Below are 144,179 nucleotides of genomic sequence, written 5' to 3' on the forward strand. Positions count from 1 at the left end.
CGAGTGTTCCTAAGTGAATATCTCTGTGCACTGCTATAATATGGCAACTGTAAAACTGAAAGAGATGTCTTAATTAACATGTAAGCAGTGCCCGCTCAGGTTGTCTGGCCTCCAACTGTCGTTGTCTCTACAAAAGAGGTGCTCAAAAGCAGAATGCTAAAAGGGAAGTTCCCCTGTGGCGTAGAAGCAAAGCTGGCAGGACCGCCTCTTTGTGAAGAACTCTTACATAATCTGTTTGAACAAAGACGAAAACTTGTTGACTCCCTGTACGCAGATATTTAAGAAGGGAGGGTGGCGGTAACAATTAACCCCGTAAACCACTAATGTAATCAAATTACTTTTAGACGTTTGTGTTGGTCAGTTGTTTCGAGGTCTATGGGTTTATCTGACGAGCAACTTTGTCATTAGCTAAGTTTAACTAAGGATATTTAGTCAAAACGTTCCTAATTGTATTATTTTAATAAATAATACTGTATTAAGGGGGGAAGGGGGAAAATGTCTCATTTGATACTGTTTTCCTTATTTTTAACACTGACTGCAATTAGGCTACTTCCATGTGGCCGCATGCGCATATTTAACTGTCAGTCAGTCAGTATACCTCGCCCGGTCGTGCCCTAGATTTAGACCAATCACGGTTTAGCTCCAAAAGGGCCAACCAATGGCAGGTAGTAGATCTTGTGGGTTTGGTGAAGGAGTGCCTCTGAAACATGAGTCCACATATGATGCAATTGGGCTTGAACTAGTGTAAGAGAAGTCATGACTAGTCATTTTGGTTAATTCTAGCACACTTAATCCATAAGTAGGTTTAATGTTATGTAAATAAGCCAAGTTTTGGAACGCTAAAGCGGTAGTCTGTTTTATAATAACATTGTATCACACCAATGAACTGAAGTAACCTCCAGTTTGCTTTGCTATTAAAGCAATCCCTGACAATTTTAATGCGTGCGTTTGGAAAAATAAACTATATAATGGAAAAAATCGGTTGCTGAAATAAAGCTGAAATTAAATAAAATATAAATATTAGATGAAAAACTTAAACTTAAATTAAAATGAGAAAGGTTGTTATTTGGCATCTAACTGAAATAAATAGTATGTTCCAAAACAAAACATGTTAATCTTTAATCAAAATAAATATGCAGCAACATCCCAGGTGATGGGTTTACTGATGATTGCGGGACAATTGTGTCACTCACATGACATCACAGCAAGAGCAAACCATACAATCCAATCAAGTTGATGGAAAAAATCCAGCTCCGCCCTATAAAACTAGATAGTCTTACCCCTCAAAATATATAAGCATTGGTTCCTTTTTTTTTAACGGTCTATGGTTCCTAGTGATTAAATGCGAAATACAATAATGCATCAAGTTTATTACATTTCTATTAGACTTTTTGTGTGTGCAAATGTGTCCTGAATTGATGAATCTTGAAGGAGAATTTTAAATTTTAGTAATGAAGGGCTAGAATCAACCAGTTTTCCAAAATAGCTCAGATATCATCACATAAAGCTTAATTTGGCAATCAGACAGATGACAACACAGTGTTACAATTGGTTATAATGGAAGAACTAAGGAAGCAAACAGTGTGTGTGTGTGTGTGTGTGTGTGTGTGTGTGTGTGTGTGTGTGTGTGTGTGTGTGTGTGTGTGTGTGTGTGTGTGTGTGTGTGTGTGTGTGTGTGTGTGTGTGTGTGTGTGTGTGTGTGTGTGTGTCTGTCTGTGTGTGTGTGTGGTGTGTGTGTGTGTGTGTGTGTGTGTGTGTGTGTGTTCTTTCTGTTGAAAATGTCCCTTACAGAGAGTGCAGTTTTGCGCATTTTCAACCAGTCATCAAAATTGTAGCAATCGTTTATGTCTTTACTGTACATATTGACAACATGACTAAGTATTTTGACTGTCTTGTTTGTAAAAAAAAAAAAAAAAACGACACAAGGACTTGTCATTCTGATGGCACTGATGTGCTCATTGACATAAACACTTACTTTTGAGAGATGAACTAAGGAATCTGAGCAAGTTACAGGCTTTTGCAGGTAATCCATTGTGTGGTGCTGTTTGTACGAATTGTTTCGAAAAATGTACCAAAGCGACTAAGAGTATACTGAACAACTTAAACTAAAATATAAATAAAAACAGAAATATAAAAAGCTACAAAAATTACTAAAACATAACAAAATTGCTACAAAGTCAATGAAAATATAACACTAAAAGAAAATTCAAGATAGCCCTAATAATTACAATATAATAGTCATATATATGTGTATATATATATATATATATGTCACTTCACAGATTAGAAGTGTTCTGTAACCTTGCTAAAATTAAATTTAAATAAAATAATAATGTGTATACATATATATACATACATTATTATTTTATTTAAATTAAATTTTTGCAAGGTTACAGAACACTTCTAATCTGTGAAGTGACTTGTGCAGTTGATTTACAGTCAAGGTGTGAACTGAAGCATGTCTTGATTTTGTTGTATTCTGCTTTTGGTCTTAGCCTATCCCCAGCGGCATCCTTAACTCATCTTCATGACTCTCTCTCGCTCTCTCTCTCTCTCGCTCTCTCTCTCTCTCTCTCTCTCGCTCTCTCTCTCTCTCTCTCTCTCTCTCTCTCTCTCTCTCTCTCTCTCTCTCTCTCTTTCTCTCTCTCCTCTCACCTCACCGCTGTACCATGCTGCGATTTCTATTCGCTCTTTTGCATATAAAAGGCCCCCAGCCACTCAGCATTCTCTTCCATCCCACTGCTTCAATTCAGCACCAGGCAACCAAACGAACCGACAGCTAACTATTGAGGGTCGAGTTATGCTGATATGCATTTTATCGCGTATTTTCTAGCTAAACTGTGCATTTTAAAGGTGTGGGCATTTAAAGAAGGACTGAGACATTCCAAACTAACTGACTCTATGCTAAATATACATTGGTGAACAAAGTTCTTATAGCGGATTGACTTTAGCATGCAGATTATGTGATTCATTTTGGCATACTGTTATCTGTTAAATGTCGGATAGTATAAAGCATGGAGAGGTGAATTACGGTAATGTTTTATTGTTTAATTACTTTTTATTGGATCAGTAAGGCATGTGTCCCTGCTGTAGAAAAAGCCTGACTCAGGAATTATTTGACATGTTCCTTGGCAAAATGCTGTCCCCCGAGGCCATAGTCTACGCAGACAACTCTCATTTCTAAATGCTGTCTCGTCTCTTTCCCCATGAGCACCACATTGCACTAGTTTCTCAACAAATTGATTGTCCCTTCTTCCCAAAAACTGCATTACCTACTTTGACTGACCTTTGACCTTTAACAGACAGCCACAAACCTTTGAATTGAATGGGTAGATATCTTTTTTTAATGATTCAACCAAGAGTGCACTACTCTTTATGATTTTTTTGTTTGTTTTTTGAAAAAATGTCTTCGGATCACAAAGGCTGCATTTACTTAATCAAATACACAGTAAAACTACAGAAAAAATAGGCCTATTGTGAATATAAGCCTATTACAATTTAAAATAATGGTTTATCATATATTTTAAAATGTAATTTATTACTGTGATGGCAAAGTTAAACTTTTCAGCTGCCGTTTTTCTTCAGATAATTCAAATGTGCAGTTTTTAAATATAAATCCTTTATAGCATTATAAATGTCTTTACTATCAGTTTTGATCAATTTAATGCACCCATTATTTAAAAAAAGGTCCACAAAAAGGTACTGTATATCGTGTTAAAATGTATAAACATCTTTCATATACATGTAGTAATTTAAACGATTTAATTCAGCAAAATCAAATAAATAAATCTTCTTCAGCCTAAAAAGTGCACTTTGATTCCCCTCTCAGATCACAGCACAAAGTAATGTTAGTTTCTAGTGCCCCCATGTGGGCAGTGCTTTTCACCAGCACATGACAAATGACTTTAGTCTCTTTGTTGCATTTTGGTTGTAGACTATTTATGTAGCGTGTGGGTTAAATCTATATGACATATTGCCTTAATATAGAATTGGACTTAGCAACTGTAAAAAGCTGAACTTCATTTGTGATGTTTTATTAATAATACATTCAATTACTGAACTTTGCTATGTGTAAGTGTGGGAAATCCAATTCATCCAGTGTTACAAACACACAGCAGATCACAAGCAAGACTTGACAATCATGCTTTATTCTGGTTGATTTCTTTAAAAAAAGAATCAAATAAACAGCTCTCCTCTTTGAACAGAGATCACTGAAGCAATATGCCTTCTTCAATCAAAACCAAGTACTTTCTTCATGTCTCGCTGTATTTCCATAAGTAGTGAAACTAAACTCTATCTTTACATCTCTGTCTCTTCATTTAAATATTTATTGGTTTCAGTTCAAACAAAACTTCATTGATTGTCAACACAAAATCTAGCTTAGCACCAGTACAATAAAACTGTACTTTAGCCTGTTAAAATACTGTTCGCAGTGTGGGAAAACAAAACAACCTCAGGATAAAGGGATCATTATTTGTACATAGTCAAATAAAGCACCAACCATACAAAGCAATTTTCATATATCATTTGTCTGATACACACAAAAAAGGTCAAATATATTAATGACTATTAAATTAAGCACAAACAACAATCAGTGTAAATAAAACACACCACGTGCCACAAAGCACGCTGGAATCTGGTACACCAGGAAAACATTGGAGAGGACCCCTTCCAGAAGCACTGGAAAGCAGTTCGAGACGGAATCTAGAAAAACGGCTCTAGAAAAACCTTTTTAAAAAAAACACTCCACAGGCTCGTTTTTTGTTGTTGTTTCGTTCACCACTTAACTGTCAATGTTGATATCGGCTGTTATCTTAAAATAATCAGTGGATATCCCAACTGCTCATCAAAGCGATGTCGGATGTCACAGGAACACAATCCCGTGTCTATGATACAAAATAAAGAAAGAAGGTGTAATGATCCTGGCAGAGCTGCAGTGGTGCTGAGGTAAGAAGGGCCGGGGTGAGGAACATATGCTGTAGGTTAGGGGGCTTCTGGGAGCAGAGAGAGGCATGATGGTTTACACAGGAACCATCTGGCCCAAAGGCATTCCTGCCGCTGTTAGCTTGACATAAGCCTCTTAGCTACACACATTTAGTTTACCAAGATAAAAAAAGACTTGGATTACCACTCCTTCTAAAGGACAGTCAATAATGAGCAAACATAAAAACATGTTAATGATAAGTTACAACCAGTTGCGTTCACCCTGATGTCAAGATATACATATATATTTACTTATACATATAGGTTTATTTAATAAAAAGAAAAAAAAGAAAAACTGAATTAGTGAATACTGAAAAAACAAAACCCTACAGAAGGAACCTGAAAGTTGCTTCCCAGTGGAGTCTGTTCCCAGCCTTTCTCTCTGGGGTGAGGGCATGGAAAAGTCACTCCTTAGGGCCCCTTTCATTGCTCAGGGCGTTTGTGAGAAAAGTGTCTGTGAGGAAATAGGACCTTTCTGGCTGATTCTGAACATACAAAGTGCTGGTACTGGTAACAGGCCATCGGCTGCAATGGACCTTGCACGACTGCGGACGGCACCTCGCTGCTCCCTGTTCAGATCCTAGGGCTGCAGAGCAGGAGATGTACGGCAGGAGTCGCTATCGACTGCAGGGTCTGGCGTTGACCCCTGAATTGTCGTCCTCATCTTCTTGAAGGATCTGTATGGTGGAGCCTAGCAGTTCCTGTAACTCTGGCACGCAGCGCACCAGCTCCACCGCCTCCTCTCCGTCTTCATCGTCGCCCGGCTGGAGCACGTCCGGAGCGGTGCACGTTTGACTGATGGTGATCTGCTTCCACAGCTCGGCCTGAGCAATGCTGACCACCTCGAAATGAGGGTACCGAGCCCGGAAAATGCGTGCCGACATCTTTAGCCGTTTCAGCACGTCTGCCATCAAGAACCAGTTACAGAAACTATCGAGGGGAAACAAATTGATTAGGTGTTGTCATGATCATGTTTTAAAAAGTGTCACTCCGCTGCTTCCACTCACCCCTGTGTTAGTGATACTTGGACATGGTAGCAAGGTAGGAGGGGCTCAGAGGAAAACTCAAACAGAAGACAGTCAGTATCAGCGTCTCTCTCCTTCACCGGCTCGCTCAAGATGTCCCCACCTTCTTCCTCAGGCTGAGACAACAGGAAGTCCCAGCAAGGTTCCTGTTCGGTCTCTGTACAAGTTTATACAAATATAGACTAAAGTCAACCTCTAGTCACAGTGAGTTTATAGTGTTTCTGCTACCCTCTAGTGGGAAGCTATGTCACTGAAAGCTTGGATAACTTCCAGCTTGAATTAGGGGAAGCTTGGAAAATCGATTGTGCTTACTTGTTGCGCCACCATCATTGAGACATTTGGAGGAAAGATGATTAAAAAATGAAATACAATGAGGTCTAAGACCGTATTAAAATCTGGGATCCAAAGTTTTATTTAAACACTAAAATTACAGGATTTTTTTTTCTTCAAGAAATGGTATGATGTAATATGAATAAGAAATATTTAATATTCTGCATTATTTATAGGTCACTATTCAAAAAAACATACTGTTGGACATTGAACAAAATAGGTGAGATTTTCTTGCTTCTATTCTCAAATCAAGCCAGACAATTTGATTATCAGGAAACCATGATACCTTTTTTTTTAGGTTCTTTGATAAACAGAATGTTCAAAAGAAAATAAATGATTTGCAATAGCAAAAGTCTGCTGAATAAAAGTACTCTTTTTTTAACACATACTAACACTAAACCTTTGAACGTTAGTGTATTTAAAATATATTTCTTACCAAATACAGAACTACTGTAGAAATCCCACTGTAGACTAGGATCTTGGTCTGTTCGACCCTCTAAATCAGTGAAGTACTCTGAGGATAAACAAACATGAGGACAGTTTAAACCTAAACAAAATCCCAGGTTGATTTTAGTGATCATTTTACAAAACTATTTTGCAAATGAAGCCCTTACCTTTGAGGAAAGTTTTCATTCCGGGACTCTGGGCTAGTTTAACTGCGGTCTGACCAGAGTAGGTTGCCAGTGTGGGATCCGCTCCATGATTTAACAGCATCCAGACTGCCGCCAGATTATCAGCTGCTACAGCATCATGAATTGGGCTAAAAAGTTTAAAGAATTAATCATTATAGAGTATACTGAAATTCCCTATCAAAAATGTTGCTTATTGTTACAGCAGATGGGTTTAGACACTGCAAATCTCTTAAAGAATAGTTTCATACAGCATGGTAACTGGTTTGTTGGACACATTGTAGCTGTGGGTGGACAAATATATTCTTAAATTTCTATAGTCCGATTTTAAAAATACATTTCCCAAATCTAACATAGCCCGAGTAGCCCACAGATGTTTATTCTGTGCTTTTCAGTGGGAGTAAGTACTTTTACTTAATATTTAAAGTATTCTGTCTGTATCCTATCATATCCCGACTGTAACCTGCTGCTCACCGCGTTCCATCCTGTGCGCTGCAGTTAACATCTGCGCCGTGCTTCAGCAAAACCTGTACAATGTGCGTCCAGCCACGTGCACAGGCCTCATGCAGTGCTGTGTAACCTGCGTTGTCACGGCGGTTCACCTCTCGCACATCCTTTTCCAAGCAATATATAACCACATCCTGAAAATAAACATTTATATAAATAATGAGCAATTGATCCAGCATTCCTATTTTTAAAGTTTATTTTTACATAAGGGTTTGCCAAACTGTGGTTTGTGAGGGACCTGCAAGGAGTTGATGTCATTAATTATTAGCTTTTCATTAGTTCAAAATCAAAATATTTAAAAAATGAAAACTATCAAAATAAAACTATTACTAACTAAATATTTGACTAAAATAAAAATGTTTTAGGTTAAGGGGTCCGGGCTGACCAAAAAGTTTGGAAATTAATCAAATTTCATTATTATGAATTTGATATAGTGAATTGAATCACACTGGATGAACTTTTTAAATTGAAAGAACTTTTCTTTAGATTTACTATAAATATGATATTATTTATAATTAACATTACAATGTCAGATAACAACCAAAAGGGTTGCTTTACCTGGTAACCTAATCTAGCAGCTCTCTGTAACAGCGTCTCTCCTGCATTCTTATTCACAATCAATCGACGGACTTCTGGAGGCACTGGACGGCTTGGAGTAGATTCAGGGATTCCTGATTTCCCAGCTATTCCTTTTTTACCAGACAATGGTGAGTTTGACTGCTTGGGAGAAGCATAAGAAAGAGTTTTCTTAGCGACTGGACCGTCCTCATCTGGCATGAGGGGCCCTGTGCGTTTGCCCAAGCTGCTTTTCTTAGTCTTGAGCTGAAACAAAGGCATAAAGACAAAGAGTCATGCATGAGGGATGAGGGGAGGGCAACCGTTACATGGTCCCAATAAAAACAGCTGTTGTAGGAAATTGCTTTAGTGACTCAAAATGCCACTAGGGGGCAGCATAAGACTAGGTATATACCTTTGCAATGAAAACGTCCCTTTATATCACAATCTTCAGTTTAAATGCTCAAGTTTAAAAATGCTGGCATGTTTAATAAGATGCTTCAGCTAACCTTTTTCTGCTCGGTGTCTGTGTCACATAAGTGTTTACTTTTGAACTTCCTCTTCCCTGAGGGTTTGTCATTAGGATGTGTGGCGGGAGGAGTCTCTTGAGGTCTTGCTGAGCCCGAGCGTGTGAATAGGGTCCGCCTAGGGCTGATGTCTGGACTGGGCACGTCGCTGGTCAGCGTGGCACTGAGACAAGGGTACACACCCACCTTCTCATCTGCAATGGCATAGACTGACATTTCAGCATCAGACTTTTTATTACATCATTGCTGTATAGATAAGGCATAAAGATGGATAACTCCATTTAGTTTGACATGAAATGGAAGTCATCTTTTCATCCATATTGTGACATGCATCCGAGTGAACCTGCTTCTCGGATGAGAAAAAAAAGGTAGGGCAGGACTTGATTTTGTCCATTGGGAATTGATTGGATCATTGTCATTTGCTATCGCTGCGATCTCATGTGAGTGACAGGTTTCTGGAGGGCATAGGTTATTGTCCCACCCTTGCACCAGTGAACGCATCATCAGAGCAGAGATGCAATGGGGAGGGGAAGGTATTTTTATTAAATATTATGAGGACACATTTATTTAAATAAAACATTTTTAAAATAATGTTTAAGGATAAATCATTCATAACAAACATTCCAGTATTTCATAAAATAATCAAGAATTGTCCGTTTTGATTTTATGGTGACTTTAAATAAATTGATTTAAATTTATTTTCAAAATTAAACTTCTTCTAAATAACCAAGACATGCCTAACTAGGCCTGATTCAAACAGGACTATTTCTTTTTCTGAGGAGGACAGGTAAATTTGTAATTCACAGTCAGTTTGACCTTCAGACCTTTGGTAGCACCTACATTTAGACATTGGATACTCGTATTTTAGTAACAGCCACACCAATCCCATTTCCAGTGTTTGAAATTTACTAACATCTTCACAGTTAACATTTGTAACTAAAAGGTTTTTTTGGAAGTTTGAATTATGCTAGATATTGCTTCCCAATTGGAAATGTATTTAACATGTTAATTATGCTAGCCTTAACAGCAGCCCATGGACTAAATATCAAAATGACGTTCTCAGCAAAATGTTGCGACATCTTTACTCAATAGTAGCCTTACCATCTTCCACGCCCCGCTTCTCCTCCTCTCCATCTGCCACCTTATCCTTCTCTGTGATGTATTCCCCGTTCTGATATTTACGATTCTTGCAGCGTTTCCTTTTCTTTATTGAAGAGGTGTCTCCACCCTCAGTGGGCCTGTCCTTGTCCGCAGCCACCTCCTCAGGCAGAGGATTGATTCGAGGCCTGCCGCGCGGCCGGCGGACTGGTACAGGGGGTGGTTGGGTAGGGGGTGGTGTAGAGGGGGGATTGAGAGGGGGAGGAGTAGGTGGAGTAGCGAAGCTCCAGTCTCGGAGCAACGCTTCATCAGTCCGTCTGCGCCCTCGTCTCAGCCGTGGAGAGGCCTCCTCCTGGGAGTCTGATTCCTTACTAGGCCAGCCCGGGCTGCTGAAAGAGCCCGAATCTCTGTCAACCTGAGGACTTCTGCATGGACTGCTCTGTGATTCTGTCATAAACACTGGTGACAATTCAGAATTATCCATTAGAAATACTCTGAAAGTGGCAACTGAAAAACAATGCAATTGTCTTAAATATGACAAAAAAAGAACTAAATCACTCCAACATTTTAGTTCAGTAATTTCTTACTCACTCTTCATTTCAAACCTGTATGTTTTTATATTGTGGTGGAATCTTTTACACGGTTATTTTCTACATAAGTTTATAGTGACCACAGCTGTTAAGCTTTATAAAAATAAATAAATAAATATATAAATATATATATATATATATATATATATATATATATATATATATATATATATATATATATATATATATATATATATATATATATAAAACTAGTTGCATTTTTGTTGCAGTGCACAGTAGTTGTGCACTGATTTCCAAATCTTAAGCAGCAGAGTTCAACTTGATCAGAGCATTGATTGTTTTTGAGCTGGTTCTTGTCAATGATCTAGTTGATCCAAATCACAAATCGGGCTGAACAGAAAAGGGAGAGTTCACCTCAATGTTCTGGTGCCTTTTCATTATTTTTTCAGTCTCTTTTGTCACTTAACAGCCAGGGTCACTATGACCCATCACTTTAAAAGAACACTCAACTTTTTTTTTAAATAGGCTCATTTTCCAATTCCCCTAAAGTTAAACAGTTTTACCGCTTTCAAATCCATTTGGCCTTTGCTGCGGTGCCATGGGTACAACAGCGCAATGATATTACGTGGCATCTGAAAATAGGCTAACTTTCATCAACATTGCAAATGTGACAACCTCCTTACACAGAGAGCGTGATGAGTTCTATTTTCAGGCGCTGCGTAATATAATTGCAAGGTACGGCAGCAAAGTTCCTGGATTATAACGCAGGAATGAGAGAAAAGTTCTTAGCCATATCGGTCTAGAAAATCGCAACTTTACATTTTCCTATGTCGTAGTACATGATGTAACTATAGAAGAATCAAGTTTTAAAAAGGAAAAATATTGAAAGTCTTTGGTCATTTTTGAGCGAGATGCTAACAGTCTAATCAGAGTCAATGATCTATGTTAATCTATGCTAAAAGTTCTACCACCAGATCCAGAGAACTCTTTAACTGTTTAAAATGAGCCTTTAGAAAAAAAGGCTTTTAGTTAAAAAATAAAATAAAAAAATCTTTTAGTACAGAAGATAGATATGGACATATGGGTGTGTGAATAAATGACAAGATGCCCTATCGATGAACTACCATTTAACTACGAGCTGGGTCAGTACCTATTTTGTTTGGGTCAGATTGTTCCATATTAGCTTGACAGATTTTCCCTTTTCGAGTCTTTCCCCCTAATTTGGGGGCTGCGCTTGTTCCATCTTTCAGCACACCTTTTCCCACTCCAGGCAACGCATCTTTTTTCTGATGAAGTACAACACAATGTGTTAAAAAAGCATAACAAAGCATATTGCCTGTCAATAACATGCATATTTGTTATTTAAATAAATGGCTATTTAAACAAAGCAAAAATGTAATTGTCTATAAACTCATCACTGGCTCATTATGCTAATACGATCATCTCTCACCGAGCGCTTTCACAGGGCTTAGACACATGCAGCTCATTTGCACAGCAGAAGACACGTCATTAGGCTACTTCCACAATAATCTCACATGAGCTATTTTAATTTCCAAAAAAATGGTTTTGATTGAGGAAAATTTATATATAATGTATATAGCTGATAAGACAGGTGTTCAAATACACAGCTGTATCATACAAATAAATAGTTAAAAAATTATATATTGTGATTTCTGGATTTTTTTATTTAGATTATGTCTCACAGTGGACATGCACCTACGATGACAATTTCCATGATTTCTAAGTGGGAGAACTTGCAAAATAGCAGGGTGTTCAAATACTTATTTTGCTCACTATATATATATATATATATATATATATATTAACGCGTTAACGCAAATTAATTTTAACAGCACTAATTTTATTAACTCAGCGTGCATTTTATGTTTGATTCATGGCCCATAGTTGGATAAATTGAGATCAGCCATAGACAAAGAATACAATAACATTACTCTGAAACAAGTGCAGTTGTCGTCTACATAGGCTAACATATTTTCTGCTTAAGTTTTATTAGACTCCAGGTCAAAAGAAAAGTGCGTTTTTTCACTAAGCACATTCTCTGCAGTCCGAGCGCGATGCACTGCAAGCTCACTCTTGCTCATATCAGAGGTAAAGCATTAACACCATCACCACTTATAGTACATGTGTTTTATTGAACTAAATACATTACAATTCGGCTGAAACGAATACGCAGTTAAGTTTTCTGAACAAGAGCGATCCCGAGTCCGTGTTCCTCACACTGTTCACGTGATTCGCTGCACAGTTCGACACGCACACACACACAAAATACCGGCAGTTCAATAGGGAACGTGCATCTCTTAAAGAGGCACACTATATTCCTACTTGTGGAATATGGACCTCCTCCAGGCATGGTGTGGTACTGGTACACTCACAGGTCCGCATGTTTATTAGAACGGTGCCCTGTTCTGAATTAAACTGCCAGTGTAAAAACTCCCTTTATTTATATTCTTAAAATGAGAGAAATCACTGCTTATTCAGATTTTTTAAGCTTAGGCTTAAGAGACATGAACTAGTTCTTTGAAAAACATCTGTGACCTTTGATACATGTCTAGTCTTCATGCTCTGAGTATGGTTTCACTAATAATAAACATACATTTGCATAAGGCATGCATATTTGTCCATACCCATGTTGATTAGAGTATTAAAAACGTGAAACATTAATTTAAGGTACATTTAGAACTGATACAAATGTGCGATTAAATTGTGATTAATCACGATTTAATCGATTGACAGCCCTAATATTATATATATCGGTTCGTTTTTTTGCTATTCTATTCTTAGGCGATAGGAACAGAAAGAGGTTAAGAAGAAAATGTTTTTATTGTAATACTCTTTCTTTTTTTTCATATAGACTTGAAAAACATTACTTAAACTTAACTTTACTTAAAAAGAACCCTTGTAACACATTCCGGGTGTATTGTATTATATATATATATATATTTACAGCGGCAGCTCAGAGATGTAGCCTACAGCAGCATTTATTGTAAGTATGAAATTTAAATATACATTGATTGAAAGCTACTCTATTTATTCAAAAGCAGTGAGCGATTTCTCCAGTACGACTGTACAGCCAAATCTAATTTTGTTGCAATATTATCCTGTTTGACACTGTGAAGCTGCTTTGACACAATCGTGATTGTAAAAGCACTATATAAATAAAGTTGATTGATTGATTTTTGTTTTTAGTTGGTTTATTAACATCATTTTAGAGGTGAACGGTCCCTTTAAGACCAAGTGTTCACAATCATTAGGCTGCGCTGCTGTGAATACAAGACGTGCTCAAATCTCATATAGACACAGGCGATTTTATTTTCACTTTAGACATAACCGACTGTGTTTATGTTAACCTTGTGTGTATTTGACAGTATTAGCGCAGTAAGACTACTTCCGGTAACCAGTAACTAGTGTGTTTGACAGGCGTGCACGCTCAGCGCATGTAAAACGCGAATGAAATGTTTAACCGGCAAGGCTTTAAAACGTGGCTAATCACCCTCTAACTTTAGTGCATATGATTGAATACGTAGACTTACAGGCACACTCAAACAGAGCCGAAATAAACGGAGAGAAATATTTTAAAGAGAAATAGAAATAATTAATTCAATGCTAAACCGAAACAAAACAATTCACAAGCACGTAATGAACCGTGAATCCCGTACCGAACGGTTCAATATTATATTGAGAATTTTGACATCCCTAATATATATATAGTAGGGCCGGGACTTTAACGCGTTAATTAAGATTAATTAACTACGGGACTTTAAAATATTAAAATAAATAACAATTTTAACCACACTTATTTTTGCACCGCAGAACGTTTTTCAATTAATGAGTTTCGACGGACCGATTATACTGGAACACCAACTAGCGCTCACGACGAGTCACGACAACAACAAACCAGTGTGAACATGAACGAAGAAGCTGATGAGACCGCATTGCTTGGCCCCGTGGATGGGAAATTTTGTTTTAAAAAACGAAAGGATGGAAGCGTCGACAAGAGTATGGTTGTGTGCAAGCTATACAACAGGGGTGTCCAAAGTCGGTCCTGGAGGACCACTGTCCTGCAGAGTTTAGCTCCAGCTTGCCTCAACACACTGCTTAAGTTTCTAGTATGCCTAATAAGACCTTAATTAGCTGGTACAGGTGTGTTTAATTGGGGTTAGAGCTACACTCTGTAGGACAGTGGCCCTCCAGGAGCAGGATTGGACACCCCTGCTATACAACAAGGAATTAGCGTATCACCGCAGCACATCGAGCCTCAAATTTCACAAATATGCTTTTGCTACACTTAATGGCAAACATTGCACTGGTCTGCTGGACTGAAACAAATAAACAATATTTTGTTGATTACGCTTATGTATTCAGTCATTATTCAATGGTATGCTAAAAATCCATGTGAAAAATTACTTCTCATTGTTCCAGGTCAAATATTTATATGCAATTAAAATGCGATTAATTTCGATTAATTAATTACAAAGCCTCTAATTAATTAGATTAATTTTTTTAATCGAGTCCCGGCCCTAATATATAGTATTACTATTATACACAGTTTCAAAACTTAATATATGTGTTAAAGGTGCAGTAAGCGATTTTTCAAAAACACTATTAAAAAGTTGTCGGACTGAGCACCACAAAAAATATGTAGCCAATCAGCATTGGGAGAAGTATGATGGTGGATAAGAGAGAATGAGCAAGAGGGAGATTTAAAGAAAAACAGTTGAATGAGAGATGAGAGACTATACAAAAAAAGGGTTATAAGTAGACAAGAGCTTTAGGACCCGCGTTAAACACTAGAAAAGCTTTCCAGCACTAAAGAAACCAACGAGGTAAAGCCTGGTAACGGACTCTGAGGTTGTGTTGTTTCTGCTCCATACATGAGTAACATTGGTTTTGTGGTATCACAGAACCAAGAAATGCTGTTGTTGTAATGTTAGCCATAGTTAAAGACAGTTTTGATTGTCATTGTTTGTCTGGAGCTAACAACCAACGCTTGCTTGTATTTATTCTTGTGTACTGTATGATAATTTCTTGTATTTATTCTTGTGTACTGTATGTTCATTTTTTGTGCTTCCTTGTAATTTTTTTATCATCTTCACTTTATTTTTGCATGAAGCATTATTTTCCTTCACTTCTGCTATGATAAATAGACATCAATTCTTGCATTGTGTTTGTAACGGAGGCCAGCAAGTAAGAGCTGTGCAGGTAAATATCACTCAGATTTCAAGAGGAACACTGGCAACTGACGCTAGAGAATGCAGTGTTTAGCGTCCTAGCTAGTGTGCCGGCCTAGCATGCTGGCAGCTAAAAGTGGGTGGTAAAGTGTTTGTGAATTTTTGGAGGCGAAGCAGTGATGGGTGGGTTTTTGTTCAGTAGGGCTGGGCAAAAACATTTTTTCCGATTAATCGTTTTTTAAAATGTGGTCGATTCTAAATCGATTCTTAAAGGCCACAAATCATATTTCCGCTAACATTGAACACAAGATTGATGTAAATCTAATCACTAGTTTTCTCCACTAGATGTCACCCATTTGCCTTGTGCGACGTTACAAAGGAGCTCAGCCCGTCATTCATTCATTCATTCATTCATTCATTCAGTGCTTAAAGGGGTCACTCCCAAAGCCACCACTACTGAATCACTTTTACTTAACCACCACCGCGTTAATCTTCATAAAATTAGTTCAGTTAAACCGTTTCCATGTATGCCTGGGCCGAGCTGAGCTGTGAGTGCGACCCCATCCCCCATGTGCGAGTTGAAAACATGCGGAAATGGCTCCCTCTGCTGGATGTAGTCTTTAGCCTCTGGCTAAACATTTTACCGATGACACAAATCGACAATATTTGCGTCACCGGAGTAATTTTTCCAGAAATAAAATGCATAAATCTCTCGTCTTAGGGGTATATGAGAGGGGGAGCACGATCATTCGAATATACTCCAGGGTTTCTACTGATAAAAAGCCATCGCTGAAGCTAATCGCTGAAGTAACTCTTTAAATGGTGGCTTCCGTTCCGTTGTCGACGTTTGTAATGCTGAGGTGAAATGCTGTAGTAATAAAACATATCTGCCAAACCATTTGATGAGACACCACCCAGACGTTGCAAAACCCCCCACAGCAGAGCACACAACTGCTAAAAAAAAGATCACACTAGCAAATGCATGCCTTGCACTAGGATCAAACTTAAGCGTTCACTCAAGCATGTACGTTAGCTACTTAAGACATATTCAAACAAGCGGCAACCCCCCTTAGTTTCACTTGAAGCCAAATCGGAAGTGACTTAAACTGCAATTCATCAACTGGCTGCTAGGGACAGGCTCCCAGAGGGAGCAGAATCTCATTGAGCTCGATGTTAAAGGCATCATAAATGAACCCGCCCCTCTGTTCAGTCGGGCGGCATGGAGTTGTTGCCCATGACAACAGTAGAGGCGAAAGACGCGAGTGTCTGAGGCAACTGTGTCAATCTTAAACCCGAGTCGGACCCGGGACAAGACGACAGCTCCAACGAAATTCGACATTTAAGGCTAAACAGGACATTTCTGACTGGTTGGTTAATGTAATGTCACTTTGATCTGTCCTTATGTACTGGCAGGGTAATGTTAGCGCAAATGCTACGTGTTTACTTATGTATATGTTAGTTCATTGACAGATTGATCTTACACCTAATGCCAATAAAACGTATTTTTTTCTGTTAATGTCGGTTTGTCAGTGATGCGTAACGTTATCTAGGCATTGTAATAACTGTTACATGATTTTTTTGACAGTAACAGACACCATTATAAACCATCTACATAATTAAGCTTAGTGTTACCACATCTACGTTCATTTTAAAACCAGCGTACACAGTTTGTAATAACACAATAACCATAATGCGCTGTTCATTATAAATGTAGGATTATGAATTATATTGAGAACGTCATACATAGAAAGCATGCCGTAATTGAACTTACCCTGTGAACTTTAGCTGCATTCATCTTCAAGGGTGCGTGCGTTTCAAACTACACTACAATCGCTTAGACGCCATTCTGCTCCAGTGTATCAATGGCGGACTATCATGAGCTCGCTCAGGGCAGGTCTGAGTTGAAACTAGTAATGTTACGTTCGATAACGAATCGTTCTTTTTGAACGAATCTTTTAGGTAAACGAATCGTTCTCGTTCACGTAGTCTATTGACTCGTGTTTCTCGTTCACTGAAATTCCTCCCTCCACCGCAGCGTGGCGCTATCAGCAGCGAGTGCATGCGCAGCTCTGTCGACTATTTCATTCTGTCAAAGAATGATGTTTGATGTTTGAGATGTGACGGAGATGTTTGAGATGTGACGGAGCATGTGATTTGTTGAATTCAGTGAACGAATACGCCCTTTACTGACCGAGAGGCTTTGAGTCTGACTCTGAACGAGAAATGTCGTTCGTGAACGAATTGGTAGGCTACATGTCGTTCGTTCGTGAATGAACCAGTTGTTGAAGGATACTGATAGCGAACAGCTCGGCTCGTGTAGGTGGCATATTTGCAGCAAAGAAAGAAATGTACACTTTACCACTGTAATGAAAACAGTGTAATAATGCAGGTTGATGGTTAAATGATTACTACAAAGTAAAGTAAAGCGTGTTTGTGTTTTATTTTATGTTTGAACCGTTTTCTTCATTACGTTTGAGTCATGTCATGCACTTCTCTAAAAACTGTAAAACAAATAAAAAATGTGACAGTGGCCTGGTTTAAAAGATCTCGTGTGTCACGTCAGTAAATAGCATTCTGACTGAGCTACTGAAAGAACTTCACTGACCGAGTTGCTGTTTTGAGTCTGAACGAGAGAGAGATCTCACTCGTGAACGAACTGGTACTTCTCGTTCGTGAACGAAATGAACCAGCCCTGAACGAGAGAGAGAACTGGGCTACCTCGTCATTTAGCATGCGCGTCAATCTCGTTCAGCAATCAGCAGAAAGCGGATGCAAAGCACAGTTATAGACAAACCTCATGTTTACCATAATCCCAGATATATGAATGTCTAAATGTCTGACCAAACAATTAAATGTTAATCATGCAAGAAAACATGCTTTGGTCATCTGAACCACTTATTTAGACTTATTTCATTTAATGAGTAGATTATGCACATTTTAATAAAGCCAAATCAGTTTTTTTGTAAGTAAATACGTTCGTTGACTTAAGACATTACACATAAAACACTCTTTTTCATCACCTGCGGTCATATTTATGTAATATTTTTTTTAAAAATTACTGAACGAATCAATGAACGAATCTGAACGAATCATTTTGGTGAACGAACTGAAAATGAACGACTCTCTTAAAAAATCAAAATTTCCACCACTTGTTGAAACGTTGCTTGTCAATCAACAATCGTGGGAGGGGTGTCTGACCGCGTGAAGTCACATGGTCGAACGGCTCGATTTGAGACAGGTGAAAACATATTAGATTTTTTTTAAAAACACTCAATGGATTTTTATCATTATAGGATGGTTGTATAGAGGCACTGCCAACACACACTTCCAAACAATCAGCTTGTAAAAGTGCATGTACCCCTCTAAAATGCCCAACTTTAAAGCAGAAAAAAAAAACATATTTACAGCGTGGTACAAATTGTGGTTTTGGTCTATACGGCTAATTTTGACCTTCATAACAACTGTGAAGGGAGTGAATTTTTTTACAACATTTACAATATATAACGTCTTAAAGTTCTGCATAATTAAAGGCTTGGCCACTTTGAGTGACAGGTGAATAGCCATTTATCTGCTGTCTGTTAGTCATCACGTCACCTCAGCTCCACCCACGTCCCGCCTCTTTGCCCATTTTCTGTTATCCAGGGGTGACACCCTGCAAAGATGGCACAAGCCAGCTCATCTCTACTGAAGTTACAAAACTGCTCCTTAGAATCCTATGGGTGATGTCACTACGTCCATATTTTTTTACAGTCTATGTATTCAAATCAAGTATTCTTGATCTATTCGAGTCAATAGACAGAGCAGGACCAGTAATTCAAACCTAATAGCTTATTTTATAAACAGATTTCCTCAACTAAAAGTTAGTCCACATAAGTCAGCACATTAAGGTATTGTTGTCCGTTACCATGGCAACTACTTGTGTCCAGGAATGAACATGCTTCTCGTGTAAATAAAGTAAATGCACACATGACAGGTGGCAAAATCACGAGAAAAGCTTGTCTTGTGCTGAAAATTGCTGAAAATCATCCAATATCCTTTATATGTTTTAGAATAAATATATCAAAATATCCATGAAAACAAAATTGTATAAAATACTTCTCAGATACCTTTTTAGAATAAAGTTGCATCAAAAATGCATTTAAAATAGAGATGGGTTCTGTTTAAATGTACCCGAGTGTACCTTATATAAAAAGAGTTTAATATACATGTCTGTGGCTCTTCATTTCTTTTAATTACCCACTTGCAAACTCATGTTAACTCTTCTTTTTTATAAATACCTCTAGTATTTGTATTAAATCTATATTCATTGACTCAAATCGAGAATCGAAATTGAATCCAATTGGAACATCTGAATCGATACCTAGCCCTATAGTGTTCAACAACGATATAATTTATATGTGCCGTTATAATTATAGATGTGGTGTGGACTATTCTTTTATATTTATATATTATATTATATATGATTTTTAGAACTGTCTTTATCATTCTATTTGCTGTTCTTGATGTGAACAGGCCTTTAGAAAAACTGACTGATAAATCAAAATTATTTTGTCAATACAGGCCATCTTTTGAACTCAAAACAGTCCTTAAAGGGATAGTTCTTTAAAAAATTTAAATAATGTCATAATTTACTCACCCTCAAGTTGTTCCAAACCTGTATGAGTTTTTTTGTGCTGCTGAACACAAAATAAGATATTCTGAAGCATGTTTGTAACAAAGCAGATAGAGCAACCATTGAATACCATAGTAGGGAAAAAATATTATGGTAGTCAATGGTTGCTCTATTCTGCTTTTAAAATATCTTATTTTGTGTTCAGCAGAAGAAAGAAACTCATACAGGTTTGGAACAACTTGAGGGTGAGTAAATGATGAGAGAATGTTCATTTTGGGGAGAACTAACCCTTTAAGGAGAGGTGACTAAACATTTTACTATGAAGGGTCAAAAATTAAATAAATTGACTGAGGTCCATGGGCTGAAAGTAATTGCATGGATTGCTTTATACAGCCATTCAAAAGTTTTTGATCTGTAAGATTTTCGATGTTTTTAGTAGTCTCTTATGCTCACCAGGGCTGCATTTATTTGATTAAAAATCAAACAAACAAAAAAAAAGTAATATTGTGAAATATTATGAAAATGTAATTTATTCCTGTGATCAAAGCTGGTATTCAGCATCATTACTCCAGTCTTCAGTGTAACATGAACTTTCAGAAATCATTCTAATATGCTAATTTGGTGCTCAAGAAACATTTATGATTATTATAAATGTTGAAAACAGTTGTAATTTTTTTCCCAGGATTCTTTGATAAACAGAAAGTTCAAACGATCAGCATTTATCTAAAATAGAAAGCTTTTGGTATGGAGCTAGAAATATGACAAAATTATCTGAATTTGAATTGTATAAATCTGAATTATTGACAAGTGAAATCTAACAAAATTTAATATTATGTTGCATTTTACATAAAACTGAATTTGAATTTTTAAATGTTGAATATAAAACATTTGAAATTGAACACATCTGAAATGTTATGTCGAAATTGTATAGACATGTATTTTCAAACAGCAAATATTTTGTTCTGAATTAATAGACTGCAAATATTCAGTTTTTGAAAATACAGATTCAAGATTTCAGATGAAAAAGAAATTCAGATCATCAAATTCAATATTCTAAAATTCAAACAGCAGAAATTCAGATCTTACAGAAAGTAGGCCAGAGGTCATCATCATACTATACATCATACCCTTTTATACTTTTTTGTTTATTTTAGATTAATGCACGGAAAAAGAGATTTTGGCTGGATTCCTAATTTTTTTGTGCGTGATTTACAAATCGCTGATTAGTGAAGAAAATCTAAGCATTCATCTGTCGTTCTCCAGGATTGAATCCAAAATCACCCCCTAAACCCTCACTATTCCCTACTTTAGTCCACTAATACAGTTAACTTGAAGGAGTGAATGAATGTAGATCCGATGAGTTTTCTTTCGGGGGTGGGGGGTAAAGATGTTAACAATAATAATGGGAAATGCTCTAAATCTGGCGTGGCCTATTTTTTAACAGTCTATGCGCGTGACATTCACAGATCACTTTAGCCCTTAGTTCAAGCAAAAGGCAGCGCTCACGACATGAACCAATCACCTCCGCTTTACAGCACGAGAGAAATCACAGGGCTGTCTGTAAGGGCTCGACATTATCTTTGTCTGGGACAAATGAAGTTTTTCTTTCCCGACCGGACAAATAAAACATTAAAATAACCAGAAACGCGAGAATGATTCAGATTTTTTATTTATTATTATATTTAATGTAAACAGCGCTTGACAATGGAGTGTATCTCTGGTAAGAAAGTCGCGTTGAGGCTGGCGCTGCCTGTCTCTTTGTGAGAGACATTCGTGGAGAAATCAAAACAAGAGCTGTTTTGCTGAACATTATCACGATTGCAAATACATTGCAATCGTGAATTGTGTAGCATAATTCATTATTAGGTACTTACATTTTAGACTCAAACAACTTTTTTTGTTCTATTTCAACCACAATTTCACCGACGAAAATAGTTCCAAAGGAACAACACTCAGTGTGGTGTTTTGTACTGAATGATTCAGCGTTTTGAATTAATAATTTGAAGGAACGAGTCAATGGGTGCTTCCCAATTCTTATTTGTGCATTCCTAGCTTCCTTTCCTCACTCCTTAGCTCCACCCCTCCAGGACGCGAGGGAAAGGCGCGAGGAAAAGACACGAGGACAGAGGAATTGAATCAAGTGAAATGATATATCCTCGCACCCTTTAACGCCACTTTAAAGCGCCGTCAATTAATGATGACACCGCTGGGATTCTTGAACATTAGAGATAACTATTTATATTGTAAGCTTCGGCCTCCACAAAATACCACATTTGTCCATATTTTAATCAATATTACCAGTTATTATTAACAATGAATTCCAGTTATTAACTGCTTTTCGTTGTACGATATTAGTTTCTATTTGTTTCTTTCATTTTCTTGTGCTTTGATATAATTCTGCAACTGTCAGGTGTTGTTATTTGACAAACATTTGTGTCTTGTACATGTAAACATAATATTAATGATTAATAAACTGTGGCACGATATGAAGGGGGAGGAGAATTAATGCTTGCGTCACGTTTAGTCGATAAAACACTTCTGTAAAGGATATACCTGTGTATTCTCGCTCACGACTCCTCAGAAAGCCTCCTCACTCCTCCATCCTCGTGGTGCAATTAGAGAATTGAGATCACCTACAAGATGGCTGAGCTCCATCGGTTTCCGGGTCATAGGATGGAGGACGGAGGAGCGAGGAAGCGAGGAGGGATATTGAGAAGCACCCAATGACTCATTCATTAAGACGATCACTTGCAGCCACCTATTGGCGGTTTAGTTTCATGTTTAAAAGTATCATTGCATTTTTTTATTTGTATATTCAAACATTTAGAACATCAATCTCATAACATTATTTATTGCTGTTTTATTTTTGCAGTTTAAATTAATGAATTTGATTGGTAACAGCCCTAGTGTCTTACTATTATAACTGCATTTACTAATCAAATGTAAGAATTTAACATGAAAGATGATGCATACATTTAATAAGATTAAAAAAAAATGGCCTTTATAAAATGTAATAACGCCCTAGGGGTAAATATCAAAAATACGCAGATTTAAGTAGGCCTCTGTAAAAGCTGATAGAACACTGATGAGAATATTGCTTCAAAATCAATATATTTATACCAAAAATCCCCCCAATACACTGTACAGTACTTACAATTTGATATGCACTCTACCTGATAGGCCGAAGTTAATTGATATCAAATCAAATTTTGATTAAATAGATTTCACTTGTCAATAATTCAGATTTATACAATTCTATTATAAGATTCTACAATTCTTATAATTTTGTCATTTTTCTAGCTCCATACTTTTGTAACATTGTACTACAATTCAAAAGTTTTGGGTCTGTAAGAACTTTTTATTTATGTATTTATTTATTTATTTATTTTGGGGGGGTTCAATACATCAAAGAACGTACACAACTGTTTGTTTTTTTACATTGACAATTATCATAAAAGTTTCTTGAGCAGCAAATCATCATGTTAGAATGATTTCTGAAGGATCATGTGACTTAAGACTGGAGAAATTATGCTGAAAATTCAGCAGGAATAAATTATATTTTAAAATATATACAAATAGAAAACAGTTATTTTACATTTTAATAATATTTCTAGGGCTGGAATATTTCTATAGCGGAAATATTTTAATAATATTTCCGCGATAATGTGTTATTATCACGTTAGCGCATTAATTAATTAATGCAGACAATTACTTTATAGCGCATTAACGTAGTTGTTTATTATTATATTGAAAGCCTGTTGCTCACCGCCTCTGAATACAGACAAACCATTGGTTACGGGAGAATAGCCTGCAGGGCTGTTTGTAAGACAAGGGCTTGACATTCTTTGTCTGGGACAAATACAATATTATTTTATTAAATAAAATGATTAAAATTATAATATTAAATAAAATAAATATCCAGAAATGGTAGAATGATTCAGATTTGTTTGTTGTTTTTATTATATTCAATGTAAACAGCGATTGAGTGTATCTCTGCCTCTGGTAACAAAGTCGCATTAAGGCTCGTTCTGCCTGTCTGTTTGTAAGGGACATTCGTGGAGAAATCAAAACAATTGAGCAGCAATATAAACTCACATAAGAAACATACTGGGGTAAAACTGAGTTTTTTGTAGTTTTTGTTATGTATGATTTTTGATATTGTTAATAACACAAGTCGACTTTACAATCATGAATTGTGTAGCATGAATGGTGTAGTTCAATAAACAAGTAGTCTAATTAATATTAAGTTTTTAGACCCAAACAACTTTGTTTGTTCTATTTCACCCATGATTTCGCTGAAAATACTTCCAAAGGAATGCAACACTCAGCGCGGGGTTGTTACTGAATAATTTAGCGTTGTCAATGAATCATTTGAAAGTCACCCGATGACTCACTCATTAAGACGATGACTTGCTGCCCCCTACTGGCGGTTTTGTATGATTGCGTGTTTTTATTCAGAACATCAATCTTATAACATTATTTATTACAGCTGTATTTTTTGCAGTTTCAATTATTTAATTTGATTGGTAACAGCGCTATAGTGGCTAATAATAAAAAAGTGGCTGATAGAACACTAATATACTTCAGAATCAATACATGTATACCACCAAAAAATCCCCCCCACGCATTGTACAATACATACAATTTGCTATGTACTCTACTTTATAGGCCCGAAGTTAATCAATATCAAATCAAATTGTGACATTTGTGACTGCCCAGCGTGTACCAAACTGATATGTTATGATTAAGGCTCTAGACACAACCTGTTTTTTTTAAATACCAAACCAAACCAAAATTAAACATTAATGCCCAGACAGTGGCCAATAGTTTTGGTTTTATATTTAATTTGATTAAATTAAGGTTTAAGTTGATATTTACAAGAAATATTGTAACTGTTACTAACTTTTAACTGCTGTAAAAAGCACCTTATTTGTTTAAAGTGTTTGCAAACCATATGATATTGCACTTTTGTTCATATAGCAACACTTTTAAAATAAAAGTATGCAATACACTACTTTTGTATTCATTATTAAATTTTGCGCGTACTGCAATTAATCACGATTAATCACAGAAAACTCATGCGATTAATCACGATTAAACATTTTAATCGTTGCCCAGCACTAAATATTTTACAATATTACTGTTTCTTTTGGTATTTTTTATAAAATAAACGCAGCCTTGGTGAGCATAAGTCTTATAAATCAAACACTTCTGAATGGCAGTGCACATGGAACTTTTTTTTTTTTTTTACAATTACATTTGTTAAATCAAATTAACTTTCTTTACATTTCAATGCAAACATAAAAGAAACATGTTAAAACAAAAAGATTCATTAAAAGTGTGTGTGGGGGGGGGCATAATTATTTATATTTTTATCCACTGTATGGGGGGCAAGATTATGTACAAAGATAATGTTCAAATGTGCCCCATCCAATCATAATTTAAATTCAAAACAACCCGTTTAATATCAGCTTTTAAATTTGAGTCTTTTGTTTTGAACTCAAATGTAAATGAAAGTTATCCAACAAGCTAAAGTACCTTTAATTTTTTAATTTACTGGATGACAAACTGACATTATCATATGTTTTTTAATCATTTCTTCTCTCGTGACAATATTACTCATGCCGTGATATTAGATTTTGGTCATATTCCCACCTCTAGACAGCATTCAAAAAAATGATTCTAGCTGTTTGCTCAGTTTATTTAAAGGTGCACTATGCAGCTTTTGTCCACTGGAGGGCGCCTATGCAAAACAAATGCGTAGTTTGATGACGCAAAGTGTGAGCGCAGCATCTTGGGAGATGTGGTCTTCTCATCACAGCTGGTGAAAAATAGGACTCGGGCAGAAATCATGTTCATGCATGCGGTTATTAACGTTACTGTAGTCTAAAGCAGAGCAGGACCGAGTGTTATGGACCTGAGCAAAGCTGCTGGAGCGATTGTTAAACAAATACCCGCCTTGCGAATACCGGGACTTTTATTATGACGGGACGGGACTCATTTGCTGGGCGCCTGCACAGATCCGCTCTTCCGGTTATGATTTTGAGGTAATGGAGCTCTGTTTATCATATTAGATACATTTAAGTGTGTTTAAAACAATGTTATGACTTTACTCTGTGCGTTCACTTGTTCACACTGCTAAGAGTAAAGCGCTCCTGCCAAATAAAAGCCGAAACCGAGGGTAACGCAGATATGACGCAATTGACAGGCGACTCTCTCAAATGCAATGCTGCAACGTCCCTGTCCTTAGTTAAAATAGCAATTTTCTCACAATTTACAAATAGTTGGAAACATCTGGGATATTGTAGGTACTCAACTAAACAAAATATATAACACTGGCATAGTGGTTTTTGGATATTTTACTGCAAAAATACTACATAGTTCACCTTTAAATAAAATAAGCTGAAACAACAAAAATCTTTCGTTTTTTTTTTCTTAATTGCCATTTTACTACATTTTATTACGTTAAATGATAAAGTTAAAGTTAACCTTAACCATTTGTGTTGGGACTACATGACTAATTTAACTAGGCAGTGTATTTCTAGTTCCCAGCATGCTTTGCATCGAGATAGATCATGAGAGTAAATGTTGAAGTTAAGTGCTGTTTAATTTGTTTGTTTTTTAGTAAAGGAAAAGACCTGTTAACGTTTGATGTTATAGTTAACAGTTATATTTGACATTTAAAAGTTATGTTGTGTAGATTTATTTTTTTATTTTTTTGAGGTTACATTATGGTGAAGTGTAGACCTTGTGCTGTTCTCAATGAGCTGTAACTGTGCTAATGCCAGTGATGAGAAAGGCTTTACTTGATCATTACTTGCATGTTACAATTAGCAAGTGATCAAGTGTTATTGACTAATAGTTTTTATAGAAGACAATAAAATAATGTGACAGTTCCCATAGACTAAATATGGTCATCAATTCTACCCCTTTTTATCCTACTGTATCTAGTTGGAATGACATTTTTTAGTTTTAACTAAATTATTTTAAGTTCATACAACAAGATTCTAACAAATTATTTAAAACCAATTAGATTTTGTTGGAAAAGCATAATTAAATTGTGTTGGAAATGTTTTCCTTAATTTAATTATGTTCGTTCAACAGATTATTTTTTTCAGTGTGAATTAAGGGGATAGTTCACTCAAAAATCTAAGTTATGTCATTATTTACTCACCCTCAAATTGCTCCAACCTGTATGAATTTCTTTCTTCTGCTAAACACAAACAAAGGTATTTTGAAGCATATGGTAACCATACAGTTGATGGGTCCTATTGACTTCCATAATATGGAAAAAATACTTTGAAGGTCAAGTTTGGTTGCTGACATTCTTCAAAATACCTTCTGTGTTCAGCAGAAGAAAGAAAATCATAGAGGTTTGGAACTACTTGGTGGTGAATAAATTATGACATGACAATTTTCATTTTTGAGTGATCCCTTTAAGGGAAATTATAATGGCTTATGCAATTGTTGGTGAAATATTACACACTCTATAATAAAAATGTACCACTAAATGTTCAGAGTAAAATAAAGTGTACCTTTTTATGGTGGGGGCCTTGCTTGACTGATGGTCTGTCTTTATCTTTTTGCTTTTTAGTTACGGCAATAGTCTTTTTTTGCACTTCAGAAGGTGTCTTCTCCTTAGCAGGCTTTTTCGGGTTCTTCTGTTTGGTGGCGGATACTTTGCCTTTGGAAGGTATCTCCTCTTTGGTTCCATTCATTTTTGCCTCTCCTTCTGCTTCTACAGTCTGGCTCTGAAGGAGGGAAAAGGCTGTTCCTTCTACCTTAACATGAGAAGAAGCCTTCCTCTCTGATGCCTTCTCCTCTTTTGTTATCTCAGCCTCTAGCTGTTGAGCCAATTTCTTTTCCTTCCATTCTCCTTTAAAACTGGCAGCACTCCTTTTACTAGGGGTACTAGATTTCATTTTTTGTCTACTATCAGACACTAGATTTTCTGTCTGTTTTGCCTGTTTATCTCGTCCCTTATCCTTGGGCACAGGAGTGGTTGTGATCTCCGGTCTGCTTAGAGCTGCTGTAGCATCTGTTTGTGGAGAGGTTCTGTCTGACTTCATGACCTGTTCTTCTATGGCCCTAAAAGGAGGAGAACCAGTTGTAAGAGCCTGCTGCAATGTAGAGTCCTGACACCTGTTCTGCACACTGGCTACCTCAGGCCTCTTGGATCCCACACAAGACAGATTACAGTAGTTCTCACCAATAAGTGCAGTGGTCTCAAGAGTTTTCTGCTTCACTATTGACTCCAGGTTGGACAGGGGGGATTTGGCCTTCTCCCACTTTTCATCCTCTACTTTAGTTGGGCTTAAATGGGAGTTATGGAAGAGGGTTCTCTCACAACCAAGGGTGCTCTTAGTCTTTGGGGCCTGAGTCTGACTTGGCCTCTTCTGCAGAGATGATCCTTGGGAAAGAACACAAGGTGGATGCCACAAGGATTTAACTGGAGGTGTAAACAGGGCCCCTTCTTTTCCAACAACAGATTTCCGGTGGGGCTGTGAATTTGCTGTAGCAGATAACTGGGTGGATAAAAAACCTTGTTGAGTACCTGTCGAGAGCTTACCACCTTTATTATGCTGAACACCTTTAACAGCAAATGGTGCTTTTCTCTCTTTACAAACCGGCTGTTCTCCTTGATCAATGATTGAGATGGTTTCTTGTTTGGCAAATGTCTGAAAATCTTCAACAAAAGCAGCACTTTTTCCATCTTTGTTACGTAAAGTAGATGCTAGAATGGGGCTTGCTACTCCTACATACGTTCCCGGGAGATTATTCAAGGAACTAGGAGATGAGCCCTTGGCCCAGGACGCATTGGGTTCTAAAACATGGTGATTAGTTAGTTTTGAAGATGACTTCTGTGTTCCACCATTTCTCTGGGTGTCATATGAACTGGATGACCCAAAAGAATTAACTTTTTTAGAACCAGCTGCATTTTTCTGATGAGAGTCAGCAGAATGATGTTCCGTGACCATTGATGGGTTGTTCTGAGTATCTTTAATGTTTTTTTGTCGCTTGGACTTTGCAGACAGATCAAGGGGCACATCCCTTGACTCAACGGGGCAGGAAATATTATGCTCCTCTGGAGTGGACACAGTTTTTGGTTTTAAATACGCTAACGAGGTCTTTTCAGCACCTCTGTACGTCGAACCTTTATCTACAAGGCTAAGCAGCCGACTCTGAGTCGTGATATTTGTCAGAGCTGGGCTGCAGCAGATGGCAGCAGTGGGAGAAATGGTGTAATGGGTTGGAGGAGCCGAGCCCTGTGTGGCTTGCTGTACTGGAAGGGCTAGAGCTGGGGCTGGGACAGACATTAGGGCTTTATGCTCAGATCCACCTTGAAAGCCCTTGGACAAAGAATCACACCTTACTTTAGATCCTGAAGACTGAGGCTTCTTTTCTGCACCGGCTCCTCTCCCCATTGAAAAGTGATATGGGTATGTTTTGAGCATAGGTGTAGCGCTTGAACAAGAGCTTGGTGCTGGGCAGTCCTTTTGAAACTGGCTTGCAGTGGCTTCTCTTAGTGCTGCAATCTGACCTAAACCTGGTGGCAAAGTGATCTTACAGAGAGGAGAGGAAAAATTAGAGGGGGGAAGGAAAGCAACAGGCTGGCCAGGTTTAAAAAGCGTGGAGCACTGGAACCCTAATGGAACACTTATCACAGGCTGGGTGGGTGCTGGTGCGTTAGTCTTCTTGTTTAGGTTTATACTAGAGTGAACAGAGTTCACAGGGTCCTCTGCGGTGACCTTTTTCCCACAAGGCCACTGATGAGGGGAGTAGATGCCAGCACTGTCAACCTTGCCTTTAGAAAGCTCAGTCCGATCAGGTAACAGTGTGCTCACGGGATCTGTGCTAAACACATTGCTGTGGGGTTGGGAGGTTTGGATTGGGGGACAATGATTTGAATTGCTGGCTTCTGAGCAGACGTTGGGCGTTTTACAGTCTGTGGTCGCCCTCAGCTTATTCTGCTGACTTTGAGGTATGTCACCTCTAAGTTCAAGAGGCAGTGACTGCTGTGGATTCCCCACCATGCTCTCAGACACGTGGGTAGGGGCACTGCTCTCTCTGCTCACCGTCCCTCCATCCCCTACATTCATTGGTGAGGGATCCACCTAAGCAGAGAAACAGGGAAGTAAGTTTGACTTTGGGAGAAAGTGAAAGAACAAAAAAACATGAAAGAGAGAAGGGAGGCTTTAACAATAAAATATATGTTACCTGCATAGGGGTTTTCTCAACACATTACTGTGTGTGGACAAGTGACTCTTTATGGAATTCTCCTTTAAGTAGTCTGCAGTTCTGTAATAGAATTAGATAATTAAAAAAGTGAACAAATTGAGTGTGTAGAATTATTTCAAATTAAAAGTTAGAATTTGGAACATTAAAAACTGATTTTTGATTTGTTTAACGTTCATGAATAAAGATAAATCATTCACTGATCAGTCGATAATCTGCTATTGGACAACATTCTGACCCCTTTCAACTGAGGTTAACATTTGTGATAACAAGATAACAATTCTGTTTGCTTCATCAAACAGAAAAGGCATAGCTAAGCCATGTTGTTGACTTTTCACTTCATTATTTTTTTTATATACCTATAATTGATTGCAAAAGATAAATGTTGTATAGTTCAGCCAAGGTCAACTCAGACCTCATTAACTAAATCAAATGTATAATATAGATCACTGCACTCTCTACATTACACATTGCAGAGGCATTTGAATTAAGCGGCAACTAAAATGGTTTAGTTGGTTATAATTTATCAACATTCTTACAACTAATAAACGCTATTAGTAGTGCAGAACTATGTGTGTCATGCACATTATTTTCAGGAACTTTCCAATTATTTTGAGTGATGTAAAACATTTCTAGTCATTTTTCATTTCATTTTCTAGTCAATCTCATTTTCCAGAAATTAAATCAAACCAAAATTACTAAAATAAACAATTTTAGAATTCTAACAAAAGATGGACATGGATGAGCTTTAATCTAATAAATATGACACTCCAACCATGAGACAACAACATAAATTATCTTGTTACACATGTGAGACAGGCTGGAAACTTCCTGTGAGTAACAAGAGGTTTCCTTAGTCGAGATGTCACAATTTCCTTCAGACCACGGCTTCAGTAGGAATAGACATTAAACTTAAAGCGTTCAGATTTAAATAATATGAGTTAAAAATAATACAATTATCTCTGAACCATATACCAGCGATTTACATGTTTTATTATGCGTTTGCATATGCATGCTGTCGTCTTCTGATGTAGGAGACGAAATTATGAGATGAAACGCTGAGTTTGACCCATGACTCTCTCTGATATTGTGAGCAAGTCAGTTTCAAGTACACAAGAGAGTGCCTAAACACCAAAAACCGAGAAGAGCAAAAACCTCAGCTCCCACAGCTGAAGGGACAGTTTTTACTGCAACAACATCCTCTTAACCCACATTGCACGTGGTCAAAGTCTGCGTACTCTAATTCCCTCATTTTTAAAGAAGAAGAGCACACTACTGATCAGATCCCAAACACTCACACGCCGCAAAAGAGGGGAATGGTCGAGTGCATGACAGGCCACAAAAGCCAGGGGTTGAGGATAAAGGATGCAGGGCCATGCAATAGTTGATGCTGGTTTTACTGCCTCATTACCTCAGTGGGACAAACTGCAGTAGATCAAGACAACATCAACAGAGCAGATATAACAGAGCAACCATTACTGTGATGCTGTGTCTAACACAGACGCTTTTACAGGCATTAGATAAAGGCAAAGCATCTCATGTCCACAGTCAGAGTGTGCATTACTAAAATGTTTACTTATAATGAGATGGTCAAGCTGTGATTTAATCCAATTCCAATAGTGTTGTGTGTGGGGCCTTGCAAAACTCCTATCAGAGCCCAACAGATCAAATCAATAGACCGGAATCCCACACTTTTTAACATTAAATTCCATAACCTTTCCAGTTATGCATGCTTAGCGAATAGGGATTTTTAAATCATTTTAAAAACTAGTGGTAAATTTAAATTACTGTCATAATAGATTTTCAAATTATCATAATCATTTATGTATAACAAAACTGTAAATTCTGTTTTACTAAATATAGGCAATGCAAAATAAAGCAGATCATAAAATGTGACTTTCACTCATTGTAATGACCATGCGTTGCCTAGAAATATCTGAAAAGATTGTCATGCATATGGGGGGAAAAAAGATTATTCTGAGCTGTGAACTGAAGTTACACATTGTTGCATTCGAGACAAAATCACCCCGATCCATCTCCCGAGATTATGTTCTTCTTAATTGAAGAAAAAAAATATGACTGAATACGAATGGATATTACTCCAAACGCCATCATAAGCATCACAAATAACCAAATCTAAACACCTGAGCCCCATATGCAAACAGCATAAACACCGTAAACTCGCATCAGAATGCAGGTGAGCGCAGCGGCTCCACGTTGACGATACAGGTGACAGCAGTCTTCAAATATGAACTGCTTATCTTTCTGACTTAAAATGAGATCCAACTGATGTCGGTAGCCTACACTTAAAGTGTATGCATGGCATAACCAAGCCGTATAGGCCTTTAGCTAAAGTCTTATGACTGGAAAGTTTATGATGTGTTATTCGCGTGATTATATCTACTGCTAAAGATAGAACCGATAATTTTCGTTATCGACGTTTTTCATCTTGAGGCATCTCAATTATTGAAAACACGGGATCAGTGGGAGTGGGAGCCCGTGTTTTTCTCCAGCCCTCGTTCTTCAGAATGGGGTTACCAGCGCAATGATAAACGGAGACGAGGAAATGAGCATCGTCTCTCCTCTCTAGACTGGAGCTCAACACACTCGTGGTCTCCCGGTCAGTCTGTCGGAGCTCCGCAGCCCGGAGCTTATATGCACAAAGGATGATGCTGAAAAGCAGGCGATGACCAGCCAATGTCACGTATCCACAGCCAGCTTGATATTAGGATAGAGCATCGTCCTAAAACAGACGAAAATGTTTGTTTCTCTGGCCAACCCACTCGCTCGTTCTAGCTGGAGCTACTAAAAAACCGTATCACACAATACAAGACTCTCAGGTGACACGAAGCGCCTCGCGTGCCGAAATGGGAGTCAGTGATAAATAACGCCGATGTTTAAACACAAAAACAACCAAATGTAGGTTCCGCGAGCGGGGATTAGCCGAAATAAAAACCTACAGTCCGTGTGGCCACAATGTAGCCAAACTAACCGACGCGTTCGTACTGGCCGAATCCTGTCAAACTACAAAAGTGACCGTTGGTTTATCGCTAAGCGCGAGCCGAGCAATGACGTCTGAATTAGAACTCGACACAAAATACACGGGCACAGAAATGTCACGCGCACATTTAGGTTGGATGATATCTCCTTCACGAGGAAACATCGTACTTTAGCTGTCTTTCTCCACACTGCCCTCGAAGAGTGTTTGGAAACTAATAGGGTCACCGAGTTTTCCATACGCTCCTTATTATTATCGTCACTTGTGCTGCGTGACACGCGGGGAGAGCGTTATTTAGTACGGAGCAAGGTGTACGAAACTGAAGGAGCGATTTTCAGATCCCTGCGCAGCGAAGTCTCCCCTCTAACAACTCGGTCTGCATTACTCTGCCACCGTACGACACAAAATGTTTCCATAGCGAAGCCGCTCCAACAATAAAAGTGTTATGACATGCCACCCCCAGAACCGACTCCTTCGTCTATACAACCCCGAATAATTCCAAAAGGCAATTAGCGAGCCTAATAACGATGTCAGATTGTACAAACGTGCACCAACCCGTTTGACCGACATTTGGAAGATGTTTGCTCATCAAGATAAGGGCTTTAATCCGGTCTTCCGTTCTTGTCGCTCGCAGTTCACTAATCTCGACGATTTTCGGTTCTGAAAGTCCGGGGGGGTTCGTACCGTATCTCTCTGTCTCTGGTCTGGTGGGAGAGAGAGAGGGGCAGATGGAGCCGAGCTCGTGTGGGAGTTGTAGTGCTCCGACATCCACGCCCTAACCGCATTTGCCCTGAGAAGGGAGGAGCGAGGACTGCAGATCCCAGCATGCACCGCGAGAATCCAGCCGCTCAAGGGGAAAGGGGATCGCAACGGTGCGCTAAACTGCAAACCCTACCCGAGTAACAAAGTGAAAATACACCCTCTCTCTCTCAATTAAACGGTTGCTCCCGGACGCAACACGCGAGGCTCGCGGAGTAGCGCGTGCATGTTTGTATAATCTCGTTTTCAGATTCGCACACGTGGGCCGCCACAAAAAGAGTTGAGACAAACATTGCAGCGGAATTAATAAAAACCCTGCTGGCTCTCGAACTATTTCAGTAGAGCCACGAGACCGATGTCTATACAGGACATCCAGGGAACGATCAATAGTAGATGCACATGAAGATCCACACTATGTGCACACTCATGGGGCGAGATGTGTTTGTTTATATTTTCAACCTAAAGGAAACGGATTCTTCTCACTGTGAGAAACCTTATCTTCTTTGTTAAAACATGCTGCGCTATACATGAGAGCTTTTCAATTAAAACCCCATCATGAGGCCTAACCAACTCACTTTTAGGTGAATCATGTTTAAATTATTCAAACTGGGATCCTCAGGTGGATTTACCCTTATTACCTTCTAAAAAAGCTCACCGCTGACCTTCACATTTTAGGGTATGTTTTGCCAGGTGACAACTAGCATCAGCTGTCACAAAATATCTATAGAGTTCTACTTTAAAATTCAAGGGTGATGGACTGTTACTAGGTTACTCTTCAGTTGCTGTTGAACACATGTTATTGTTATTTTTATTTGAAACATCTGTGAATCCATTCAGTATCTGAGCTGTTTCCCTCATTTGAAGGCTAAATCATGTATAAGATCAAGCAGTAAATTATTATTTTTTTATTTCGGTTATTTAATGCAAAAGCGAGACAATACGAGAACTACCTTGACATAACATTATTAGATTTGGTGCAGCTTTGGCATTCAAACAGGAGGAATTCAAGATGTATTTTGCCATGCACTCTTAAAAAAATAAACAAAAAAAATAAGAAAACGGGTCATTTTTTTCCTTTTGACTAAAAACACATAAGGATAATGATCATAACTAAACATATTCTCCTGTTGATATGAAGTCTGTTCTTGTCATATTTTAAATAAGGTGATTTTAAGAGATTTTGTTGTGCTGCCTGTTATGCTTATCTTGAAATAATCACTTTTTCAACAGGGAGACACAAACAGTCTGGGGTTATCTTCCTTGTATCAAGGACAAGACAATGGGCATGATGATATAGCTACATCAGGTCCATCAGCTGTACAGTAGCCATTCACTGGTTTCTTTGATCTCAGATTTAACAAGCAACCCTTACTTTTCAGCCTCAGACGCTGTGCATTGTAAGCATGTCAGCCAGACACTCTTTATTACATCCTATCAGCCTTTTCCCTGCTATATTCAACATTATTCACACAATCGCTTATTCAGAGAACATTTTTTTAAATGCACCAGCATCAGGAACATGCAACACCAGTAATAGGAATATGTGACCCTGGAACACAAAATCATCAAAGTCACACAGGCTATTTTTGTGGCAACAGCCAACAATGTTTGGGTCAAAAATTATACATTTTTCTTAATGCAAAAAATCATTAGGATATTAAGTAAAGATCATGTTCCATGAAGATATTTTGTAAAATGTATTCTGTAATAAATATTTCAACACATTTTTATTATTAGTAATATTTAGAATAGCTGTTATCTTTATTTTTTTTCCTCAGATTCCAGATTTTCAAATAGTTGTATCTCTTCTAAATTGCTACGGTTATTTATTTAGTGTATAAATCTGAACAAATAATACCCTTATGGATCCTGTTTTGTGGACCAGGGTCACATTATGTCCCACAATTTGACAATAACATCTTGAACATCTTTCCAACAGGTTGAAGCATCACTGACTGAAGCATCTTTAGTCATTCATTATTTGTGGTCCAACTTTTCTTTCTTACAATGCCCATTTAGACATCATGCTCAGTAACCACTGTATTATAATGAGTATCACGAGAACCAATCAATGTCACTGTCCCAGTCAGTCTTCAGAGCAGAGCAGCAAAAGATAGAGGTCTGTTAAGTTCGAGGACGCTCATACTTGTGATGATTAGCGTAAGAATGGGTTTTATACCGACATCAGCATCATCATCATCGGGTGATATGCAATATTACACACATTTGCCGTTTTGTCCCTCCCGAAAACCATCTACGTAAACTGACCTATTTTTGTCATAACTGCTCCAATGCAAACTGACCCCGTAGACTGCGCTGAGAGCATCACGTCTTGTCGAGGCTCTAACACGGATGTTGCCGTAAAAATACAGGGAATTAATTAATTATAACAGCAACATACGAGTAAGACAATCACAACAGACAGACGCAGTGTCTGCACCGAGGACTCATTTCATTATTAAAAGCTCAAATATCGCAAACGAGACGAACGTGCACATGCTCCTCTACACGTGAACGTATCGGCTATCTATCTACCTATCTATCTATCTATCTATCTATCTATCTATCTATCTATCTATCTATCTATCTATCTATCTATCTATCTATCTATCTATCTATCTATCTATCTATCTATCATCTATCTATCAGCATGAAGGCCTACACATTACGTTAAAATAAAGGATATTCTGAAAAGTTTGTCTTGGTTAGTGTCAAATTGCCACCATTAGCAGCTTTAAACAGGCCTGGTGTAGCTGCAAATGAGCGTCACCTCTTAGGCAACATGTACAACTTAGTTTCAAAACACAATTAAAAGAACTGGCACGGGAAATGACAACAGAAAGGCCGTGCAACAGTGTAAACTGAGGTGTTTGACCGGTGAACGCTCCACTGCATGATGACTGGGGTAGTGTCGCAAGGGTGGGAGAGCGAGCACATGAAGTGGGCAGGTTGAGGGGATGCAAAAGATATCCAAACTTATTGCAGCGTGAATCACCGCGCATTTGCGCGATGCATCACTTTCGTAGGCCTTACCGCACGTAATGACATTGGCTCTTGCGATCGCGTGCGGTCAGTTTAGGACATAACATTATCCATGTATTTTTCAAATGTTGCCGCATGTTGTCTTTGCACTGTATTGATACATCTAACCGTTTGAGATAGTTTGATCTCGGCATGACAGGATGTTAGGACTTTGATGCACTCATGTACAAGTGCAAAGTTTAGAGAGTTGACTGTCGCCCTCCATTGCGTTGTGCAATGCCCCCTTTAATGCCCCCTCGCTCGCCAGTATAGCGCCTTTGTTATTAATCGCATGGAATCGCGCCGCCTTACCTTAACGGCCCCAAACTGTTTTCCTACGCATCGGAACTTGACGTATTCATCCAAATGCAAGAGGGAGTGTCTGAGCCTGTTGTTTTTGTTGCCGTCCGACAGTATGATTCAGTGGAGGATTTAACTGTGTGAATTTTGGGTTTCTCCTCGCGATCTTCCCTCATCGCCGCAGCAGCTGGAGAGGAAAATCGCGCACGCTGGGTCCTAAAGCCGGCTGCGTTCCCACAGGTGACCAGGCTCCGTTGCCGCGTGCACTGGTCACAAAAGCCACCTTCCTCCGAAGTCCTACCTGGTCGGAGTTCCTGCAGATCAGGTGAGCAGACTTTGCTAGAAGGTTAGATTTTAAAGTGTTTTTTTATTTAATTTAATTTTTATACTGTTATCTACGATTTTCATGTGCAACTATTTATAAATAATAATAAAGGCTTTCATGTTTGGTCCTTTTGTTCGTTCAAAGGATACGGTAGATTGTGGACTGTGCCAACGGGGCCCCAGACTGTCAGGGGCCTCCAGCTGAGTGCTATGCAGATATACAACAGACACATATAATGTGAAATAAATAAACCTGTTTCTAGCCCAGAACAGAACACTTTATTGTAGCTTTGTTGTTATCATTCTATGTCATCTCTTTTGCAATTAGGCCTACAATACTATAGACATTATGTGTAAATTTTGCAGCTTTATTTCTCAAATTTGCAGTGTAATTTCAAAATTACAATTGCAACTGTAACAAGAGGGGACTTCCAAAGAGAGTTCCTCTGAGGATGCAAAAGTTAAATGAGAAAATAATTCCAAAATAATTCCAAAAATAAAACACAAAAATAAAACAATGCAAATATTAACAATGTGACACGTTTTTAAAGTAACACTGTCCAACATCAATACCAGCAGTCAGATGAAGTTACAGCGGGAGTCTCTCTTGACTCCCCTGAGCCCATTGAGTTTTAACAGACCTCGTAATGGTGCGATGGGTTTGGTGGGGGTAATAGAAAATGAATGGGGAAAGTCATTCAAGGCAATGCCTCCGTCATGCTATTGGATATGATTGGTTAACAAATTTCAAAAGTTTCAAAAGTTCAAACATTTCAGCATATTTTCAATTGTGTTACAATACAGAAAATCACAAAGTATATATCCTTCGTTACACAAAATGACTGTTTCATATAAATGTTTAATTCACAGTAACTGCCTTTCATAAAGGTCCAACTGATCATACGCTTATATTTATATATATATATACACACACACACACAGTTTAAAACTTTTTGCAATTTCTAATATTACCAAATGCAATTAATTTTTTTTACATACGTAATCATTCAAAGTGGGGGTGGGGGTGAGAGAGAGAGAGAGAGAGAGAGAGAGAGAGAGAGAGAGAGAGAGAGAGAGAGAGAGAGAGAGAGAGAGAGAGAGAGAGAGAGAGAGAGAGAGAGAGAGAGAGAGATTTGCTATTTGTGAATATAGAGCCAGATAAAGTACAATGGAGAAGAAATTGAGATGCATCAGTAGAAGGGAGATGGCATTAAATCCAACATTTGATAACACACTATAACATTATGGATTCGGTTACCTAAGTTCTTATAAGTTCTTTATGTAGTTTTTGTGGCAACTGTATTACAGTTTTTTTATTCACTTTGGTACTATTTTCACAAGCAAGGTGTACATTTTCAAAACTCATAGTGCTAATATCACAATAGATCATCAAACGGTCGCTTTTGTCAAACATTTCATTCTGTCAAATATTTTCAATTGTGTTTGTACAATACACAAAACCACAAAGTATAATTTTCACTATACACAAAATACGAGTTTCATCTAAATGTTTCATTCACAGTAGGCACCTTTTTATAAATCTCATACTATCAAACTTTTGATTTGCATCTCTTCCCATTCAGTTTAATGCATTTGTCTATTATTTAATCCAACTGATCACATGGTTAATCAAATAATCATTTGGTACACATATATTTCTTCAGATATTGATTCTATAGACTTAGTTTCTACTTTGTTTGCCATTTCCGATATATGGATGACCTTATGTGATTAATTATTTTTACATTAAAAGCTTTTTATTTTAGATTATAGCCACTATGTTCAAAGTGTGTGTTTGTGTGTGGGTGGCCTGGTAAACTACATTATGGGGACAAAATGTCCCTATAAAGATATCCTAAATCCTTGTCCTTGCAGCGACATTTTTTTCTCCCTATGAGGAAAAAAGCTTATAAATCCTACAGATTTTTGGTTTGTTTTTTTGTTTTTGAAAATGTAAAAATGCAGTGTGCAAAGACTTGTGTGATGGGTAGTGTAAGGGGAGAGAATATACAGTTTGTACAGTTTAAAAATCAATACGTCTATGTATACCCAGACGTGTGTGTGTGTGTGTGTGTGTGTGTGTGTGTGTGTGTGTGTGTGTGTGTGTGAGTGGACATAGAGCAAATAAAAGGGATGGATAAGACGGATGGAATCAAATATAGCATTGTACATTACAGTATGTATGCCATGTGAACAGATGACCATGGTAGAGACTTCCACATTACTGTAACTCACCCTTATAAGGGTCAGCTACAGTATAGATTCAGTCATATGGCACAGTGAGTTCTATAGCCCATAACCTCATGGCTGGGTCATAACTTTATCACACCTTTAACACACTGAATAGATACTATTACAAACATTATGGATTAATTTACATAATTTAAGTAATGTAAGCATATTTTCTTATGTGGCATCTGTAGCCTGTGTTACTGTAATTACTTCATCAACGAGGGTGATTTTAAACATGTATCTTGCATTGTTTGCTGTTGGATGAACTGATTGTTAAAAGTACTGAATTGAAAGAAGATCATACAGTTGTGTTTCAATGAATAAACCAAATGTTCTCATTACATATTACAATAATCTTGTGTTTGAAACAATGATATTGTGGACTGAAAAAATGTGCAACTGAATTAAAGCATGAGATCAGGTTTTGAAAGAATGGCTGTGTTACAAGATCAGTTTGGATTTTTTTACTAAGAGTTTCGAAAATGTACACCTTATTTGTGAAAATAGTACCAAAGTGAATTAAAAAACTGTACTGTAATTAATTCAGCAACAAAGGGCATTTGAAACATCTTGTATCGTTTGCTGTTGAACCAATTGATTGTTAAAAGTACTACTAAACTGAAAGAAGATAATACTGTTGTGTTTCTGTGATTAAACCACATTTTCTCCTTGCATATTACTCAATATTTAGCTTGAAACAATAACAAAATATGTGCAACTAAATGAAAGTATTACATCAGGTTTGGATTTTTGTACTACGGGTTTTGAAAATGTACACGTTACTTGTGAAAATAGTGTCAAAATGAATACAAACAAAACTAAATTAGTTGCATTAGTTATTATTTTGTGGAAAAATATTTATTATGAGATTTATACTTAGTTTTAATTAAAAGAGCATTAATTACATAGCTATAGTTACAAAATACAGAATTGGTTTTGGTTTCTCTTTTTTATGTAATGTTTATTTAACTAGGTAAATGTGACAACATTAAGAGTAACTGGGACTTGAATTTACATTTGATTTATAAATATCTGTGAGGTCTTTGCCCCCATATTTCTTCTTTCTTCTTATACTGACATAATGCATATATTTATTTAGAATAATTAACAATGGTAGAGATTTAAGTTACATGGGAGAAAAGCAAATACTGAGTAATTGTCAATGTACTGCGCATTATAGCGTTTTGACTGTGCCATAAAATCAGAGAGCAGGGTCTTATGAGGAGTGAAAACAAAGAGAAAACTTTGCACATTACACGGGCCTGTGGGAGAGCAGGGTTATTTCTTATCTTTCATAAAATAAGGAATTCAAATGGGTGTAAATGAAAGAAATTGCCTTGGTTGAATGGCTGGCATCAGTTCTTCACTGTTTCTTTATTCTGGTAGCTTTTCGGCCCTTATGCAGTGTCACAATACACACATTTTTTTACAACCTTGACAAAAGGACAACTACAGCCCTTGTCAACTCTTCACTCAAAAAAATTATATGTTGGATTTACTTAATTTTTTTTATTTTTTATGGTTCCACGTAATTGGGTTATGTTGAATTTATTTAACAATGTTTATTTTAGGTAAAGGTCCTTTTTTAAAACGTAAAGTTAATTCAATGCCATTTAGTTAAATCAGGTTAACATTCTTAATTCTGTCCAAAACTATTAAGTTTAATTACTCTGAAATGAATAAAAAACAAAACAAGTAATCCAGTTTAATTGGTTATTTTTATTTAGTGAAATGCTTTTTTTTTTGTACAACATTGACAAAACCTTTTACTTTACAAGATTGTTTTGGCTAGATGGTTTAGGTAAATCCATGGCATGCCCAAAGTAGTTGTTTTTTATTATTAAAACAACTTAATTTTATTTAATAAAAAGCAGATCCTTACCCCAAGCACATGCTCTACACTACACCACAATGGTAACGTCCAAAAACACTAACATAACATAAACTTTTAAATACCAACATAACAAAACATGAAACATTAAAAAGTCTCTCCATTTTCTCATCTCGTTAGAAATGCATACAATAGCACTTTATTTATACATTTACTCTCCAAATTCAGCTCATTTGCAAAGCATGATGGGAAGTGAAAGTCCTGTTTGATTGGTTTACTTGATTGAAATATGTTATTTCAAAATAAAAACATCAAGTTATGTCAAAGAGTAACGGTTTTAAGTCAGTTTAACATGATTCAATTACATTTGAACCAGAAACCTGATATAATGGTGTTAAATCAATGCTTAAATAAAGTGAACAGCATCGTAAGTTCATTTTTTTGAGTGTTATTTGACGAAGAAGAGCCAGTTTATAAAAAAAGTCTATAGCTTCCACAAGAAAGAAATGAGGAACTGTGATGTGATTTTAATTAAAAAGTGCATCAAGCTTTATGCACCCATTTTGCCTGAAGCAATGTAATGAAGATTATATAGTGAACTGTTTGCATATTAACCCCACACTGTCCCTGAAAAATATATAATATCTGAACATTTTGATATCAACTGATATTTTCACTTAATTACCGTTTTTTTTTCTCAGTCGCTTTGGTAAATTTCTTGAAACATCCTTAAGATTTGCAAACCAGTCAGTGCATTTCTCAATACAATTCATACAAACAGCACCACACAATGGATTCCCTGCAAAAGCCTTTAACTTGCTCAAATTCCTTAGTTCATCTCTCAAAAGTAAGTATTTATGTCAATGAACACATCAGTCCCATTAGAATGACAAGTCCTTGTGTCATTGTTCACAAACAAGACAATCGAAATGCTTAGTTATGTTGTCAATATAACTCAGTATTTTCAAATGTAAAAAAATCACAAGACTGCACTATATACATTTTAAATTTCCACAGCACAAATTTGGACTATATAACATGGGATAGTGACTGAAATAGATGATTCACAGTGGCACTTTTACTGTTGGTCTGTAAACAAATTACAGTACAATATCATTGCGATATAAAGAAAAAGGAAAAAGACGAGACTATAATGTAAAATGCAAGTGAGTTCCTGGCTGTTGACCCTGTTTGTTTCCTTTGTTCTTCCATTATAAGCAATTGTAACACTATGTCGTCATCTTTCTATATGATTGCCAAATGAAGCTTCATGAGATGATATCTGAGCTATTTTAAAAACACAGGTTGATCATTGGTTGATCTAGCCCTTCACATTTCATTACTGAAATTCAAAATTCTCCTCCACGATCCATCAGTTCAGGACACATTACACACATGTCTAATAAAATAACAAATGCATATTAATGCATTATATCAACCGTTTTGCATTTAATGACTTATGTAAGGAACCAATATATGTTTTGAGAGGTAAGACTATTCCATGAGAACCAGTATAATACATTTTGATAAACATGACATAAGCAATCAGGGGCGTCGGACTGGGGGGGTAAAGAGTACCGAGTACCCATGCCCGAGGCAGGAGGGCCCCTTAGAAGTCAGTTTTCTATACATACATATACATTAATCAGAGTGTGGCTTATTTTGTTTGCGTTTGAAGTGTTTTTTATGATAAAAATGCAATACCCCACCCATTGCATTGGTATCACTATGGTATTTGGTACGGGGGCTCAGCAAGATGGTTTGTACCAAGGTCCCAAAATTTGGTGTTGCGCCGCTGTAAGCAATTGATAATGTAGGAAACAAGACTGTACCAAAGCATTTGCAGTTTGTTTACAACAAGGAGAAACTGTTTTATGATGTGCACAATTGCTCGATGGAGGTTCAACAAGTTTTGAGAATTTCAGCGAATAAGAAAAAAAATGAAATCCTGACAGACAGACAGACAGACAGACAGACAGAGAGACAGACAGACAGACAGACAGACAGACAGACAGACAGATAGATAGATAGACAGATAGATAGATAGATAGATAGATAGATAGATAGATAGATAGATAGATAGATAGATAGATAGATAGATAGATAGATAGATAGATAGATAGATAGATAGATAGATAGATATAGCCAAGTGTTTTTATTTATGTCATCGTTTAAAATTATTATGAAGTAAGATAAGAAACATTTACAACTCTATGCAACGAATGGCCTATTTCGTCGTTTAACGAAGTTGCCTTCTACTTGAACTGAACGTTAGAATTGAAATACACATGTGAATACACAACGAAGGTGTCGTATGATAAGACACGAGTCAACCTCAACAAAAAGACCTAACAAAGACCTTTAGCTCTGTTAAATAACATGCAGGGGCGTAATCCGGCTAGTTTGGCGGTCCGTCTGTTTTTTCTTGGTCGCAAAAGCCAATTGTAAATATAGCTGCAAGCAGCCATTATCGGGGCCAAGCGCAAAGAAGAAGACAAGACATGCCAGCATGGCTGGAAGTCTCAAGCCAACTGCAACAATGAGCCATTAAGGACCTATTAAGTTGATTTTAGGCAAAATAGCAGTCAAATTTTAAATACAGTCAATAATAATGGTTTAATGGTTTATCACTTTCGACCAATAGGTGTCACTGTTACGAAACTGATGTGGTTTAGTCAGATTGAGATGACAATGACACATGCAAAGTTTGGTGTCAATATGTCAAAGCATTGCAGAGATACAGCCTCAAGAGTAATTTTTGCATCATGGCTCAACTCTGTTGCAGTGGTATATGAAAACTGTTTTGTCTATCAATCCGAAATCCATAAGTATTTGTCAGCATGGTCTGAAGACGATACGGATCAATTTTGGTGAAAATCGGACAAACGGTCTAGGATGAGTTTGAAAAAGTAGATTTTTAACAAATAACAAGATGGAGCACAGATATGTTTGCAAAATATGGCAAAATTGGTATCTATCTTCTCGGCATGAGCCAATGAATGTATTATGACCAGTCTCATTACAATAGGCTAATTTAATCAAAAGTTATTAGCATTTTTGTACATTTTATTACAACTTTTGACCACAAGGTGGCGCTGCCCCGAAACTTTTTGAATATCTTCGGGACATAGAGCGGAAGACACATACCGAGTTTTGTAACGATACACTAGTGCATTCTTAAATTATAGCATTAGCATTTTAAACCGTAATACTGCATTGAAGTCAATGGGAATTTCATGTTTTGTTTTATTATAGCGCCACCAAGAGGCACAATCCCACCAATTTTTTTATGTGTCCTCGTAGTGAGCCCATACATATGTGTGTCAAGTTTGGTGGAAATATTTCATTTTGTTTTGGAGTTATAGACATTTATATGAAAAAACACGTAAAAAATGACTGACACCTGACTTTGATTGGATTTTACTACCCCTTACTATCAATATTTTGAGATTTGGGCATTAGCGTATAGCTATCGACCTATGTTTCCGAACTTCTGAGGCTGGTTTCGTCTCGATCGGACTAGCGGTTTCGAAGATATCAGCAAATGTTTTTTAAGCACTAAATTACAACTCTGCGCAAACCATATGCCGAAACCTGGCAAGTCTGGTATCGTTGGAGTCGGCAAGGATTCAGGAGACCAAAAAACACACTCCCATCAAAATATGTCAACCACACCCAAAGTTATAAGCGTTTGAAAAAAAAAATTCTCCACTAGGTGGCGCTGTTTCGAAACTTCTCAGGCTACTTCAGGGCATCGTGGTGATGACCCATACCAAGTTTCATAACAATCTGTTCATGCGTTCATAAAATACAGCATTTTTGCACATAATTCAAAATGGCCGACATCCAAAATGGCCGACATGGTAAAATTGGATATCAGTCGACTCGGCATGACGCCCTGAATCTAATGAGACCAATTTTATGATTTTTGGATAAACGGTTCAGAAGTTATAAGCCAAAATAGGCATTTTTCGTATCTCCGGACAGGTAGGTGGCGCTGCGCCGAAACGCTGCATGTTGCTTCAAGTCATGCTTGTGATGACATGTACCAAGGTTGGTTTGAATACGATAAAGCGTTGCGGAGATATAGCCTTTAGTGTGTTTTTGCAACCTCCACGTAAAATTTGTTTGTGCGTTTATTGAAAACGATTGGACGAATCAACTTGAATTCCATAACTTTTTGTCAACATGCTCTGAAGATGATCTGTTTCAATTTTCGTGAAAATCGGAGCAACGGCCTAGGAGGAGTTCGAAAAAGTAGGTTTTTCAGAAAATTCAAAATGGCGGGAAAATTTGCATACCGGAAAATGACATCATAGGGTGAAATCGAATCGGCTTGAGCCAAGGAATCCGATGAAAAAAGAATTTTGTTTCTAGCCCTTAGGGGTCAAAAGTTATAAGCATAAATATGAGTGAAACTTTGGACAGGTGGTGGCGCTAGAGGGATTGAGTTAGAGGCACCAAATTTGCTATAGTGACAGCTCAGACTGGCCTCTATGAGTGTGCCAAATTTCACAACTTTTTACCATACGGTTCTATGGGCTGCCAGAGACTCCTATGGCGGAAGAAGAAGAAGAAGAAGAAGAAGAAGAAGAAGAAGAAGCAGAATAATAAATATAGCTGCAAGCAGCCATTATCGGGGCCAAGCGCAAAGAAGAAGACAAGACATGCCAGCATGGCTGGAAGTCTCAAGCCAACTGCAACAATGAGCCATTAAGGACCTATTAAGTTGATTTTAGGCAAAATAGCAGTCAAATTTTAAATACAGTCAATAATAATGGTTTAATGGTTTATCACTTTCGACCAATAGGTGTCACTGTTACGAAACTGATGTGGTTTAGTCAGATTGAGATGACAATGACACATGCAAAGTTTGGTGTCAATATGTCAAAGCATTGCAGAGATACAGCCTCAAGAGTAATTTTTGCATCATGGCTCAACTCTGTTGCAGTGGTATATGAAAACTGTTTTGTCTATCAATCCGAAATCCATAAGTATTTGTCAGCATGGTCTGAAGACGATACGGATCAATTTTGGTGAAAATCGGACAAACGGTCTAGGATGAGTTTGAAAAAGTAGGTTTTTAACAAATAACAAGACGGAGGACAGATATGTTTGCAAAATATGGCACAATTGGTATCCATGTTCTCGGCATGAGCCATTGACTGTATTATGACCAGTTTCATTACAATGGGTTAATTTAATCAAAAGTTATTCGCATTTCTGTACATTTTATTACAACTTTTGACCACAAGGTGGCGCTACCCCGAAACTTTTTGAGTATCTTCAGGACATGGAGCGGAAGACACATACCGAGTTTTGTAACGATACGCTAATGCATTCTTAAATTATAGCATTAGCATTTTAAACCATAATACTGCATTGAAGTCAATGGGAATTTCATGTTTTGTTTTATTATAGCGCCACCAAGAGGCACAATCCCACCAATTTTTTTATGTGTCCTCATAGTGAGCCCATACATATGTGTGTCAAGTTTGGTGAAAATATCTCATTTTGTTTTGGAGTTATAGACATTTATATGAAAAAACACGTAAAAAAGGACTGACACCTGACTTTGATTGGATTTTACTACCCCTTACTATCAATATTTTGAGATTTGGGCATTAGCGTATAGCTATCGACCTATGTTTCCGAACTTCTGAGGCTGGTTTCGTCTCGATCGGACTAGCGGTTTCGAAGATATCAGCAAATGTTTTTTAAGCACTAAATTACAACTCTGCGCAAACCATATGCCGAAACCTGGCAAGTCTGGTATCGTTGGAGTCGGCAAGGATTCAGGAGACCAAAAAACACACTCCCATCAAAATATGTCAACCACACCCAAAGTTATAAGCGTTTGAAAAAAAAAATTCTCCACTAGGTGGCGCTGTTTCGAAACTTCTCAGGCTACTTCAGGGCATCGTGGTGATGACCCATACCAAGTTTCATAACAATCCGTTCATGCGTTCATAAAATACAGCATTTTTGCACATAATTCAAAATGGCCGACATCCAAAATGGCCGACATGGTAAAATTGGATATCAGTCGACTCGGCATGACGCCCTGAATCTAATGAGACCAATTTTATGATTTTTGGATAAACGGTTCAGAAGTTATAAGCCAAAATAGGCATTTTTCGTATCTCCGGACAGGTAGGTGGCGCTGCGCCGAAACGCTGCATGTTGCTTCAAGTCATGCTTGTGATGACATGTACCAAGGTTGGTTTGAATACGATAAAGCGTTGCGGAGATATAGCCTTTAGTGTGTTTTTGCAACCTCCACGTAAAATTTGTTTGTGCGTTTATTGAAAACGATTGGACGAATCAACTTGAATTCCATAACTTTTTGTCAACATGCTCTGAAGATGATCTGTTTCAATTTTCGTGAAAATCGGAGCAACGGCCTAGGAGGAGTTCGAAAAAGTAGGTTTTTCAGAAAATTCAAAATGGCGGGAAAATTTGCATACCGGAAAATGACATCATAGGGTGAAATCGAATCGGCTTGAGCCAAGGAATCCGATGAAAAAAGAATTTTGTTTCTAGCCCTTAGGGGTCAAAAGTTATAAGCATAAATATGAGTGAAACTTTGGACAGGTGGTGGCGCTAGAGGGATTGAGTTAGAGGCACCAAATTTGCTATAGTGACAGCTCAGACTGGCCTCTATGAGTGTGCCAAATTTCACAACTTTTTACCATACGGTTCTATGGGCTGCCAGAGACTCCTATGGCGGAAGAAGCAGAATAATAATAATAGGAACACTAACGATTTCAATAGGTGCCTCCGCACCTTCGGTGCTTGGCCCCTAAATATAGCTGCAAGCAGCCATTATCGGGGCCAAGCGCAAAGAAGAAGACAAGACATGCCAGCATGGCTGGAAGTCTCAAGCCAACTGCAACAATGAGCCATTAAGGACCTATTAAGTTGATTTTAGGCAAAATAGCAGTCAAATTTTAAATACAGTCAATAATAATGGTTTAATGGTTTATCACTTTCGACCAATAGGTGTCACTGTTACGAAACTGATGTGGTTTAGTCAGATTGAGATGACAATGACACATGCAAAGTTTGGTGTCAATATGTCAAAGCATTGCAGAGATACAGCCTCAAGAGTAATTTTTGCATCATGGCTCAACTCTGTTGCAGTGGTATATGAAAACTGTTTTGTCTATCAATCCGAAATCCATAACTATTTGTCAGCATGGTCTGAAGACGATACGGATCAATTTTGGTGAAAATCGGACAAACGGTCTAGGATGAGTTTGAAAAAGTAGATTTTTAACAAATAACAAGATGGAGCACAGATATGTTTGCAAAATATGGCAAAATTGGTATCTATCTTCTCGGCATGAGCCAATGAATGTATTATGACCAGTCTCATTACAATAGGCTAATTTAATCAAAAGTTATTAGCATTTTTGTACATTTTATTACAACTTTTGACCACAAGGTGGCGCTACCCCGAAACTTTTTGAGTATCTTCAGGACATGGAGCGGAAGACACATACCGAGTTTTGTAACGATACGCTAATGCATTCGTAAATTATAGCATTAGCATTTTAAACCATAATACTGCATTGAAGTCAATGGGAATTTCATGTTTTGTTTTATTATAGCGCCACCAAGAGGCACAATCCCACCAATTTTTTTATGTGTCCTCATAGTGAGCCCATACATATGTGTGTCAAGTTTGGTGAAAATATCTCATTTTGTTTTGGAGTTATAGACATTTATATGAAAAAACACGTAAAAAAGGACTGACACCTGACTTTGATTGGATTTTACTACCCCTTACTATCAATATTTTGAGATTTGGGCATTAGCGTATAGCTATCGACCTATGTTTCCGAACTTCTGAGGCTGGTTTCGTCTCGATCGGACTAGCGGTTTCGAAGATATCAGCAAATGTTTTTTAAGCACTAAATTACAACTCTGCGCAAACCATATGCCGAAACCTGGCAAGTCTGGTATCGTTGGAGTCGGCAAGGATTCAGGAGACCAAAAAACACACTCCCATCAAAATATGTCAACCACACCCAAAGTTATAAGCGTTTGAAAAAAAAAATTCTCCACTAGGTGGCGCTGTTTCGAAACTTCTCAGGCTACTTCAGGGCATCGTGGTGATGACCCATACCAAGTTTCATAACAATCTGTTCATGCGTTCATAAAATACAGCATTTTTGCACATAATTCAAAATGGCCGACATCCAAAATGGCCGACATGGTAAAATTGGATATCAGTCGACTCGGCATGACGCCCTGAATCTAATGAGACCAATTTTATGATTTTTGGATAAACGGTTCAGAAGTTATAAGCCAAAATAGGCATTTTTCGTATCTCCGGACAGGTAGGTGGCGCTGCGCCGAAACGCTGCATGTTGCTTCAAGTCATGCTTGTGATGACATGTACCAAGGTTGGTTTGAATACGATAAAGCGTTGCGGAGATATAGCCTTTAGTGTGTTTTTGCAACCTCCACGTAAAATTTGTTTGTGCGTTTATTGAAAACAATTGGACGAATCAACTTGAATTCCATAACTTTTTGTCAACATGCTCTGAAGATGATCTGTTTCAATTTTCGTGAAAATCGGAGCAACGGCCTAGGAGGAGTTCGAAAAAGTAGGTTTTTCAGAAAATTCAAAATGGCGGGAAAATTTGCATACCGGAAAATGACATCATAGGGTGAAATCGAATCGGCTTGAGCCAAGGAATCCGATGAAAAAAGAATTTTGTTTCTAGCCCTTAGGGGTCAAAAGTTATAAGCATAAATATGAGTGAAACTTTGGACAGGTGGTGGCGCTAGAGGGATTGAGTTAGAGGCACCAAATTTGCTATAGTGACAGCTCAGACTGGCCTCTATGAGTGTGCCAAATTTCACAACTTTTTACCATACGGTTCTATGGGCTGCCAGAGACTCCTATGGCGGAAGAAGAAAAAGAAGAAGAAGAAGAAGAAGAAGAAGAAGAAGCAGAATAATAATAATAGGAACACTAACAATTTCAATAGGTGCCTCCGCACCTTCGGTGCTTGGCCCCTAATAATAGGAACACTAACGATTTCAATAGGTGCCTCCGCACCTTCGGTGCTTGGCCCCTAAATAAGCGGTTCCATAGTGTAGTGGTTATCACGTCTGCTTTACACGCAGAAGGTCCTGGGTTCGAGCCCCAGTGGAACCAAGCGTTTTTCGTGTTATGGTTTGCAGACGTTTAGTCCCCCGAATGACGTCGCGGCTTCTACAAGCGCTCGTGGTGTTTCCTGGTAAACATGGTTTCGCATAACAATGTATAAAAATCAGTGATACGCGCATCTTATGAGCGGACAGGCCGCTTGAATAGGCCGGTGGAACTCTGAGTGCTATAAATAAATCATATTTGTATCATTTGGTGGAAAATGGATCAAATTGCAACGCCATTAGCTCAACAGTAAATAAAACCATTGGTTAATGACGGCGACAGGCGACATATAGGCTAAGCGGCGTGTTAGCGTGAAGTCAAAAATAGTGTTTGTGCGACCCCTAGTGTTAACTTTAATGCATTAATGCATTACACATTACGGCTTGATTGCCTTTCCTACAAATTAAGTCACAAATTAAAGTAGACTTTAATTAACGCAACTTGGCCCAGTGCTACACTTGTGGCATAGTGCTATTATAAATGTCATGATCATTTGTTTTAATCATAAATTAATAAAAAAAATATAGTCTATGATTGCACCGTAAGATTAAGCCTCTGTTTCATTTTTCAACAGAGCCGAGACAAAATGTTAATGTTTTTATGTTTATTGATGTAGCCTACCAGAAAAACCTGAAAAAGTAGCTAGAAAAGTTGTTTTGCTTCAGTTGAAAACCTCTGACCACTGGGGGGAAATTACTGGATGGGGGAGATATGGAAATTCACTGGGGATATTAAGAGATAGTTTAATTCTTAGTACTTTAATGCACAGGCAAATGCTCTAATATCAATACATTTTTATTTAATTAGAAATGACATAAAATTAACATGAAGATGATACTGAATAGTTTTAATGCCAAAATTGAGTTTGTTCAAATAACCATGTTTGCTACACTCTTCTAAACAAGAGGGTTCTTTGGCTAACTCTTTGTGGTGCTTTAATAATAGTATCATTGTTATTTTATAGGCTATTATTTATTAATTGTTTTTTACTCCTCTATCTGAATGCTAGATTAAAAAAAAGCAAGTTGATTTGAACCCATGTGCAGTTTCTATATTAAACATTTCTTTTTTCTTTTTGACATGGCAAATTGTGGCAAAATTGGCAGTGCTCTAACAACAGTTAGCTGAATAAATTAATAAATAACAATTGATATTGCGCATGATATAGCCTAGATATAATGAAGTCCAAGTTGAAGTCCTAGTGAAATATCTTCACAATCCTCTTTCTTTATGTCCTTCATTATGTGTGTATTTAGAGTGGCAGTTTCTCCCTGCAGATGATGAAGTTGGTACATGACAGCATCTGAAATACACAATTGAGTTTAGTCTCATCCCTTTGATTTTCCTAATAGTTATGTATGTGAAGGCCAAAATGAGCAAACATTGACAGTATGTGAGCCATTGTTAAAAGGAAAAAGTGTATGTTTAGGCATAAAGTAATCATCTAACAGGATGATAAATTCAATATATCTGACAATATCAATTTTCAGACAAATCCAATGGCAACTAAAAAAAAAAGGTTGGGTTTCTGGCACACGAGGCATGGTTATAGCTTTTTACAGACATATTTTATGCTATGAAATAAGCTAAAATAAATACCATTTGAAATACATACAATAATATCACTTCTGGGAAGAGGTTACTCTAATCCACATTTGTAAGCATTACAGCTTGTGAAAGCTATATAATATCAAATTTCCACTCTCTAAAATGATGAGCAAAATAAACGCTGAACAATAGACAATTTTCTGCCTTTCATTTGGAGTTTATAGACAAGAGATGGCATAAGGTTGTCCTCACTGAACAGATTTACTGAAATAGTTAAATATTGCAATTTCTTGATTTAATGACAGTGTAGGAGCTGTCCAAGGTTCTGAAGGAACATATTACATGATTTACAGTAAATAATAAACAAAATATTGATCAACATGCTCTTGATTAATTGATCTTTTATAAAAGAATATATATATAAAGGACTGATTCTACTGATTTAATAGTGTGTCTTCCTGAGTTTTGACTAGTTAATCAGTAACAGATATATATATATATATATATATATATATATATATATATATATATATATATATATATATATATATATATATATATATATATATATATATATATATATATATATATATATATATATATATATATATATATATACATACACACTCACCTAAAGGATTACTTCAGAACTGCCTTAATTCTACGTGGCATTGATTTAACAAGGTGCTGAAAGCATTCTTTAGAAATGTTGGCCCATATTGATAGGAGAGCATCTTGCAGTTGATGGAGATTTGTTGGATGCACATCCAGGGCACTAAGCTCCTGTTCCACCACATCCTAAAGATGCTCTATTGGGTTGAGATCTGGTGACTGTGGGGGCCATTTTAGTAAAGTGAACTCATTGTCATGTTCAAGAAACCAATTTAAAATTATTCGAGCTTTGTGACATGGTGCATTATCCTACTGGAAGTAGTCATCAGAGGACGGGTACATGGTGGTCATAATGGGATGGATATGGTCAGAAACAATGCTCAGGTAGGCTGTGGCATTTAAACGATGCACAATTGGCACTAAGGGGCCTAAAGTGTGCCAAGAAAACATTTCCCACACCATTACACCACCACTACCAGCCTGCACAGTTGTAACAAGGCATGATGGATCCATGTTCTCATTTTGTTTACGCCAAATTCTGACTCTACCATCTGAATGTCTCAACAGACCAGGCAACATTTTCCAGTCTTCAACTGTCCAATTTTGGTGAGCTTGTGCAAATTGTAGCCTCTTTTTCTATTTGTGGTCGAAAGGAGTGGTACCCGGTGGGGTCTTCTGCTGTTGTAGCCCATCCGCCTCAAGGTTGTGCATGTTGTGGCTTCACAAATGCTTTTCTGCATACCTCGGTTTTAACGAGTGGTTATTTCAGTCAAAGTTGCTCTTCTATCAGCTTATATCGGCCCATTCTCTTCTGATCTCTAGCATCAACAAGGCAATTGGATAGACCTACAACCAATCAGAGCAACGAATCGACGTATTACGCTAGTTGTCAAATGTTAACAGAGCTCAACTGCACTGTGTTGCCAAGTCCACGTTTTTTTCCGCGGGTTGTTTTCTATGTCCACGGGTTGACGCGACTATTATGTGATATATAGAACCATGAGTGCAAATTTTAGCAGGCAACCTTGTCAAAATACCCCCCCCCCCCCCCCCCCCCACACACACACATCAGTTCCATATGAATCAGTTAATTTAAACAAACATAATTTGTTCACATAACTTCAACATCATGGAATGAAGTATTTTTTAAGTAACCCAATTGAGTAGTCTCAAAATGATTTTAATATGGCTTCCACAACACAACAAGAGTGGTGTGCTCAGGGGGGCTTGAGACCCTGCCTCTTTAAAGGACAACTCCGGGGAATTTTTAAGTTTATCTTGATCGTTATATCTTTGTGAGTACAGTTTATAGAAGAAAAACGAACCGGATTGGTCCTTGCAACACGGAGCTGTTACAGTTAATTAAGTCACACACATTTACTTTAGACTCGACTTCAGACTCGTCCTGGAAAGACTTCAGACTCAACTCTAATTTTATTAACGCAGCGCACATTTTCTGTTTGATCCATGGCCTGTAGTTGGAGAAATTGAGATCAGGCATAGACGTAATGCAGTAGCAAACATTAATAGGGAAAGAAGGGTTAGCAAAAACATTACTCTGAAACAAGTGCAGTTATAGCCTACATAAGCTACCATATTTTACTCCAGGTTAAAAGAAAAGTGTGTTTTTCACTGCGAGCACATTCTCTGCAGTCCGAGCGCGATGCACTGAAGCTCACTCTCAGTCATATCAGAGGTAAATTATTAAAGGAAGTGTGTGTAAGATTGTGGCCAAAACTGGCACTGCAATCACTATTCCCTCTCCCCGTCCCCCCTGACTCGAGGTTGCCAGATAGGCTGCAGGATCAGCAGGAATGTTTGTAGCTGCAGCTGTGCTAACTAGAGCAGATCTGGATGCCCAAACACAACTGACTTTGTGATTGGTCGATAGGTGGAGGGTGGAGCTTCAGGCTAAAACTCAACATGACAACATCAACATCAGTTGAGGGCTTTTAAATTACAATATCCTGCTTGGACTACTGTTGTCAGTGGTATTTAAAATTAACATATATTTTTTTTAATGACTAGTGACATATCAGGGCCATTTTATGATTAATTGAAATACATTTCTTACATACAGTTCCTTTAACACCATCACCACAGTAGGCCTACATGTTTTATTGAACTAAATTACAATCGGCTATACAATACAATAAGAATACGCAGGTTACTTTTCAGAACAAGAGCGCACCCGAGTCCGTGATCCTCACACTGTTACTGTAAATCACGGCACAGTTCGGCGCGCACACACAAAATACCGGCAGATCAATAGGGAAATGCACATCTGGTTAGAAAAAAAACTAACCGGATTGGTGATTGCAACACGGAGCTATGCCCAGAGCCCCCCCCCCCCCCCCCCCCCAGGTAAGACGGCAGTTATGGGGGCATAAACGTAAAAGATGTCTTTGTGCCTCTTAACAGACACAAAATACAATTAAAATGTCTGTCCAACATGCAGGTTCCTTACATGACAATGAGATGCATTTAGCCACTTAGCCATTGTTTAAATTCACCTAAATAGTGTTTTAGACGGCTGGCTGTATCTCACGCTGCAGTCCCGTGGGAACTCAGTTGGAGACGGAAAAAAGGCAAATAGCCTTTTGGGAAGAGCGTTGTGTGTGTAAAGCATGATTATTTTATTACTGCATATCTTTCCTCAAGCCGTGTGTGCCCAAATGGAAGGATAAATAATGTTTACATTACCTCCACAGTGGATACACCCATCTTCGACCACAGAATGGTATTTTTCTTCAATCGGCCCCACTGTGTTGTGTCTGTGTAAGTTAGTCATCCTTGTCAAAGTGTTCGCTGCAAATTTTCACATTCTGTTGCCACAATACGGAAAGGCACAACCGTTAACCATTTCTTCTTCACTTGTGAGCCCGATCAGATCATCACTCTAGTGATGTCCGGTTCACAAACGAATCGCTCTTTTTAACCGGTTATTTTTAGTGAACCGGTCGAACCAGTTCACCAAATCAGACTGAATCGTTCTAAACAGTTCACGTCTCAAATCAGCGCTGATCACATAGTTACTCACTTTCTGACATGAATGACAGTCCCTCCGACTAGAAATAAACGAATGTCTTGAATTATATGTTGTAAACTCCAATCGTTCACTGAACTGAGACATGTTTTGCTGAGATAACTGATGAACTCACGAGCAGCTGATATTGAGCATGCGCGTGTAACTGAGCGGGCAGTGGTTCTCGGATTAGCAGTACAGAACCGAAAACCGTTTCTTTCGGACACGTTCAATACTGAGAACCGATGAGCAGAGCCTCTTCATACATACGACACTCTTCCCAACTTGAATTCCATTTTGTGTCTTTTAAGTGGCACAAATACGCACTTTACATGTATGCCCCCATAACTGCCATTTTAGCTGAGTGCTTTGGGCATTAAAGGGGGGGTGAAACACTCAGTTTCAGTCAATCTCATGTCAGTCTTGAGTACCTATAGAGTAGTATTGCATCCTTCATATCTCCGAAAAGTCTTTCGTTTTATTATATTTGTAAAAGAAATATGGGCTGTACCGAGTCTTTCCGGAAAAAACCGAGCGCCTGGAGGCGTATCGTGTGGGCGGAGCTAAAGAATGACATATGCGCAAAGCGGTGACGTCCTCAAGCGTGGAGAAACCCATCGCTAGCTCAGCTAATAGATATGATCCAGAATCTAATTCGGAGGCTGAAATAGAAACAGCAACAGCAGGACGTCCGTCTCTGTGGTATGTACTGTATTTAGAGGCCTGTCAACATGACATGATTCGGTTTATGGACTATTGTATGCAACCAAACCTTAGTAGCAAGCAAAACGGTTTTGCACGTCAGACTAGTGTAACGTTATAAGTTACAAAGAACAGCAATGAAGTCCGTTAGTGCATTTGAATGACGAAGCACGCGATCGTGTCGTTTACTGATGTTTACATACGCGACGATAAGCAACAGCACAGACATTTGAAGCAGTTTTACTTACCGGCTGCTTCCAAAGCAGGACCGAACCTTTATCGCTGGGACGGCTTCCTGCAAAAACACACTTCTTGGAGTGTGGAAATCCACTTTGCGATGCGACTGAAGCATTTCTGCGTTCAAATCGGTTCAAATGCAGCGCTGCCTTCCCGGAATGCTGTGCTGAAGCGTTGAAGTCGCTTAATGTCAAAGTGGAGGAATGAAGTGGAGCGCGGCACGCACTATAACCGACATTAGTGTTCACGGACGACTGGATCTGCAGCTGAGAGCAGTGTTTATGGGCGTGCATTTCCTCTCTCGCTCTAGTCACGCGCGCGCGCTACCCTACCGGGAGAAGAGCCCGTACGGCCCATACAAGGACCTTCCGATCTATTAACATCAAGTAGACCCATACTCGAAAAAAACTCTCCGAAACTTGTGAGAAACCGGAAGGAGTACTTTGACACAGAAATACTCTATCAAACGTCCAACATTAGTTTTTGAAACTTTGACTATGTTTAGGATGGGAATCCAAGTCTTTAAAAGCTCAGTATGCATGAAACAGCATTTCACCCCCCCCCCCCTTAACTGTAACAGCTCCGTAAGCACCAATCCGGTTAGTTTTTTTTTCTATAGACTGTACTCACAAAGATATAATGATCAAGATAAACTTAAAAATTCGCTGGAGTTGTCCTATAAAAAATAATAATGAGTAAATAAAGTTTATTTATTTATTTTAAATGCAGAGGCTCTGTTCTTTCTTTTGATTTATTGCATTCATACAGGAAAATATTCTGGGGGGTGGGGGCCACACATTTTTGTGTGCGAAAATTATGTTATTCACAAAACAATCTGGCTTGGTCACTATTGTATAGTTTGAGAGCTACTCTTTCTCTAAGGTCATTATATAATTTTTGAGTGATGTTTTTAAATTAAAAATAAATAATTAAGATCCACTAAAACTGTTTATGAATCCTGAACTTTAGTGTGTGTTTTAGTTACTTAACATGTAAAGTTATAGCTTATTTGTTGTTTTATAATAGTGTTCTAAAGCAGCTTTGCAGATAGGCTTATAGAAAATAAAATAAAAGGGAAAAAAGAGAAAAGAATTATAGTGCCAAACAACCCCTCAGCGAAGCTAAAAGCTGCAGGGTAGCTTAAAGATATTTAGGTAGATAAATACACATGCAGCTACTGAGCTCTCACTGTGACCATTTTTAATTTTTCTAAATTTGCTGTCAAAATTAAGTGGAGAATATTTGGCACATGATGTGGTGTATATCACACACTTAAGAGCTGTGGCATCAAGAATCGGCTCTGTTTGTTTTTTGTTTTGTTTTTATTCACTAAAAATTTAAAAATTCAATAACTTTATAAAATAAAATCTTAAGAGCAATCCCAATTATTTCCTGCTCCAACCTGCACCTAAAGAGGTGCATCACAAATTATGTTTCAAGGAAGATAGGCTAAACATAAAGCTCAGCTAGGCAGTACATTATACTAAATATTCTATGAATTAACAAACAATTGATTGTTAACTTTACAGAGTATTTTATCTGAATTATTTATATATCAGTCTACTTTATACTATCCCCCTCCCCCCTCGAAAGGGGGGGAAAAGGCCCTCGCTCGGACTCTTATTTTGAAATATCAACACACCAGTTGTGTAGCGCCATCTATAGTTTTACAGCACAGTCTCTGGCTTCTCCCCGGTCTAATTTGATGCTTTGGTCGTGTTCACTGAGACTGTATCGTTGAATATATGGCGAATTTAGCACTTGCCGCGGCAGCCGCAGCCGCCAGGGACCCTGCCGTGGACCGCTCCTTACGCTCGGTTTTCGGTATGTATGGATATTTTGGATTTGTTTGTACCATTCTGTTTCATTAGCTGCTAAGCTAATCATCACTAACCTACAACGTGTCATAAATAATGTTCCACTTTATCTCTCTATTTGCTAGATTCCTAAATTATTATAAGAATGAATATTTTGTGCATAATACGTGTTTCCCGTACGCACATCATTAGATGTAGAACTAACGTTAACGTTACTGCAGATATCATACGTTCCCCGTACTAAGTTTTGAACTGGACGGATCGATTCAATGGTCTAAGTGAAAAGAAAAGAAAAAGAAAAGAAAAACATAAATGTAGTCACTAAACAGATGACGCAACAGTAAACCAATGTGCAACATGAATGTTTTTATTTCCTGCCTTCCTTCATGTTTGTTTTTTTGGATAACAGTGGGAAACATCCCATATGAGGCCACAGAGGAGCAACTGAAAGACATTTTCTCAGAGGTTGGACTTGTCGTCAGTTTTAGGTAGGCACAATGATGCTTGAACCAACAACATGCTCTTGTCACATGGTGAAAACCTGGTGCTGATCAAAGAACAAAAAAATATCTTGCAGGTTGGTGTATGACAGAGAAACAGGAAAGCCAAAGGGATATGGCTTTTGTGAGTACCAGGATCAGGAGACGGCGCTCAGTGCCATGCGCAACCTGAACGGCAGAGAGTTCAGTGGCAGAGCCCTCCGTGTCGACAATGCTGCTAGTGAGAAGAATAAAGAGGAGCTTAAAAGTAAGTTATTGTTTGTAAGTGTAAAATTCAACCCCAAAAGAGTTTTAACTTTTGATTTATAAATCTTGAGTAATAGAAACGCACATTTGTTTTTTTCAGGTTTGGGTACTGGTGCTCCAATTATTGAGTCCCCTTATGGAGATGGCTGCACACCAGAAGAAGCCCCAGAGTCCATCAGCAGGGCAGTAGCCAGCCTGCCCCCTGAGCAGATGTTTGAGCTTATGAAACAGATGAAGGTAACTAGTGGAAAGTGGGCTGTTCAATTTAAAGAAATCATATGATGCTATTTTTAAAGATATTTATTTTGTTTATTGGGTGGAACAAAATAGGTTAACATGCTTTAATGTTAAAAAACCCCACATTTTTCTGGTTTCTGTCTGTAACATGCTCCTGCCTTCCGAAAAGGTCAGAGTGCTCTGATTGGCCAGCATACCCAGTGCGTTGTGATTGGCCAAACACCACAAATGTGTCGGAAATGTAACGCCTCCATAATCTAGAGTTTCAGATTCCAAGGCGCTAAGAAATTGTAAACACGCAGTTAATAATGTTGTTGGTTTTACTAAAGAGTCAGTTTCTGAAAATCCAGATGATCAAGCAAATCAGTCGGAACCAATTTTGCAAGCAACTTCAGTAGAACGTTTCCCAGTGCCAAGTAGTATATTTGTAAGCTGTATACAGCATTGTTCTCTATCAAGAAGCTGTCCTCTGTAAAATGTGCTGTGCACAAGCAAACTTTTAAGTTTAAATAAACCTTAAAGGAATAGTTTTAAACCTGCAAAATGTTTGTTCATTTTCGGAACACAAATTAAGATATTTTTGATAAAATCCGAGAGCATCTGTTTTTGTTAGTTCAAAGCCATTTTGCTTTCGTATCCAAACACACAGTGGCTCCACATCAACCCTACAATTTACTAAAGCTTCACCTTCTTTTTTTAAGTTGTCATTGGGTGGCATTTATTCTATCATTTCACATTATGGGTCTAAAAATAGCTGAAGAAAGCAAGTTACTTAAACGATTAGTTCACCTAAAAAAAAAAGAAAAGATTGAGACTTTTTCATCTTCTAAAAAACACATGTTTTTAACAAAACCTGAGAAATTCTGACCCAGCATTGAAGGTCCATTCCAGCAAACTTTTAATGGAAAAAGTTCATAAAGAAGAGAAAAATAAATCTTTAATAAATAAATATTTTTTTATCAGTTTATATGTGAAAAGCTTAAAGTAAATATTTTTGTCATAAAAATGTATTTTATCTTTTTTATAAGATCTAAGAAATAAGAGATCATCCCATCTCTTCATTTGTTTTTTTGAAGATGATTGAAAGTCATAAAGGTTTCGAATGACTTGAGGGTGAGTCAATAATGACGGATTTTATTTTTTGGGTGAACTAACCCTTTACATGGTTATATATTATTTATTTTTTCAAGTAATTGAATTTAAAATGAGTTGTTGTTTTGAAGTTATTGTTAGACTTCTGATCCTGTTTTTGCTTGTACAGCTCTGTGTGCAGAACAGTCCCCAGGAGGCCAGGAACATGCTCTTGCAGAACCCTCAGCTAGCTTATGCCTTGCTGCAGGCTCAGGTGGTCATGAGGATTGTGGATCCTGAAATCGCTCTGGTAAGATCATTAAAAAGGAGTGCACTACACAGAAGAATGGAAAGTGTCTTAGTTCAAAGATAGAAGATATTTGTGAATATCTTAAAGGGATAGTACACCCAAAAAATACAAATGACCCCATGAATTACTCATCCTCAAGCCATCCTAGGATATTTTTCTTACACGACCGCATCGATTGGTTTCAAAAGGCCTTTATTAAGTCCCTAGAGCTATGTGGTGCATGTTATTTGACAGACATGCATTTTTTATTGACTTCAAAAACACAGCCACAATTACTGATATTATAAAACTTGGAAGAGCCAGGACTTTTTAATATAACTTAAGATTTTATTCCTCTGAAAGAAGAATGTCATATACACCTAGGATGACTTCAGGGTAAAACATGGGGTCATTTTCATTTTTGGGTGAGTTATCTCTCAAAACAAACTCTAAATGCATGGTTTTGCTGGTACTTTAATGCATATTAAAATGTCTGAAACCTAAAGTCAACATTGTTGTTGAAAACACTGAATCAGTGCCAGCCAAAGAGAGAAAGCATGTTTGAATTTAGCAACTGATCACATGATGCACTGAACGTTAACTAATCACACAGGTGTGATTCTACATGCGAAAGGGTTAAGCAAAATCAAGGATTTTGTATGTTTTTTTTAGCAAGTTGTTTAGTTTGTGGTATTTTAAGCTATATTAGATGATCAAATAAAAAAATCATCTCTTACAGAAAATGCTTCACCGTCCGGCTGTGGTTCAGCCCATAAATCCGAGCCCTCAGCCTGGGCCGGTGCCAGTACCTACCCAGCCCCTCCCTCAGCCCAATGCCCCGGTCTCTCAGCCACAACCAATGGTCAGTATTATTATCTTTCATTTTCTGAACACTTACATCACAAGAGTAAATCATAGTCGGTTATGAGACACTACTGTTCAAAGTTTGGGGGGTTCAATGCTTTTGAAAAAAGTTTGCTGAATTAAAATGTTATATATATATATATATATATATATATATATATATATATATATATATATATATATATATATATATATAATATTAGGGCCGGGACTCGATTAAAAAAATTAATCTAATTAATTAGAGGCTTTGTAATTAATTAAAGGGGTGGTGAAATGCTGTTTCATGCATACTGAGCTTTTTACACTGTTAAAGACTTGGATTCCCATCCTAAACATAGACAAAGTTTCAAAAACTAATGTTGGACGTTTGATGGAGTATTTCTGTGTCAAAAATACTCCTTCCGGTTTCTCACAAGTTTCGGCGAGTTTTTTTCGAGTATGGGTCTACTTGACGTTAATAGATCGGAAGGTCCTTGTATGGGCTGTACAGGCTCTTCTCCCGGTAGGGTGCGCGCGCGCGTGACTAGAGCATGCTGTAAACAGTCTCTAGATGCAGATCCAGTCGTCCGTGAACACTTATGTGGTGCCGTGGTCCACTTTATTCCTATGGGTGACGTCGAGCGACTTCAACGCTTCAGCACAGCATTCCGGGAAGGCAGCGCTGCATTTGAACCGATTTGAACGCAGAAATGACGGGAAGCTTCACAACATCGTTTCAGTTGCGTCTCAAAATGGATTTACACGCCACTGCTGTCACAGGACTTTACCAAATCATACCAAAGAAGTGTGTTTTTGACGGAGCGGTCCCAGCGATAAAGCTTCGACGGTGAGTTAACTTAAACTGCTTCAAATGTCTCTGCTATTGGCTACCGTCGCATGAGTAAACATCCGTAAACGACACGATCGCGTGCTTCGTCATTCAAATGCGCTAACGGTTACTCCATTGTTGTTCTCTGTATAACGCTACAGTATTCTGACGTGCAAAACCGTTTTGCTTGCTACTTCTAAGGTCTAGTCGCATACAATAGTCCATAAACCGAATCATGTCCTCCCTCAGATTTGATTGTGGATCATTATCTGTATTAGCTGAGATAGATGGGTTTCTCCACGCTTGAGGACGTCACCGCTTTGCGCGCTTGTCGTTCTTTAGCTCCGCCCACACGATACGCTTCCAGGCGCTCGGTTTTTTCCGGAAAGACCCGGTACAGCCTATATTTCTTTTATAAATATGATAAAACTAAAGACTTTTCGGAGATATGAAGGATGCAATACTACTCTATAGGTACTCAAGATTGACATGAGATTGACTGAAACTGAGTGTTTCACCCCCCTTTAATAGAAATTAATCGCATTTTATTTGCATATAAATATTTGACCTGGAACAACGAGAAGTAATTTTTCACATAGATATTTAGTATACCATTGAATAATGACTGAATACATAAGCTTAATCAACAAAATATAGTTTATTTATTTCAGTCCAGCAGACCAGTGCAATGTTGGCCATTAAGTTTAGCAAAAGCATATTTGTGATATTTGAGCCTCGATGTGCTGCGGTGATACCCAAATTCCTTGTTGTATAGCTTGCACACAACCATGCTCTTGACGACGCTTCCATTCTTTCGTTTTTTAAAACAAAATTTCCCATCCACGGGGCCAAGCAAAGCAGTCTCATCAGCTTCTTCGATCATGTTCACTATGGTTTGATGTTGTCGTCACTCGTGAGGTGAGCGCTAGTTGGTGTTCCAGTATAATCGGTCCGTCGAAACTCATTTATTGAAAAACGTTCCGCGGTGCAAAAATAAGTGTGGTTAAAATTATGTTAGTTATTTTTTTGCGTAAATAATTAACGCGTTAAAGTCCCGGCCCTAATATATATATATATATATATATATATATTAGTGTTGTCAAAAATATCGATATTTCGATATGTGTCGATACTGGAATATCTGAAACGATACGATTCTCAGTTTTTACAGTATCGATACCAGCTGCGCTCTCCTTCTCTGACCTACTGCGAGTTGACACACACCGGCATATTCTCACTCAGCCCGGTTAACCTCTGAGCACGGCGAACGCGCGTTCTGCTGGACTTTTTCCTCATGACAGTGTGTTAGTGTTAGTGTGTGATCGGTCTGAATTTCGCGCGGGATTGCACATAATTTAATTCTACTAATGCCCGCAGATTTCGTGCTCACATCTGAAGCGCACACATAGCCTACCGTAATAAAGCCGCCTCTGACATGATACAAGTGCAAACATTTGCTTTTTTCCCAGCTTATTATTGGTCAAATACACTCAAAGAATTATCAGTGCACATCTGGAAGAGTATTAACGTAAACACAGTCGCAAACAGTTCAGGAAGAACGAGTAACAGGAACAGTGCTTTAGGATCCATGCGCCCGTTAGTCTTAAAGGGACCGCAGTCATTTGTTATTCAAACTGCAAAAAGACAAACGATCACACTCTTGACTGATCAACTTGTGTAACTTTAATAGTTTCATCTGTACGCTATTGAATTTTTTACAAAGAACATCATCCAATGTTGTTTTAAATGTAATTACTATGCATTTTTTTTATTTAGTTTCTTATCTGAATGTTAGACCTACCTGAAAAAATAAAGCAGTCTATTTCATTTGTATCTTCTATTCTATTGCATTTATTTGTGCTATTGTTTGTAATCTGTTTATTTGTTCTTATTTTATTACTGTTTACTCGTCTTTTTTAATTCAGTTTACCATTTGAAATCAAGCTTCCTTGTGCTGTGTGTAAGGTATTGCAACACAATTACCTCATTGTAAAACATACATTGAGATAATTTTAATAGTAAATGATCAATTGATCAATAATTGTTCAAATCAAAACAATGCCCAACCCTAAGGAACATGCTGGCCACATTAATTTTTAGTAAAAAATAACAAGTTCTGTTGTCATATTAAGCATCTTATCTTTTTTTTTTTTTTTTTTTTTTTATACTGTGGTATCGATTTAGTATCGATATATCGATATTTTAGTCTGGTATCGTATCGAAGTCATAATTTTGGTATTGTGACAACATATATATATATATATATATATATATATATATATATATATATATATATATATATATATATATATATATATATATATATATATTCATATTTCAAAATGTAATTGATTCTTGGGATGGATTTCATATCACAGAAAACATCTAATATGTTGATTTGGTTTTCAAGTAACATTTCTGATCATTATCAATATTGAAAAGAGTTGTGCTGCTTAATATTTATGTGGAAAACATGCATTTTCAGGATTCTTTGAAGATATTTGAATAGAATGATTTTGTAATGTTAGTGTTTTTATTTTTATGTCTCGCTGACCCCAACTTTTGAATCTTTGAATAGACAATCTTACATTGATTTCAAATTTTTGTGTGTAAGTCTTTTTTTTTGTAAACCCCAATAAATGTACTTAGATATTTCGCTACATGGTTTTCTCTACAAGTAAACACTGAAAAAACGTTTTCTATTTGTGATTTCAATTGTTTATTATTTATAATGACCTGATATTTATCATCATTTGTTCTACATATGAAATATGTATATCAATACATATTGATATATGTTTTAGCTTACCTCATGGGCATCTGAGATGTAGGAGTATTTGTTTCCCCAGTAGTTTCAATTTTGATCATTTTAGGTCAAACCGTTCTTGTCTGTGCCTCACATAATGCAGGTCTATGGTCACCACCTCAAAGAGCATACACAGAGAAGTCCAAATTAAACAATCCCCCATCGTAAGTACACACTGATGGCCTAAGACACGAAACGAGCGGTTTGTGTGAGAAAACGAACAGTATTTATATCGTTTTTACCTCTTGTACACCACTACGTCCGACTGATCCGAGGGCACACATGCGTGTTTCCTGTTGTGACATTCTCTTCACGTCGTTCTGGCTTTAGTCTGTGCAATCGCGGAAAGTGCCGGAAGTGGTATCACATTCTTGATCCCTGTATTCTGGTTCAAATAAATATGGTTGTGAAAAAAATTCAACGTTGTCTGTTAATATATCGAAATCTTCTTCCATTGCGATGTCCTGTACGTCTAAATATGTTTAGATCTTGTGAAAAGTGACACATCCCAAATTTCTGTGTAAACAATGAGAGACGTACATGCGCGAGAAATCCACTTCCGGTGTTTTCCGCGCTTGCGTAGACTAAAGCCAGAACGCGCGAATGTCACAACAGGAAACACGCACGCGCGCCCTCGGATCAGTCGGACGTAGTGGTGTACAAGAGGTAAAAACGATATAAATACTGTTCGTTTTCTCACACAAACCGCTCGTTTCGTGTCTTAGGCCATCAGTGTGTACTTACGATGGGGGATTGTTTAATTTGGACTTCTCTGTGTATGCTCTTTGAGGTGGTGACCATAGACCTTCATTATGTGAGGCACAGACAAGAACGGTTTGACCTAAAATGATCAAAATTGAAACTACTGAGGGAAACAAATACTCCTACATTTTGGATGCCCATAAGGTAAGCTAAAACATATCAATATTTAATTTCAAAGTGAACTATCCCTTTAAGCCGTTTTCCTCATTCATGGCATTGAGTAATTTTCTATTGATCCTATGACTCACAGTCGGGTATGCATGTGAATGGAGCCCCTCAAATGATGCAGCCTCCACAGATGGGAGGTGGAGTTCCCGGGCCAATGCCAGGACAGGGACCCATGGGACCAGCTGGTAAGCTCAGTTGCCCTTGCATTATTTTTGGTGCTTGTGTATCTGTGTGCATAGAAAGCAGTTTACTCTACTCCTTTACTTTAGCAGTTTACTTTTTACCTCTACTCCCTCCCTCTACAGGTGGGATGCAGCCTCAGATAGGGATCCCTCCAGGAGGCCCTGTGCCCATGGATAGAGGACCAGGTACTCAATTTAGGCAGTCATAATTATTTGTGTATGCTTAAAATAAGTAAGTAGTATTGTTTTATATTATTTATGATGTTCCCAGTCATAGTGAGAAAATTATCATATCACTACAAGTACAGTCTTGTTCAAAATAATAGCAGTACAATGTGACTAACCAGAATAATCAAGGTTTTTAGTATATTTTTTATTGCTACGTGGCAAACAAGTTACCAGTAGGTTCAGTAGATTCTCAGAAAACAAACAAGACCCAGCATTCATGATATGCACGCTCTTAAGGCTGTGCAATTGGGCAATTAGTTGAAAGGGGTGTGTTCAAAAAAATAGCAGTGTCTACCTTTGACTGTACCAACTCAAAACTATTTTGTACAAACATTTTTTTTTTTCTGGGATTTAGCAATCCTGTGAATCACTAAACTAATATTTAGTTGTATGACCACAGTTTTTTAAAACTGCTTGACATCTGTGTGGCATGGAGTCAACCAACTTGTGGCACCTCTCAGCTGTTATTCCACTCCATGATTCTTTAACAACATTCCACAATTCATTCACATTTCTTGGTTTTGCTTCAGAAACAGCATTTTTGATATCACCCCACATGTTCTCAATTGGATTAAGGTCTGGAGATTGGGCTGGCCACTCCATAACATTAATTTTGTTGGTTTGGAACCAAGACTTTGCCCGTTTACTAGTGTGTTTTGGGTCATTGTCTTGTTGAAACAACCGTTTCAAGGGCATGTCCTCTTCAGCATAGGGCAACATGACCTGATCCCTGGTATGCAATAAATAGGCCCAACACCATAGTAGGAGAAACATGCCCATATCATGATGCTTGCACCTCCATGCTTCACTGTCTTCACTGTGTACTGTGGCTTGAATTCAGAGTTTGGGGGTCGTCTCACAAACTGCCTGTGGCCCTTGGACCCAAAAAGAACAATTTTACTCTCATCAGTCCACAAAATGTTCCTCCATTTCTCTTTAGGCCAGTTGATGTGTTCTTTGGCAAATTGTAACCTCTTCTGCACATGCCTTTTTTTTAACAGAGGGACTTTGCGGGGGATTCTTGAAAATAGATTAGCTTCACACAGACGTCTTCTAATTGTCACAGTACTTACAGGTAACTCCAGACTGTCTTTGATCATCCTGGAGGTGATCATTGGCTGAGCCTTTGCCATTCTGGTTATTCTTCTATCCATTTTGATGGTTGTCTTCCGTTTTCTTCCACGTCTCTCTGGTTTTGCTCTCCATTTTAAGGCATTGGAGATCATTTTAGCTGAACAGCCTATCATTTTTTGCACCTCTTTATAGGTTTTCCCCTCTCTAATCAACTTTTTAATCAAAGTACGCTGTTCTTCTGAACAATGTCTTGAACGACCCATTTTCCTCAGCTTTCAAATGCATGTTCAACAAGTGTTGGCTTCATCCTTAAATAGGGGCCACCTGATTCACACCTGTTTCTTCACAAAATTGATGACCTCAGTGATTGAATGCCACACTGCTATTTTTTTGAACACACCCCTTTCAACTAATTCAACTAATTGCCCAATTGCACAGCCTTAAGAGCGTGCATATCATGAATGCTGGGTCTCATTTGTTTTCTGAGAATCTACTGAACCTACTGGTAACTTGTTTGCCACGTAGCAATAAAAAATTATATGAAAAACCTTGATTATTCTGGTTAGTCACATTGTACTGCTATTATTTTGAACAAGACTGTATTTCTTTGTACCTCCATGATTACCAAACCTGCCCACAAGTGAGCAGTATTGGACAAGCTTTTATATAGAGATTTCATTTTCAGCACTTAAAAGGTGTGGTGTGTGTTCTCTAGATTGTTGTTGTCACCTTACAAAAAGAGTTTTCTCAAATATTCTGTCTTCCATTGGCCATACATTCAGTGTTGTCTTGAATATTTTAATTGCCCTAAAGTGCTTACAATTGGAAAATTACACACACCACCTTTATATCACTGTTTTAGGATGATTGCCATCAGCAAATGATTGTACATAAAGGGGAGATTGACAAAAGTGGAATTCCCCACTTACACCAGATCCAAAATTAAAGCCTGTTCATATACATGGTAACACTTTACAAGAAAGTTTCATTGGTAACTATAAACTAACATGAACTAACAATGAGCAAAACATTTGTTACAGTATTTATTAATCTTTGTTAATGTTAGTTAATAAAAATCCTGTTAATAAAAATCCAAAAAACTGTTCATTGTTTGTTCATGTTTGTTAACAGTGCATTAACTAATGTTAACAAATACAATGATTGATATAATAATGCTTTAGTGAATGTTAAAATTAACATTATTGTAGTATCACAGCATTGTTCATCCTTAGATCATCCTTAGTTCACTAGACTGGATTTGCAGACAGGATGAGATTACATGAATGAATGAAGCAACACACTTATGGGAGTAAAACAATTTTTTATATGTGATAGTATTGCATTATTACAGATCGTTTGATATCTATTGTGTGTACGTGTCTTAACTGAACATAACGTAACACGTTTTCACAGGCTAGAGAATCATTTGTGGTGTTGTTGGTTCATTGTGATTTGGGATCAGACTTAGACATGTAGGGGACAGGGTCACAGTTTTTAATGCAAAAACTATGCAAACGTCATAAGTGGACCTCAGCCAGTTCATGACACGTTTAAAATAGAAAAACGTGTGTGTGTGTGTGTGTGTGTGTGTGTGTGTGTGTGTGTGTGTGTGTGTGTGTGTGTGTGTGTGTGTATATATATATATATATATATATATATATATATATATATATATATATATATATATATATAATATTACGCGTAAACATTTTTTTCATCAAAACATCAAAATAGATGCAGCCTTTGGTAAGCAAAAAAAAAAAAAAAAAAAATCTTAGACCCCAAACTTATTTATATATGCATTAGCCAATTGAAAACCCATATCGACCCCTACTTTAACCAATGTCCATTAACATCAGTACAAGCATCCCTGGGTAATATCAGTAAGTGCGCTGTCTCAGTTCTCTCTCCTGTTCTCTTCACTTAATGCTGACCCAGGAAACCTTCAGGACTCTTCTGTTGGAGCAGCTTCACAGGCTGCTATCGAGCGGCCTCAAGGTAGTATGGGTATTAACTCTGGTCTGCTCAAAACAGGGCTGCCGAGACTGTCACCCTCTCATTGTCTTACCCCTATGCGCACCTTTTGTAGTGCGTTCCTTATCTCTGCATACCCCGTCTCTGCACACCCCTAATCAAATTTGACAGCAGCATTTGAACTTTGTGGCAGTTTACTATGTATAAAATGCAACTTCCAATCATAGACATTTAGAGGGAAAAAAAAGTGAACACCTTTTTGTTGTAAAAAGCACTGTTCGACGAATTGCTTGTATATCAGGACATGCCTATAGTTAAATCTCTATTATCAACATGTCTATATAATATAGAATGTGAAATATAGGTGTGTCCTGTTATTGTGTCGCTGAAACTAAAGTGTTTGACACATTGCAAACAGTTTTGACTTTCTATTGTACCAAATCCAAAGCCTGAACAATGAACTCTTGTTATCTAAAGGAATGTGCCAGTGTAGCAGAATAGAGAGGAGTATTGATAATTTCCACTTTGTAAAGATGTTGAAATTCTCTGTTATCAAAGTCGCTGTGACAGGTGAAACACTATTTTTGTTTCCTTTAGTCTAATTTCCTTGACTATCCAGGAAATGCCCTGGTGTATCATAACGGTGTCATAGCAATGAAATATGTGCTTGACAATACAACATTATTCACTTCTTTGGTTTCATAAAAGAAAATGTTTGTGTAATGCACTTTGACACTAAATTCTTTCTTTATTTTGATTCTATAGATGGTTCTCTTTTAGAGCATGCTCTTTTCTTTAAATCGTATAATTGTTCTTTCTTTTCTTTCACAGTGCCAATAGTAGACCCACGTGCCCCAATGCGAGGGGCCCCACAAGTCCCTCCAGGGATCCCACCCAGAGGCCTTCTTGGTGATGGTCCGAACGACCCACGAGGTGGATCATTAGTCAATGTTACTGGAGATGTTGTGGAGCCAGGGTAATGCCTACTAAAACCATGTAGCAAACAACAATTAGATGATCCCAGCTGTTCAGACTAATTTATTTTGTGAGGAAGCTTATTTTTGATTTTTTTTTCTTTACTCAATATTGATTAGCCCTGTAATATCTGATATATTATATAAAAGAAAGGAAAAAATAAGATGTGTAATGGGATATAATGGAATGAAAATGATGTGATAATATTTTTTAATAATTGACTTAAATTTCATTTTAAAAATCTATTTTAATTTTAAATTGATTTATTGAACCTTGAAAATTAAGTTTTTTTTAAAGTTCAAAATAACAGCATTTAATTAAGGAAATCTTTTGTAACATTATAAATATATTTACTGTCACTTTTGATCGATGTAATACATCCTTGCTTTCTTAAAAAAACTGATCCTAAACTATACATCAGACTTTATTGGTACATACATTTTTATTGCTTTTACAATTTTGCCAAGTTCATAACAAAAGCTTATTTTGTTTATTGTTCACGCACAGTCGTGGTTACATTGGAGGTCCTCCACAACATCAAGGGCCGCCCATGCATATGGCGCCCCCAGACATGCGCGCCACTCATGATATGAGAGGAGGACCCATGATGGGAGAACCCCGAGGCCCTATGATGGAGCAGCGTGGTCCACCCATGGAGGCAAGAGGTACTTGAAGATTTAATTCATTTGGTGACTATAATTGGATATGTAATACTTGCTTCTTTCTGAAATAACACTTTTTATTGTAGGATTTCTCTAAATGATATAATAAAAAATAAAAAAATTAATTCCTCAAGGTCGTGATCCAAGAGCTGTTGATGCTCGGGGTGCGATATCTGGCCAGAGGGTTCCTGTGGCTGGTGGAATGCAGGGTCCTCCCCCCCACAGCATGGGACAAAGTGCACCTCCAGCAGTGAGACCAGTAAGATTTCTACACTCCTATAGTTTGCCTTTTTGTTTTAAAACTTTAAAATTTGATCATACCCTCTGTGAGGGGACCCCTTTTTAAAATATAAAGGCCTGGTTTTACAGACAGGGCTTATCTTAAACCAGGATTAGGCCTTAGGTCAATTATTCAATTTATAAACATGCCTTAGTGTGCATCTTAAGACAAAACAACGACACTGTCATATTTTAAGATGTGTCACTGCAAGTTGCTTTCAGTTAAATATGCTTAGTCTGGGACTAACTTAAGTGAAACCGACGGTGTTTAATTTGATTTTAAAGATGATCTGGAAGATATTTACTGTGTATAAGTTTATCAGTCTTTTCCTATTCAGTATTAGAAAATTAAAAAAAAAACATATTGTATGGAGTTCATATTTATACAAATAGGACTTTTCACAATACATAGATGTAAAGCAGCTTTACAGAAAATAACACTTTACAATAAAGACAGCCTAAGTCTCTAAAAAGATGCAAATACAACATAAAATGTAGCCTGATGTGGTCATACTCTAGTCAGAATATGAGTCTGAAACTGCTCAATTGGGCTGTGATTATGGGGCGTGTTTCAACCGAACCAGGAAAGATCTCAATTGGATAGACCAACAACCAATCATAGCAACGAACCATTTTTTTTCCAGAGAACCCCCCCGAGAAACTATTGTTTAGGGCTGGTAGTTGGCGGGGTTTTGTAAAAACTTGGCAACCCTGTCTGCACGCTTGCTGGAATAAACAATCTTTGCAGGTGTAGCAAAAAAAATAAAAGAATTTAATGATACTCAGAGTACTTACCCAACATGATCATCATTTCAGAGAGAAATCGTGAAGGTGAATGCTTATACAAACAAGCTCTCCGTGTAGGATTTGAACAAATATAATCCAAGCGTCTTTGATGACGTGCATGATTACGTTACTGTTTATCATCTGTCCGTCATCGTCTAAAGCATGCCCTGATGATTTCATTGGTCCGAACAGTTGCTGTCGAGTCCGGACCAAGTCCAGACCGAACCGCCCGACCAAAAAATGTTGTGGACGGGGCTAAGTTTGGCTGGCATCCAGGCTACATAAAATGTATAGTACCATTCAAAAGTTCAGGTTATCTCATCCTTACCAAGCCTGCATTTATTTATTAAATATTATTACAATTCAAAATAACTTTTCCAATATAATATATTTTAAAATTTTGATTTTGATTTGAACAATGATTTGAATTTTCTTTCAGGAATCTTTTATTTATATTAAGTTTAATAAAACATAATTTATTATTCATCAGAACATCATTATACATTCATGTTTTATGAATTAGTTCAGACTTGACAAGTGGGAACAAAGTTACTTTTCAACAATTTAATGTCTTCTTGCTAAATAAAATAAAAATATTGTTTAAAAAAGTCTCTCTGACCCCAAACTTTTAATAGTTTTCATTGCAAAGATGGACATAGAAAAAAATCTCACAATATGAACATGCATACCATTAATTTACATTTTCTTTCCATGGACCCTCTTTAGCCCTATTTAAAAAGCCCTTCTCTGACTACTTTAATTAAAATATGTGAAAGTTTTAATCCTATCTAAATGTCTTTTAACAGGGCCCTACATCAGATGTGTCTTCACAAGACCACGAGAAGGTGGGTGTTTTTTTTCCTAGATACTTTCAGATCCATTTCTGTCCAGATATTCCAGAATTACTGGTTTACTTGACATCCACGGGTTAATGAGCGCTTCAATTTTAATCTTTTGTGATGTAACGAGGCTTCTGTCTGGTAGATACTAATCTATGTGTGGTTTCCCCACATTCCCAGGCTGCCTTGATTATGCAGGTTTTGCAGCTGACCCCAGAACAGATCGCCATGCTGCCACCAGAACAGAGACAGAGTATCCTGATTCTGAAGGAGCAGATTCAGAAGACAGCAGGCGCACCCTAAAGACTCCTCATGTGACGTGAGTGCTTTTGTTTCTTCCTCAAATCCTAAAACGTATTATTATGATAATCACAGGCTCTGTGACAAAGTGAAAGATGGTTTTTGTTATGTAACAGTATGAGGCATGGTTAATTTGGGTGAGAAGTGTGAAAATCTGACTCTAAAATTTGTGTGATTGCAGGAACGTACGCATGCAATTGGAGAACCCATCACCTGGCTACTTTTGTATTGTCTGTAAGAATTCTACATCTGTAACTTTTTGTTGTTGTTTTTATTTTCTTCTTTTACGTGAAATCGGTTGTATATGAATAGTTGGAACAATTTACTGCTAATGAAGAAATAAACTGGATTTTGAAATAAATACCTGTAAATTATTTTATTTATAAATACAATGTAGGAAAAACATAATGTACACATAAGAACATTTTTTTTTTTTTAAAGGTTACACAACCAGTGACTAACCATATGTGACGTTAGATCAGATGAAGTGTGATTCTTTTTCACTTTTAAGATCTAAAATTGTCAATCTTAATGTATTTTCAGTAACTTCTTGCCATGGTAATTTTAGAGCACATTTGCACATTTACACAAGGAGACATTTATAAACACATCACATTTTTCTTATGCGTTTTCTTTTTCCATGATTCTTGGTGATTCATTTCTAACCAGGAACTTGAAAAGCCAAACCTTGAAAACAGAAATACAATGAATGGACTTTTGACTCCTACACGGAATTAGTCCCTTTCAGTAAGTTGTTCACTTTTCAAGAGGAAGGTTTTCTTTTTCCACATGACAGAGTAATGCAGAATTACTCGGATAGAAAGATTTGAGACATGACAAATCAGGATACTGCTGAAGAACACAATCCCTTGAGTGCAAGTCTTTCATGGGAATTAAGTTTCCTGATAAGTATTTCCTCAGAAGTTCTCTTTGTTGAAGTAAAACTTGGTTCTACGTGGATCCACATCTGAGTACTTCATACATTTCTTCTCTAAGTCCTTCGCTAAGGCTTGTGGGCCACACAAGAAAGTTCCAACTACAGACCTGTGGATATTTAAAATTTTAGTGTTGGGATATTTTTAGTGACATATGTAAGACGCAATAATATATGAGAAAAACGTTTTTAAAACGTACGATGGGTTTTCTTGCCGAACTTGTTCAAATTCTTTATCCCAGTTTGGTCGGCCATAATGAGTCTTCTGCTTTAGTCCGGTAATGATGTCTGTATCTTTATCGAAATGCACCATTGCATGGTCTGCCTGTAAACGCAAGACTAGATGTTACTCATACTTCAGTTAAGATCATCTTACTTTTCATATCACAGGAGATTTTTTGCACGTACATGACTCTGGTCCCATCCGGTGAGATAGAGCTTATATGTGAGGAGGTCCCTCATTCCTCGTTCCTCCATTTCTTTCTCAAGGACCTGTAGGAGATCTGCAAACCACTCAAATGCATGGGTCTCCCTACAGAGCCAGTAGAAGTAAATCTAAACACAAAAGTCAGAAATGGCAAGGAAACTGAGTTTCAAGGAAAGGCAGACTTTGTTATCTAGGTCATGAAGGCAACCTTTGTAATATTACAATAACAACAGGAGTGATTGCACTCAACCTTTGCACCAACTTCCTTATATTAGTCTCAGTGTTCTTACCCTCTTTGTTTGTAGTTTGGGGTCAGAGTCTTTAAACTTATACCAGATGGACTTCAGGATAGAGGCAAATGGGGTCACTCCAATCCCAGCACCCACCAACATGCTGACCTCATAATCAAATACATCCTCGCTTGCGGTTCCAAACGGACCATCCACACCCATCCTGACAGGAAATAAAAGATCCATACATTATTATTGAAATTTTACTGGTCCTATATGTTTGTACACTTAGTCACCAAAAAAGGGGAATAAAAGGCAATCACGTATTCACGTTTCATGCTAATTTAATGTTGAAATTAAACTGCAATTTGAAGATTACATGAATGTGTTGTGTCTCGAGAATATGTAAAATGGCAAAGAGTACGTACTTAGGTCCTTGCCCACCCTCCGGTAGGTTTTCGACCATCTTGATGAGTGTTTCAGTCCAGTCTCCAACTGAGCGGATGTGCACACTAAAGAAGTCTTCCTCTGGGGCTGATGTCATGGTGAATGGGTGCCACTCCAGCTGAGAGATGGCTGGACAATTGAGGAACACATACTGGCCGACTTCCATCTTGAATCCAGGCTTAACCAGCTGTAGTTCCAACACTTTGGATGGGCGGATAACAATCTAGTATGCAAGCATGAATACAGTGTCATTACTTAGCAATTGTGCTGAACAATTTATCTTGTCTGACTATCACCCGACCAAGCTCAATTTAAGATTGGACATTGGTCAGGGCAGTCTGCCCTGTATTTTCTACTGCACAAGAGGCAGGATCAACGAGCATTATTTGAAAGACTATGCAATTGGATAGTCCTTCAACCAATCAGATCACACCCGGGCATGATCAGCGGGCAACAACCCATCTTTTCTCTATTCGTCGTGTTAAACCTGCCAATAACATGACAGATGGATAAGCCAGTCTGTCATTGGTTCCCGCAAAGTGAAATAGAAGCAGTAGAAATGAATGTACAGGTTGTGAAATCAAATCGCCGGCAGATCAGGGTGGGTTTACCCAGTCTACAATATATCTGTAATTTTGACAAAATGTCCATGACAACACACCTTTCTATAACTGACAGGCTGCATGTAGCGAATGAAACGTAGCAGCCGCTCACATAGGTAAATAATCATCGGTCCAATCACCCACCTCCAAGTCTGCAACAGAGGATTCAGCAAATTGAAATCCACGTCCACCAAAAATAAATCAATCATAGCCTTGTGCATCTGTAAATTAGATAGCTTTTACCTGAGGAATCCCTCCGGCAAACTGCGGGATTGGACATTCAGGATGTTTCCCCCAGATCTCTGGCTGGTCTTCGCAGAATGAATTATTGTGAGGTGGATCGGTCGTTAGCTGACTTCGCACAATGCGTCTAGACATAAACCAAACCGCATGTTCGACTTGGACTTAACAATCTTCTTTAAATTAGTTTTAAAATTGAGCTCAACCAGTAAACAGCTCCTTACCCTGCACCGTGGAAAACCAAGCCAGCAAAGAAAATGATGAAGAGGTGATGCGTGTACCAGAAGACCTCAAAGTAGCTTCTGCGAATGACTTCCATAGAGGATGTGATAATAAGGATGAGGGCAAGAGTTATGATGACACCTGTGAGACCCGCGATAGTGGTGAATACAAAAATCGTTGGAGTCTGGTGAAGAAAGAAATGAGATTAGGGCAGGCATATCACACCTCAGAAGCATTGCATTATAGCGCTCAGTTGTAATCTACCATTCGTAAATGTTGGGGTTGGTACGTTTTAATTCATGTTTTTGAAAGTTAAAATCAGGATTTTTTTTGTGTCAAAAGAACAGAATAAAAAAAACAATTGGTAACACTTTAGAATAATAATAGTCATTAGTTAAAGAATCTGTATGTAAGAAATGTATATAAATTAATTATAAAATGGCCCTAATATATCACTAGACATTAAGAAATAATGTTAATTTCAAATACTTATATCACAACAGTAGTCCGGCCAGGATATTGTCATTTAAAGGTCCCATTCTTCGCGTGTTTTCGAAGCTTTGATTATGTTTACAGTGTGCAATATAACATGAGTTCATGTTTCATGTGTCCTAAAAACGGCCTGATGATTTCCTTGTTCTTTGAAGTCCCTCCTTCAGAAACATGTAACGAGTTCTGATTGGGCCAGCGCTTCCCGTGTTGTGATTGGACAGCAGCTTAGCGCACTTTGCCCTGAAAGGTCCCGGCTCTTACCATAACAGGGAGATGCAAGCGCTCAATGTGTGCTCTTCTCCACGTGGGAGAGCAACAAGACCACGCCCCCTTTTTTGCGTGTTCTTGTGGGCGGAGGGTTAGTCAACAAACGGTTTTTAGTGACGTCATTACATCCCTGCACTTCCTGCTGTAGTCCAAACCGGCCGTTCGCTGTAGGCTTTGAAAGGGAACTTCTGTTAAATAAAATATCTCGCTTGGCATTGAACTTTGAGCTTTATAATTTGACAGGTATTATTTATGCTCTAACAGCAACATTACACACTAACTAAAGTTTGAAAGATGGAATCGCGAAGAACGGGACCTTTAAAAGTTGTTGTTGCAGCGCTCAACTAAAGTGGATGTTGACATGTTGTGTTTTGGCCTGAAGCTCCACCCTAAACCTATCTACTAATCACAAAGCCAGTTGATTCGGCATCCGGGTTGCCAGCTCTGCTCTAGTTACCACAGCTGCAGCTCATAGACAGTAAAAGAAATATGGACGCCGCGACTTCAAGACTTTCGAGGCGCGAAAGCTTATGTTATGTTAGTTTACACTTCACAGTGCATTAACTATTGTGAACAAAATTGTAATAATGTGTTAGTAAACATTGAAATTAACATTAACAAAGAGAAATAAATGCTTCATAAGTGCAGTCTATCATTAGTTCATGTTAACTAATGACCATTATTCTGAAGTGTTTCTGAAATATTTTTGTTAAATTACATAAATAAGTTAATAGTTATATAATTAAGTCATAAATCTTTTGAAACATAAACGTCTAATGTCACTTTTGATACATTTGGTGCATTGTTGCTGGAAAAAAAAGTATGAATAAAAAAATGTTCTTACTGAAGCCCACCTTTTTTGAATGGTAGTGTTTTATTAAAAAACTTTAATAAAAGCCATAGAAAGTACATCAACTTACCGTAGAACTGGAGCGAATGGGATTAAGATAAGTAGTATTTAATTCATTGGAGTCGTCAAGCATGGACAGATTCCCAGCGAGAGGCCCATATTGACCATCTAAGCTGTTGCTGTACCACTCCACATTAAGCAAATGAGCGACAGTGTGAACCGCTGCAGTAAAGAAAGATTTCATACAGTAAAAACCCGATACCATGTAAATGAAAAAAATGTTAGAACATAAAAGGCTGTTAAAACAATTCAAAATTTTGTTTATTACAATTATTTACAAATTTGCTCTAACTCATGTAGTTGTCTTTGCATGTTTTTTTCTTTCTTTTCGGATCAGTCTTTTCACATTGACATGTCACAAAAAACTGTCCAAAAGGATAAAACATATGTATCTTTAGCTAGATACAAAGTCTTTTTCTTGCTAAACTAAAACTCTGCCAATGTTTATCCAGATTTGGAATACATTTATAAATCAGAATAAAACTGCCTGCGAGGCTAGAGTTATCAGGGGTTGAAATACTCAAGACTGTGGTTGCACTTAACAATGAAAAAATGTTGCTTCACAGCATTAAAAAAAATGCCAGAGTGCATGTTCTGCATAGCTATCACATATGTGAGCTCTTTCTAGTAAAACTGCCATTCAAGGGAAATCTTAACCCTACTATATGCACAACAACTTCCTATTCTGTTCTCAAGGACATATTGTTTACCTGTCATTAGGGCAATCATATAAGCAACCAATTTGTGGAAAGTCAGATTTTTATCCAGCTGTTTCCTCATTGTTCGTCCACAGCACTACAACATTGACAAGAGGGCAGATACTTAGAGTTTCTCCTATAATATCTCAAACACAAAGGTACAAGTGTGCAGGAACTTACAATGAAAGAGCCGCGGATAAGAGACAGCAGGTTGCGGCATACTGGCAGAAGAATCAGCATGCAGTTGAAGTTGAGTACAGCAGCTGGAGCTCTGGCCCAGGGCAATGCAGACTGAAAGTAACAGTACATTCACTCTCAGTAATTTTACTTTGCTTATCTCTCTTTTTACTACAAACCTAACTTTATATGTCAAAGAAATAATTTACTTCCTTAGTGTGTATAGCCAGGCTACAAGAATGTTTTGCAAAATGCTTTTTTTCTGTCAGAACTTACCCCTAAAAGTTCACGAGTGTATTCAAATTGTGGTCCCTGATCATAGAACAAGTAGAAATGGACAAACAGAAAGATGTTGATGCCCATCCACACCACCTACAAATACAGATCAAATATATCGTAAGACTAAAAAATATATATAAATACGAAATATTTTAACTTATAGTTAACTGCATTAGAAAATGTTATTCAAGTAAATAGGTAGCAAAACAATGCCTCAATACCACTATGAAAGCGCTCAGCCCGTGATTGATTATCCAGTTAGCCATCGTTACTCTCTAGTAGGCTAATGCATAAATGAATGACCGTTCCTCACAGATGAGCTCTATATCTCACCTGTTCTGTTCACGACTCCGCCTTCTACTGCCCCGACCAGGAAATGGGCTGTTAAAAAAGTATTTATTGATGTTGCATGTCTGAAGAAATTCCCGAGGAAGCTACCTGAACGAATTTAACGTGGCTGCTTTTTATATGACTGGAAATGGTTACATAAACTATTAACAAAATGCCAACCAAATCCAAAAAAAAATTCTAGTTTGGCCACAAATTCACATTACAAATGCGTTCAGACACTTTAACGTTTTACTTTTCATTAGCCTATATGGTCAATGATTCTCAATAGGCTTAGGCCTATGATAAAAAGTAAACTATAATTTTATTTATACATTTTAAATTATATGCAGCACAACAAAAACCTCATAAATAATTGTCCGCATCCAAAATAAAAATGTGTGTGTCTACGGTGTATATGATTTTTTAATATAATATAATAATGTAATTAACTTATTTATATTTATAATTACACTGCTGACACTTCCCGTACACTTAACCCTACCCTTAAACTTACACATACCACACCTGTCCCTAACTTTAACCGCATTCCACCTCAATATCAACAAAAGTGCTTTGTAATACAATTTGAACACAACAAGAACATTTCACTTATTTTTTGATATAAGTACCACCTTAGTTAAGTTAAGGCCACCTAATATAAAGTGGGACCTATCACGTAAACTAACTTTTATTTTGGATGGGATTAATCGATTTGACAGCACGACCAGTTACATAATGGATATTATTTAGTAATGTCAACATGTATTTTTATAGCCATTTATTTTTCATGCGTTATATTAGGCTATATGTTCAATGTTTTCTTTTTTTAGATTTTCAATTGAAATTACTGATTTTTATTTGTATTACAAGCCTAATGCTTTAGATCATTATAATGATCAGGCATAATTCAGATATTCAATTTATCTTTATTTATATATTCCAACTCAGTACTTAAGAGGCACATAATTCAGGCAAACATAGGAAAACATTTCCATACAAAATAAACAAAGAAACATCTTTTTTGTCAGTGGAAAATTAAGAACATTAATCTAGTTAGGCAAAAAATTACAATCACGCAATATTAAGGCAACATTAAAGAAGGATCTCCAAATCTAAATGTTTAATCAAAAGCACAGGGCTGTTGAAGCAAACCTAAGAAAAGTTCAGAAGGCTCTTTGGCTAGTGAAGTCACAGTTTCCAGGAAAAGATTAGTGCAGCAGGTATCAAAATGTTACTAGTTTCATTACTCCAAAATTGGCACATTTCCCACACACCTGGCCCACAGACTGGTCATGCAGCTCCCTAATGAAAGCTGCCTTTGTGAATTATAACAGCATAACTCAACCGAAGGCATTCTTTAGTCCTCGAATGACCAATGGGAAGAAATGGGCCAATTAATAAATAATGAGCTACCCTCTCCACGTCAATGTAATAAGGTTGTTATCATGCTCTACACCTCCTTTTTTGGAGTACAGCTTCAAATGGCATAAAACTAAATTCCTGAAGCTTTTAGGACCATATAAAAATCAATTGTTCCTTCAATAAGTACAGTAGATATAGCATAGTTCACCATCTCAAAATAATACTCCTGAGTCAGGATGTGTGCAAATATGCCTAGCGTGGCCCCAAACAGCGCTACAATAACAAACAGCAGACTAAATTCATGCTGCCTCCATGATATCATCCAAAATATCAGTTTCTCTATCAGTCAGGTGGTTAGTGAGGTCAGGAGATGCATGTTCCTGAGGACCTTCTGAATGGTCTGCAGGTAGCTCTGAAAGCTTTTTCTTCCAGCAGCACGCACAACGTAGACAGTCCTCGACATTGTAGTGGAAGAGTCTGCGGCACGGATGGCAGAACTGATGGAAAACCAGCATGAAGATCACAGCCAGGCTGTAGCAGACGATAAGCTGCACCACCAGCAGCGGCGTGCACACATATACGAAGAAGTCTGTCTTGTAGTAGTACCACAAGATAATGAGAGTCACATTCTCCATAAACCGAAATGTGTAGTAAATTGCCAAGCGTCTCCAGCGGGGCTGTTTCTCCACCAGGTCGTGGTCGGCCAGGTCCAGCTGCACGGCGGACCAGCAGAAAATATTGATGCATGCATAAAGGAATGTGACCATGCAGAGCACGACGGTGGTGCCAAGTTTGCTGAAGTTCTTCTCTATGTTCTCAGGCAGTGACGCCCTCCTGACCCAGAACTCAACCCATGGTTGGAAGAAGAAGATTAACAGGTTGGTAAGGCCCACCAGGACCACCCAGACAGAGAGCGCTGAGCTGAAAAGCACCAAGGTGATGATCCGCGTGGCGATCTCTAACCCTCGCCAGAGGATCATGCACAGGTAGGCAGCAGGTTTCATTCGCACTTTGTAGTCATCATACTTGATCTGTATGGCCAGAACACTGCAAACTAAAGCTCCGTATACGATTGATATCAAGGAAATGATCATAAGGGCAACTGTAAACACAAATAGAATGAGGATTAGTGTGAACAATATTGTAGACTTTACAATAAGGTTCCATTTGTTGACAATGGTTAACTACATAACATGAAAACAAGCCTAAGGGTAACATGAACAATGAAAAACACACATTAATCTTAGTTAATGTTCATTTCAACATTTATCAATGTAATACTGAAATAATCTGATAATGCACCTTTGTATTTTAATGAACTAATGTTATTGTTATTAATATTTACACAGCTCTCTGAAATGTTTGATTCTGACTGGTCAGTCGCGTCATTCCGAGGTCAGTAATTCTCAGATAAAGAGCAACACTATAATTCCCACTCATCTGGGTATTTTAGGCCAGCTCTTCTTCCATGTCTCTTGCTTTCTGAGAACTGTTTCGCATTTAATGAGCTAATGAAATCAATGTTTTGTGTCTATATATTTACTTATGTGGCACGTAGCCATGTAATAAGTGGGATAAAGCCTGGATGTACATTATCCCTTAATTAACTAATGGGATCTTTTTGTAAAGTGTTAACAATAATTTGAATCGGGTAAATAAATGAAACTCACGTTGTAAGGAAATGACGTATTTTTCCTGAATGGTAGCATAGAGCTGTAGAGTGAGCTGAGGAGTGGAGCCCAGGAAGGCCTGGATGACAGCTGTGCGTTTGAAGGCATTGCGGTGAATGGCTAGCTTGCGCTCAGAGTGTCCGATCTCACATTCGAGGGCTGAGCCTAAGCCTTTGCCATGCTTTAGCTTGATCTTTCTTGAAATCGTGACATATGGTTCCTCCTTTTTGCCCGCTTGGCAGTAAACAATAAGAGCTTCAATGCACCTGTTTGAGGAAATAAAAAAGTAATCTGTCAGATAATGAAAAACAAATTTGATTAACTACTGATTTTTTTAAACTGATTTTTAAAAGAAACTTAATTATATAACTATTTATTTACCAATTTGAGCAAACCCAGCCAACTTTTAATACTCTGACATTTAGTTTCCACAAGGTGGCAGCAATATCTTAATGATCAAACCATTGCAAACCAGTTTATCCGCTTTGCTGAAATATGAGAAAGGTGTTGCTCATTCTGGGTGGAAACTTCACAACAGTGGTGTAGTCATGTCATGCTTAAGTACAAGATTAAACCCTTCATTTGAATAAAGTATTGCTTTTAAACTGCAATCTAATTTACTTAAAAAAAGAGAAGAAAATTAATACGTTTATTCAGCAAGACCACCTTTAATTGTTAAAGTGACAGAAAAACATTTATAATGTTAATAAAGATTTCTATTTCATGGAAATTATGTTCTTTTGAAGTTGCTATTCACCAAAGAATCCTGAAGAAAATCATGGTTTCCACAAAAATATCTTTCAGACCCTAGTGTCAGTATAGTGTGAATAATCTTGTTTCTGTTTCTAGTTCAATCAGCTGCACGCATGAACAAAAAAAATGTGTCGAAAAAGGCTTTGTTTATAAAATAAAAAAACTTTTTTTGAATAAATTTTATAATAAATATTTTTGTGTCTTTATATGAATTCTTTCACACACATTTTTTTAAACTAAATACACAAAACATAACAGTAATATTCTTTAAGGAATAATAAATCCAAAAATGTAAACTGTCATCACTTCCTCATGTTCCAAACCTGTATGAATTACTTTGTTTGGTGAAACATGGGAGATATTTTGAAAAATGCATTTTTTTCTCCATGCAAGATGGGAGCTAAAACTGTTTAGTAGCTAACATTCTTCAAAATATCTTCTTTTGGGTTTCGCAGAATTAAAAAAAGGACAGGGTTGGAACAACATGGTTTTATTGTGCAAGCTATCCCTTTTATGGGACTGGACATTTACACTGACTGTGTGATTAGATTGTGTGAGGTTGTCATGTCTCTGTCTAGTCAGACGGCAGTTAGCACTACTTGTGCTCAACTTCTGTATGCAACGAACGCATCAGGTGACAGATCACGTCGGCTCAGCTCTGCGCACACTCGCCTCACCAAATGTTGCCTCAAATCTAACCCTAGCCCTAACTCTAAATGAAAGTAAATTACTTCCGCTCATTTTATCACAACAGTGTCATTGTGAATGCCACTTTTGGTGTAAATCGAGAAGGATGATTTGAGAAACAATAACACTGAGAATTTGGAAGAGGATGTTTCAGTTTGCATAAGTGGCCATGTTTATTTGAAACATGGAAATTAAGTTTACAACCCTAATTATTACACATTTTATTTTAGTGTCTGTTTAACATGATAAACAATTGATAAGCAGTTAGTGCACTGATAAGGAGCACAGACAAAATATATACCAGCGTTTTAAATGTTATCTTTTGCAGGAAAATTCATGAAAAGCACCTACAGCTCTCATTAAAAATTAGCTATTTAAGCCATGCTTCACTTAGGCATAATCTGATGCACAAAATTATGATATATACAAAGTGCGGCTCATTTGTGATCTAATAAAGTGAGAGCTGTCTGCCATATTAGAATGCGCAGGAGCATCTTACAAGGTTATTCAGAGCATGGAAAAATTATTACAGAGCATTACAAAAATTAAAGACAGTCTTTCTTTGTATTCTACAAGGCAACTAGTGCCTGTTATTATACAAGGAGACGATAGAGGTGGCTATTTTGATCTTGATATTTAATACTTGCCAATGGCTACAGTATACAGGATCCAGTACTATATCTTGTTTTAAAATGCAACTTTGTGTTCGCAGCCTATACTTGGCAAAACACAAGCATTCAAATAGCTTTAACCATGCAAAAATCCACAGGACTGTTGTCAGGCCCGGAGCCATCCACCCAACCTTGACTCTTGTCACTTAAAGCGATAGTTCACCCAAAAAATCTGTCATTAATTAATTACTCCTTCTTATGTTGTTCCAAACATTCATTCATCTTCGCAAAAAAAATTTTTTCAAAATCTTTTTGATGAAATCCGAAAGATTTCAGTCCCTCCATAGACAACTACCACTTTGACGGATCAAAAAGTTCATACAGAGATTGTAAAATGAATCCATATGAATTGAGCGGTTTAGTAAAAAGTTTCTGAAGAAACATGATCGCTTCATATGATAACCAGATTTGATTTAGGCTTTTTTCGAAAGTCTTACAGGTTTGGAATGACATAAGGGTGAGTAATTAAATAAATATTGTTTTTGGGTGAACTATCCCTTTAAGAAAGTCATTCTTCAATAGCTCTTCACAATAAGATGTTTACTGTAAGACAGGATGATCTGAGTTTAGTAAGATAAGACAAGACAAGACATTTCCTATTCAAGGGAAACGTTTTCATGACATTGTGTCAGATATTTATAGAGCTAAGCCGGACCCTCATCTGCTTTTTACAGTCTACTGACTGCTTACTGACCTCAACTCAGCATACCAAAGAAGGAGTCAGTCCACAAGTTGGGCCTGCCCTGCACACTGCATTCCTCTAATATTTCTTCAGATTTGACAATGAGCAAAGAAACAGATGATCCATGTTACAATACAGTCAATCACAGGATAATGTTTTATATAAATGAACCTAAAAATTATAAGCCACTGTTTGTCTTTGAACTTCAATTTGATCTGAATCTCTAGCAGAACTTAACATTAAATGCCAAAACACATGCCTTATCTTTGGTAAGAAATCATCTGTCAAACAAATGCCTTTTAATACAAACAATCCAATTTGGCAGTTATTAATAGAGTTGTAAATATACATTTAAATACATAAAAAGCAAGTGTGGTACATAGAGTGCACTACCATAAATCTATAGCCACAAGACTTGACGTTGATTTCTACTGTATACAGTCAACAACCTTTGAAGATATTAAAATACAATGTGGCAAGACGGTCACTACCTAAATAGCATCTGTGCTTAAGTCATCAACCACAATCTCCTATATTACAGTGTCCTTTAAAACAGAGCAGAATAACAGGAGGTAGACAGAGAAATGACACACCCTCAGATTTAAAATCCAAACAATAAGATTGAAACCAAAAGTTCCTAGAGGGAAACAATCTCATTCACCTTTTAAACTCCACCTTAAACCTGGAAAACATGTTAGTGTTCGCTCAAGACTGAACACGTTTTAAAATTTGAAACACACAGAGGCCTGAAGCAATGGTAGTACTGTATCTGAAAGGTGTTTTGGGAGACTTTCGATACATCCAAACTGGATTTCTGTTAAATTGTTTGAATGTCACATTACATATGCTGTTGAATTCTTCAATTCTTCATATGAAGTCAAACCATTATTTGGGTTTCCCTAAAATAATTGGATCTCATATAAGAGTACTGTTCCTATATTAAATCCAATTATTTTATTTTGATATGTTTATACAATTCAGCTTTTTTTATTTTGTTTTTTAACGGTTTGATGTTTCAGTACAGCTCGAAAGCCTGGTGCTAAATGCCAGTTTCTATTTGTGTACAACTGAAACCTACATTGCCTAATTTCAGTTTATTTTGGGACATATAGTGACAACATGGCCCAGGACACATTGCCACAAAAGCTTTGTACAATACTGTACATTAACCAATATTGGGCAATTATGGTTGAAATGCTTAGCTTTTTTTGTAGCCAAGTGTTACAAGTAAAACTGACTTTTAAAATATACATGTATCAATATTGCTATTCACACAATAGTTTTATCATCTCTCACACCCATACCTTATGATAGGACCCATCTGAAGCAGATGCATGAAGAGCACAAGAGGTCGGTCTCTCCCCAAGTCCCGGTGCACGAACGTCAGCGTGAGCTGAGTCAGCACCGACGGAACCAGCATGAATGTAATAGTCAGTCCCATCCACACTACATTTTCATTGTCATGGTACCGGCTGCTGAGCACGGACGCACATATAAACTCCGCGCAGTACAGGACCGTGGTCCACAACACGCTGAAGGGTGGATGGACTGTACTGTGGCTGATCACCTTCACGTTACCGTTCTCGCTCGGGTGCTGCGCCACCACCTCCGTGATGTCATGCTCGCTCGGCTTGTTGTCTTCCATCTTTCCCACTTCTCGTACGCTTTATATGTCTCGGTCCTCGCAGCGGTTGTGCCATTGTTCAAGAAACGTCATCTTCGGTGTTTCGGATCTCAGATGGTCCATTTATGTGAACTCGGCTCATGTGCACAGTGCCACATAAGCAGTTCTGCTGGTTAGGACATAAACATTAGTAGGTTGTAGTATGGGGTGTTCGTCCGTCAGCATACTACGTACCGATCTAGACATTATACCACCAACATCGAGTCATTAAACTGTCAGATTATCTCCATTTCTCAGAGAGCCTTTCAACGGAGTAATATCTTATCAGAAAGCCAGGTGTGCCCTGAAATGCAGCGAGCGAGTGACTGAAAGGCTGCACTGTGTCTGCTGGATTCCCACAGGTCCTAGAGCACACACCGGATGCAGTTAAGGCCCACTGAAGCGAGTAGGCAGTTATTTTGAATAAGTAATTATTCTAAACCGCTAAAAAAAGTAGGGTATGTTGTAGTATGAATGCGTGTATGAACAGGTCTTAAATGCTCTAGCAAAACTCCGTCGGCATCGCGCCATACACTATAGGCCTATTAAACACGATCTTTGAGGTGTATTTTTGTTAATTTATAAAATTGTACTTGTTAATTATGCAAAGTAAAACAATAACAAAAAAATGGCACCACTAGTGCAAATTATGTTTTAAGATAAGGCTGGGAGTTTTCGAAGAATTCCCTGTGGGTCGCTGATAGCAGACTTGGACATAGGCCTACCCGACGCGGAGAATGGAGCTAGAAATATGACAAAATGATCTGAATTTGAATTGTACAAATCTGAATTAGTAACAAGTGTAATCTAACAAAATTGAACACTAAGTTGTTTTACATAGTTCTGAAATTGAATTTTTAAATGTTGAATATAGAACATTTGAAACTGAACACATCTGAAATGTTTTTTTTTTTTTTCGAAATTGTATAGACATGCATTTTCAAACAGCAGATATTTTGTTCTGAATTAATAGACTTGGAAATATTCCGTTTTTGAAAACACAGATTCAAGATTTCAGAACATTCAGAAATTCAGAACATCAAATCCAATATTCTAAAATTCCAACCACAGAAATTCAGATCTTACAGAAATTAGGCCAGAGGTCATCATCAGCTAGGGAAGAGTAAAGGATGTCAGAAAAGTTGAACGGAGCACTATCTTATCATTTAATTTCCTATTTGTAATGGAATAAAGAGAACAGATCAAATTGCTCTTTTATATTTTTTAGTTTAGTTTAGAATAATGCACAGAAAATTAGATTTAGGCCAAATTTCAAATTTTTCATGCGTGGTTCACAAATTACTCATTAGTGAATAAAATCTCAGTATTTGACGTTATCTGTGGTTCTGGGTTGAATCCAACACTGCCCCCTAAACCCTCATTCACTATTCCCTACTTTAGTCCACTAACAGTTAACATGAACGAGTAAATGAAAACGAGTGCGTGAAGTCAGACAGCCGTTGAGTGTACATCGGCTGTAGCTACACTGGTTATTGCGGTGTGGGGTTAAATGAGTGCACTCGAATATGTCCATGGTTTCGGACAATGGCTGTCCCCTCAAATAATGCCCTATTTGAGGGTAGGCTATAGGGGGTGATTTCGGATTCAGCCCAGGTCTGTTCAACAAAATAATAGCCTTATAGCAGTAGTAGGTTACTGCTTCTTAAACTAGGGCAGGTCCTCGGGCTTTCTTCTGTGCAACTTAACGCATTTAACAGAAAAAAAAAGTATCTGATATATATAATACTAATCACCCAGCCCTTTTTTTATTTAAGCGTGCAGAGAAAAATCTGGCTGGTAAGGCTACGCTGGACAATGAAGAGCTGGCTAAAGCACAGACCAATGTTCAGTTCGACTTCAGAATAAGAGGATTATTACTAAATTAGGAAATATTAATCAGAAGATCACAAGTATGACAGTTTGTCTGACAGAACCCCCATGTAACTGTCTTTATGACGAAGCTCATGGACGGGGACACTGAGCAGCTCAATTGTCCTGTATGCAACATTTTACTATCCATAAAAAAAGATTGGAACAGTAAAATGTTTGGTCAGCAACAATTTTAACGTAGCCTAACCTAAGCATTGAACATGTAGCCAGTCGCGGTTTGACGTGGCTGAGAATGTCAGATTATTCAAACAAAACAAAGTTATTCGTCCTGGCTTCAAAGTTCAATGTAGCTGTAACCTAAGCGCTTTATTAGTGTAGCCTGTATTTAACTTTTTTAGTCTACCTTTACTGATGCTGTCTGATTCTAAATTCCGTTTAGAGCTTTCGGATTCAAGCTTTTTTTGGACTTTATTTGAGATAAAATTTACAGTCAATTGTTTTCTTAAAAAATTAACAAGGAATGTAGGCCTGGGCTATTTATTCCATTACAAATAGGAAATGAAATGATCAGACCGTGCTCTGTTGAACATTTTCTGACATCCCTTACTCTTCCCTGATGATGACCTCTGGCCTACTTTCTGTAAGATCTGAATTTCTGCGAATTTTAGAATATTGGATTTGATGTTCTGAATTTCTTCTTCATCTGAAATCTTGAATCTGTATTTTCAAAAATTGAATATTTCCAAGTCTATTAATTCAGAACAAAATATCTGCTGTTTGAAAATACATGTCTATACAATTTTGACAAAAAAGCCTAACATTTCAGATGTGTTCAGTTTCAAATGTTCTATATTCAACATTTAAAAATTAAATTTCAGAACTATGTAAAATGCAACATAATATTACATTTTGTTAGATTACACTTGTTAATAATTCAGATTTATACAATTCAAATTCAGATAATTTTGTCATATTTATACTTTTTGTACCAGGCTGTAAAAAGTTTCTGCTGTACATTTGGGCATTTTAACATAGAGGGGAAATACATATTTCACTCCCTTTTGGAGCCGGTCTCTAGCAGCCAGTTACGCGCATGACACTGACGTGAAACCAGACTTAATTCGCTAATGGAATTTTTTCCCTCAAACCAGTTTAGCGGAACCTACCTGTCCCTCGCCTTAAAGGGTTACTTCAGCGATTAGCATATGGCTTTGTATCAGTAGAAACCCTGGAGTATATTCAAATGATTTTGCTTCCCCCCTCATATCCCCCTGAGACAAGAGATTTATGCATTTTATTTCTGGACAAATTCCTCCGAGGAATTTTTGGCCAAAGGCTAAAGACTACAGCCAGCAGAGGGAGCTATTTCTGCATGTTTTGAACCCGCGCATGGGGGATGGGAGATCACAGTCACAGCTCAGCTCTCAGCTGCAGTCTTTCATATAAACGGAGCTATGCTGAGCAATGTAAGTGTTTTAACTTATCAAATTAATTTCTATGAAAGTTAAGCTTCCAAAGGCATGAACTGAAAACACGCCAGACTTTACACGTGTTGTGAATGTATGCCGCGAATGTGGTTGCGATTAGCCTACCTCAGTTCTAATCACAAGAGCTCATAAGCTCAAGCATGACGTTAAATGTAATATGACTCCTGCAGGGGGGGTGGGGTTTCTCTATTTGCTATTTATAATGTCCCTAGTGGCCAGCTGAGGAATTGCAGTTTACATTACTTCTGTATTGGCTTCAAGAGAGATCGTGGGAGGTTGCCGCTTGTTGTTGACATAATTTCAACTGAAACAGGAAGACAGGGTGGGACATATTGAAAAGCTCCTCCCCATTAAAAATAGCCAATAGCTTTTTGTTTATATCACAGCTCAGCCAGAGCCACTAAGCTCAGTAAAGCCCCTTTCACACTGCACGTCGGACCCGCAATATTCCCGGAACATTGCCGGGTCCCCTTCTGTGTGAAAGCAACCATGTCCTGGGATTGATTACCGAATTCGACCCGGGTCGGGGACCTAGTAATATTGCGGTATTCGACCCGGGACGAGCGCTGTGTGAACAAAAGCCGAAACTAATGCCGCAACGTGTACGTAGTTATCGTGCGACTCCTAGAGCTTGTTTTTTCAATAATACAATCCTGCAGTGCCAGAAGAGCTCGTCGGTGTTTTAAATGCAGAGAGTGTTCGTATACAAAAGAAACTAAAATTAAACAAGCAGAAATGTGTGCAAACTGGACACAAGTCGAGACCACGGAGCTCCTTACTATCCGCGCTGAAGCTGAGATCGCTCGCCATTATACGTCACATCCGGATGTCACGTGTCAACTCGATCCGGGACCGTTACGGGTTGTGTGTGAAAGCGCACATATTACGGTATTTCGCTGGCAGTGTGAATGGACCAAATCTAGCGGCCCGGGAACAAATGCCAGGTCGCATTATCCGTGTATTTGCTGGAATCGCAGTGTGAAAGGGGCTTAAGACCGCAGTTTTCTACTAATCTTTAACCAAGCTCCTAATCTCCTCCATATCACCTATACCTGTTCCTAGCCTTAACCAATGAAATTAGCCACGGGGCAGGACTTCCACTGAACTGCTTTTGAGGGAGGGGAGGAGTACTCTATTTGCTATTTATAATGTAGGGGGTGGGACATATTTTAAAGAGCATTTGATTGGACAGAAAATTTGATGTGATTTGTTCGTTGTGATGTTCAGAGTGATGTTACAAAATCATGGATCCTGGTGGAAATGAGAGACTGTAAGTTTTGAATGCTTTTATCTTCGAAATGTACATTTTTGTCATTGTTTTGGAGCCTTAGATAAGGCTAACATATTCATGCTAAAAACAAAAAAATGGATTTCATGGGTCACTTTTTCAGATGGGTCACAGATTAATTTCATCACTTTTTATTTTTTCATGGGAGAAATGATTTCTGCTGTGCATTGTAAAAGATGCACAAGATAAACTGTTCTTGAAACATAATAACAAATTGTAACGCTTGAATGCCTTGATTTCTGTTTTGTTGTTGTTGTTGTTTTGTTTGTTTTTAGCTTTGTGTCCAGTTCTACAAAATACATTTGAATAGGATGGTTGATTGACCTTAGTCTCTGACCATGTTGAAATGAGAGGCCACTGCCGGTGTTATAAACTGATATGCAGATTATACTTAAATTTGTGGCAGTATTTGGCACAATATGGAATAAATGAAGAAACTCAGCACTAAAATAATTTCATCTTTGATTTTGTATAAGCCTACTAGCATGGCACATTGGTGTTGCTTTCGCAATGTATTATTACACACATGGTGTGTATTTTCACAGTTGCAACATTCTTGTACATTCCTGGTATTTGGACTTTACAAATAAAGAGGGAGGCCTCACAGAACCATAAAACAGCCTTGTAAATGCTCACAATGCAAACAGAAGCCATTGACGAAGTCAACACATCTTAGAATGTTCATTGCTCTCTTTTTTTCTAATCTAATTGTTAGTATAGAGATTTCTACTTAGTGTGCCAGTTGGATGTCTTCACTAGGAGCAACACACAGTAGTTCTGTTGTTGTTGCTATGCAGTCCCACCCCCACAAATGCATTGTCCCAGACTGAACTAGCCATGATTATTAAATAAAAGCTTATGGCCTGCTCTAACTCCGATCTACACTTAATCATGCTCACAAATCCCGCAGTGAATCATAAGATAATGTAGCGATTAGTGAAATACACTAGCTGCTGGAACTCTTAGATAATATGGCATGTGCAGCTGTTCAGCTTGTATTATATGAGCCACTGTGAGGACAGGCAACATGGCCACTGAGCTGTTTCCATTTGTGTCATGACCAGCTGACGGGGGCTGTGCCTGCGTTCATTCCTCCATATGAGTTTAGTCAGCAGATGAAGTAAGTTCCTGCCAGTAATTACTTAATCAGATCAGACTACGTTCGAGAAAAGAGGATGTTGCTTCTGTTTTGTTTTGACAATGGCCTCACATCCAGTTGTAAAGGAAGATATATAGTAATTTAGATATAAAGATCTATCAGAGATGTGGATCCATGCCTAAACTAGCACTTCATACAATACAGATTGTTTCAAAGCAGCTTTACAGTGATAAACTGGAAAATACTGATGCTATAAGTTCAATTATGTCGTAAAGCAGCTAAATGATTGATTGTCAGTGATTGATTTTTTTCAATAGCTGTGTAAAAATAATCAACTTTGAAAATGAGTTAAATTCAGGTATATAGCAAACAATAAAGTCATGATCAGACAGATCAATAATATTCCTGAAGTAGTTCTGATTTATAGATCCCGAATGACTAAACTGGAAAAAAAGTTTAAAGACCTCTGGTGGTCAAAAATATATCATACACACTCCCAGAATACTGCAGTTTATCAGACCCTCCCAGTGACTCTTTCAGATTCTAATCTGTCACTCTAAAATTCTTAGAACATAAAAAGCAGCTGATGAAACGGAGATCAGAGCCGATTATTTTTACTAACGCCTACTGAATGTCACATATTTGTAGTTGATTTAGATAAAGGTTGAGATTCAATACAGTTTGTTTATTGTGTTTGAAACAAACTTTAACTTTAAATCTTGTGACGGGGACAGCCTCAAGTTTTTTTTATTATCATAATTACAGTCTACCTGATATGAATTAAGGGCAGGAAATACAGCCATGGTGTGGTTGCTGAAACTTTGACCTGGAACTGACAGTTTTATGAATGTCATGATGCTAATTAGATTTAATGTGAAATGTATGATTAACAGTATACAATGGCTCCAATTTGGCCTGGCCCCATCCACGATAACTTTCAAAAACATAGTTTAGAATTGAGACAAAGTATTCAGATGCTAATAGTTAGTGTGACCTACATTTGTGGTTGCTCTTCTATAAATGTACAGCTGACTTTATTCATGGGCTAAAAATGGAACTGGTTGGTTAAATCTTATTAAAAATAAAGAAAAGTGAAGTTAGTTGATAATACTTGTTTTCTAATATTATCTAATGCAAATACTTTTTGGGGCACTATTCTGCTTTTACAGCCTTGTTGTGTTTATAATTGTACTAAACCAACTTGAGTTGTTGCAAACTAGCTAGCTCAAACTTTCAGGGATTAAAAAAAAAAAAAAAAAGGCTAAGGACCCCCATACTACACTTGGCACAATGCGACGGCAGGTGTGACACAAGCAGGTGTTTTTTTTGTGCTAGTTTTATCCCGACGTAGTTTTCATTTTCATGTCCAGCCCCACGCTGTTTAAATTGCAAATGCACTCGAGACCATCTGTTCGCCCATGGGTGTGCTGGTCTGAAAACGAGGTGTGTTCACTTCAGATGCATTGTTGGCGTGTTGCTATTTTGAGGCAAATGGACACGACTGCACATTGACCAACAAAAACTGAGTATCAATAGTGCAGTATTTTTTGTGTTGTTTAAAGGGCACATTAGTAATATGCACCTTAGTTTATTGCACATTACGCCCAAAACACACCCATGACTCATTAAGAGACTAGGTACAACCCTGGTGCGCTGACCGTTTTTTCTGTTATTAAACTAGCAAGAGTGGATTCGGACCGCCCTAAGTTGACCTGTGCCATGTGCTTCAGTCCATGTGCTCAGATTGTTAAAATAGGGCTCTATAAGATAAGAGTTAATGTTAATGGAAGTTAATGGACTGTAAAAAATTATTTAGAAAAAAGGTTACCTAGTTGCCTTAAAATTTTGAGTTCGTTGAAATTAAAAAATTTTAGTTAATAAAATGAAATTTTTTTCGACAACCTTTATTAAAATATTATTAAAAGATTTTGTAAGCATATTGGGTAATTGTGTGTGTTTTATTTCTGATTACGCAGTGAAACATGCCAATAGTGCTATTTTCATAATTTATAAAAAAATGTATGTGGTTCAGATACAATAATATTTTGAGTTTCTATTTATTAAACAAATTTCCTTCATTGTATCAATTCATATTTTTAATTTCAATAAACTCAAAATTTTAAGGCAACCAGGTTACTTACTTTTTTAAGTTAAACCAACAAAAACCAACAATTTTTTTACAGTGTGGTGGGGACTTTGATTTCATGCAACCGTAATGCAAATCTTTAAAAAAATATATATATCCATTTTATTTAAAATTCATAAAAGTTGTACTGAAGATCATGATTAACAAAATACTTTTCTATGTCACAGAATGTTCTACAATTACCCAAAAGCCTTTGGGAAAATTCTGGGTTGTTGGCCTATACAAAAATGACCGCTGCAGGGGACATAGACATATAATAATAATAACTTTAATTTATATAGCACCTTTCCCAAGCTCAAGGACGCTTCACAATAACAGTAAATAACAAGCAGTTTATACATAGACGGACAGTGGACATTTGCCCAGTCCAAGTAATGAGTGATTGCAGTTGCAAATCGCACTACATTTACAATACAACATGAAAAACATAGGTAACAAACATTAATTACAGACAGCATGGTGGGCAGTTAGAGTAGAGATGAAACATGCTTATTGGTAGTGAGTTAACATTTTGACTGTGTTATGTCAAGTTAACATTTTCATAACTGATAATACTGATTAAACAAATGTGTTTTGAGTTTAAATTTAAATTCATGTAATGTGGTTGTTGTCCTCATGAGAGGCAGGGGGAGAGAGTTCCATATAGCTTTTTTATATGTCTATAGACATGGCTTTGCTGAATGCTTTTGTCAACTTTTTGTAATTCAGTAATGAAATTTAAGTGGATGGATGAATATATGAAATTAAATTTCATGTCAGGGAGCCATATAAAATGACTACTTAATTGTGCCACTTAAAATATATTAAAGGGTTAGTTCACCCCAAAATTATTTCATTAATTACTCACCCTCATGTCGTTGGACACCCGTAAGACCTTCGTTCATCTTCGGAACACAAATGAAAATATTTTTGTTGAACGTTGATGGCTGAGAAAGGCTTCAAAAAGGTCTCCATTGATATTCAGTACATTTCCACTGACACACTCACAAGACCCAGAAAAGGCACTAAAGACGTCGTTACAAAGTCCATCTCACTATAGTGGCTGTACAATAATTTTACAATGCACCGAAAATAGTTATTGTGCACACAAAAATCTAAATAACGATTTAATCCACAAAATTATCGACGCATGCGCAAGAATATGACGCAGCTCCACAGTTCGAATCATAGCAAATACATGACCCAGAAGAGGAGGAGCACCGCTATCGCGTGAGTTCATGTCCGAGACCTACACTGAAGACAATAACTTTGCGGATAAAGTTATTATTTAGATTTTATTTTGCGCACAAAAACTATTCTCGTCGCTTGGTAAAATTATTGTACAGCCACTGTAGTGAGATGGACTTTGTAACGAAGTCTTTAGTGCCTTTTATGGGTCTTGTGAGTGGGTCAGGAATGTACTAAATGCCAATGGAGGCCTTTTTGATGCCTTTCTCAGCCATCAGCTTTCAACAAAAATATCTTAATTTGTGTTCAGAAGATGAACGAACGTGCTACGGGTGTCCAACGACATGAGGGTGAGTAATTAATGAAATAATTGTCATTTTTGGGTGAACTAACCTTTTAATTCCATGATGTTGAAGTTACATGAACAAATTATGTTTGTTCAACTTAATTGATTCATGTCGGACCGATGTACACAATTAAATCATGTAAATTCAACAACAAAAAAATGTCAGTGAGGGGAAGCTGATGTTTTTGATTATAAGAAAATAATATTGATGTGCAGGGAACAATCATTTATAATAAATACTGCTATATTCCATTAAAAAATATGAAATGCCACTTTATCTCTGGATAAGCAGCAGCAACATTCTTCTAAAACAGCCGAATCTAGAAGCAATATGAGGTGTGTAAACAATGATGTCATGCTATGATGTCATCTAGTGCATTATACTGAGTAAATAAAATATTTCTCATATACCTCCAAGCAGATGTTTATCTGGGCATTTCATATAACTCACAATTAACAAAAATCAAAGTATTGTTTAGATGTTTCATTTGGCCCAGTTAAAGAATCCAGCAATTCAGAATAGCAGCTTGCCAGTATTTTCAACTTGTCAACCATATGATTGGTTGTAAGGGTGTGATGGAGTTCCTTCCAAGCTCCTCCTACATGAGGTGACAGGATTAGAAGAATAAGTAGAGCCTGATTAGTTTTTAGCAGCCTTGTGCAAAATGTCTCTGGAGAGACAAACAAAACCGCATGGATTCTGACATACTACTGTGAGTAATATGATGTGTGTGTATGTATATATATATATATATATATATATATATATATTGGTTAATATTAATATTTGATAATTTTTTGGTTGTTTAATAGCCAGTGCTACATGTAAACCCTAGGACGTTCTGCATTGTGTGTCTGCATATGTCTCGTCTCATCAATGGTGTTAATGATCATACGTGATCGTGCAGAGGAAGATGGCTGACTGTTTTTGTTTACAAATTTAGAAACACTCTGAAGCGAACAATCTTTTGGTTCTAGAATACACATTGTTTACACATCGTATGTTGATGTTGAAGTCCTGTCTCTGTAGTCAAATGTGCAGTTTAGAACTAACAGTTAATTCTTAATTATAGTATTCTTAATTATATAAGTGTAAGGTGTCAGTCAAGAGTTTATGTAGAAAAATTGCTTAAACTGGGCTGTTGCAGTGCATGCTGCTTTGATAAAGGGGACATGTGTTCACAATGAGAACAGCATAATTGACTCAGACTCTTCTTTAAGGCTTACTAGGCTGAACAGATGTCCAGTGATGGACCAAGCACTAAGACAACAAACCTCCATCTCAGACACCTGTAAATGTAATTAGACTACTGTGTATTTATAGGCAGCTGCTATGTGAGTATAACTAGGTTATTTTTGGCATTCAAGAGCTCATTTTTCTAGTTGGCTCAAAAAATCAGCTAATCAGCTCTTTTGCAGTGTAGTGATGAAAAGTATGAAGTATAAATGCTAAAATGCAAAGTATGAAATGAAGGCTATAGAATATGGTTTTGTTTTATTTAATTTGGCTGTAAAATGTGTTATCAAACAGTCTGATTAAAGATCTTACATTGATTTTTAAAGTAGGTTATTATATTTATATTTATATTTATAACATGCGATGTTATTTTTTAAAAATATATTAAAACATTTTAAAAATTAAAATATTTTAATATATTTTTTTAAAATAACATTGCGTGTTATAAATATAAATATAAATATAATAACCTACTTTAAAAATCAATGTAAGATCTTTAATCAGACTGTTTGATATCTCATTTTTAGGCCAATGTAAACATTAGAGGTATTACAGTGTAGTAGGTGACAGAAATTCAAAGTCACTAATGAATCCTTAATTCTCGAGGTTACTGCTTGTGTGAGACACAACAGCTGAGGTTTAAATGTATTCTAATGCATGGGTACAGTAATTGAGTGCCCCATTTTCTGCTCTCAGGTACGAGTTAAGGAGACGATGGTGCTCTCCCTGGTGCTCTCCTCCTCAGGTCAACATGTTCAACCTCATGAGCAACTGCTGCAGCTGGGTCTCCAAACTCCAGCAACCCCTGAGGTACCAGTCAACCAGGCAAATCCTATGCAATTCTATATATTTTGTTTTTTGGGGTTGATCAGAAAAGGTTCTGTGTTCTGCCAGGTACTGACACCTTTTTAGGGGTTCCCATCAGGAACATTTTATGGATTCTGAATTGAATAATACATTTTTCATTCCACTTTTAAAGTACCCCTGTCTAAAAAAAATTCCCTTAAAACTCATCTTTGATCACCAAAATATTTTTTTTCTGTGCGTTTATATATGCCTTTAAAATACCTTGAATATAACTCCACACCCTTGCTTTATTTAGTATACATAGATACATGAATATGCACATTAGCCCCCGCCTCCACTCACTCAAACCAGACTGGTCCACTCTGTGGAAAGTGGAAATACTGGTTCAATTCAGCCATACTGTATATGTTTGAACCAGAAACTAATTCAGAAGAAGAGGAAGAGCCAATAATACAGGGTCGTCTACAAGTTGATGTATCAGAATGATAATGGTTTTATGTGTTGCTCTCTACTTCGGGCACATAATGGTAATTTTGATATTAGCCTTTGTCTTGATGTTATCAAACAGCTGATAACATGTTGCTGATGTTACACAAACCATGTTCCTGTTCGCCATCTAAGACAGCTGTCTTCTAAATATCAGTATCCCTAGAAACCCTTTGACCAACTAGTTCATCATAACATACTGTACATCATATACAAAATTTTGCTATATTGCTAAATGTGCCCGATTTTTCATATCAACAGAAAAATATAACGGGATAACCTGGCTTCTCTTGAGACTCCCCTGCTTTGCAGCATAGTAATTATATGCTAAAGCCCGCTTGCACGTTACGTTTGTGACGTAGAGAAAGGGGGATTTCAAACCGCGTTTGAGAGGGAAACTGCTGTTTTAAGGAGAAAATACTCAGCAATGGTATCGACCGATGAATTTGCAAATGGTTTGTCTTAAAGCATATTAAAAACTTTTTTTTATAAAAAGGTTCTTTAAAACTGATTCAAAAACCATGGGGTTTTATACAGAAATGAATTAACCTTGTTTTAAATTTTTCATAGGAAGATCACAGTGCTAGTGGTTGGTTTGGACAAGGCTGGAAAAACATCTTGTGTCAGAGGGATGTTGAAAGGTAATTTACGTCATTTTAATAAATAATGTGTATTAGTGAGAGATTGGCAGATACTAAATATTTTAATGTTACGTAACTTTGTTCAGTGCCCCCTGGAGAAGTAGGTCCCACTCGTGGATGTGTCCGCACTGAATTAAGGCTGGAGAACAACTTGGTTAACATACTGGATATGGGTGGGGCTGCAGAGGTTCGGGGGTCCTGGAGAGAGCATTACGGTGAAGTTCACGGCATCATCTTTGTAGTGGATTCCAGTGACAGACAACGAATGAAAGAGGTCAAGGAGGCTCTAGTGGACTTGCTGAAGCATCCAAGAGTAGCAGGAAAACCTCTTCTTGTGTAAGATATGCCTGTTTACAACTGCTGTACTGATTAACCTGTTCACTGTCACCTTTTTAAGATATGAACTTAAATGGCTGTAATCGTGAATGCTTTGGAAAACAGACCAAAGGTTGGTCTCTTTTTAAAGAAGACACTCAGCAGAATATAGTCCACTTTAGGCATTCTATTAACTATAACTTTGCAACTGTATGTCAACTAGCAGTCATTACAGTATTATTACTATTAGTATAAATTGCTGCCCTTTAACCATCTTCAGTGTCTAATCAGTGACTATTGGATTTTGCCTGCAGTCCAGCTTATTTTGTCCATCTCTATATCTCATAACAGTCTGGCCAATAAACAGGACAAAATGAATGCTCTGCTGGGAAATGAGCTCATTGAAATTCTCTGTCTGGAGAGGCTGGTCAACCAGAGCCGTTCCCTTTGCCATATTGTGAGTACTAATACAAATCCAATACAAATATAAATCTGACATAAGCAAAACATACAGTATGATAAACCTTTTAAGGAAGTGATCATGTAGTAAATGATCTGATAATATGTCAGTGTTGTCAACTTGTAAATGTTAAAGTTCATGGCAACACCTTGACTGGTTACCAGTAGTTGCATTACCATATTTAGGTTGTTGATCTTAATCTACAGGAGCCGTGTTCTGCCTCAATGGACCTGCGTCGTTGGTCAGACAGAAAGACCCTGCGAGGTCTCAGATGGCTACTGCGAGCCGTGTGCCTGGACTACCCAGACCTCTGTGCCCGTGTGATGAGAGACGGGAGACGACCATTAGAGCCAGAAGAAAAGGAAAGGAGAGGAAAAACAGAGAAGAGCCGGAACAAATCTAAAGAGGAGAGGTGAGGGCTGGTTAATATATAAGATAGGAATATATATATACACACACACACTGATCAGGCATAACATTATGACCCCTGACAGGTGAAGTGATTAACACTGATTATCTCTTTATCACGGCACCTGTTAGTGGGTGGGATATATTAGGTATCAAGCTAAAATTTTGTCCTCAAAATGTATGTGTTAGAAGCAGGAAAAATGGGCAAGTGTAAGAAGGATTTGAGCGGGTTTGTCAAGGGCCAAAATGTGATGGCTAGACGATGACATCTCTTGTTGGATGTTCCCGGCCTGCAGTGGACAGTATTGTTAGAGGTTAACAGTTTTGACCCAGGGAGTAGATTTGTAGAAAAGAAGACCAGGAGTCATGATCTTTAATCAAATTAAAAAAATGTACTGAAGAATAGTTTGCAGTTTTATCAGTAGGGCCAGCGTCAGAGTCTCTTGAGGAGGTCGCAAGCTAGACTCTACCTAACACAGAATCACCCCCCCCCCCCCCCATAAAGTACATAGAGTTGAAATCATATTAAATCATAGTTAAATGTATTGATTGTCACATAAAATTGATTGTCAATAATTATTCATTTTGAAAAGGTATATTTAATTCATGGGGTTATTAAAAATCATTCAAAAGGATAATACATATGATGAAGAGGCAAGGGTATCGGCCCAGCCCCCTTCCATATCTATCAGAAGTGGCCCAAGGAAGGAACAGTGGTGAACCGGTGACAGGGTCATGGGCGGCCAAGGCTCATTGATGCATATGGGGAGCGAAGGCTGGCCCGTGTGGTCTGATCAAACAGATAAGCTACTATAGCTCAAATTGCTCAAAAAGATAATGCTCTGTTCTTATAGAAATGTGTCAGAATACACAGTGCATCGCAGTTTGTTGCATATGACTTGGCCTCCAAATTCCCCAGATTCTGTGAAATGTGCTGAACAAACAAGTCGATACGTGGATGCTCCACCTTGCAACTTACAGGACTTAAAGGATCTGCTGCTAACATCTTGGTGCAAGATACCAGAGCACACCTTCAGGGAGCTAGTAGAGTCCATGCCTCGATGGGTCAGGGCTGTTTTGGTAGCTAATGGACCAACACAATTTTAGGAAGGTGGTCATAATGTTATGCCTGGTCTGTGGATACACATTTATATATTGAAGCGGCAGTGGATTGTATACACACCTCACTTTTGATCAGTTTAATGGTTCCTTTTTTTATCGTACTGACCCAAAACCTTTTAATGGTAGAGTATCATATGCTAATTTGTGTACATATAATAATTAAATAAGATATGATAAGATATATGTATGTGTAATAAGATGTACACAACTAATCTTGTGTTGCAGAACACGGACAAGCAAAACAGATGTCCGTCAAGAACATCACAGTGAAACTGTGAGGAAAAACGGGACTCTGCAACCAATCAGAAATATTCTAAATAAGGTTAAAAATCTTTATCTTTATATTATTTAACTAATCTATACTGTTATATAACTCACTTTGCTTATTGATTTACCCTTTGACATTTTAGGAGAACTCTTTAAAAAAGAAATTAAGCAAAAAGAAGAAAGTGAAGGTTAAAATTAAGAAGGATAGTCCAGGCAGAGGAGTAAACGAAGAAGAGGTGGAGGAGACAGAAGGAAATGAAGCAGAACAGGATCACAGCAGCCAGAAAGATAAAGCCAGCAGTGCATTGCTGCCACCAAAACGTGGAAAGCTGAAACGCAAAGCCAAAGTAAAAGAAGAGAACTCGGGTAACCCAGAATCCCCCAACAGTGAGGTCTCCAAACCCTCTAGAGGTATATGGTGTCAGCAACTGAAAACAGAAGCTTGTACATGCTTAAAGGGATTGTTCACCCAAAAATTCTGTCATGAATTACTCACCCTAATGTCGTTCCAAACTCTTAAAACTTTTGTTCATTTTCCAAACAAATTAAAATCTTTTTGATGAAATCTGAGAAATTTCTGTCCCACCATTGACAGCTATGCAACTACCACTCTGATGCTTCAAAAAGTTCATAAAGACTTTCCTAAAACGAATCCATATGGATTGAGTGGTTTAGTCCAAATTTTCTGAGGAGACATGATTGAATGTAAGGTTTTATTCACATATTCATGACCTCAAACATTAGTTATGGTATTTAAATAAGGAGATTAAATAAAGTCTTATGAATTTGGAATGATACAAGGGAGAGTAATTAATGACAGAATTTTCATTTTTGGGTGAACTATCCCTTTAAAAATACAAATAAAAGATTTGATTAAAAGATTAATAAAGTGTATAAAAAGACAAAACTGGTTCAAGAACTGCTCTAAAGGGTTCTTTGGGGAACCATAATTGTTCTTTTATGGCATTGCTGCAACCTGTATTTTTTTATCTTTAAAACTGTGAAAACTGTGAAATACTGCATCACATTTATCTCTCATGCTTTTAACCTACTTATTCACAGGAAAAGAGGAAAGGAAGAGAAAAAAGAAGACTGTTAAAGTAAAGCGAAAGAACAAGATAAACACAGAGGAAGTTCCCACTGCTTATGCACAGCCTGATGATCTTTCAACCACTTTCGGTGAGCATCAGTGACCTCTAAACCACTGTTGATTTTGATCAGGGCTGTTTTTCACTCTCAGAAAAAAAGGTACATTTCTGTACATTTAGGGCGGTACCCTAAGGTACAAAACCGAAAAGGTACTAATATGTACCTTTAAGGTTCTACTATGTACCTTTAAGGTACTAATTTGCACTCTTAAAGTACTGATATGTACCTTTTAAGGTATTAATATGTACCATTTAGGGGTGAGTAAGGTACAAAGATGTACCTTTTCACTTTTGAACCTTAGGGTACCGCCCCAGTGACAGAACTGTACATTTTTTTCTGAGAGTGTTGGGATGCATTTTGGCTTTGTGGGAGGAATTTTAAAACCCATGCATATGAACTTTATAGTTATTAGTGATAATTCTTCTATACTGATTTTAAAACAATAAAACAAACACAATTATTTGCTCAAAACAGACAGCCCTGAACTGTAGAAATGTAGGAGACTAATTTATAGCATTTAATTTGCCTGTTTCCTAATAGACCTTTACCGAAAAGCAATTTTGGCTCTCAAAGCCCGACAGGAACAGGAAGTTGTTTCGAGATAGTGAAGAAGAAACATCATGGACGTTATCACAGAGAATGAAGAAATAGAAGGCTTATGAACATGCTGAACCATGTATAGATGTCATTAACCCCCTGGATGATGAGCTGAGCCCATCTACAAACTACTGTTTTTAACTGGCTAGAAGGTCATCAATACATTTGTAAAGACTTATTAAGACAACTTTCATGAGTATAATTCAAATTTGTTTTGTAATTGTATTAAGAGCCTGTAGAGAGGCTATATACTGTATATATATATATATATATATATATATATATATATATATATATATATATATATATACTGTAAAAAAAAAAAAAATTCTAGTGACTGATTACATCTAAATTTTTCAGTTAGCCAAATTGAATTTCTGTGAATTGCATCAATTTACAAAAATTCAGTTTGGCCAACTGTAAAATTTAGATGTGATTTTTTAATGTATATTTTTATGTATGTATGTATGTAGTATATATATATATATATATATATATGTGTGTGTGTGTGTGTGTGTGTGTGTGTGTGTGTGTGTGTGTGTGTGTGTGTGTGTGTGTGTGTGTGTGTGTGTGTGTGTGTGTGTGTGTGTGTGTGTGTGTGTATGAGAAAGATTATATATTCAGGAAGTTCTGTCTTGACGAAAGAATAGCCTTCCTATGAACATGATAGTGTCCTAAAATTCTTTTGTTTTATTAAAGGGATAGTTCACCCAAAAGTGAATTTTTTTTCATTATGCACTCATTATCAACACTGTAAAAAAAAAAAATCAGGCCTCCAATTGAAAATTTTCTAGTGACTGATCACTTCTAAATTGCATCAATTCACAGAAATTCAATTTAGATGTGATCAGTAACAAGAAATTTTTCAAGTGGAAACGTAATTATTATTTTCTTTAATACAAAGTTGTCCAAAACATTAGTTTTTGTTTTCTTCTGTTAAACACTAAATAAGATATTTTGAAGAATGTTGGTGACAGTTGATTGACCCATTGACTTCCATAGGAAAAAAATACCATGGAAGTCAATGGGGTCCATCAACTTTTTAGCTACTGACATTATTCAAAATACCTTGTTTTGTGTTCAGCAGAAGAAATAAAGTCATACAAGTTTCGAACAACTTGAAGGTGAGTAAATGATGACAGAATTGTATTTTTGGGTGAACTATCCCTTTAACATACTCGTATGTTTTTCACTGTGAGACCTAACCTAAGTCAGTATATGATTAATCAGTCTGAAGGTTTACTATGGTGTACAAACAATGACTTATCTATTATTCATCTTTGAACCTGAAATGTGTTCTTTACAGGTTTGAATAAGAAGTTGCCTATACTTTTTTTGTGAAATTTGATTTATTTATACATGTACCTTTTTAAAAACATGAATCATTAATTTAAACCAATTTGTACTTTTTATAGATGTGATTGTTTTATAAAAAGAAAATAAGGCATGACGGGATACATATTTCTCAGAATAATCATCCCTGAAGTTTTTCCACTAGATAATTAAAACAAATAAATCCTGATCAAATCACTGTGTGTTATTGTCTTATTATTATAATATCTTATTCTAGCTAGTTTGATTGATTAGCCCACACATTGCATTCTAGACGTTTTGACTGGGAGATGATTTTCTTTCAATCTCATTGGACAAAAATTAACTGTCTTTGCTCACACATGGTTTAACAACTTAATTTTTCTACCTTGTTACACTTGTGATTTTTTAATTATAAATCTCTCCTTATGCTATACTATATTATTGTCAAATATTAGATTAGCCTTGAATATATTCATGAACTGCTTAGGCACCTGATTATTATTATTATTACTTTAGATGAATAAACCATTAATAATAAAATATTTTTAAAATATATTATGAATAAAACTTTTTTCCCCAGTGGGATTACAAATTAAAGAGTCTGTTTAAGATCTACTGATACTACATCCTGACAAAATTTTTAGCATGGGTAATATAATGTCATGCATTTTAAAACATTAAAATTATTAATAAAGTCTAAATACACAGTGAAGTGATTTTCTATCATTTCTAACCAGGCACCATTCCATAAAGTTGTCTAAACTAACTGAAAGTTTTTCTTGGGAGAACTCGGTTTCTCCTGCGAGGTTCGCTGGTGTTCACTCGATCGGATCAACAACAGCGCCCTCTAAGTGTGCTTCTTAATACTGTAGCGGAATGACATGTAGCCATATTTGTCTCTTTTCAAGCCCTTCCCCCGCTTCAGCATCTTCAGCAGGACAGTGAAGAAAGCTGGACCGGGACAACGGATGCCAATCGAAGGGAGACTTCACCGAAGATGGCCTCGCCAAGAACAGTAACCATTGTCGCCCTTTCCTTTGCACTGGGTCTCTTTTTCGTGTTCATGGGTACAATAAAACTCACACCAAGATTAAGCAAAGATGCATATAGTGAAATGGTAAGTGATCGTCGTTAAGCAGCACCCACAATAATAAGCAAATGAAGCTTCAGCTGTACGCAAACGGCGTAGTTTTAGGAGGGGGTGCGATTGTAATATTCTGTGTTTGTGCGTTTGTTTCATTATAAAATGTCCGCTACTGCTGTTGGTGCCTGCTTGTGTATTTTAATATTTTCATTCTTCGCATTAGCTATGGAGTTGAATAGAAATGCAACTGCAAATATTTCCATCTAAAATACAGGAAAGACATGATTAGATGCCTGTAATGAGTCGGATTGTGTAAAACAATTGCACATCATTGGAGCAGATGAACAGTGAATTATGTGCACAGCCGCAACATTGTTTCATTACCGCGTAAATAGGTCAATTATTACTACACAATGTGCCTCGTCTGTATGATAAATGGAACAATGTCTTTCATATGATGCGTAATAATTGTTTTATGATATCGTTCTTAAACAATTAATTTGAAGGGGATCATGATAAGGCAATGGCGGCGCTTTCCAGCAAATTCTATCTTCCATCTGCAGGTGCAGCAGCTGCTGCTGATGTCATAGACACATTCAATTTAATTTATTTTTTTTAATAATAAATGAGTTCATCGTTACAATTCAATGCACTACAGTTGGGTCAGTAGGGGCATTAAAATAATACGAATCATATCATATGGTAGCATCCATTGCACAGCAAAGAAAACACACTGTTTGTTTCACCGTATTACTGAGGACATTGTATAGAGTTCCATTGATTTTATAGTAGGTTAATGACATTTTCTATCGACCGAAAGCTACCCCTAAACCTATCATTCACAGAAATATGCCACATTTAAATAAAGAACATTTTTGGTCGCTTTTAAATGGCAAAATATGTATTTATCTTGACAATATTGCATTTTACCTAGATCTAAATCCTATATTTATGTTTCTTTTCCAGAAAAGAGCATACAAGAGTTATGCCAAGGCCCTTCCAGCATTGAAAAAAATGGGCATTTCTTCTGTACTTCTACGCAAGATTATTGGTACTCTTGAGGTGGGATGTGGAATTGTTCTGACCCTTGTGCCAGGGAGACCAAAAGACGTGGCCAACTTTATTCTGCTACTGGTCATGCTAGCGGTGCTCTTCTTCCACCAGCTGGTTGGAGATCCTCTAAAACGCTATGCCCATGCCCTGGTATTTGGTATTTTGCTGACGTGTCGGCTGCTCATTGCTCGTCAGGGTGAGGATCGGCCTGAGAGGGAGGAGAGACGAGAAGAACAAATCAATGCCCAGGAAAAGAACAAAGTCAAAGTTTCTTAGCTCCCCAGTTTTACAAAGAGCACCGGGCAGCAGATCTATGTTTCTCTAGTAGTAGAGAAGGTGTTCAAGAAAAAGACAGCAGTCCCAAGAAGGTGATTCATGTCCCAACAGCGTGAAAATCTGTTCTTATGTTACCCGTACCTCAAGTCACATTTGAATCTAATCTAAATCTGCACAATCACCATTGTGGCAACTGTTTTGGCTGTGATTTTGCAGCAAAAGATTAAACTACTGTTATTTCCTCTTGACGGTATTTATTAATATCTTTTTTTGCCCTGCATTGAATAATATTGGAAATGCCTCTTATACTGTGAGTTAACTTCAAATTTGTGATCTTTTATTTATTTAATTTTTGTATTTATGTAGATGAATGCTTTATAAAACCAGTTCTGTTTCCATTAAGAATATCTGTAAATCATTTGTTAAATGGTGAAACTTTGCCCAATATTTTTTTCTGTAAAACGTCAAAATCTTTTACAAACATCAAAATTAAAATATAAAGTCAGTTTGTATTATTTATCTTACTGTAGCTTTTTTTTTTTTTTTTTGGATTTTGCAGGTTTGTCTCTTTAATTTAGATTTTATAGTTTTACTTAAAATACACAGTCCAATAAAAATCTTATCCTTGGAATCTAATGTTTTTTTTTTCTTCTTTTAAGACATAGGACTACAACATTTTAGGTTTTACCATTTTCAGTACTAATATGGTTAAAATAGCTTTTGTGTCTTGCAACCCCCCCATAAGTGATGCATTCAAAATGTACAGTGCTGGAAGAAATAGAACTGAAATAGAAAATGGTCTCATGTTTGAACTCATATGCTGCTAATAGGCAATACTGCTGTTTGTATCGAGTAAAAATACACAACAGAGACATGGAGTTGACCTGTGTCTAAACCTTTTCCAGAAGATAGTCCAATAACTAAATTGTTCATTCTTAGTTTAAACATAATGGGTCATGTAACCCCCTTGACAGTGAGGGAAATGTTTGTGCATGCAGATGCTGACAATAAAACGTCTATGCAGTTTACCATTGAGATTGGATGACTATTAAAAACACTTGTGATTTTAATTTCTTGCACACTTTTCACTAAATTATTTGTTATTATATTGTACCATATAATAGTATCATGAATATGCTTATAGCTCAGTACAGTTTACAAACAAAAATACATACTCTTGAGACATCTCATGAAATATATATTACTGTACCCTATTTACAGCTCTTACCTTTTAATAGCAACATATCTGTTTATCAAATATAGTTAACTCCTCTTGTTAATTTGGTCTGATGTCAAAAACATACATTTTCTGCTGTTACAGTGTAGATGTGTATTTCAACAACCTTGACGCTGACCACCACCCCAGTCCACCAGGTGGCGGAGGTGCACTTTGTATGGTGGTTTGCAACCACCATAAAGCAACATATGAAAGTGGATCAGCCGTGCTCAGTACTATAGTGCTTTTTATTGTAATAATAATAAAACTATACTAGTGATTTTACAATGTGTTGTCAGTCTGGCTAAAGTGGTGTTTGTCTGTAGCACACAAACGTTATTTTTACACATTTCCTTGAATAATCTCAGGGTATTTATGTGCGGGTGAGCTTCAACATTATAAATGCAAATTACACATTGAATGATAAAATTTAAACATAGATTAACAACAATCTTATATTCTAGAAGTTAGAACACAAGCGTAGATTAATGCCGATATAGCATTTCCACTTCAGTTCATTGGGTATTTTCTGTTTTTTTGTTTTTTTGCTCTGAATTTATTTCCCTGGCAACCTTCTTTTTTTTTTCTTTTTTTTTTTTTTTTTTTTTTTCTCCTTTCTTTTTCCTTTTATATTGTTCTTGATAGATTATGTTATTGTTCTTTGCATTAATAAAAAAAAAAAAAAAACTTCAGTTCATTGGGGAAGCGCTAAGGGTTGCAAGGTTTTCCCAACAAAAGCCGCACAATTACTACTCAAAACCATAGCCCATTACTAGCCTAATGGCTTTTCTGTGGGGTATCCGGTAAAGATCGCATTACGGGAGTTAAATATCACATTACTGGGGTCGTTTTTCAACCCACGGGTATGTGTAGTAAAGTTTTAACAAGTAGCCAAATTCCGCGGAAAATCGGCGTACTTGGCAACATTCGTGGTCGTACAGGAAGTGCTCAAGTGCGCATGTCCAAACGGTCGCGGCAGATTTGGCGTTTGGTTTGAATGGGTTACGTAGACAAACACGCGAGAAATAACAAATAATATTATGTAGCGAAAAATGACCGATTTATCTAACCTTACGGGGTTAGTCTCCGAGCCGTCCGGAGAAATAGATACCTCCATCTCCTCTGCGAGTAACAGGAGTCTGCGTTTGGCAGAAAAAGAAAAAAGAAAAGGCGAGGCGGATCCTTTTAGTCTCGCGGTGAAGTATCTGTCTCAGGGTAAGTGCAGCAGGACAGACATTACAGAGACGTATTACAATTTTTTTTAGATTCTTACAATTTAACAGTGCGAAAATGTTTATTTGCTTTATTTTGTTTGTTTTTGGTTATTTAATAAATCTGCTAACGACTTCACTTGGGACATATTCAGACTGTTAACGTTAGGTCTTTTGTTTATGTGTTGACGGTCTCGTCATAAGATGCTGTATCACATCTAACTGTTTCGTGTCGTATTCTCTATTTACATATATTTTTGTATGTTACAGTGGAAGCTGGCACAGTAGTCAGAGGAAATGATGAGCTTGAGAGGAATATAGTGGTGGTCGAAACAGTGGCAGTCTGTAAAGGTCTTCCTCCGGAGGTCATCACAATGCTTCTGGACTTGGCTTTAAGCCTCAATGCAGGTAATGTAATGAGGACAAACGGATTTCTCAGCTAATTGTATTTGTTTACTTAGAAACATGAGAATGAATTCATCATAAGAAACATTGTAGCTATGAGATCAGTCACAGATGTCAGTGGTTTCTCATCCTCATTCTGCAAGTACCTTTAGTGGTTCATCACATAGATTATTAACTTTAGTTTATCCAACAGGAAGTGCGAACTGTACCAGAGTGCTGAAGTTTTTGATACCTGCCACAGTGGTGCCACAGGAGGCCATTGTGAAGGGGGTGTCGTGGCTATGTGTAGGGAAAATGCCACTGAATGCACAGGTAAGGGTTGATGGTTATATGTTATTGGAGAAATGGCTGTCTTTTTGTTTTTGTGTCTGCTGCATGAGAATGAAAATTCAAAAATTGGGTTCATTCATTTATACATCTCATTGTGAACGTGCTATACATGTGAATGTTTAATTTAATTTTAATTTCAATATAACTTGTTCTTCCGATTAAAACGGCATACTTCTCTTTGGAAAAGTGTGGGACTTCTCCAATCATTGGAACTCACTTCATCTGTCTCCAGTTTTGATATCTCAAAATCTAATCAACAACCAATGCATAGAGTCTCTGCCCTATGTTTCTTTTTTAAATCTATTATACTTTTAATGTATGATACAATATGGAAGAAAACGTCACTAACTACTTTAATTTCATTTTGACATGTAAGTTTTAGTTCACTCTCTTAGTAACATGTTTTCTTTTAAGGTTCTCTTTGTCCGCTGGGTACTCACTGTTTTTGACCTGATTGACTGCAAAGACAACTTGAGATCCATTTATGGCTTCATTTTCAGCTTTGTGACTGAAGAAAATCTGGTTAGTTGTATTTTGCAAATGCATATTTTAATTTAGTATATGTCCATGCGGTCATGTTCACTGGTACTATTTTTCATGTTAACTTAATAAGCTATTTTTTCCCCTTCCAGTGCCCTTTTATTTGCCACTTGTTGTACCTTTTAACGATGCGGGAACATGGTGAGTTCTTAAGTGGCTTAAATTTTATATGTCTGTGAATGCTACATTTAGTACATGATGTTCTATTTTTTTTTCCTTCTTCAACTTCACAGTTCACCCATACAGAGTCAGGAAACTTTTGGATATTCAAGCCAAAATGGTATAGATCCGGTCTATAAAATAAATGCCTCAATATTCTTTATTATGAATGTAGATTTACTGTAGTGTTAGAATTTTTTTTAATTTAATAAATTTTATCTGACCAGTGCTTTTGTTTTTCCTCCCTTTCTCCTCTATAAGGGCAGACAACCATTTCTCACACAACTTCTAGCACTCTACAAAGTGTTCCGCCCAGATATAGTGACGCTCTCTCTTCCATCAAGAGCGAGGGTTAGTGTTTTCATTACCGTTTTCTCCAGCAGAATTTTTCTCTTCTGTCAGATGTTTCAGGCTCTTAGACTGCATTTTTTTCTTCAGACTGGATTCAAGAATCACAACTCCACCTGGAAAGTGGCTCTGAGTGCTGTGCAGAGAAAAAACAAGGGTGCAGTTTTAGTTGACCAGAGCCTAAGCCTGAGCCTAGATGTGAAAGAGAAGCCATCCTCCAGGAAGAGGGTATGATGTCATCAGTGTAATAATGTAAAGAGCTTCACAGATCACTGACCTGTCAACTAAAGTTTGGAATGCATGTCACGACTTTCACAGACCTAAACACTAGGCATCATATACTTGTCTATTTTGTCTCTGGTTACAGGGAAACGCTAGGCATTATGTACTAAACAACTACGGATCATGCTCTACCATACTTTCAAATATTCCCAAACATCAAACTCACACAGAAACATGCACTTTATGCATGAGATGCATGACACATGAAAATAAATTATATTCTAAAATTGGCTCAAAATACTTAAAAACAAAACATAAAACATCACATTGGATGAAATCAAATTCTGAAGTCTTAAAAAAATTATGATGTCGCCATACATTATGCATTTTTCTGTGAAATCAGTCAACTGCAGCAGTTCAAAATTTGCAAACTGACTTGCAAAGGTTGTCTAGTGTATTCCAGCCTTAAGTTATGCTCTGAACTCATAGAAATGGGGGGGCAATAAGTAAATCAATGTTTCTCACTATCTAATATTCATAGAAACTACATCATCTAGCGATACCTCCATTGAGCTCAGCATTCGACAGCAACTCCAGCAAGAAGGTGTTCCGTCTGCAGGAGCTCCGTTCCTTCAAAGAGCTACTGGAGAACATTCACAATATAGAGGTAATGCACATAGCTTTTTCTTTCTCTCAAAACATATCTCATCTATACAAACATTTTGTGTTTGCAAACAGCAATGACCTTTTTGTGGGCAGAGCAACCTTGGTGGCATTATTATTACACTGAGACTTAACTAAATTCTACTGTACAACATTAATATATTTCTGTCACAATTACTTTGTTAAATGTAACTTTTATTTTGATGGCTTTATATATATATATATATATATCTATATCTATATATATATATATATATATATATATATATATATATATATATATATATATATATATATATATATATATATATATATAATTTAAAGATGATCATCATCATCATTTGAAAAACTTTAACATAGTAACAAGTTTCAGCTCAATAGGCGAAACTAAAGAAGGATACATAGGCTACGCAAAAGGATTAAGTAAATAAAAACAAACAAAATATATACATACACACATAGACACATATACTGCATATATATACACACACACACACACACACACAGGGCTCTACGCTAACTTTTTTCTTGAGGAGCACTTGTGCTCCTAATTAAAAAAAATTTAGGAGCACAGTCAACAATTTAGGAGTATTTTCTAATCCATCAAACGCATTCCAATTATAACTTTCCCATTACAGGACGATATGTCCCTTTAAATTAATGTCCAGGGGCAATTTTACCATTATATGTTTTCTGATCTTATTAAATGTATGCATCATCTGTCAATTTCTTAAATTAAAATAGAAAAGTTGTTTTTAAAATGTTAATTTAACAATAAATTCAGTTAGAACAATTAAGACTGTTTCCAATCAAATGAGATATGCATCAAAAGATCCAGTTTTGCACTGCAGAGCTCTATCTGAAGTGGGATTTAGACACATTTACATTTGTAAATTATGTTTTATGAATGTTGAATGCAAATTAGTTGAATGAATGCGAATTAGTTCTGGACTGGTGTGGCTTTGATTTCCACTAAATAGACAGTGTTGTGGCTGAAACGTTGTTACTTAATATCAACTTGTTTATTGGACTTTTGTACAAGATAAGTATCACATACAATCATACCAGTACTCGGAGCAAAAGCAATTAAGCCGTGAATTTTGGCGCTCTGGCGCTTCATAAACAGAACTGCATGCGTCTTGCGCAAGAACATTGCAGCCGGATTTACTTCTCTCTGTTTGTGTCTATGGTGAGTCGCGCAGATACTGTGCTAATCCGCAGCGGGAATATAAACACTTGTTTTATGTGTAACATAGTGATTCAGGATAAGACAAAAACACGGTTTGGAAAAAAATCTTCATGATATACTCGCTCATTTTATACATGTTAGTAATTTTTTTAAACAGCATGTGTGATAAAGATTGAACTCAAGAACTCAAGGGCTTTCTAAATGTATTATTAATACATTATTTTTTGATGGCATTTTTGCCCCAAGCATTCGTTCATTTCTGAGCTTGTTTATGATAATCCAAATGTGGTATTTCCAGTTAATTTTGATTTGACTAAAGTGTGCATGGCTGCCTCTTCAGACCCATTTAACCTTGTAAACAATCATTGTTTGAAGTGTAGTCCGTCCATCGCACACTTTTTTGCACTTTTTCTGCTGACTGAAGGCCTGAAAAGCAGTTGATTGCAGTAGGAAACGTAGCCTAACAGTTTCTCAGTGTTGATGCACTTCGGGAGTTGTAGCTTAGTTTTTATTCTGATTGTATTACACATCCATTCATGAGAATCAATTGGGTCACTCGCACTGGTGCGCCTAAATATTTTTTCACAGTCGCACGCAGTAATTTTCAGGCGTAAATGCGCCCAAAATGGGCGCTATGTAGAGCCCTGACACACACACACACACACACACACACACACACACAACATTGCTCAATGTTAAGTGGTCTCTTAACTTTTCCCAGAGCTGTATATTTTTTTGGTGCATTGTATTATTGTATTTAAACATTTAGTTATTTTTATTACAAAAATAGTTCTTAAAGCTGTTATGCTATGACAACACTTTTTTTGCAACTTATTTCAATACCGCGATAATATCGTATACCGTGATAAAAGCTTCAGGAATTAATCTCAACATAAAAAAATTGATATCGGCACATGCCCAATAGGGATGGCGAAAACGAAACGTTTTCTTGACCGACCACCGAACCGAACCTCATTAGCCGGTTGAAACCGGTTAACTGATTAGTTTAAAATATGCTGCGCTATTTGAAATAACAGCCGTGAGCCGCGGATGCTATTTCGCAACTCTGTCGCATCTTTCTGCCGCTCTGCCTCCCGCTCTCACACACACACTGTCCCGGCGCTGCCGCCTCCCTTCCACTCGTGTCACTTTTTTAAAATCCTCTACAGGGGGAAACATGAGTCCTGCAAACGCAGCGCCGAGGAGCTTGTTTGTAATCGACAAACAAATGCCTTACATTCTAAATGGTTTGGGTACAAGGTGATCGCGTTGAAAATAAAGGAAAATAAAAATTTGTCTAGCGTAAGAAGTTTATATGAAATATTGTCGTTCATTTAAGAAAATGACAGCTCCGAAGAGATGCCGCTTTAGTTCGAGGTAGTTCTAACAATAGTAAAGAAAGATGATGAACACCTTATGCTTATGTTAACCTTGCTTTCTGGAATGCCCCCCAGCAGTGTATTTTTTGGGGTGCAAAATAAAGGATATTTATTACTTGGGATCTTTAAATACAAAATGCATTGCATTATATTGCATATTTATGCATCACATTCAACTGATGTGATTTGTAAACAAAGACCTGCACTACTGTGGTTTGGCCACTTGGTGGAGCTAAGCCTTCACAAGACTGATCAATGAGCACGTCATTAAATCTGACACCTCATTATATTGGTTTGATATTTACTGCAGTCTTTCACAGCAGTCAACTTTGCAGATGAACATTAAACAACTCTAAACTTTTATTTTACACAAACACTGGCATCTCTGTAAGTACTAAACAACATTACAATCTCAATTGGCAAGTCATCAAATGTTTACAATTTTTAAAGGCATCTTGCAAACAGTCTACCTGGCAGATCCACTGACCTGATAAGGCTTATTAAATCTCTTTTAAAGATCTGCTGACATTTATGCTTCATTCTGGACTAATGGAACATTGTCAGAGTGTTCCTGTGCCACACTTTAAGGGAATTTGCAGTCTGCAAAAGGGGAGGTTTGAGAAAGACTGTAGTAGAGTGTGGAGAAAAACATTTGTGGCCTTCGGGAAGGATTCTTTCTCGCCGTGGCAACCCCATCATTAGAACGTTTCACAGATGAATGTTACATTTGCTTGTTAATTACAGAAAGAATCAGTCATTTCCGTTGTCAATCTGTCACTTAGTATTATTTATTTATTATTTGCAAAAGTCCCATATTGAGAGGCAGCTGTTCGTAGAGTGACACAAATTATAGTTTTTGGAAATAGTGAGAATGTAGAATGGCAGAATGTTTCATCCAAACTGTTGTACTAAACTGTAGGTTTCAGTGCAGGTCTCAAAGGAGCCAGAAGTATGACTGGATTGGTTTATTTGCCTCCAGCTGTTTTGACAGCTCTTGTATATGATATACTGGCTATGTTGTACAGATGCATGTTGCATAGCATTTTGCTGCTTAATACTAAAGTCATCACTCCTTTTCAGCTGCCTGCCCAGATGGGTTCACTGCTGGGATCAGCACTGGCTTTGCACTACCTGGACTGTGTACAGGATGAATCTGCCTTTCTGCGCCTTAACTTTTGGCTTGGACACTCATTACAAGAGGGTACATTTTTCATGCTGTAATGCCTAGCGTTACAGTCTTTTAGTCTCTCCCAGTTTGTATATTGCCCTTTCAAATTGCAACTTCTGATTTACATGTTGAGTTCTGCACCATAATATGGCTAATTGTCATGTTTTTTGGGCAGAGTTTTTACTGTGTCCTGTGGATGGGAGTTCTGACACCAGTTCTGAAGCCTGTCGCTTTCTGAGCACCATCTTCTTCTCACAGCAGTTTCTGCAGGTACAACTGAGCAACAGAAGACCTATATTGCCCAATAGGAAATAAACCTTGTTTTTTAACCAAGCCTCAAGGTTGGATGTTTAATATGAGAAACATGTAAAAAAAAAAAAGAAATGCGTTGCAGTTTATTCCACTAACCCTAGGACATCTTTCAATTATTTCTCTGCTTTGCTTTATTTCTTTTCTGTATTCCTGAATGATCTCCCTATTTGTTAAATCCTCCAGTTGCACGTTGACAGGGTTTGTGTCTGTACGTTGTTCTCAGGAGGGATTCTCCAGCACGGAGAGTTTTCTTTATAAGTTCCTGAGTGTGTGGGATGGCTCTTTGCTCCGGCCGCAGATCCTGGATCTTCTCAGTGACATTCCCTTGATGCCCAGCATTTGTGAGTGTCTCAATTATCTTTGTTACAGTCAGAGTAGTTTAAAAAAAAAAAAAACTCTTTTGAATTGCTAGTTTAGGGAATTTGTTAAAAACAGAAGTAGGTAGCAGTATCATAGATAATTACGAGAGATGCACCGATATGAAAATGTCGGCCAATTTCATTTGTGTTCCGAATATGAATGGAGGTCTTACAGGTGTCGAACGACATTAGGGTAAGTAATTCATAATAATAATGTGTTCGATTTATATAGCGCTTTTCATGGCACTCAAAGCGCTTTGCATTGAAGGGGGGAATCTCCTCAACCACCACCAATGTGCAGCATCCACCTGGATGATGTGACGGCAGCCATATTGCGCCAGAATGCTCACCACACACCAGCTGATTGGTGGAGAGGAGACCTAGTGATGAAGCCAATCAGGATATGGGGATGATTTGGAGGCCATGATGGACAGAGGCCAATGGGCAAATTTGGCCAGGATACCAGGGTTACACCCCTACTCTTTTTCCGAAAGGCATCCTGGGATTTTTAACGACCACAGAGAGTCAGGACCTCGGTTTAACGTCTCATCTGAAAGACGGTGCTCTTTGTCAGTATAGTGTCCCCATCACTATACTGGGGCGTTAGGACCCACACAGACCACAGGGTGAGCGCCCCCTGCTGGCCTCACTAACACATCTAATAGCAGCTACCTGGTTTTCCCAGTTGGTCTCCTATCCAGGTACTGACCAGGCTCAGCCCTGCTTGGCTTCAGTGGGAAACCAGTCTTGGGCTACAGGGTGATATGGCTGCTGGCCATGATTATTGGCCATGATTAAATTATTGACAGAATTTTCATTTTTGGGTGAACTAACCCTTTAAACCGATAAATATTAGACCCTTCAGATGTTTTCAGATTTTCATATGGGGCCAATAACAATAACATTAGTTAGAGTCCTTGTGAAATCAATGTTATTTAGTTTGTTAGCACACATTACAGGTGGGGCGAGCAATTAAGTTAATAAATAAAACAGAAAAAAAATGTTTGCTGTGGTAATCTTTAATCAAAATCTGATAAGTTACTTCTGGTCTGGAATGGCATTCTTTTAGCCTGACAAGCCAGACCCACATCAGGATGTTTGTTCTGGAAATTCACCATTGACTGGGCTCAATCCGAGGGGCGGGATAAACGGTTGTCTTTCAAACTCCTTCTGCACGCGATAGGATAGAGCTACCAGTGCTACAACCAACCAGAGCAATGATGGTGAAGCAGAGCTTGTTGATAGATTAAAAATTCGCTGTATCCGGTCGGCAAAACACATCTTCCCTTCTTAAGAATGACTTCAGTGCCGTTCTTTTCTCAGAGAAAAGCTTAATTCCAAGTCTTCCAGAGTCAGGGTTAAAGCTGATTCGAATGACCGCCGTTTGCCAGTTTCTGTGTTTACTAGAAGCACGCAAGCGCAACTCTGGGGTCATTGTGTTAAGCCCCACCCACCAACTCTATACACGATGTGACTGGACCGTCAAGAGTTTGGCGTTTACAGCTCAGAAGTGTATTGAGAGTTGCTAGACAACACTCGCGGGCAGATTAGATTTGCTGCCGCTAGGGTGCGTCTAGATTTCTAGGCTAGCATTCTTTCTCAGATGATGGCAGTTTGATGGCTTGGGTTTTAATATCTTTAACCACTCCCCTCCAACCGTTAGTTTGCTATGAGCGAGAGATGGAGAGGAGGAGCGCTGAAGTAAAACCCTTCCCTCTACTCAATATTCCGTTTCACTTGGAAATGCGTCACAGCACTAAAATCAAATCAGTTGCATGCAACCTCCGGGTCATGGGACTTTAAAAATGAACATGCTAATGTTAATGGTGTTTTTACATCCTTAATTGATAAGATGAATATAATATTTTATTGTTGTTAGAATTTTATAGGTCAGTGTAGAAAATTCTTTAAATCCTGTACAAACAACTTTAACTTGAATAATGTTTTTTTCCTTTGTCTGTAGACATGCATAAACTTCTCTTTGAGCCACTGAAACAACTTTATTTTACCTCTACAGTATTTTTCAAGGTTTGTATGTTGTTTTTTAAAATTTACTCTTATTTGTTTCCTTTCTATAGTTTTTTATCAAGAATGAATATTACATGAGCCATAATTTTGTCAATGAATGCTCAAACAGTTCAGACAAAAGTAAATTACTCTTTTCACACTTAAGCCTAGGCATCTTTACACTTCTTGTGATGTTGTTTGAGTGGTTTTGTGATTATTCTTGCAGCAGTTGGAAACAGGTGTTGAATTTTTTTCCACCTTATCTGAATTTGCCTTTTTACATTGTCCTCCTCACAGTGTAGTGTCATCGAGTGTCTGAATAGCATGCTGGTGAAGTGGCTGACATGGCATTCCGTCAGCGCATCAGAGGGTGGTTTGGATATCAGTCATAACGGCAACAGCACCATGTGAGTAATGTATATAATATTTTTTTATTTTTTGAATTCTTGGCTGGGCTTATTTTGCACAATTGATCAGTTATAAACAGATTTTCAACAACTGAAAAATCTTTTCTTTTTGCCGAAGTAACCAAGGCCATGTATGTGAGGAAATGGTGTTAAGCAATAATATAATACGAAGGCTGTTGTCTTAAATATGACTTGCACTTTACTGAGTGAAGAACTGGGACCACACTCCAGTGATTTATACGCTTAAAAGCCTTGCCTGAGGTTTTACCACTACAGCTTTCTTTATATTTAAAAGAGATCAATGAACTGCTCCTATGGTGGGGCTCTGTCTGAACCTCGTTTACCTCGAAATTGTTCTGTGAAACGGTGTGTAATGAAGTGCGGTGGGTTTTTGCCCCTCGCCTGCCATGTATTGCTTTTCTCTTGCTGCTGATTTGGTTATTTTTTTTATTACATTACTGAAGTGCACAGCTGAAGGAGAAATTATGATCAAGGGTAAAACCTTGTCTGACTGCGCCAGTGTGCCATGCATCAATGCGATACACCCATTATTCCCTTTTTTTTCTTTGGGTCTCTGTGCTGTGCGAATTATGTGGGTGCCAAGCATAGCACAAAGACACATCTGGTGTTCTAGGTGTGATTTAAAGCTGATTTATTGTTCTCTTTTGGAGAAAAATAGTTTGTTCTGCAAGAAGAACTCGTTTTTCGTGTGTTATTTTGTGTAAGCCTTTAAAAGTTTTTGTGTAATAATACACTCCCCTTTCTAGGACTATGACCTTGTCTGACTTCATGAACTCTGTTATGGAGCTTGTGCGCTTTGTGGGACTCTTGGCATCTGAGGGACTCTGTCTGGAGAACTGCCACATTCTTCTGCTCAACCAGACACTTGCTTTCTATGAGACGGTACACTCAGCTATGATCAACTTAATTAACATGATGTTCTTGGCAAAGTGCCATTCACTGACGTTTCTGCCTGAGTTTCACTAAGATTTATGTGCTGATTTTTGTCGAGTAGATTTAATCCCACAAACACTGATGTTGATGACTTTTGTCATGTCTAGGTGTGTGACATGTTTCTGAAGTACAGCTTGCCTCTGATCATCATGCCTCCGGCTGGGGTGTTCTACCCAGCTCTCTTTGCCACAGACTCTATCAGTGTGGATAGGCTTGGCTACATCATGTACAGGTACTATATTGTGAGCTATAACGAGCTTTATGGGTCATTTTATCACTCTGGTCAATCCTAGGGAATTTTTTTTGCTTGAGATATTAGCCTGACCATGCTAGATTAAGGGCATCTTCTGGAAGAGTTTGCTGTACATTGGGTGAGTGAGCCATGTGAGGGTAAGTTACTCTTCATTGCATGTGCAGTTCCCATGGCAGTGGAACACCTGTGTGCTTCTGGCTAAACTGAGGGCAACAGCCTGAACCTTCAAATGCATTACATTGCCATGGCACGACGCCTGTAAGCAATAGATGAAATGAAGTATGAAGATCCTTTCATCTGCTTCGGCAAACAAACTGATCAGTGCTGCTGTAAAGACTTTAAGGGAGAGTTCATCCAAAAATAAAAAGTAATTTACTCACTATGATGCTATATGTATGACTTTGATTACAAAGAAAAAGAAATTGAGATGAGCGATCGGATAGGGAATTATACTGCTAACCTCCAAAAAGGACAAATAAAAATAAAATAAAAAACGCATAAATTGGCCACATGACTATTCTAAGTAATCTGAAGCAGCCATGCAGTGGTTGAATTTTCAGCAGCCATTACTCCAGTCTTCAGTGTCACATGATCATTCAAAAATATTCTAATATGCTCATTTGGTGCTCAGGAAACATTTCTTATTATCATTGTTGAAAACAGTTGAGATTTTTCTTTGATGAATGGGAAGTTTAAAAAAACAGCATATAACACTGCACATTTCACATTAAACAATGTAATTGTGTTTACTGTCACCTTTTTTCTTAACCTAAATGATGGTCTCTGATTATAGATTCATTTTACTATAATATTATAATTTTAATAATAAAATCCTGTTGTTTTATAAATTTCTCAGATACCGGAAGAATCTGACCTTGGCTAAGAAACACGAGCAGCAGAGAGAGGTAATGAGGGGATATTGTGTCATAAAATGAGCACAGCAAAGTCATGAAAAGCCAACTGTGTGTATGCAGGAGGTTTTTTGTCTGAATAATTTACCCCTAATAGGCAAATTAGAAAGATCTTCAAGCTGTGCTTTTAAGAATTTACAATGAAGTTCTTGGAGGCTATTGCTGTAATCTTCACCTTACCTGCTGGGAGTGAAAGGAGTCTTCATGATTGAATAACAGTGAGACAAAGGAGCCTCAAATATGAGCATGGCACTGGCATTGCAGTAAATGAAATGGCCAAATAATTTGATCACAGGATTGTAATTTAAAATATATGGGTGAAGGTGTTTATTCACTCACATGGCGGTTATTTTCTCACTGTGTAATTTATGAGATCCCTTTAGTGGCACCAGATGCTATTTTACCCACAAACACTTGTGGTCTTGAATTTAGTTTCATATTTAACGTTTTCTTACGTTACAGCAACCCTTCCACATTAGCAGAAACACGTACAAGGAGTTTAATCGGAACCTTCAAGCCATGGTGAACTCCATGTGGAACTCGTGGTGGTGCATCCCTGGTTCAGACCTTGAGATCGACAAGGATCTAATTGCCCTGAGTAAAGTAGCAGAGCCCTGGTGCCGTTTCGACCTCATCCACCACCCGGCACTTTTCAGCTACGCCATCGAATTTCATCAGAGGGTGAGTGAGATGTTCGCACATTAGTAACATTTAAAAAGCATAAGAACTCTCATTGGTACAGTGATGCTTGACTGTCATCTTAATTGGAGTGAAGGAATGCGAGTCAGCTGTGCAAGATAATTATTACATCAAGTGTTAAGCCTTGTGTCACTATTGGGGCCAGTGAAGCCTCCACTTTTCACTAATAACTTTAGGATTGGACAAGAAGATAAATGTGGTGTTAATGTATCTTTTATAGATGATCCATTAATACAGAATCACATTTTATTATTCATGGAAGCTGTGTGAGACTGGTGTTTTCATCATCTTTAATAATATAAGTACCTTTTTTGGTCCGACTGCAACGTTCAGCAGCGTACTACTGAGATTTAAAGCAGAGGGAGGATGATGAATATTTATGTGTTTTCTTTATTAGTGTTGGCCGGAGAGGAAGGATGTGGATCTTGGTTCCATAAAGGTAATGTTATAGCATATCCTTTTTATTAAAAACTTTTCTGGCGTTCATCTCTCATAGATTTGATTTCTGATCGACACGAGAGCATGCTTTAACACAGTCATATCCTATTGCAATAGTCCACACAATAACTGTTCTTTTCATGTTTGCAGAGCGGGAAGCACTGGAACTGGTATATGGAGTTTCTATTTAATCAAGGATTTGATGGCCTCAACAACTTTATTCAGACCAACACTGGCCACGGCTCCTCAGTGAGCTGTCAAGACCAGCAACCCACGAGTCAGACTTGATGCTGGCAGGAAGTCCAGGTGTCAGGGGATTCATAAAACATGTATATATTTTATAATCATCCTCCATAAGAGGGCAGAAAGGAACCACTTGCATAACTGTAAATACTAAATGTACATTACAAGCCCTTTTGTTACTTTCCTGTCTTTTCTAAAGTTGTGTATATTTTTAGCCTTTTTTTGTTGCATTTTATCTTTTGTGCAGAGAAAACAGAACTAAAACATTGTGATAAAGCTTAGTATTTGAAGAAAAAAACATGATTATGACCGCTTTAACTGCCATATAAAATACAATTCCCATTATTTATAGCGATTTAAAACTGATATGTCAAAGATTATGAAATAGTCTTGTTTATTCCTATAAACCAGATGTGGCTATGTATCTTTGACCAATCTCACAATAAAATAAACCCTTTGCTCCTAGATGTAGCATGAGGTATATGTTAGAATCCGCTTAACTTGTTTTTTTGGGGACACGTGAACTTGCGTGATTGATTCTTTGTATATTTGATTCAGTATAGTATTATTTTCAGAGTAATCACACAACAAATCTGTTTTTAACATTTAAAAAAGCATGATCGTACTGACAAATTCAAGATGACTGCATTTGCACCATTTAATGACGACCTAAATTGTAAATTTGTTCTATCCATTGAATTTAATAGATTCATTGAATTTAAACTCTTTAATGACTGCTTTAAAATTCAATATAAAGACCATTGTTTTCTACTGGAACACTATATGCTTCCCCTAGGTAACTTGGTTTAAGTGCATGAAGGCTGTGTGAGCAAAGCTCTACGGCTTCACGTTTTACAGCTCGTCTCATAAATGTGAGCGCCTTCAACTCTGCGTGACACATATTCGTGTTTATGACGGGCTCTGGAGATACCTCGCGACGACGAGTCCCCTCTCTCGACCGTGCTGTTTTCAGCGGTAGCTCGTATCGATGCCGTCCAGCAAACTTCATCTGGAGTGAATGAAGAATATGCGCGCACCTCCGGGATTACAGCTGATGCGTTATCATGAATTGAGGCAGGTGCAGAACTTCAAACGATCAATTCCACGAGCGCAAAACTACGCGATCTCTTGCACGGCGGATGTCCTTTTTCATGTATGAGATTATTTGCTCATCGCCGACTGCCAGTTCATCACTTCTCTCACATCCCGCAGCTTTCCTCTTTTTATCTGAGCGTTCGTGTAAAATGGAAATCTGAAGTGCTTCACTTTCGCAGTTTCTCACCTTTAAAAAGAAAAGGTAAGCCTCTATGTGCTCCTACTTAACCAGTGTGCTGATGGCTAGAGCCCGCAAAGCAAGAGACGCGCGATAAATCAGTCCACCGATGTGCGTTATTAATGCCAACTCTATCGGTGCAAAGGCCTGATGTTAACTGTCTATCTTTAATCTGGTTTCACCGGTTGACATGTCAGTGTAGCAGACCTTGGGGTTATTTCCGAGGGTCTAAGAAAAACATCTCAGAAGTGATGCTTAAATTATGACACTCATCGGACTGCCAGTGACTTTGATCTAATCTAAGTAAATGCTGTGTAACAGCGATCTTAATGTTAAATGTTCTGGTTTCAGTCCGTTCTTGTTTCATTAGCCGTTAATTTAGTAGCCTACTTTTGAGGAAGAAATGTTCGGAGGGGGAGAAAAAATGGAATTCCTTGCATTCAGCGCCATCAGCAGTCTTTTGGCAGATAGCCTATGCATGGGATCATTTCAGAGTTTAGAGTTAAACAAAGGATTTAAGTAATTTGCTTCTGTAAATGAGTCGGATTAATTCCCCAACCGCTCCGTCGCCCATACACGCTCATAAGCGTTTTTGATTAATTAACTGAACCTGGAAAATTCGGTAGGCTATCGGACACTGCAAGCTGTTTGAATGTGATTCACTAAAAGAACCGACTAATTTAAGACTAGCCTATACACATGGTCGTTGTGTTTCAGCAGATGGTCCGTTTTAGACTAGTGCAGCAAATGTGATATTTAATTTAGGCTACTCGGTCTGTTCGTTTTTATTCAATATAAAAACTCATGCAAGTCAGTAATTAATTCATCAAAAGGTATATGGCTCAGATTCATTCGTTTGGTCACCAGATAACACGGTGTTTTTATTTATTTATTATTATTTAAATCTCACTGGTTTGGAATCATTCCTCATTAAGTCGGTTCTTATGCTGCCAACGTGCTATCGGAAATTCCCACTTCTGAAGTCGTGGTTACGAGCTCGTTGCGTTGAGTGACTTCAAAGGGAGTTCATGTGCAATTTTAACTTGGAAACTCGGATAATTCCGATAGAACGATAAGGCAGCATAACACCATTCACAAACAAACTTGAATGATTTGGAAATGCTTTACTGGAAATGCTTCTGGCTGTATTTATTTGCCTTTTCCTTTGCTTTAGCGCCTATAATTAACCGAATTCAGTCAAATATCATATCTTCTTTCCAGGCAGACATTACACAGCAAATGTGTCTAGGTTTTGACATTTGTCTCCGAATCACGTTCATAAATTTCCAATGTTGTGTCACAGTAGTGTAATGCGAGGTTGAAAGCGCTATTGTGACTCGTCCTTTGATGCTCTTTGAAAAGCCGACAGCCTTCGGTGCTGATTCATGCTGAACAGCCACAAAGAGAGATGTAATAAGTGTCTAACCCGATCTTAATGCTACAACTCCTGCTAAAATGATCAAGAGTTATCAGCTCATCCACTTGATTATACTAGTCATTCAAACTTATGCCACTGTCAGAACCCTCCTCCACTTTTCTAACCCTTTAGATCCCTTCCAGATATTGCATTTTCATCCTCTTCCTTTGCTGTCACCATTTTTGTTTAATGTTCAGGGTTCCAACAGTAAAAATATCAAGGTTTTGTGAATTTTCATAGTCGTTGTAAAGTCTTTGGAAATTGCAATAGTGAAGGCAAATTCCTCTAGTTCTGCTCTGCATGGATCCTTAGACTTTTTACGTACACACACACACACACACACACATATATATATATATGTCTGGTGCGCTATCTTTCTGCATTTTTACATTTTCAAAATAACTCTTTATGTATGATTTATAAGCTTTTGTACCCATGGGGACATCAATTTAGGTCCCCACAGTGACACGAGTCCCCATGCGTCTGTGTGCATTCAGGTTGAAGTCTAGCCTGACAAGCCAGACCCACATCAAGATGTTTGGTCTGGAAACTCACCATTGACTGGGCTCAATCCTAGGGGCGGGATAAACAGTTGTCTTTCAAACTCCCTCTGCACGCGATAGGATAGCGCTACAACCAACCAGAGCAACGAAGGTGAAGCAGAGCTTGTTGATTAAACATTCGCCGTATCCGGTCGGCAAAACTCCGAACACATCTTCCCTTTTTAAGAATGACTTCAGTGCCGTTCTTTGTTCTTTTCTCCGAGAAAAGCTAAACTCCAAGTCTTCCAGAGTCGCGGTCAAAGCTGATTCGAAAGACCGCCGTTCACCAGTTTCTGTGTTTACTAGAAGCACGCAAACGCAACTCGGCCGTCAGCATTATGGCCCCGCCCACCTATTCTATACACAATGTGATTGGCCCGGCAAGAGTTAGGGGAATACAGCTCAGAAGGGTATTGAGAGTTGCTAGACGACACTCGCGGGCAGATTAGATTTGCTGCTGCTAGGGTGCGTCTAGATTTCTAGACTAGTTGAAGTCCCCACCAGGCTAGAAAAACATGTGCACACACACACACACACACATGGCCAATGTCCTCATATTTCACCCTCTCCTTGTAATACCTATGTCATACCTATGTCATTACACATTTGTGTCCTCATATGTCACAAAAACATGCCCCCCCCCCCCGATACACACACACACACAGTTTGAATCTCTTTAATTCCAAAAAGTGGTACCTGACTTACAATTGAAAATCCTCTCCAGAAATCTCTATATAATATTCTGAAAATACTAGTACAGTAATCATGAACTGTTCAAAATGGAAATGACTTGTCTCGGACTGTGGGGACCATGCATGTTCAATCATTTTGTGTAATCTGAAAATGCATTTACCAATCATTCAAATTGTATTCCTTTGTCACAACACTTCCCCCAGATTGAGCATGTCCATTCCCTCGCTTGCAGTCGTCATTGTGAATGTGACAAACAGCGAGTTTTGTCTGATGACACTGTTTTGGATGCATTTTGACAGGAACATTTACTGGTGCCATGTGTGCCACTACAACTCTGAATTGTAACTCATTTTCTTAGTGATTTGTTTTCCCTCCGTGCATCATCAGCGTGTACTTTTGGACTACATTATTTATTTGCTCAGACGGCGCCTTGTACACAAAGAAGTATCGGGGGAAGTTTACCTTGTTTTTTGTTTTGCCTCACTTAGAGCAGTGATCTAAAAATGTCAGGAGTTATGGCAACATATTCGGTGAGTTATTTAAAGCTATTCAAAGTTTGGTTTGGAGGATTACTGTGTATTATAATGTGTATAAAATAAACTAGATTAGCATTTGAAGGGAATGACACTGCTTGCAAGCCAGAAAAGAATATTGTTAAGAATAAGTTATGGTACTACAACAAACCCCTAACTAGATATTTTGAAGAAAATCAATACTGTCATCTTCTAGTCTTGTGAGTTCTACAGGTACAGACCATATTATGTTGGCTATATAAATTGGTATTCTTGTTTCCCTCCTGTCTGGCTTTTGCCTGCAATCACATGGCCTCTGTTTGCCTTAGTTGTGATAGGATATATGACCCAGTAGTCAAAGGAAATGGCAAATACGGCTAAGTCGTGGAGTTGAAAAGCAGAGCCATCCTTGGTCATCACAATCACTCTTGACTGGCAGCAGCATCACCAGTGCCCTCATATCCAACTATGCTGGAATAAAGCATTTTAGAGCTGTGAGAAACTTCTTGGTAATGGTTTGTGTCGGCAGAGTTGCGCCTTTGATGAGCACCTTTCTGTGCTTTACCCTGGCCTTGAGACACGTCCTATTTCCTGGTAGTGAAAAACAGGCCAATCACCCCCCTGTTCCTTTCCATCATCCACATGCTGTGATAAAGAAAGGATGACCAGACAGAAAGAGGTGCAAAGAATGAGGATAGAAAAGCAATTTGCTAACTCCATAAATCCAGCCACCTAGGGTACCTGACCCCAGAGATAGAAGCACGAGGCCATTATTTAAACTCGGGTAACCGATGCTCTCCTATTAACATTGAAAGGGCTGGTGTCTGCTGGTTGTCTGCCGTGGCACATTTATGTGTTTTATTTACTGCTTTGTACCGAATGGCCTTATGTGCAGGACCCCGAAAACTAGCTTGGACTGAAAATCAGTCTTAATATGGATTGATAAGGGGACACAAAGTACATCTCCACAAGTTGCAGAATTCTAAATTGCAAAGGTGATGCTTGTGAAAGCCTGTTATTTTTTTTATCATTTTAGGTGGTTGTGTGTGTGTGTGTGTTAGATGGGGAGAGTCAAAAAGTGAACCACCTTTTGTGGGGGTGGGTTGTAGTAATAGGTCAAGTTCTGGGCTAGTGACCATAAGTATACTATAAGCAATTGATCTCTGTATAGTAAAAATTTGGATAAAAGCCTTTGCTAATTATGTATTTATTTTAAATTAATTTCTCTCTCTCTCTCTCTCTCTCTCTCTCTCTCTCTCTCTCTCTCTCTCTCTCTCTCTCTCTCTCTCTCTCTCGCGCTCTCTCGCGCTCTCTCGCGCTCTCTCGCGCTCTCTCTCTCTCTCTCTCTCTCTCTCTCTCTCTCTCTCTCTCTCTCTCTCTCTCTTAAGAGATAGATAGATAGATAGATAGATAGATAGATAGATAGATAGATAGATAGATAGATATACAGAGAAACAATATTGTGAAAGATTACAATTTAAAATTAAACAAACAATACATTTTAAAATGTATTATCTTTTATTACTGTAATGGAAAAGCTACATTTTCAGCATAATTTCTCCGTTCTTCAGGTTCACACGATCCTTCAGAACTCATTCCGATATGCTGATTTGGAGCTTGAGAAACATTTCTATGTATTTGAAGGTTAAAAAGTACAGGATTTAGTTAATATAGAATATTTTGTAACAATGTAAATATATTCATTATACTACTACTAAGTCAGTTAAAAATGTAACTTCACCAATTTTCAACCCGAATCATATTGATATAATGTCGGTAGAGAGAACTCATTCTGTCACCTTGACAGAGAAATGCTAGTTTATTTGTCAGCAAAACTGTTGACGGCTCCAGATATTTTGTGAAAACTATAGATTACTTCCCGCTGACGGACAGACAGAGGGTTATTAACCCTTAAATGCATGACTTTTTTCACCAGTCATTATTACATATTTGGTAGCCTGACAAGCCAGACCCACATCAAGATGTTTGGTCTGGAAACTCACCATTGACAGGGCTCAATCCGAGGGGCGGATAAACGGTTGTCTTTCAAACTCCCTCTGCACGCAATAGGATAGAGCTACAACCAATGAGAGCAACGAAGGTGAAGCGGAGCTTGTTGACAGATTAAACTTTCGACGTATCTGGTCGGCAAAACTCAGAACATCTTCCCTTTTTAAGAATGACTTCAGTGCAGTTCTTTTCTCTGAGAAAAGCTCAAATCCAAGTCTTCCAGAGTCGCAGTCAAAGCTGATTCAAAAGACCGCTGTTCACCAGTTTCTGTGTTTACTAGAAGCACGCAATGCAAGCGCAACTCGGCTGTCATTATGTTAAGCCTGACTTGACATGACTGTCAATCTCCCTCGGACTACGGCTCCATGCAAGATCTCACCTCGTGGGGTCTCAGTGATCCTAAGAAAGGTGAGAAATCAGCCCAGAACTACCTGGGAGGAGCGGGTCAATGACCTGAAAAGAGCTGGGACCACCGTTTCCAAGGTTACTGTTGGTAGTACACTAAGACGTCATGGTTTGAAATCATGCATGGCACAGAAGGTTCCCCTGCTTAAACCAGCAAATGCCAGGCCCTTCTTAAGTTTGCCAATGACCATTTGGATGATCCAGAGGAGCCATGGGAGAAAGTCATGTGGTCAGATGAGACCAAAATAGGACTTCCTGGTCATAATTCCACTAAACGTGTTTAGAGGAAGAAGAATGATGAGTACCATTCCAAAAACACCATCCCTACTGTGAAGGATGGGGGTGTTAGCATCATGTTTTGGGGGTGTTTTTCTGTACATGGGACAGGACGACTACACTGTATGAAGGAGAGGATGACCGAGGCCATGTATTGCGTGATTTTGGGGAACAACCTCCTTCCCTCAGTTAGAGCATTAAAGAAGGGTCGAGGCTGGGTCTTCCAACATGACAATGACCCGAACCACACAGCCAGGATAACCAAGGAGTGAATCTGTAAGAAGCATATCAAGGTTCTGGCGTGGCCTAGCCAGTCTCCAGACCTAAACCCAATAGAGAATCTTTGGAGGGAGCTCAAACTCTGTGTTTCTCAGTGACAGGCCAGAAACCTGACTGCTCTAGAGAAGATCTGTGTGGAGGAGTGTGCCAAAACCCCTCCTGCAGTGTGTGCAAACCCGGTGAAAAACTACAGGAAACGTTTGACCTCTGTAATTGCAAACAAAGGCTACTGTACCAAATATTAACATTGATTTTCTCAGGTGTTCAAATACTTATTTACAGCTGTATCATACAAATAAATAGTTACAAAATCATACATTGCGATTTCTGGATTATTTAAACTTAGATTATGTCTCTCACAGTGGACATGCACCTATGAGGACAATTTCAGACCCCTCAGTGATTTCTAAGTGAAAAAATAGCAAAATAGCAGGGTGTTCAAATACTTATTTTCCTCACTTAATATATATTTGTATATATATATATATATATATATATATATATATATATATATATATATATATATATATATATATGACTGCCCATTTGAAAGTGAAAGCAAGTGTCCCTTTCCGCAAATGCGATTTCTATCCTGTGATCCCTCTCCCCCCGAAACGAGATTTTAACTGAGGGGGACACCCCATTGTCTTTTAAAAAAGTATTTTTTTTCCTGAGGAATCAGAATGCAGTTACTTATGGCACAATGTCCATGGCTGCTCATTTCTATAACATGAAAGTGAATGGTGACCACAGCTAACAAAACAGGATTTGTCGAGGTGAGGTATACACAAAAAAGCGTGTATGGTTTATGAATATTTGAAATATAGTGCTCAAGTCGTATGGATTTGATATTATGATGCCCCTTGAGAACAAAGTCTTGTTTTTCCTTCAAATGTACCAGAGAACTTAAGTGAACTCAGTCCGTCACTCAGTCCATCCTCTTAATTCAAGGACAAATTTGAATTAAGGGTGAACAAGTGTTGTCTGCACTTGGATCCTGGTCACTCTTTCTCTTTTATTTGCCCACTTGTTTGTGGAGTGAGACACCACTGTCTCAGTATTAGTGATGTGTGCTCTGAAAAGATATCAGGCATCCAGCAAAGTCTTTCTGCCTGACACTTCTGTGGCTGAGTGAGAAACGGCACTATTTCTTCATCCCTGTCATCCACAGGTGCATTGATGAATGTACCTCTGCTCTCCTGTTTTGTCTGACACGCTGACACGCTGTGGGAGATTAGAGGAGAACGCTGTGTGTAACCACCTTGAAAAAATATTTATAGTTTCTCTTTTTTTTAAAAATACTTATGAAGGACAGATGGAATATGGATCAGGATAACTGTTACACACCGAAGATGTTGACTGGTGTTACTGACTTGTTTTAAGAGCGCTTAATTGTTCAGTTACATTCGTTTTTAAAATATCATATAAGTAGACCTTTGGGCTGTAATTTTACAATAATTTTACTTTAGTTGTGTCCCAAATAACACTGTGCACTTATGCACTATGTACTCAACTGTGTAGTGTATATATTTTATAATTGTATCTATATATTTTATTTAATGAAGTAATGTTTGGCACTTTTCATTTATATGCTGTTTAATGTTGGGGATCACGTTATTTTATGATTATGATTACATGATATATGCAATATTCGCAGTTGAATCACAACTAAAACAATGTTCTTCCACAAAATACATGCATTTTAGTTTTTTAACCTCTTGAGGGCCAAAAGTTACAGTTTATCTTTAAATAAAAAATAATTTCAAAAAGACACTGCAATTTTAACTGCTACAATGAATATATAGATGATGTTGTGTGCCAGCCAGGATTGTTTTGCTATTATTTACATACTGTTATAATTATTATTATTATTTGGAATTCCCTTTTATGTTTTTATTTAAATTCTTATTATTCAAGTTACTTGCTTGTCATTTAATACGCTGGTCATATAATTAGAATATCATCAAAAAGTTGAATTATTTTAATCTAATTCAATTCAAAAAGTGAACTTGTATATTCATTCATTACACACAGACTGATATTTCAAATGTTTATTTCTTTTAATTTTGATGATTATAACCGACAACTAAGGCAAATCACAAATTAAGTATCTCAGAAAATTAGAATATTACTTAAGACCAATACAAAGAAAGGATTTTTAGAAATCTTGGCCAACTGAAAAGTATGAACATCAAAAAAGTATGAGCATGTACAGCACTTAATACTTAGTTGGGGCTCCTTTTGCCTGAATTACTGCAGCAATGTGGCGTGGCATGGAGTCGATCAGTCTGTGGCTCAGCTCAGGTGTTATGAGAGCCAAGGTTGCTCTGATAGTGGCCTTCAGTTCTTCTGCCTTGTTGGGTCTGGCATATCATCTTTCTCTTCACAATACCCCATAGATTTTCTATGGGGTTAAGGTCAGGCGAGTTTGCTGGCCAATTAAGAACAGGAATAGCATGGTCCTTAATCTAGGTACTGGTTGCTTTCCAAGTCCTGTTGGAAAATGAAATCTGCATCTCCATAAAGTTGATCAGCAGTAGGAAGCATGAAATGCTCTAAAACTTCCTGGTATACGTCTATGTTGACCTTGGACTTCAGAAAACACGGTGCACCAACACCAGCAGATGACATGGCACCCCAAACCATCAAACTTTACATTGGACCTCAAGCAACGTGGATTGTGTGCCTGGCTAGAGTGGCTGGACCAGCTGAAACCCATGTCTTGCATACGTCTGTGCGTAGTGGTTCCTGAAGCACTGACTCCACCTGCAATCCACTCATTTTTGAATGGGTTTTGTTTCACAATCCTCTCCAGAGTGCGGCTATCCCTATTGCTTGTACACTTTTTTTATACCACATCTTTTCCATTCATTCACCTCTCTATTAATGTGTTATAGAGAGCTATATATATATATATATATATATATATATATATATATATATATATATATATATATATATATATATATATATATATATATATAATATATTTGGTTTGGTCTATGTAATTGGTACTGAAGTGAAGATTTCTGGCTCAGTGCAGGAAAAAAAAAATCATCTTGAGAAAACAGCCTTTAAATATATGTATTGTAATTGAAATCTACAGACGCAAATAGATAAAGTGCTAAAAAAGATAATAATTTTGGATGGATCCTTTCCACTAATCTGAAAAATCCAACACATCTGAAAAACACTTTATGAAAAGCCAAAAAGCACAACATCTCAAAATGTACATGCAGATTGACAGATGTTTTTGCCTGTAATGTCTCGCCTGAGTGAGACAAGTGTGCGCAAAAGTGCTGCTTTTCCAAACTTTGGCCTTTAACCTGGCTGGGGCATCTATTACTTTACTCAAACTGCTGCCTGCCATCCCATTAAAAACCTCTTTTTCTGCGTGGTACAGTTTAGTACGGCTTGGCTCGGGTTGCTTTTCCACTGCACTGATACCACTTCAAGTGGGTGGGATTACGTTGTAGTTGTGCCGCCTCTACTGCCATCATAATAAACATGACACAAAAACAATTTCTTCTGTTTGACCCACTCTGGCTGTTGTGGTCCTTTATGGTTCTGTAGTCACTTAAGTTTTTTTAACTTGACCTTACACTGTTTAAGAGGTCCGGTGGTATCTGTGTGCAGCTAACAGCCTGAGCGACTTCCTGAAAAACGTTTTCATCCTGTGTCGCCCCATCCAGCTCTCGCAGGATCCGCTCTTCGGCTACCAACGATAGGAATGTCTGCAGCTCATCTAAGATTCAGCCATTTTCTTTTTTCTTTTAAATTAATTTTCCTTTCAAGCAAGTTGTGCGAACGATACTGTTGTGGCTGTTACTGCTAGCAGGTTTGGTGTCACAAATCCAATGACGTTAGTGGTGACTTTTCTTTCTGACCAATCAATGTTTACATATTTTAGTCACATTTTAGTATTGGTACGGCATGCTTGGACCCTAACCAAGGTGGTACTGTTTAAGCGAGCCATACCGAGCCGTGATATGCAGTAGAAAAGCAGTGTGTACCAGACCATACCGAGCCATACCACGAAAGCTGCTAAAGCGGACCATGCCAAGCCGTACCAACCTGAACCGTGCAGTGGAAAAGCACCATTAGGCTAGTTAACTTATGTTCATGTTTCCCTGTTTCATGTGTTGAGCACCACCCCGAGGAGCCATGAAGTAGCGACGCTGGGAGCAGGGAAATCTATTTAGAGTGCCTTATTTTATTTATGAAAATATCGATATTTGGCGCCAAGGTATTGCATGGAGAAGGACAATGATAATATTGCCCTATTGATATTTTCTCCCACCCCTAATGTATTTGCAAAGTTACTTATAATTAGTAAATAGAGTGTTACCTTTTTGTTTTTAGCTTTTTTTAAATCAACAAAAACTAGTTTTAGTTAACAATAACAACTCTGGTGCCAGGCATGTTTTCATCATCAACCTCATTAGCACATTGCAGATAACCGAATTGTACTGAGAGGACTCTTGATAGTCCCTAAATTTGTTTACTGATTTAGAATAAGACGCAGCCAAAGTTTCTTTGGTTTTCTGATGAGTTCATCACCTTCTATACAAAGAGCTACTTTTATATCACTACAAACATCCGATTATGCATCAGAGGTTGAGAAAACAGCATTAGACCATTTGGAATGGCTTTTAGAGCTGGTTTTTCAGATATCGCAGCACTCTCCTCTCTTACTCTACTGCGAGATATTGTTACGGACTGTGACTCAAACTGGAACCATGACTTGCAATCAATAACATTAGTGCATTAGAGCGGACTACTGCAGCGCATTCCTTTTAATTTGTCTTAATGGCCCATTGCATTTAGCAAATTTCCATGTCTGGCTATCTCTGCATGTTTTTTTCCCCCTCTTCCTGGAAGCACAGTAGCTACCATTTAAACAGTAGTCTGAATGGCGGTTTCTTTACCCATATAAATGGATGTGAATGTTTTGAAACGGTCAGTCAAAGTATTGTGTAAGCTAATGCATGCTAATTATAGTCATCAGCAGTTGTGATTTGCCTTGTATTTGCTTTGTATTCAGGTCAAAGAGCATTGAGCTTAAGAACTTTTTTGGAAACTGTCAAGTGCTAAATCTCTTTCACACTCAACAGTCAATCATGAGTTCAGTGAATAGGTTTGTGATTGAAATGTACCAATCAAAAGGAGAATTCATAATGAAGAGGTATATAAAAAGCATGCAGCTGCTTCAGAAATGGTGTTAAAAAGAATCTTTTTTCTTTCTTTTTTTAAGCTGTGGGATGAGTTTTCACCTCAAAAAAGGGTGTTTGGGCTCAAGATGGAATGATGGAATGCCTCTGGAGAAACTGATAGCTTAAATGATAAAATATAAGATGGGTCCAGAAAGAAAATAAGAACTTGGACAGACAGTCACTTTCTCAGTTTGTAATATCTGTGCAGTGTTTTTCTTGGGTCAATACAAGAGGAGGATATTGTTTATCAAAGCCAGGCATTCTACATCTACCAGCCTAACGCCGCTTTATGATTTATCAAGCTGAAAAGGTCAGTACGCCTCACTGTAATTAATTCTGTCTGATTTTATTTGGAGTCTGCATTGGAAAAATGTTCTTCATTAGTGGCATATGTCATTACACTGTATAGTTTCTAGGCTGGAATGGGAGGGGAGAGGCAGCATTCATTAAAGGGGAATGGTTTCAGATCATTTCCTATTAAGATGTTGTTCATTTTTTTATTTGGAGGACAAATAGACCGCTACAGACATGAAGTTATTCTTTTTTCTTCAATTAGCATGTACGAAATGTGTTTTTTTTTTCAGGGGCAATTTGCCTCTTTGCCTCAATCTTTGCATCTTAAAATGGTAATTCACCCCAAAAATGAAAATCCTGTCATCATTTACTCACCCTCATGTTGTTCCAAACCTGTAAGACTTTTGTTCATCTTTGAAACACAAAGAAAGAAAAAATAATTTTTGCATGGCAACAGTGTTTGGTAGCTTGAGAACGCAAACTTTGAAATAGGTTTTGAAATACAGTAGTTTTGAAACGATACCGTTATCATCTTTGTGTGAATTTCCAAAAACGTGAATCTGTGAGAATGGTGATGGCATGCAAGTATTACATGTTTAGTCTAGGCAAGCACGTGCCCTGGCGTGTATTTTTAATTTTTTATAATTTGACTGCCAAATGACTTGTATGGCATGCATAATTCAGCGTTTTTAGTAATTTCCGTTGTGGTAAACGGAACCTCAAGCATGTTCGGTAGATGTGCGAGAACCAATGAGGTTTATTTTGTTGTGTTACACAGCACATACTTTGAGTTTCTTCTTGTCCATTATTAAAGCATATATACGGTTAAGCTTCTGTTTATGTTCGCTGAACAATGTCTAACGTGAATAAACTGCTCAGTTCATATATAGATTTTTTTACGATCTCCTTATGAACATTTTGAAGCATCACAGTGGTAGTTGTGTAGATTTGGAACAACATGAGGGTGAGTAAATAACAAAATCATTTTCATTTTTGGGTGAACTATCCCTTTAAACCTGGCAGTTTCCTTCACATCAGTTGTGGCGGCATGTGAAGGCAAGCATCGTTTTCAGAATGAATGTATAGTTATATTTAGTTATACAGTTTTAATTAATATATGAGTCGGCTGCATTTGATTTTATTACAAGAATTATCATGTATTACCATTACAAGAAACTTTTAGTGAATATTTGCGGTTTGCCTACAGCATCTGTTTTCGGCGTTTTTATTTGTAGGTTATTATTGCAGACCTGCCATCTCTCAAGAGAGTTGTGATACTTAAAACACTGTTCAAATTACTCCTCCATATTTTATTATACAAAATGTCATCACTGTACTGCAGTACTAAAGACACAAAAGGGGACTGAATTATAGTTTCAGTTGGACTCATATTGAAATTTTTGACAGTATATCCCTGAAAATGATGTCTGTAGAAGAACTGAATTATAATACCAACGTAATAACAATAATAAATAGCAAAAACAACAGTTATTTTTATTTTATCATGTATTATTATTTTTAATTTATTTGAATTAATTAATTTTATTATTCATTCATCATATTCATTCATTTGATTTTTACATTAGAAATGAATCAGATCAAGGGATGCTTTGTGTTATCTGCTAACAATTGTTGGCAGCTGTTTCTTTCCTCATTTATCTTCTCTCGTATCATTTACTGGTTGCTGATCATGTCTGCTGCTTCATTTCGAGAGTCTTGATGGCTGTTAAACATTATGTTCCTATGGAAACGGTAATCTCAACAAAGACCCCAAAGTATTCTTGTGGCTATGCGAAATTACAAGATTATCTTTCCAGATAGTGTTCTAGTTAAACTTTTTGTATCTACCAGCACATGATGATTTGACCTTCTCCCTCATCTAACCTAAAGTTTACAATTCTAAACAGCCCGCAGGCTGTTCAACAGACCAGATCCAAATGATTCGGCTGTGTGATTATGTCAAAGCATGACCTTTTTTTGTGGTTTTGCTTTGACCTTTTTGAACGTCCACGTACGATCGAGGACGGTTTAAAACCAGGCACCTCAATGACACATGATAAAGCCCACTCTTCCCCACTAGTTTCGCACCCAATACCTGATCTAACACTCTGGAGGTCACAGTGCTAAAGGCATGAAGGGACGGGCTGTGTTCGCCGCAGACTGTGGCGCTCCGGAGAGGCCGGAGATTTGAAACAATCTGCTGCCTCCTGTCTGCTGAGACACTGGCATAAGTAAGGGGGCAGGAAGTATATGCTAATCATGCCTTATCCTCTTTATTTATAGAGCTGATCTCCTCTGAGTGCTCTCTCCCTCTCCTGATCTGTTTCGATGAGGAATGTGATGACTCACAGGAAGGCGAATGAATGTTAACCTGGCACAAAACTATGCAAGGCATAATCTTGTGTAGCTCTATGAAATGTATTTTTCCTCCAGAGGACAAACAGTGATTTGTAATGTCCTCTATGAAAGGCTAAAACATACATTTTAGGGCAGCAAGCAAAGTGTCTGTAATGTATTGTTAGGATGCCTTTATTCTTGACATGATTGAATTAAACAGTATCAAGTTACTTGTGCTAACCAGGTTTTACTGCCGAGTTGCTACAGGCAAAAAGTGTCTATGCACATTTGATCTACTTTAATGTTCGCTCACATTTCTTTTATTGCCTGTTTAATATATAGCAGTGACATAAATGCCATTTTTATGAAGACGATCACCGCTTAGGCTTCACATCTGTGACAGAGGTGTCAGATTAAAGAATGCCGCATAGTTATGTAATCCACTCACTGTAATCTTGTTAAAGCTGGCACAGTATTTGAGCTGTATAGGCAATTTTTTTCACTATGACATATTCTTCTTGAAATTATTGTCTTGCATTGACTTCTGAGAGATTTCTGTCCTGACGTAGACAGCTTCGCAACTGAAACTTTGACACTTCAAAAAGTTCATAAAGAGATCATAAAGTTCATATAGCTGATGAAGTGACATGATGATGAACACATTTAATTTAGGCTTTTATACACATATAAAGATCGATCAGCGAACATAACTGTGGCAAGCAGGACGAGGCTGAGGGGCCGTGAGAAACGAGGCAAGGCCAGTGGTGAGTGATACCGACCACACCGGTCTCGATGCTCCTCCTCCCGTTCTCATGTGCTGCGTCCCAATTCGTCTATGCATACTACGTCCTTAAAGTATGTACTCTTTTTGTGAAGAAAAAGTACATACTTTGAGTGTGTAGACGAAGAGTATGCAAGCTTTGGGATATACTACTTTGTCATCTTTAATGGACTTTCACAAATCCTCCACATTCAGTTTCATTTCCTATCGTACCGGAGAGAAATGTAGTCGCACATTGATCTTCCATGTGTGGGTCTTTAATGCAGAGACTCTCTCTCATGTGTTTGCAGTTTAAATATATAATAATGCATTTAAAAGTTAATGGCCAAATGTATCATTACAAAAGTTCACAATGCTGCTGCAGATGAAATATAACGCGGCTATAATTGAAGAAATATCTTTTTTGTCAAATCACTTAATCTCTCTATTTAACCGCCGGACTCGCATATCCATCATGTTTGTAGTTTTTTTTAACACTTTTTGTCCACGTTTGTAGTTCTAATCGAATCCTTGTCCAACTCGCAATGGGTTGTGGGCAATATAAGTATTTTGCGTCAGTCCGCACTTCGAATTCTGACTGGAAATAGTAAACCATCATCTTTGGAATCATTTTGGTATCTTTGGAATACTTTTTTCAACATACTAAGTTTTGGGACATACTAATTTTCTAAGTAATTTTAAAAAAAAACAGTATGGATAGTATGTGAATTGGAACACAGTCCCTCTGCCTTGTGCTGCTTGCCACAAAAACATAGCTTAACCAAACATGCTTGACGTGGGAGAACAAACCTCATTGGGGTTCTCATTGGTTCTCATTGGCTCTAAAGGCTCCAACATGCTGCATGTAACAAGAGAATGAACCTCATTAGTTTTTCGCACGTCAGCCAAACATGCTTGAACTTGTGTGATGTCCCATAACCATGTGTGATGCGTGAAATGATGAATGGTTATGTGAATAAAAGACTAAATTCAATTTGTTCAGCATATAAAGCGATCGTGTCTTTTCCAGAAAATCTTGGACTTAACTGCTCAATTCAAATAGATTAGTTTGAACGCTAGTTCAAGTTTGACGCTTCAAAAAGTTCATAAAGATATAGTTAAAGTTTCAGTTGCGTAACTGTCAACAGAGGAGGAGAACTATATCAGATTTGATCGAAAAGATCTTAATTTATGTTCCGAAGATTCTTCCGAAGTCTTAGGTCATGAGGGTAATTAATCACAGAATTTTTTATTTTTGTGTGAACTACCCTTTTAAACTCAAAATAGTTTGACTATTTACTTTGTCGGCTGCAAAATGATTTGATTATTTGAACAGCTGTCAAAATCTTGAAAGGATCAGCACCCTGGTCTTAGGACTGAAATGGTATCAGTTCTATCCATTACACCAATCCTTGATGTTTTTAATTAGATTCAGAAGGAGTTGTTAAATGCACTAAATGAATATTTATGAGGAGAGAATTCATTAGCTAAGCCTTGGCAAACATCATCTACACGATTCACTATCACACTATTGACAGTCCACGTCATTGTTCTCATTACGAATGTCGGCATACTAAACCTGGATAGAGAGAGGCTCTCCAAGATAATCAAGTCCCAATTATTCTAGTGTTTTAGTAAGTTCAATATCCATTACAGTTTCTCATCTGTTATTATCTCCTTGCCTCTTCAAGCGGATCTGATCATCATCTGATTTTGTGTGTTAACAGTTTTCCCAGTTTATTGAAGCTTCATTTTCTGTTTCATGGCCTTTCAGCTTTACATCCTCAATGTTTGATCTGAATTTAAATGCAAATGCCTCTCACAAATGACATGTTTCCCCATTGGAGTTGGTTTTATCGGAGGATTGACACCGGGGTGTCTGATGCTAAAGCTGTAATGTATGGTAGAAATGTTAGTGCAAAAGCAATACCTTCAATAATACCTCAACGTTTGTTCACAGCAGGTATTTTTTTGAGGTTAGAAATCCTGCTTATTGCTGTACCACATTCCCTCTGCTCACATCACATCAGTTTTTGATGGAGCCTCGACATCAAAAGTTATCTCCCATATACAGGCCATCATATTAAATTCCTTTCTTGCGTCAATACTTGACGGATTTTGTTTCATGTTTCACTCAAATAGACCAGATGTACATTTAAATAAGCCAACACTTTTTTCTTAGTGTGTGTGTGTGTGCATGCACTAATGCCGTTTGAGTCTAGAAGACACATATGGGGGCTTTAGCTCTAGCCTTTGTAACTAGCCAGGTGTGTGCAAGAGGGATTGAGCCTTTAGCGTTGACAGCATCCAAAGAGGAAGAGAGTTTAGAGACTTGGGACATTCTCCAAAGATCAGCTCACAGGAGGCTCTGAACCATATTAATAATAGAGTGTTCTTAGATTTTTTTGTGGAATCTGCTTTGAGGCAATCAACAGTTTAAAACGAAGGAAGTTTTTGTTGACCACACCACATGATTTAGCTACATCCATTGAGGACGGTTCAGTTAAACCCGTTCAGTTGAATAAATAAAGGCTGATAACCAAATAATAGTCATTAACCTCAAATGCCTCTTTATCTTCATTTATTCTGCTTTGATGCATCCGACGATATTGTCACACCAATTCAATAGATCATTTTGTGCTTCCATTAGCATGCATGGATGGCCTTTATTATCTTTGAGAGTGCTGATGAATATAGAGGTAAATGTGACTAATGAACAGGTGCATTCTAAAAACCAAACCAACACAAAGACGTTGAAATAACCAATATGCCCTAAGCATAATGAATTAAACATAATCCATAGCTTCCAGGCATAGTTCATCATTTTACTCCTGTTGTCTAACTCATTCTGAAAATCCATTTCATCCTATCCAAAATACGATTCAATTGGATGAAATGGATTCCTGCTCTGTTAACAAATGGGTGTTTATGACTGCTATGAAATTCCCCATTTATTTTTTCACATGTGCATTACTGGTCAAAAGATTATACATAAGATTATATTATAAACATTAAAATAATTAAGTGTTTTTGTAAGAAGTTTCTTATGCTCAGGCTGCATTTGTTTAGTTAAAAATACAATAAAACAGTAATATTGTGAACAGGGGCACATGGGGTATGGAGATCTTTAAATTAAAATATTAAATCTTCTTTAAATGTACAGTCCTTTTTTGTTTTTTAACAAACTTTAAATAAAGAGTCAATACATCATCAATATCTCTTGCAAAACATCTTACATTGATTCACTATGGCAAGCCTATTATGCATTTATAATTTTGATCTAGTCAGATTGTGTGCTGTACATATGTCAATCGCCCATGCATGTCTCATCATACCCTTAAATAGAGAAAAGTTGCTCCAAGTCTGGCTACTTTGACTCGTGTATGGTGGCATAGGTTAACTGTCACAGCGAAAGAGAAAGGTTGACATGGAGCATGCTAAATCTCAAACAGGTGGCAGAAATCTTCAACTTGAGCATGGCACATTTTCCATGAATTATCTCCATGAATAAAAAAAAAAAATGCAGATCCTCTGATGTAAAAGTGAATTTTACACACAATATTCCCATTTTATATTAAAAATAAACAAAAAATATAAATTATTTTGATGCAAATAGATAATATAAAATACCACAGATATTTTCAAAACTTAAGTAAGTAATATTACATGTTTTGAAAAATGGTATTAAAAATGGGGAGGTTTTGCATCTTTGTAATTTTTTTTGGTTATCCACCCGTGATGAGTTAGCCTCCCTTTAAGTACAAGCTAATTGTTGGACTTTTGGCCTCATCCTATGTTGTGCAGTCAAACATGAGATCAGAAACCAATTGGATGTGTGAATAAATTACCTCATCCAGATATAATTTAATAATTACAGAGGCTGTAAGTCATTGACATGTAGAAAGTTTTTTTTCTGAGGATTTAGTGTTAGGGGATAGAATATAGAGGTGGACGTGTCAAAATTGATCTTGCATACCCTCAGCAAATGTGCAGTTGTGCTCCTGATTGTGAAATATTTTTTTTTAAAAGTAGTTTTTTTTTTTTTTTAATGTATTCCTGCCGTTGCAAAGCGGAATTGTAGGCAGCCATTACTTCAGTGTCACATGATCCTTTAAAAATTTGGTGCTCAATTAATATAAATTATTATTGATGCTCTATTACAATGAATGCTTTTTATTATCAATACTGAATATCAGAGTTTAAAAAAAGCATTTGTAATAGCCAATCAGCATTTTAGAATGATTTATAAAGTATCATGTGACACTGAAGGTAACGACTGCTAAAAAACAAAACATTTAAAAACATATTCAAATAGAAAGCTGTTCTTTTAAATTGTAATAGTATTTCACAATATTACTATTTTTACTGTATTTTTAATCAAATGAATGCAACCTTGGTGACTTATTTTAAAAATATAACAAAATCTTCAGCTTTTGACCGTAAATGTTCCAATCACAGTATGCTTCACATCAGCGTTATTAAAGATTAGACTTTAAGACGTCCCATGTGTTTTGGGCAACCTTATACTGCTGATACAATTTATCCTGTTAATCGATCCAAAACGGA

The 144,179-nt window shown here is 37.5% G+C and overlaps 8 protein-coding genes and 1 non-coding gene across 18 annotated transcripts in view; 6 read left to right on the forward strand and 3 right to left on the reverse strand.

Moving 5' to 3' along the window:
• Positions 1–4,127: 4,127 nt before the first annotated feature.
• bcorl1 (BCL6 corepressor-like 1) lies at positions 4,128–37,477 on the reverse strand. Of its 4 annotated transcripts, none has more exons than XM_067457341.1 (12): positions 37,333–37,477; positions 30,225–30,305; positions 27,542–30,121; positions 11,356–11,491; positions 9,658–10,113; positions 8,539–8,750; positions 8,033–8,296; positions 7,442–7,608; positions 6,953–7,098; positions 6,775–6,852; positions 5,991–6,165; positions 4,128–5,913 (listed from the first exon to the last, which is right to left on the reverse strand). In XM_067457341.1, exons 2-12 carry the CDS (start codon positions 30,228–30,230, stop codon positions 5,601–5,603), a joined length of 4,533 nt encoding a protein of 1,510 aa, XP_067313442.1. In that variant the 5' UTR covers positions 30,231–30,305; positions 37,333–37,477; the 3' UTR covers positions 4,128–5,600. The 4 variants fall into 4 exon arrangements, with proteins under 4 accessions (XP_067313442.1, XP_067313444.1, XP_067313441.1 ...); XM_067457343.1 differs by lacking the exon at positions 37,333–37,477 and adding an exon at positions 33,925–33,964; XM_067457340.1 differs by lacking the exon at positions 37,333–37,477 and adding an exon at positions 33,796–33,934.
• Positions 37,478–50,806: 13,329 nt separating this feature from the next.
• trnav-uac (transfer RNA valine (anticodon UAC)) lies at positions 50,807–50,879 on the forward strand. Its single transcript has one exon. It is a non-coding gene; the product is annotated as a tRNA-Val (tRNA).
• Positions 50,880–58,653: 7,774 nt separating this feature from the next.
• On the forward strand, positions 58,654–74,228 carry cstf2 (cleavage stimulation factor, 3' pre-RNA, subunit 2). 3 transcript variants are annotated; one of them, XM_067457347.1, is made up of 15 exons: positions 58,655–58,824; positions 59,227–59,305; positions 59,395–59,564; positions 59,664–59,800; positions 61,062–61,181; positions 61,900–62,022; positions 66,651–66,753; positions 66,874–66,936; positions 69,991–70,050; positions 70,858–71,002; positions 71,509–71,666; positions 71,798–71,922; positions 73,535–73,573; positions 73,748–73,886; positions 74,049–74,228. In XM_067457347.1, the coding sequence occupies exons 1-14, from the start codon at positions 58,746–58,748 to the stop codon at positions 73,868–73,870; spliced, it is 1,524 nt and encodes a 507-aa protein (XP_067313448.1). In that variant the 5' UTR covers positions 58,655–58,745; the 3' UTR covers positions 73,871–73,886; positions 74,049–74,228. The 3 variants fall into 3 exon arrangements, with proteins under 3 accessions (XP_067313447.1, XP_067313448.1, XP_067313449.1); XM_067457346.1 differs by having other exon boundaries at positions 58,654–58,824; positions 66,651–66,936; XM_067457348.1 differs by lacking the exon at positions 69,991–70,050.
• Positions 74,229–74,276: 48 nt separating this feature from the next.
• On the reverse strand, positions 74,277–80,447 carry nox1 (NADPH oxidase 1). The gene is made up of 13 exons (XM_067457345.1): positions 80,014–80,447; positions 79,790–79,885; positions 79,517–79,627; positions 79,349–79,433; positions 78,649–78,800; positions 76,972–77,153; positions 76,751–76,877; positions 76,567–76,659; positions 75,887–76,128; positions 75,519–75,681; positions 75,210–75,356; positions 75,002–75,126; positions 74,277–74,911 (listed from the first exon to the last, which is right to left on the reverse strand). Exons 1-13 carry the CDS (start codon positions 80,056–80,058, stop codon positions 74,785–74,787), a joined length of 1,695 nt encoding a protein of 564 aa, XP_067313446.1. The 5' UTR covers positions 80,059–80,447; the 3' UTR covers positions 74,277–74,784.
• Positions 80,448–81,028: 581 nt separating this feature from the next.
• On the reverse strand, positions 81,029–87,983 carry xkrx (XK related X-linked). The gene is made up of 3 exons (XM_067457349.1): positions 87,252–87,983; positions 83,155–83,420; positions 81,029–82,586 (listed from the first exon to the last, which is right to left on the reverse strand). The coding sequence occupies exons 1-3, from the start codon at positions 87,590–87,592 to the stop codon at positions 81,784–81,786; spliced, it is 1,410 nt and encodes a 469-aa protein (XP_067313450.1). The 5' UTR covers positions 87,593–87,983; the 3' UTR covers positions 81,029–81,783.
• A 2,818-nt stretch (positions 87,984–90,801) lies between these two features.
• On the forward strand, positions 90,802–104,661 carry arl13a (ADP-ribosylation factor-like 13A). 2 transcript variants are annotated; one of them, XM_067456534.1, is made up of 10 exons: positions 90,802–90,906; positions 98,907–99,020; positions 100,074–100,144; positions 100,231–100,480; positions 100,811–100,916; positions 101,126–101,331; positions 102,675–102,771; positions 102,860–103,127; positions 103,779–103,895; positions 104,406–104,661. In XM_067456534.1, coding segments are annotated over exons 1-10 (1,296 nt in total). In that variant the 5' UTR covers positions 90,802–90,904; the 3' UTR covers positions 104,471–104,661. The 2 variants fall into 2 exon arrangements, with proteins under 2 accessions (XP_067312635.1, XP_067312634.1); XM_067456533.1 differs by lacking the exon at positions 90,802–90,906 and adding an exon at positions 97,617–97,686.
• A 1,994-nt stretch (positions 104,662–106,655) lies between these two features.
• On the forward strand, positions 106,656–108,706 carry tmem35 (transmembrane protein 35). The gene is made up of 2 exons (XM_067456536.1): positions 106,656–106,893; positions 107,827–108,706. The coding sequence occupies exons 1-2, from the start codon at positions 106,774–106,776 to the stop codon at positions 108,187–108,189; spliced, it is 483 nt and encodes a 160-aa protein (XP_067312637.1). The 5' UTR covers positions 106,656–106,773; the 3' UTR covers positions 108,190–108,706.
• Positions 108,707–110,350: 1,644 nt separating this feature from the next.
• On the forward strand, positions 110,351–124,093 carry cenpi (centromere protein I). The gene is made up of 20 exons (XM_067456537.1): positions 110,351–110,620; positions 110,887–111,024; positions 111,215–111,333; positions 111,766–111,873; positions 111,984–112,032; positions 112,125–112,171; positions 112,312–112,401; positions 112,489–112,626; positions 113,162–113,287; positions 116,932–117,052; positions 117,195–117,289; positions 117,555–117,672; positions 119,654–119,718; positions 119,995–120,104; positions 120,872–121,007; positions 121,166–121,290; positions 122,168–122,216; positions 122,685–122,903; positions 123,319–123,360; positions 123,510–124,093. The coding sequence occupies exons 1-20, from the start codon at positions 110,458–110,460 to the stop codon at positions 123,645–123,647; spliced, it is 2,196 nt and encodes a 731-aa protein (XP_067312638.1). The 5' UTR covers positions 110,351–110,457; the 3' UTR covers positions 123,648–124,093.
• A 344-nt stretch (positions 124,094–124,437) lies between these two features.
• drp2 (dystrophin related protein 2) overlaps positions 124,438–144,179 on the forward strand; it is a 222,245-nt gene continuing 202,503 nt past the window's right edge. The window contains exon 1 of one of the 4 annotated variants that reach the window (XM_067457358.1): positions 124,438–124,899. In XM_067457358.1, coding sequence (XP_067313459.1) covers positions 124,758–124,899 — 142 coding nt within the window. In that variant the 5' untranslated portion in view covers positions 124,438–124,757. The remainder of the gene's footprint in view (positions 124,900–144,179) is intronic. The other 3 variants (XM_067457356.1, XM_067457350.1, XM_067457352.1) reach the window with 3 other exon arrangements.

The sequence above is a fragment of the Pseudorasbora parva genome, chromosome 11 (assembly GCF_024679245.1).
Source record: "Pseudorasbora parva isolate DD20220531a chromosome 11, ASM2467924v1, whole genome shotgun sequence".
In the NCBI taxonomy this organism is placed as follows: Eukaryota; Metazoa; Chordata; class Actinopteri; order Cypriniformes; family Gobionidae; genus Pseudorasbora; species Pseudorasbora parva.

What these genes read in the sequence shown, in the direction of transcription:
- bcorl1 (XM_067457341.1), bottom strand. An exon ending in AAGGCCCCCACCATAAAAAG is followed by an intron (nt 11,492 to 27,541) that starts GTACACTTTATT and finishes GTACTTCATCAG; the next exon opens with AAAAAAGATGCGTTGCCTGG. An exon ending in CTACAGTAGTTCTGTATTTG is followed by an intron (nt 6,166 to 6,774) that starts GTAAGAAATATA and finishes AAACTTGTACAG; the next exon opens with AGACCGAACAGGAACCTTGC.
- cstf2 (XM_067457346.1), top strand. Translation starts at nt 58,746, where the DNA reads ATGGCGAATTTAGCACTTGCCGCGGCAGCCGCAGCCGCCAGGGACCCT. An exon ending in GGACTTGTCGTCAGTTTTAG is followed by an intron (nt 59,306 to 59,394) that starts GTAGGCACAATG and finishes AATATCTTGCAG; the next exon opens with GTTGGTGTATGACAGAGAAA. An exon ending in AGCTTATGAAACAGATGAAG is followed by an intron (nt 59,801 to 61,061) that starts GTAACTAGTGGA and finishes TTGCTTGTACAG; the next exon opens with CTCTGTGTGCAGAACAGTCC.
- nox1 (XM_067457345.1), bottom strand. Translation starts at nt 80,058, where the DNA reads ATGGCTAACTGGATAATCAATCACGGGCTGAGCGCTTTCATAGTG. An exon ending in TTATCCGCGGCTCTTTCATT is followed by an intron (nt 79,434 to 79,516) that starts GTAAGTTCCTGC and finishes TCAATGTTGTAG; the next exon opens with TGCTGTGGACGAACAATGAG. An exon ending in TATGATTGCCCTAATGACAG is followed by an intron (nt 78,801 to 79,348) that starts GTAAACAATATG and finishes TCTTTACTGCAG; the next exon opens with CGGTTCACACTGTCGCTCAT.
- xkrx (XM_067457349.1), bottom strand. Translation starts at nt 87,592, where the DNA reads ATGGAAGACAACAAGCCGAGCGAGCATGACATCACGGAGGTGGTGGCG. An exon ending in CAGATGGGTCCTATCATAAG is followed by an intron (nt 83,421 to 87,251) that starts GTATGGGTGTGA and finishes TTCCTCAAACAG; the next exon opens with GTGCATTGAAGCTCTTATTG. An exon ending in ATACGTCATTTCCTTACAAC is followed by an intron (nt 82,587 to 83,154) that starts GTGAGTTTCATT and finishes TTGTGTTTACAG; the next exon opens with TTGCCCTTATGATCATTTCC.
- arl13a (XM_067456533.1), top strand. Translation starts at nt 97,667, where the DNA reads ATGGATTCTGACATACTACT. An exon ending in GCCGTTCCCTTTGCCATATT is followed by an intron (nt 100,917 to 101,125) that starts GTGAGTACTAAT and finishes CTTAATCTACAG; the next exon opens with GAGCCGTGTTCTGCCTCAAT. An exon ending in AACAAATCTAAAGAGGAGAG is followed by an intron (nt 101,332 to 102,674) that starts GTGAGGGCTGGT and finishes CTTGTGTTGCAG; the next exon opens with AACACGGACAAGCAAAACAG.
- tmem35 (XM_067456536.1), top strand. Translation starts at nt 106,774, where the DNA reads ATGGCCTCGCCAAGAACAGTAACCATTGTCGCCCTTTCCTTTGCACTG. An exon ending in AAGATGCATATAGTGAAATG is followed by an intron (nt 106,894 to 107,826) that starts GTAAGTGATCGT and finishes TTTCTTTTCCAG; the next exon opens with AAAAGAGCATACAAGAGTTA.
- cenpi (XM_067456537.1), top strand. Translation starts at nt 110,458, where the DNA reads ATGACCGATTTATCTAACCTTACGGGGTTAGTCTCCGAGCCGTCCGGA. An exon ending in GGTGAAGTATCTGTCTCAGG is followed by an intron (nt 110,621 to 110,886) that starts GTAAGTGCAGCA and finishes TGTATGTTACAG; the next exon opens with TGGAAGCTGGCACAGTAGTC. An exon ending in TTTAACGATGCGGGAACATG is followed by an intron (nt 112,033 to 112,124) that starts GTGAGTTCTTAA and finishes TCAACTTCACAG; the next exon opens with TTCACCCATACAGAGTCAGG.